The sequence below is a fragment of the Tachysurus vachellii genome, chromosome 20, assembly GCF_030014155.1.
Source record: "Tachysurus vachellii isolate PV-2020 chromosome 20, HZAU_Pvac_v1, whole genome shotgun sequence".
NCBI lineage: Eukaryota > Metazoa > Chordata > Actinopteri > Siluriformes > Bagridae > Tachysurus > Tachysurus vachellii.
The window spans coordinates 2,361,254-2,505,432 of NC_083479.1; the positions used below are offsets into that span (position 1 = coordinate 2,361,254).

Below are 144,179 nucleotides of genomic sequence, written 5' to 3' on the forward strand. Positions count from 1 at the left end.
GGATGTTGCGAATCCTAATCAGCAGATTAAAACAGAGAGGGATTGAATCGTGGCTTAGAAAGTCAGCGTCTGACAGCGTTGATGGAGATGAAAGCAGAAAAATGGGGCTTGCTTGAAGAGAAAGAAGTCAATTAGCGCTAAACAGCGTGGGCTGAAAGAGCTTTTAATTCACTCACTGGAAGTTGGACGAGATTTCGGTACGATGCGAAATCAGATAAGAGCTGATAGGCATTGAGGATTTATCGATCCAGATTAATGTTTAGTGTTTGTGTTCGAGTAAAAAAATCTTCTCTAGAAAGCAGGTTAATGCTTAAGTTACATTTAATATGACCCACTAAACGACAAAACTCTTAAAGAGCGTCTTTTATGAGCCTCCAATAAAGCAGCTCTTCCACTGCAGCTACCACACACACACATACACACACACACACACACAAACTCTTTCTCTGCATACAGGGTCCCATAACTTTTGTCATAATCATACTTTTACACATAACACGAACAGTGTTCTAGGACCTAAACTTATTTTGATATAAAAATCGCAGTAATCGATTACCAGTTAAACGATTTGAAGCTGATCACTCAAGGTTCGGTTAGGATACAAATGAGTCTTTATTTTTGTATTTTTTTAACGTCTCAAACTGAAAACAGTGATATTATGGCTGTGTGTTTGTGTAATATTCAAACACATTTAGAGAAAAAGCACAGCAAAGTTTTTGGAGCCTTCTTGTCTAGTGTGTATCAGCACACATGGCAGATGAAATTAGTTTTGGTGAGTCTCTCTCTCTCTCTCTCTCTCTCTCTCTCTCTCCTGTAACATCTAAAATCCCCCAGCAGCGAGCGGAGAATTCTTTCAAACAGTCTTTAATATTAAAGCAGCTCTCTAAAACCCTGATGAGGAGAAAAGGTACAGTACAACATGAAAGTGTGACGGATACCAGGAAAGAAGAGAGGAGATTTGATGTGTGTGTGTGTGTGTGTGAAGCCAGAGAGATGCAGGAGTCAGAAGAAGAAAGGACATTGTGTCATTAGCTTTGCTTGGATTATTTCATCAGGATAAAAACAGAGCAGCGCTTTCTGCTTCTCGTCAAATCGAAGCTGAATTGAAAGCTGAGTGAAAATAATCTGCATAAACCAACAAGCAGGAGTGTGTCGTCATCTTATTTGTGCAGAATAAGCGCCGTAATGAAATATCCCAGAAACAAGCGACTTGTCAAATGATTCACTTGTTTTTTTTTCCCCTGCAAAGGTAATTGATTTCTCTGGAGCATTGTTTTTAACCTGCTCATGCCTAGAATGTTTTTAACAGCTGTAACAGAAAAGTTTTCATTAAAGACAAGACAATAAACCAATTTTTGCTAGTGAGATTTAAAGTCCTAGGGCAGGTGTTGATAACACTCAGTAATGCTAACAATCATCTTGAAGTAAACAGAATTCCAAACTGCATCCGTAGTTTCCAGCAACAAGGAAATTCCTAAGCAATAAAGCAGCTTTTTTTAAAGCTACAGCACAGCGTTTGGTGACTTCCGGTGAATCCCTTTAAATGTCAGTATCCCTTTAAGTGTCAGAGTATAGCTCTAAATCCTAATAAATGTCAGAGTATCCCTTTAAATTTCTAGAATTGTCTGAGTATCCTTTGATGTGTCTGAGTACCGCTTTAAATCCATGTCAGTATCCCTTTAAGTGTCTGAGTATCCCTTTAAATTTCTCAGAGTACCCCTTTAAAACCCTATTATTGTCTGAGTATCCCTTTAAATTTCTCAGAGTACCCCTTTAAAACCCTATTATTGTCTGAGTATCCCTTTAAATTTCTCAGAGTACCCCTTTAAAACCCTATTATTGTCTGAGTATCCCTTTAAATTTCTCAGAGTACTCCTTTAAAACTCTATTATTGTCTGAGTGTCCCTTTAAATTTCTCAGAGTACCCCTTTAAAACTTTATTATTGTCTGAGTATCCCTTGCAGTGTCAGAATAACCCTTAAAATCCCAGGGTATCTACTGTATTTAAGTGTCAGTGTATTGCATTAAACCCTTTTAAGCTTCTGAGTACCTCTTTAATTCCCTTTAAATGTCAGAGTCCATACCACTATTTATTATTCAGACTTCTTCAGAAGACACTCATTTATTTCACTTCTGTAAATCCATCGTCACCTCCACATCGCTGGTGTTTATCCTCACTGACACGAAAACACGTGGAAATATTTACACACGGCTTAACACGCCAGCGATAACGTCACACCTTTCCAGTAAAAGCATGCGAGTTCTCGTTCCCTACGTATGTCGCTTGAGATAAAAATTTTCAGATGCTACTTAAAGCTTGGTTTATTCATTCAGCACCTTTTATGTAGACTGTAGGGTCTCGGGTGAGGAAAGAAAAAGAAGACAAGAGCCAGAAATTAGCCTTTAGCTTTCAGCTAAAAAGGCCCACAGAATCACAGCTCGACACGCGAGATTTGTTTGCGCCATCAAGGTCGTCCCAGCGTTGTTGTTTCTGCGTCTCTGTATTGCACGTTTGTGATCGACTTTGAGAATTTTCACCTGAAAGCTTGGAGGTGAAGAGGACGAACAGGACACCGCAGCGCTGCCATCATCACTCTGCACCCAGTGCCTCGAAAACTGACACTCCAGCATTTATCCAGCAGACTTCAGTCTGCTGACGCGTTTTAGAATTGATAAACCTTTAGAGGCGTAGCATTAACCTTAGCATTATTTTTAAGGGTGGAGAAGATGATCTAGCAAAAAAAATAAACATTTTTAAAAATGACTTGCAGAAGCTGCAACTTCACAGACTCTTTTTTTTCTTCTGTTTTTCTTTCTTTTGTTTCTATTTTTATTTCCTTATAGCAACGAGACGCCACTCGCTTAACAAGATATTTCTCACCATTTGAAATTTAAACTCGATTTCAATTCACTGGAGGAAGATAAAGAGGACAGTTCGATTACAGGCTTTGCGTGATCCATGAGAGAGGAAGAGTTAGTGCCGAGCTGCTGTGATGATCCGCCATGATCCGAGTCTTCTGGGAAACAGAAACGCTGAAGCCGTGAATCAACCTGGAAGAGTAACGGCGCGCACTGACGTCTGAGCGACGTGATGTGTATTGATGCCGAAGATTAATTTCTGAAGTGATATTGACAGAGAGAGCGTTGACAGAGTGTTACTTGGATGAACTGGTCGATTATTCGTGTCCTAGCAGATGCAAAACGCTCCACTTTTAGATAACATCTAATAAATGAGTCTGTTCATGCAAAATCATTACCACTAATATAACATGCCTTTAGCATGTATTACTGAACCCCGTGAACTTCCATGAGGGTTAAGGCTCATCTTCCCCTCTCATAACTACAACCTTTCAATATGTTTCGAACAAATTCCGGACAGGGTGCGTCTCAAATCGGCCGCCGCTCTCGCTCCCCTAGTTAGGGAACGAGCACATCATGTACACATCATCGACACGCTGATGACTCAACGTCGGGCGTCATTTCCATCAAATGATCTCAACGGTCGTTTTTCATACCATTAAATGCTTAAAAGTCAATAAGTAGTTGTTTAACAGCCACAACAACCACAACAAGCTACTTGAAGATGGCCAAAAAGTTCGTGTCTCCAGAAAGATGGTCAAAAGTATTTCAGAGAACCTTCAGAAAATGTGACGCTCAGATTTTAAGGGAACATCAATATGAGTGAGAATTGATGATCCCTAGTTTTTGTGGTGCATTTTTTTCAGAGAGAAAGTGTGATTTGGGAAAGCTTTTAAAATGGCCGACTCCTCGATCACCACCCTGACTGGTGAGCTCAGGATCGGACAATCTCTCTCTCTCTCTCTCTCTCTCTCTCTCTCTCTCTCTTTATTTTCATCAGTATGTGGTCCAGATTGAAGCCTTCACTCACATGCTATCAGCGATGAGATTTCCATTTCCATCTTCATCCTTGTTCCTTCCATTAACTCGCGCCATCTGTTCGGATTCCAAAACACATCGTCGCTTCTTCTTTTATGCGAACAGGAGGTCCGTGTTTTTTTTCCGCTGAAGTCATCCGTGGCCTAGTTGAGCGTCTCTGGTTTAAATTGTTAATAGACGTTTCGTGCAGCAGGGATCCCCTCTGGAGCGCACAAGCTGCCTTAAAGACCCGAAATAGTGCCAGAGACGAGACGTGGTGCTGCAAGGAACACAGATTATTCACTGAATTACTGCTTTGAATGAAAATAACGGAATTTTTTCAATAAATAATTACAATAATTATAATAATAATAAATAATTACATATTAAATCAATCAATGTACTACTACGAAGCTTAATATTTAAACATGTTCCATTGGGGGAAAAAATTCTTTACACGTTTAGTTCTCCGAAGAAGATCCATTTAAAAGGAGATCCTTGGAACGAACCCAAAATCTTCACTAGAAATCTTCTTGACTAGAAAATGGAAGCTTTTTAACACTTCACCGCACATCATTTCGCACTCACTATTAAAAACAAAAAACAATAATTGTTTACCGATGGAGGAGAGTAAAAGATTTATCCGCTCTGGGACACACTGATGTGGCGCTAATAGATTTATGATGCTTAGGGTTAGCGTTTAGAGAGAGTTAGACAGCAGAGGATGGCATGACCACAGGTTGTGTGTGTGTGTGTGTGTGTGTGTGTGTGTGTGTGTGTGTGTGAGTGAGAGAGAGAAAGAGAGATGGATACACAGTGTGATGGAGTAGCTGGGGGCCTGGAAGGATGGCACACACTCAGGTTTATCATCAATCATCCGAAGTTCTCTGTTATCTATGAACAGCTTGTAGAACATAATTTTTTTCTGGCTGCTTATCTACGCCAACAGAGCTTCAGGATTACCGTACAGGAAAAATAACATCCAATATATAATTTTATATATATATATATATATATATATATATATAATATATAATATATATATATATATAATATATATATATAAATATATATAAATATATATATATATATATATATATATATATATATATATATATATATATATATATATATATATATATATATATATATATATTTTAATCTTATGTCTGTGCTGCGCTTTAAATGCTTGTACTGCAGCTTTTATGATGAAGGTAAAAACTGTACATTGTCTGCCTGAATCAGTGATGGAGTTGGTGGACATACAGTATGGAGGAGGCGGAGTGTGAACGTACTCGGGTTCCTTTGAGAGAACGTGAAGGTCCGTTCCTGCCGTCTCGTCTTGGACTCCAACTACAGGAAGAGCTCGTTCATTTTTTTTCTGCAAATACTGACTCACATCAAGACGATTCACTATTCTCTCTCTTTCTCTGTTATTTCTCTGCTTTGATTTTCCTGCCGTTTGTTTTTTTAGGCCGGGAAACATGGGAAATGTGGAGTTAGGAAATCCATAGATTATAGACATATGTAACAGACCCAGAATCATTAAGAATAAAGTTTTAACTGTTGTGGTGAAAGTGTAAGTTCCCCTTTAATGTAGCTTTAAAAATCACCTCAGAAAAAAAAAAAAAATAAAAAAAACACACTGTAAACCACCATAAAGGGACACGGGCTGAATCGTGTACTGCTTACTACGCACTTTGCATGCTAGCATCTAGTGTATGAATGTTAGAAGGGTCATATTGTCTCGCGTGGAGTGAGGAAGAGTAAAAATATTTTTCCTCATCCAGTGTCAGTACCTGCTAACCGTTTGCCCTAGAAACTCCGTGCATGGCAACCCTGAACTGACGGGTCATTTTTCTTCCAGCCAGTTTGCTCTAGATTAAGTTGTTTAATTACATGTTACAGCCTGAAGGGTTGAATTTATTACCAACTGTATATCACGCTACATAAACAGCTGTTTATATCCGTGAGGTGATACATTACCTCGTTTGAGTGCTTTACAATCCCACAGCCTCCTCTCCTCACCTCCTCTCCTTGAGCAATAGGTAGCAATTGATAACTTATCTTGAGCTTCCTCAAGGAGAGGAAGATGATGAGAGGAGAATTCCATGCTAGTCTACAGGGGGGCACTTATTATTGAGCATGTGCAGCGTGAGCAGTGGCTCTGTATCTGTGGTTGTCTAACATTAACAGTGCATATGCAAATCGCTCCTGCTCAACGGAATGCTCAGTGAATTACCGCTAACGCTTTGTGTAATGCTAATACTGCTTGTAGATTTTATTTAATACGATCGAACATTAGAAGATTCGATCCGTTAGCAGCTGAAGCTACGTTTTTTTTTTTTTTTTGCATCAGAGCTAAAAAGCTTGGCTTTTTGTGAGGCACTGAAAGTGTCAGGTCATATAAAAGATGTATAACTACTTGTTTTGGCTGCCATCCTGTTTTTTGCTCCAGCTCCATTTCTGAATTAGCAATAAAATGCTGGGTGATTGTTGGAGCTTGATGCGAATCTGACGACGGGGCTTTTCTCCTCCATCCACCGCTGCTTTGTGCTGATAAAGGCTTTCCCTATGCACTCCTTGTTAACTTTACTTACTCAAACACGACCTGCTAGTCTTTCCTGCTCACAGAGATAGCAAATAAATTTCTGTATTTACTGCAAACTATTTCTATAGAGCTGTTAGGGTGGATCACATCACCACCTATTTCTTCACCACAGCCAATCACTGATCACCGATTTTCAACAGCCAATTATTGGCTTCGTAAAGCCGTAACGTGTTTTGAAATGCAAATCATCCCACGACGTGACGTCTTCTGGCAGTCAGTCCAGATAAATCCACAAACCAACGTGGAGTTTCGAGATCAAGCTCAGGATTTTTCCATTTTTCTGTGATGGATGTTAACAAACTGAGTAGAACAACCTGATGTGTGTTATGATCTATTCACCTCTGACGATCCTTCAAGGATCGTCTTTCTTCCCTTTCCTGCTCCCACACCCTGACAAAACACACACACAATCTCATTTCTTTCTCTCTCTTCACACAATACAGCACCCCTCGCCGTCTCATGGTGCAAAGCTCTGCTCCATCTCCTGAGTTTCCACTGGTTGTTTCCTGCTCACGTTCTCGTGTCACGGCATGGGCACTCGCTTCGTTCTGATTCGTACCTTATCCTGCCTGGTGGGAAGTACGCCACACACACACACTCACCCCCACATCTGCCCACTCACGCATGGTTCTTCTTAATGTGCTGCTGCAGTCAGCTTTTTCTCCATTCCTATTACATTAATGGTGCAGCTGCTTCTGTTGCATCGAGTGCTGTATAATCACATTTATGTCCAGGATCATTATGGTTATGGTGCTGTTGAATACGTACACTGTGTGTGTGTGTGTGTGTGTGTGTGTGTGTGTGTGTGTCTTCTCAGTGGTTAATGGCTTCAATAAGCATGATTAACTAGAGGCGAGTGTCTTCTGCAGTGAAGAGATCCCCCTCCTCTGCAGAGAGCTGGGAGTTTCCCCTCATCCTAACATAAAGCAGTGTGTGTGTGTGAGGGTGTGTGTGTGAGAGGGAGAGAAAGAAAAATGTGGACTGTTGGGGTTTTGCAGCAAAACACACCACACAGTGCTCCTCCGATTGGACTCACAATGGTAATAGTTTGAGAGATGAAGGTTACAGAAAATAATCATCAGCGGAGTCGGTGTTAGTTATTGTCCTGTAACACATCCAAAGTGTCTGATTTCTCTCACACCAGGATGAGGATACAATAGTGTTAGTTATGTATTTATTTAAAAGAACGTTAGACTTTTTATCCGTCTATAGTTACATTTAAATGTTGTGAAAACAGGTTGTCTGTGAACCTGGTTATGTTTAACCATCGTTCCTTCATCAGCATATACTCTCTCTCTTTCTCTCTCGCTCTCTCTTTCGCAATGTTAACATGAACGAATAAATAAATAAATAAATAAATAAATAAATAAATAAATAGTGATAGACATGGGGGCACGGTGGCTTAGTGGTTCTCCCCGTGCCTCGGGGGTTTCCTCCGGGTACTCCGGTTTCCTCCCCCAGTCCAAAGACATGCATGGTAGGTTGATTGGCATCTCTGGAAAAATTGTCCCTATTGTGTGATTGTGTGAGTGAATGAGAGTGTGTGTGTGTGTGCCCTGCGATGGGTTGGCACTCCGTCCAGGGTGTATCCTGCCTTGATGCCCGATGACGCCTGAGATAGGCACAGGCTCCCCGTGACCCGAGATAGTTCGGATAAGCGGTAGAAGATGAATGAATGAATGAATGAATCAATGAAAGACAGACATACTGATGGTTCTCGATTGCTTCCGGAAAACCGTATAAAATTTTTAGTGTATTAAAATAAAGATTTATTCACGATTATTCACGTCACATTATACGATTTTCTGTGTTACATAAAGCTTTTTATTCTGAATGCAGCTTCTTCACGTCAGTTACTTTGCCTGATTTTCCCTCCACAACACAGATGGTGCATTCGTCCGTCTATTCGTCCCTCCTGCATGCATTCAACATCTTTTAAACTCTTTCCCTGTGGAAGGAGAAGAAAATTGATGATTTTCTTCTGCACGTGGGGGGATCTGGTAGGAAGAAAGTCGTTCCTTATTCCCTAGTGCCGTATTATAGCATTCAAAAGCGTGACATGTTTTCCTTCAGATGATAACGGCTTCCCAATGCGGCACAATAACCCACTGATTCACTTTGAGTGCTGAAAAAAGGTAGCTCTGGGGAGCGTGAGTAGCGAAGTGTCTGTGACCGCTCGCAGTTTATTCTTTACTACATTCTCATGCAAATGCAAAAATAAATAAATAAATAAAGCTGGAAGCTGGAAGACAAAGATAGGATTGAAGCCAGGGCTGTTCGAGGCTCGAGAGAAAGAACAATGATGCTGAGACTTCCCCCATGAGAACGTTTCCATCGAATCCTCTCCTGTACGTTTTATTTTAAACACAAGAGGTCCTGATTCTTCGGCCACTTCTTTCCAAACTTTATTTCTCTTCAAGATCTCTATACATGATTAATGAGAGGATGATTATTATGTCACTTTGTAGAAGCCAACATTCTGTTTTCCTATTTAAGCTTAGACAATAATTTATAAAATTTAATGCGGCCTAGAGCTTTCGAGCCACATGCACCAAATTCGGATATGTTGTAGTCCCTGCTCTGAAGTTTGTTGGTATTACTTTTCTAAGCGATCCGAATACCAGTACTTCCGGTACCGGGTCTCAAATTGGCCTTTTTTCCCATAGACTCCCATTATAAACTTTGGAGGTTTATAACTCGGCAAGCTTTCGAACCATCTACATCAAACTCGGCCAGCTCCTTTAGGGTGATACTCTGAACAAACTTTTAAAGTGGTGTACCGACTGGCCTTCCGGTTGTGTCGCAGCCCCGCCCCCAATATATGCAAAATAAAACATTTTGCACAACATGGACATGTGACATATCAAAACACTCAGCCCAATGAGGGGAACTTCCTCAGAAGAATTCGGATGACGTCACATGCTCGTCTCCACTTGCTTCCAAATGTTTTAGCACCCCATCTTTCTGTCCACTTGCCTCCAAAAGTAACACTGACCCTTATGTCCACTCGCCTTCAAAAAGCACCGGCCTTTGCGAATACTTGCCTCGTCAAAGCCAACATCAAAGTTTGTCGTGACGAACTTTACAAATCTAGTTACAGGATAAAATGAATCCAAGGTTAGAAGGTTGCTTTTATATGTGTCTCAATCTGTCAATTAAACAAAAAAAAACAATAAAGTTCACCTTCTCTACTTTTAACGGATTTTATAGCAGTATCCAGTTAAATCAAGTTAAAACTTTTCCAATTCAATCAGCTAGATAGATTGCTGGTAGCTTCGTGGACATTCCTCAGTTGAGACTTTTCTCCTTTTTTTGGGTTACAGAGACCAGGATCCGGAGCACCGACCGGACTCAGCAAACCCTCAGGGGTCGAAGGTATGACCATTATAATACTTCATTTAGCAGCTCTTTCATTTAGGAGTTCGCTAATCTTCTTTCTAAAACGGGGCGCGATTGATGAGGTGCTCCAGGAGCGTCTTATTTTGGCAGTGGAAGGCGTCGGTCCGATTGGATCAGACGATTCCCACGAGGCGGGTTGTGGAGCTCTGATGTGCGCTCGGTGTTTGCTGATAAGAGCCTGGCGGTGGGGTTCAGGAGTAATTCTATCCGAACTGCTCAGATGACCGGGGTTTATTGGATGGGAGTTTAAATGCGTTTAAAACGTTCCGCTCAGAGTCGAGTGTCCTTGAGCGATCATTACCAACTCCCAGATGTATTCCTACAGCGTATATTTACAGTATAAGCCTACCAGCATATGTTTAATGCACTCCAGTATGTTAGGCAAGGAACGCAAAAGGTTGCAAATGGACAGGGTAGCATGATGAACATATCAATCGCCTGTTTAATCATAGAAACACTAAAATCATACACACACCCTCTCCACAGATGGATCCAAGAAGGACGTCCCTCCCGACGACTTCGACATCGACTTGGACGCCCCCGAGACGGAGAAGGCCGCCGTCGCCATCCAGTCGCATTTCAGAAAGTACCAGAAGAAGAAGCAGGACCCGAAGCCGTAAGCCGAGCCGGCTGAACGTGGCACCGAGCTGATTGCATGTTTAATCAAGCGCACCGTCATGGACTCCAGGGTGGGGATTATGTGGAGGGAAAAGGGACTTGAAGAAGTGATTCCTCTTTTCGTCCGTTACTTTCATCCATCCATCTGGAACAATAAGCCTGAGCATTTCAGATTTGATTCCCTTGTCTGTCTTTCCATCTGTTTCTGCTCTGGATTTTGTTTTCAAATCGGTAACGTTTTTTTTTATATATACGTTTTATCATGCACGTCAGTACTAAGATGGTTAAAAGAATCCGTCACCTTGTAGTACGTCTTTGTTTGTTAATCGATGGAAAAAAGATACTGCAAATGATTGACTTTATGTCACTGTAAATCTGGTTTGTATTACTAAAGTGTAATTTTAGGGGGGGAAAAATATCCTGATTCTTAGCAAATCAAATCGATCTGTTTCTGTTTATTCGATTGACGGAGTCACTTTCACGTGCACTGGTTACTCTGTTTATATTGTCATCATGCTTCATCACTGTGTCTTGTGCTTTAACCGTCATATTTTCTCCTCAGAAAAAATGAGGGAGCGTTTCATCAATTATGTACCACGTGCTACACTATACTGTCCACCCAACACTTTGAAATGATATACCGTGAATAAATATTTAAGAACAGAGCAGACGGTTGCCATGTTGTGAATTTCAACTGTTTTTTTTACCTCATTTAGTGGCATTCTGATCTCTGGATCCTTTAACAGAGTGGTTTCTACTGACCTTGCAGCAAACTACTGACTGTATCGATTAGATTTAACCTAATCATTTTTAAAGCCAATAAAAATAATGGAGCACCATCAACGCAAAGACGGTTTGGTAATCAGCTTTCAGCGTAAAAGCGATCATCATAATGGAATTTCTGTCATCCTGTCCTGCTGATATCTTACACATAAAAGATTAATAATAATAATAATAATAATAATAATAAACAGTGTAGTGTATGAGGTTTTACACCAACTGGATTCAAATCAGAGCTGGTGGAAGCTCTCAAAAGATCTGAAGTGGAACTTTTATTTCAAGGGTCAGTGAGTCAGGCAAATTCATTCGTTTTAGGCAATCGCACGGCTTGACAGGTTACAGGTTTATTTTTAGGTTCAGAGGTAACAGATTACATTAACCTTCCTGAAGTTTTGAACAAATTCAGTTTGGGAGTGTAATAACACCACGTGTCCACTTGGGGCACACATAACTTTCATTTTTAAAAGATTATGCTTTTAAATGTTAACATTCAAATATTCAGTTTGTTTTTTTCCCCACATCCTAATTTTGCAGATTTTTTTCTTGAAGAGTTTCAGTAGTTTGTAGCCAAAATAACCGTGAAAGAATCTCCAAAATTTTATTATAAGAAAGTAGACAAGTCTGTTTCAGCACTGTACTACTGAATAATGTGAGAAAGAAAAACAAAAAGATAGGATAATTTGAATAGTTCATCTAATTAACGCATTAGATTCCAAGCTACGCAAGACAGACAGTCACGTAGGAGGTGAAGTTCTTACATGAGAAACACTTTCTTTCAGGTGGACTGACGTTAGACACGACAAACACAAGAGCAAACTGAATTGGTAATATTTAAAAAAATAAATAAATTTAAAAAAATAAATAAATAAATAAAAAATCACCCAGTAAATATTTTTACGGCTTCCTGTTTGTGTCTAAAACAGGAAACAAATCCAGAACTTAACATAAAACCAAACAATTGTGCACTTGGTGAAATAAACTAAAGATGTCTGAAAACCCCTTGTCTTCTCAAAGAGGCGGAAAGTAAAGAAGAAACTTTGTAATATAAAGATTTTTTTTTCTGCAAAAGAAGGAAATTTGAGAAAGACATCTGAGAGGTGGCTAGGTTGATGAGGTGAGGCCAACCGAGCACAAAAGAAAGGCTACAGCATAGAGCTAGTTTCACAATTACCAATACCAGCTTAGTCTCTGCCTCACAGTGTAACGGCTCAAAACTAAGCAAGGAGTCAACCAGAAAACTCCCTTATCTAGAAGCAAGGACAGGTGAGAATGATTGAGGTGTAATTAGCTGGCAGACTGATTACATAGCCCTCTGGTGGACAAAGTAGACTTGAAATGCAAGCTTGGGTGTTTTACGACTGAGCTGATTGAGGGGTCTCTAGTGAACACATGAAGCCTCGAGAAATAAAGCAGTTGTCTCTCATATTTGTAATTTAAAAATTACTGTCAAAGACCAACTTACACAAACGCACATAGTAGTTAAAAACACATCAGGAGAAAAAAAGGGTTAGGCAAGGATAACAATAATATCGAATATCCAATGAGTCGGCTCTTTGAGTCGGTTGAACTTTGAGAGTCAACTCACACATATATCTGCGTGTTTGAAGTTATTTTTTTATAAAAACATAATAATTGTCATCATATGTGTTTTATCGACACAAACTGTGGATTATATTATCATCCGAAACATTTCTAACATATTCAAGCTTCAAACTTTAGACTACGCCCCCTTACCTGAGCCTGTACTGAGGAGAAGGAGGAGGAGGAGGAGGAGGAGGAGGAGGAGGAGGAGGAGAGTGAATCAGATTCATAGTGGACCGGTAGCTGTTTTATTCATCTGGTCATTTTTAAATCCATTTCATTGTGTCATAAGGTGTTAAAAATCCACTCGAAACACCATCAGTGTGTGTTTGAGTTTAAAATGAGATTTGACATTAAAAAATTAACTTCAGTTTATTTTAATTAAACTTTAATTAACATCAGTTTAAAATATTTATTGCATAATAGATGTGTTTAAGTGTCACAAAACACCCTGAGCAGGTAAGAATCAATATTTAAGGATATTATTTAACATATACTGCTTTTTTTAATTGAGTTCTTTTAATTGAGGAATTGAGTTTCTCCTTAATATGGAATCACTTTTAAAGAGTTTTTCTGATCTGCCAGCAAGCAGTTCCTGACTACTGAACATCATAAATGGAATATCATAAACATATGTATTGGAATATCATAGCGGTTTAGCCATGTTAGCTACATGTTTTAGCTGGACTTCACAAATGTAGGTTAGCGTAACATTTCCCCTGTTTACCTACTGATTGCTTTGTGTGACTTTTGAACACGGTGCGATTAAAAGAAATAAAGCAGGTGTAAAAATCTGTCCTGACAGCTTGGCACTTCTCGGAACATCCGAAGGCCCTGAAGTGGCACATCAGCCATTATTTACAACGGCGGTTAATAGTGGAGAGGAGTGACATTGTGTAAATCACCGCCGACCTGCTTAATTTGCTGCGCTCTTCCGAGGAGAGCGATGGAGATGCACTTGTCACACAGAGTTATACATTTCCTCATTATGCTGACGCGTGATTTAGGAGCACAAAACCGTGTTTGATGGCAAAGGCGACCGGCGGAGGAAAAAAAATAAAAAAGAAAGAAAAACAGAAAGAAAGACAAAAGAAAGAAAGAAAGAAAGAAAGAAAGAAAGAAAGAAAGAAAGAAAGAAAGAAGGAAAGAAAGAAAGAAAGAAAGAAAGAAAGAAAGAAAGAAAGAAAGAAAGAAAGAAAGAAAGAAAGAAAGAAAGAAAGAAAGAAGGAAAGAAAGAAAGAAGGAAAGAAAGACGAAAGAAAGAAAGAAAGAAAGAAAGAAAGAAAGAAAGAAAGACAAAAAGAAAGGGAGAAAGAAAGATGAAAAGAAAGGGAGAAAGATAGAAAGATGAAAAGAAAGAAAGAAAGAAAGAAAGAAAGAAAGAAAGAAAGAAAGAAAGAAAGAAAGGGAGAAAGAAAGGGAGAAATAAATAAAGAAGGAAAGAAAGATGAAAAGAAAGAAAAAAGGGAAGAAAGAAAGAAAGAAAGAAAGAAAGAAAGAAAGAAAGAAAGAAAGAAAGATGACTGGAAGGAAAGAAAAAAGAAGGAAAGAAAGAAAGAAAGAAAGAAAGAAAGAAAGAAAGAAAGAAAGAAAGAAAGAAAGACAAAAAGAAAGGGAGACAGAAAGAAAGAAAGACGAAAAGAAAGAAAGAAAGAAAGAAAGAAAGAAAGAAAGAAAGAAAGAAAGAAAGAAAGATGAATAGAGGGAAAGAAGAAAGAAAGAAAGAAAGAAAGAAAGAAAGAAAGAAAGAAAGAAAGAAAGGGAGAAAGAAGGAAAGAAAGAAAGATGTAAAGAAAGGAAGAAAGAAATAAAGAAGGAAAGAAAGATGAAAAGAAAGAAAAAAGGGAAGAAGGAAAGAAAGACGCAAAGAAAGAAATAAGAGAATGAAAGAAAGAAAGAAATGAATGAAAGAAAGACAAAAAGAAAGGGAGACAGAAAGAAAGAAAGACGAAAAGAAAGAAAGAAAGAAAGAAAGAAAGATGAATAGAGGGAAAGAAGAAAGAAAGAAAGAAAGAAGGAAAGAAAGGGAGAAAGAAGGAAAGAAAGAAAGATGTAAAGAAAGGAAGAAAGAAATAAAGAAGGAAAGAAAGATGAAAAGAAAGAAAAAAGGGAAGAAGGAAAGAAAGACGCAAAGAAAGAAATAAGAGAATGAAAGGAAGAAAGAAATGAATGAATGCGCCATCCTCCAGGGACACAAGCTTCACCTTTTACTAAATCCCAACGTTACTGACCTTTCATTCTCCTGCTCTTGGTGCGTTAGCGTCTGCGTCCGCCGACCTCATCAAACACACTCCAGTCTGATAGAGCTGCAGATTCAGCACATGGATGAGTGGAAGGTTTAATTTAGGAGAGAATAAACCAATTCACAGCGTGACGCTGGTAGCATATCTCTGTTGTCGGATTCAGACTTAATAGAAATAAGTTATATGTGATTAAATAAACAAACGAGTTGAAGAATAAGAGTGTGTGTATGAGTGTGTTTAAACTCTACTGCCAAACATTTAAAAAGTTTATACACCAGATACTAATTATATATAATCTAGCCTTATACATATCTGTTGCTGTCACAGTAATAAAATTTGCATACAAGTTTTTATTTATTTATTTTTTCAGGGTTGGGGGTTCGATTCCCGCCTCCACCTTGTGTGTGTGGAGTTTGCATGTTCTCCCCGTGCCTCGGGGGTTTCCTCCGGGTACTCCGGTTTCCTCCCCCGGTCCAAAGACATGCATGGTAGGTTGATCGGCATCTCTGGAAAATTGTCCCTAGTGTGTGCCCTGCGATCGGTTGGCACTCCGTCCAGGGTGTATCCTGCCTTGATGCCCGATGACGCCTGAGATAGGCACAGGCTCCCCGTGACCCGAGGTAGTTCGGATAAACGGTAGAAAATGAGTGAGTGAGAGAGATGAGTGAGTTTAGTTTGTGTGGTTGTATCAGTTACCATGGCAACCAGAGGTTATTTATGATAGGAAGAATGAAGTAAGACAGAAAATTTCTTACTGTCTGATTTAGATTGTAAATATCTTCTTCTGAACGTATCCAGTTCTTCCGTGCAGCGATTTCTGACACACATATAGTCGAATTAATTCATTTCTTAAGCAGTTAGTTCAGTACACGTTGCTTATTGTTTATAAAATGTTCGTAAGTGAAAATATGGCGCTCAAGAAAATCCTGTTAGTTTGCATAGATTTCATACGTTCGATTAAGTTCTTTCATATAAAGAGACTCGTTTTTAAGTTGTTGTAAACTTAGCAGTGAGTTGTGGCACATTTAGTGCGACACCTTTAATGTTCTCATACATCACTATTTATTTGAGACACAAAAAAAAAAAAAAGCTCAATCTGAACAAAACACTAGGAAGAAAATGGTTTAGAAGCTGTGTGGCTGAGTACCTGTCTCCAGAATTCCCAGCACTAATGTTAATTAGTGTTAATTAGGCAGGAAATCTGACTCGTGCCAGGCAAAACTGCATCATAAGGCTTCATGAAGTTTATCAAAACTTTTATCTTTTTGATAAAACTTTTATATTTTTTCCCTTCTTTTTTCCACCACAAATAATTTTGAACTCATTATTGCACCTCCTGTAGAAACGTTAACTAAATAACTCCATATTGGGTAAAATTAGATACGTAAATGTGTGCCTACGCTAATGAGGATTAAAACCCACCCATTCCCAGTTTTCCCCCCATCCCTTCTTTAAACTTATTATCCACAGCAGACGGAGAGCTCTCGTTGGGGAACAGCCTTTTATTAATCAATTGGAAGTGCATGGGAAATCTTTATTGGAGTGACACAGCCTGTTCAAAACAAAACAGTCCAACAAAACCGTCCGCATAATGAGCAAAACCAAATAGGAGGGAGAGGAGGGGGAACAGATTCATCTGAGCAAATATACCGGCAGCTCAGTCATCCCTGGTGCTCTGCAAGACCGAGCTGCGAGTCTGATGCAGAGCCGCAGCTCGTCGCACAGAGCCACACCTTCTCCTAGATTTCCACAGCCTCGCGTTTACGTTTCTTTAAGGGGAATCTTTTCGGATTGTCTCAGTGTTTCTTTTCCCTGTAGAGGAGCCTCACTGCAATGCAGCAAAAATAAATCTAGCGAAGATGAGAGAACCTAGTGCGGCGTACAGGGGTGGGGAAGGGAAAGGGTAAAGGAGGTTAGGTTAATAAGCAGACTTTGCCTAGTGCAGCGGGAGGCGGGACGTCTCCCCGGGCATGTGGTGAACAGTTACCTTGTAAACACCTGAATTCAGGTAATTTACACCTGAATAAACAGGATCAGCTCGACCCGACCCGCCCCTTCAACTCGTACACAACATAGGTTTTTGATTACAGTACAGCAGAAAGCATTTCCGTTATTTCTTTTTCTTCTTCTTCTTCTTCTTCTTCTTCTTCTTCTTTTTCTTCTTCTTCATAACCCATATTGCACCATCAGAAACTCAGTGGGACACAAATACTCAGCAACTGAGACTCGAAACGTTTTTCCTAAAACCATATATATGTGCAAACGTGACTAAAGGACTTTTTATTAATTGATCAAAATCCAAACTTTTCCCTGTAATACCCACAAATAAAGGTGATTTTTTTTTTCTCATTTAATATATATTATTCATATATTAATTTATAATCATAAGAATACTAAATCTTTACATTTGATCATTTTATAGTGAAAAAAAAAAAAAAAACAAGAAAAAAAAAAACAAATCTTAAAGCCGGATCAACTCCCGGCAGTTCTCTATTTCAGATTTATCTTTATCTTCATCATTGTCATTTTTACCGGTCACTCCCCATGCACCCATAAGAAAATGTGAAACTTTTAAATGTTAAAAATCTGAAAACAGTGACGACTCTGGAACCAGTGGTGATCACACACTCTCTCTTTCTCTCTGGAGTATTCATTCCGTGTTCTGATATTAATTAAATTACACAAATAAAGTTCGGTAGAAAAAAATGGGCTCCCAGTCATCATAGTGCACACTAAATGCTAACATATAATAATAATAATAATAATAATAATAATAATAATAATAATAATAATAATTAATCAAGTTGGCAATCTCCCATCTGGAGTGTGTTTCTTTTTCTTCTTGTTTTTTGAAAAAGTGAATCCATGTGTTTAAAAAAGCGTAAAAGAAAGTAAGGAATCGGCAGTGGCCCTCCGGTGAGGAAAGGCCTCTATGTACAACTGTGTGATGAGTTCTTTTTTTTGCTGTATGTGTGTGTGTTTGTGTGTGTGTGTTTCCGGTCCATGTCTTCTGGGTTATACCAGTGTGTAGGACTTGGCGTAGGGATTGCTGCTCTGTTTTAAGTGTCCCCGAGAGTCTAAGAGGGACTCCTGCGACGTGCTGAGCTTGGCAGCCTGAGCCAAGTCCGAGCTGGCTTCTCTCTGAGGCAGTGTGGAGGCGCCAGAGCTGGGCTGCCACTGCTGCGCCTCCCGGGCTGCAGGAACCTCCACCGGCACCGGCACCAGGCTCGGCCGCTTCAGGGACCGGCTCTTCTGTGGCTCCAGGCCCGATGCGGCCCGGTTCAGCAGGAAGTCCATGCGCAAGTATGGCGGCAGGTGCACCAGCTCGCCCCCTGCAGGCGGCACAAAGAGCACACGCAAATCTGATTAACTGTGAAGCTGCGAGTAAAGATCACTTCACAGAAACATTCATAAACCAACAGCCACTGGAAATATTCCTTTCAGCTTGAACCGGTCCCTTTACCTCGGACCTTTCTCAACAAGGTGCATCTACCTGCAGATCTAATGCTCACTGGATGTGTTTTCTTTATTTTTGCACTACTCTAGTGACTACTGTGTGTGAAGATGCCAGGAAATCTGCAGATTCTGAAATACTCAGACCAACCCGTCTGACACCATGGAACACGCCACAGGTTAAAGTCACCAAGATCACTTTTCTCATGTTTGGATCAATCTCTTGACCTGAATATGCATGATTATTGTGTATTGCAGTGCCGCCATCTGATTGGCTGAATGGATAATTGCATGAATGAGCAACTAATAAAGTGGACAGTGTGTGTATACAACACAATTACACCATGTTTAATTTACTGTGTATATATACAGTGTATAAATATATAGAGAGAGGAAATAAATTTCATCCTTTCGTCATACTCACCTGGCCTGTGGGCTTTAGGCACGGCCATGTTCATGACCCTGCATGCATCCTGAGGTTTGGGAGGCGAAGCCGTGAACCTGCATATGCCCGACTCGGAGGGCGTGCTGGACGTCAGACTGTCCGTGTAGTCGTTGGTTCCCGCCGTCATCTGCTCGGAGGATGTGTCCGAGATGAAGCACTCAGTGATGGTGAACTTGGCATGCCGGAGCTGCTCCTCCATCTTGGCATGCTCGTAGGCTCGCGCCAGCTCCTCATAGGTGGACGAGGCGCTCTCCGTGGACACCATGCTGCTCCGGGCACGGTCTGGACACAACACAGAACACGCTAAGCTTCCTTTCAAGGCCTGATTAAAACTGTTAACAGTTATTTCTTGACTTAAAATTTGTTCAGTTGTGTTAGCTAGCTAGCATTAGCATTAAGAAAATCCTCTCAGATATCCTGTCAGTTTAAATCAATCTAGATAGATAGCTTGTGTTAGCATGAATTTAGCACAGAACACTGCAAACATTAATGGATATCACAAAAATCCTCTTAGATGTTGAAGTCTCCTGAAGTCTCCTGAAGAATCATCCTTTACTTCACTAGTTAGCTAGTGTTAGAATTGATGAGTCAAAACATTTATGAACATGATTTTAAAATATCCTTTATCCTATATCTAGCATCAGCTAATTTGTCTAATATCATCAGGGAACACTGAAAACATTTATTACTTCTAAATCCTCTCAGTTATAACGTTAAATAACGATAGTATTGATTACTGAAATTTAAAATATGACTTGTCAGGTTAGCTCACTAGTGTTAGCTATGGCTAAAGCAACATGTTCAACATAGGACCTTTTTTTGAGCTAGTATGATGATGATGATGATGATGATGATGATGATGATGATGATGAAGAGGTCATACTCCTAAATGTTGATAGAAATCCTGTCAGGTTAGATTATCTTAGATAGAAATCTAGTGTTAGCATTAAAATTTATTAACCTGACATTTATTAACATGTCTCCAACATGCTAACGTGTCAGTGTTGATAGCTGATAGCTGGCTAACATTTGTGCTAAACATTTCAAGGGTTTATGGATATCATGTTATATAGGAAGCTAGTGTTAGCATGTGAAACTCTATTGTTAGCATATATTGGGAGAAGGCTACAAACATATTCTTTCAGAAATCTAGGGAACTATTGGCTGTTTTGATTAACACAATGCTTAGCACACATTAATGAATATTAAGCTAGAGTCAACTTTAGAGTGGATGATGAGTATGGCCTTCTGAAGAAATCCCTCGTGGTAAAAATCAATCTGCATTTTCACATTTATCAAAAATGCAAAATGTCTGAGGAACATCATGAAGATCTCTAACCTGTGTCCTGAGATGGACTGACGCTGTAGCTGTCACTCTCTTTGTCCACAGAGCCAGGAACTCTAGGTGTTCCCAGCCTCCAGTCCGTGCTGAGCGTGTGTGTGGAGACCTGCGGATGAGGACGGTTCAGCGTCCACTGACTAGCGTAGCGGCTTCGTGCGGCAGGCCCCGGTTTAGCCGCTCGCCGTGCTGTGGGGTCTGATGGTGTAACAATAGTTTCATTCAGTCGCAGTACAGCTCACACATGTGAGAGTGTAAAAAGATGGATTTTTTTTTTTTCTTACTTGACAGACTGCTTTTGCTCGTCCCAGGCCGAACGTCCGAGACGTCCACCAGAGGTCCCGTGGCCTGGGTCAGTGACTGGTAGTGGACCGTGTGTGTCGCTGTGGTTGTTTTCTGCTTGGCGGGTTCCCCGAAATCGTTCTCGGTGAGGAGCACGGTCGATCTGTCGTCTGTCAAAAAATCCTCAGCATTAGACATTTCAGCGTTAGTAAGATTGCAGTAATGGAGATGATGAGGAGCAGACGACTCACCCACGGTCTCCATGGTGTCTCTCTCCTCGATGAGGAGCTTAGCTCTTGGGATGTCGATGTGCATGCGGAGCGTCTGCTGCTGCTTGTTCAGCGTGTCTGATGGCCGTGTGTTTTTGCTGAGAGGAAACAGAGCAGATGCACAGTCAGTTTCTGGAGTATTCCTAGGGAACAGCAACCGGAGAAATGGTTTGGTAACCAAAATCAGTTCTAACAGTGAAAAAGAATTCCTGAAAATATTCCTGAGAAGTTTCACTAACTAGGTCCTGATTTCAGAAACCTACAGTACTTAGTTACTGTCAGGATCCAGCCAGGACTTTTGGCCACGTGCTTTTGTTTATGTTCTGTGTCACGTGTCCGCCCCGCCCCGCCCCGCCCCTGCCTCTTCCTCCCCACCTCTGCACACCTGTTCCTGATGTGTTAATTGTCTTCTGTATTTAACCGTGCCGCATTGCCTATGGTGGTGCGGAATCCACGTCGTCTCTTGTCGTCTTGTGTTATATCTGGTTTTGTCTCTGTTCCTGGTTTGTGTTTGTTTTAGTTATTAAACCAGTTTATTTTTACGCTATCCTGCATTTCGGTCTGTTTTTATCGCCGCACCGCTGACAGTTACAGTTTCAGATCTTTTCTATGAAGCAGGACCTTACTAACAATAATTAATTTCTCTCTCTCTCTCTCTGTCTCTCTTAGATGTTTCCTTACCTCATGAGCATCTCTGCCAAGCTTTTTGCATCTAGAAAACAAACGAAAAGCAACAAATATCAAGCAGCCTTGATTTTCATAAACGGCACGCTCTTACAACAAAACATAATCGCGACTAAATGTAAGCAGCTCTTACCCCTGAGCCTCTTCAGCCTCTGCTCTCTCCTCCTCCTCCTCAGCACCATCAGCAGGACGAAGAGAAGGACCATGCCCACCAGGATGCATGAAATGGTCACCATCATCTTCATGCCCTCGTTGTTGCTCTTTTTCACTGGGTTCTTTACTGCAGTCTTCACCAGGGGTGGAATGGTGCCTAGACAGGTTAGGTAAGAACACACAGCTGAGGTTAAAATACTTTTATTAAAAGAATAATATTATTTTGTGGATATTTTGGCTTTTATGACTGAATGGACGTTTTATTGTTTATTGCTTTATTAAAACAGTCTACCATGTTCTCCCATGAACTGATATAAATAACAAATAAATGCTTTAACATTTTTATCAACTTATTTATCTCAGGAAGTTTAATCAGCAGTATATGACCTTCTGCAGAAATGGGCACTAAGTCCCAGCGGACCGAAGCCACACTGAAAACAGATGAACAGAGCACTTTCAGCGATTTTTTTCCGAGGTTAAAGTCGGAGCCCGGCCGAGGGCTGGACCTCTGAGAGGAACCCCGGCTTGGTGATTACACACTGGTCCCCGATGAGAAAATCGGTCACAAGGCTGAGAAATTCATTCTGGCTGCAGAGCTTAGGGTTACTGTCTGAGGGGAACTCATATAATTGTCCAGTCGCATGGCGTGAGGTGCAGGAGGACGCGCTACACAGCCACCGAGCCTCATACCCTTCAGCCACTAAGTGATACTAATAATAAATACATCTTTTTAATCATAAATATTTCAGGTTTCTGTGCAAAGTTCATTTTTTATTTTCATTCATTTTTTCATTTTCATTAAGTTTCATTAATTATTTTTTTGAATAAATAGATCAAAATGCTACTAAGAAATATTATAAGTGTTATTTTTATTGTTTTATATAATAATAACAACTCAATAACATGGATTTCATTTCCTATATTTATGCAATTCAAACCCTATGACACCTAACAAAGGTTGTTTTGTTTATTTACTTTTTTGAATGAAATTTAATGCAATGCACTTAAAAAAAATCCATCTTAAAGTCCTTGAGCTGTAACGTTGCTCTCCAGCTTGTTGTAAATCCTACTTACTGCCGTCGTAGTTGAGCGTTGAGAACTTGACCCGTTTCTCGGCCAGACCGGCGCTGTTGTACACCTTCATTTGCAGCTCGTACCATGTGGCCTCCTGCAGATCCATCAGCGTGTAGCTCTTTGTCAGTGATGTGCGCTGGGCTTTGGTCCACATCGGACTGTCCAGAGGTCTATACTCCAGAGTGAATGATGCGATCGGACAGCCGCCGTCGTTCCAGCCAATCAGGTTGAGTCGCACACAGGTGGCATTAATGCTTGTGAACAGCTCGTGCTCTTTGGAGAACTGAGGTTCTGGAGGAAAAAAGTAAACTAAATGTGTTTAGTATTTTAGTTTTATCCAAAGTGTGTGTGTGTGTGTGTGTTTACATATATGACACACCTTTCCCATGAGTCTTTGCCTCTATTATCTCACTGATACGGCCAGGCCCCACAGCATTCTGGGCTGTAAGGGTGAACTTATACCAGGTGCCACACTTCAGAGTCTCCAGACGGTATGAACGCTCGCTGGGACTGATGGGAAAGTTGCCCCACTGTTCGCTGTTGTCCTCCGAATACTGCAGAATGTAACCTGAACAAAGAGACAGTAAGAACAACAGCTGCATAAAGACAGTTCTAGTCCAAGGTATTAACCGTTTACTCGCTTGAGTCGTTATTATTACAAAAATGTTATTTTAAATAGACACATTTATTGACCTGGTTGTGAAATTTGTGTAATCAGGAATCTGTGTTTCTTTTTTTTAATGATCTTTAGTTCCAACATAAATGTTCATAAATATGAAGCTGATAGACTGAGGTTCACATATCAAATCTTATACAGTATATAAATTTACACAAACTCTTCAAGGTGCTCTCGAAAACTTTACAGAAGATTTTCAAGCACTTGCGATTCGATTCAATATGTCTGGGAAATATATGGTACTGGGAACTGACTTTTATTTCTTATTTTTATTCAGAGCAGCATTTTCTTTAAGGGAGATGGTACCTAACGTTTAACATGTTATACCAGGATTGACCACAAGAGGTCGTAAAAAACAGGTTTTAATTCTTTTAAACGTGTTTGCACAAAACAATAAAATTACATTATTATTGTTGTTATTATTATTATTATTATTATTGTCATTTGGGACATGGAATTTGTTCTGATAAATAAGTTTTAAAGCCATCTATTCTCAAAGGTTTTATTCACACACACCTCTGATGGAACTCCCGCCGTTGTCCCCTGGTATCCACGACAGTGTGATAGACGTGGTTGTCGTTTTGGTCACCGTGAGACGAGGCTGATCTGGAGGGACTGAACATGTGCGTTGATGTAAAATTCATAATTCTGCTCCTGATACTTTTTCCTTTGTCCTCCCCATTTTCCCCAGCTTACCTTGCACCTGCAGGTTTAGCGTTATTTCATCAGTGCCCCAGTTATTGCTGGCGACACATGTGTAGTACCCAGAATCCTCAGCTTTCACGGTTTTGATGACGAAGCTGCCGTTTCCGTGGATGCTGCGCCTTCCGTCGATGATAGCCGGGCCTGGGCTCCCGCTGACGAGACACACAGGTATGACATTTTTCATCATACTGATGATCAGTATCCACAAGCGATCGATATGATGCTCGGTGTTTTGTGCTACAGCATTGAGGGTTTATCTGTTTACCTTTCCTTCATCCATTTGACTGTAGGTGGTGGATCTCCTACAGCTCTGCATGGCAGGATAATGTCTCGCATCCACGGCGTTGTCACTGTACCACTAAAGGTGAGGATCCTGGCAGGAGCTGCACAACACAAACCACACCATTATAGTAAACAATTGTTTATCAGATCTATTATAAAGGGTTAATCAGTTAATAATTAAACTACCACCATGCTTCTCTGTACGGTGAAGGTTCTCGGGTTTAGGAGCGTTTGCATAAAATCTAGGAAAGATGATCCTTATTATCTCACTAAGACCACCGTCACACACCTTTAGCAAGCGGTTCGACTGTGATGACCTCGCTGCTGTTCCCGCGGCCCGCTGCGGTCACTGCCATCACCCAGATGCTGTATTTCCTGTTCCGACTAAGATTCTGCACCTTGTGGAGGAATTCATCAGGAGCAGCATCGAACTCGCTCACCACCTTTAGAAATAAGAAACACAGGCGAGGTTAGATATGATACTTTAACACACCTGCGGCTGTCAATCAGAGACCAGAAAGACCGCAAAGACGTGGTTAAGATTTAGAACTATGTCTCCGTACATATCAATATTAAATTTAGCAAGGACTCGACAATGTGTGCTTATATCGCTAATTATCGAGAAGCATAGTATGTGTGTTTGTGTGGCAACTTCTTAGGCACATACTGTGGGGTACAAGCTGGAGCAGAACACTGTGTATTTCCTGATCACGCCATTTAGTTTGAGTGGCGGAAGCCAGGAAACATACACCACCGAGTTGGTTGCTGCTGCAGCCTTCACACCACCTGGTGGACCTGGAACTAGAGAGGTAAAGAGAAGTAGGAAAAAAAAGAAAATAACCAAATGGCCAAAGTTGGTTTAGTTTACAGTACACATTAATCACTGCTTGCAGCAAGACTTAGGGGTCCAAGCACTGTTGCAACCAACTGGTTTATCTTAGCATGTTCCTTAGTATTATTCATTCATCTTCTACCGCTTATCCGAACTACCTCGGGTCACGGGGAGCCTGTGCCTATCTCAGGCGTCATCGGGCATCAAGGCAGGATACACCCTGCATGGAGTGCCAACCCATCACAGGGCACACACACACACTCTCATTCACTCACATAATCACACACTACGGACAATTTTCCAGAGATGTCAATTAACCTACCATGCATGTCTTTGGACCGGGGGAGGAAACCGGAGTACCCGGTGGAAACCCCCGAGGCACGGGGAGAACATGCAAACTCCACACACACAAGGAGGAGGCGGGAATCGAACCCCCGACCCTGGAGGTGTGAGGTGAACGTGCTAACCACTAAGCCACCGTGCCAATCCCCCCCCAAGAACCCCCCATCTGGTTCCACCAGATTTACAAATATTTACAAATACAAATCTTTGTTTAGTGATTTAACATGTCATTTTGGAAGAGTTATTAATATTATAAACAGTATAAAAAGTACCAGTGTTGGTTTTAATCAGAAAGATATTGTGGACTTACCGTCCTCTTTGGTGCGAATGTAGATCTGCTCGGATCGTACGCCGTCTCCGGCCCGGGTGAAAGCCAGCACCTGAATGCTGTAGTTGGTGAATTTCTCCAACCCATCCAGCTCGAGAGGAGGCAGAAGAGTGGTGATGTTTCTGATCTCACCCAGCTCTGAAGGATTTAACAATTACACCAGATAAAGCACAATACGCCCAAAAAATAAAAACCACACGGTCCGCATGGACGATACTGAATATCTTTTGGCTCCTAAATATCATTTTACTTCCTGTTCAGGAGAAGGACATTTTTGGAGCAGTGCTTGCAGAGGTGCCAAAATGAACCATTTAGCTGTAGCTTCTATGTGAAGACTAGAACTAGAACTCTAGTGGAAAAGGCTATTCACTGAAAGAGGGATTTACATACAGGGCTTTCACTTCACAAAAAAAAAAAAACATCCTCAAATTTGTGAGCTAATAGAAATAGAGTGGGCGTGGCTATAGTGTCACTGATCGATAAAAATAACAGAGTAGCCTGCTAAGATTTATTTGTTAGCATTGTTTTGTTTAAAGCTAAAACATGAAAGTCTGCAAGCGAAAATCCTTACGTCTTATTCTGGACATGAGACATAAAGCCTTTAAATAATTTCAATCAATCAATCAATCAATCAATCAATCAATCAATCAATCTATCTATCTATCTATCTATCTATCTATCTATCTATCTATCTATCTATCTATCGCACTCCTTTTCCTCTTCCTTGCCTATCGTTTTCTCTCTGCGTGTGTTAAAGCCTGCAGTCTTATAATGAGGCAATCTAAAAACAAATTGCTTAGTCTAAGGCGGCGGATTAAGGGATATTTCTTCTCTGTGTTTGGAGATACATCTGAGGCTGTAATGCAGTATTTTAACAGGTAGAGAGAAATAAGTTAACAGTCAATTTGACATTTATAGACAGTTTAAAAAAAGTTGCAGTATGCTGAAGAAAAGCAATGAGATTCTGTGATTAATGTTCAATCTATTTATCCATACAGACTTAATCAGGACGTGTGACTATATAAAAAAGTGCTGTAATGTAGCTACGTTAATAATTAACAGGCACTGGTACTGCTTCGCAGGAGGGAAAGTGAAGTGCTGCCACCTAGTTTGCAGCATTGTAACAACACCATCAGCTGTATTAATGAAATACGTTAACAGTACAATTTATTTTGGTCACCTGTCTATTCCCGCTCATCATTCAGCTCTCCACTATTACATGACAACCACTTTGTGCTGCTTGTGCTGTGTCACACGGCAGAGTAACTCTCTTAAGGGATGAGGAGGGAGGAGGAGGAGGAGTGTTTTCTACCCTCTTCCAAATACTTGGGCTCACAGAAGCCAGTGATTGACTAGTAAACACTGGCCACGTTCACACTGCAAGTCTTAATGCTCAATTCAGATATTTTGCTCAGATCTGATTTTTTTTGTTTGGCTGTTCACATTACCTTTTAAAATGTGGCCTATATCAGATACCAGTGTGAACTGTTTGCTGTTTCGAACCGACCCGCATGCACAAACGAACAATAACAATGACGTCACACGCAGCACGCCGTTGCGCTAAAGTTGGCTATGGAGGAAGTAATCATTTTCGCTTTTCTTTCTAAATGTTTGTGTAACGGCAGCACAGAGACGCAGTGGTTTGAAAATTTTCAGATGTCGAGGGCAACTTTTGATTATTTGATCCATTCTGTAGGCGTAGTCACGTTTGTGTGCGAACTCGCCGGCGCATAATTGTGACGAGTGTCGATGTAGATCGACGTAAAAGTCGCATCAAATCCGCCTTGGTTGTTCACACTGCGGCCACGTTGGAAAAAATCAGATTTGGGTCTGATTCAGGACCACATATGGAAGTGGTCTGAATCTGATTTGAAAAAAAAATCAGATCTGGGCTAGATTTGAGTGTTCACACTACTCCTGAAGAAGTCTGACCTGGTCACTTGACCCCAAAAAAAATCAGATTTGGGCCACTTTTACCTGCAGTGTGAACGTGGCCACTGTGACTGACAGAGGAGACAATGTATGTCCCACCTACCCCAATTAACACGACCTAAGACCTGCGGCTGAAAGACTGGTTTCATAATGTAACATAAGTTCATTACACTTAAGAAAGTGTCTATAAATACATCTGCTAACTTACTGAGGTTAGCTGAGGTTTATGCTTAGATAGTGCTAACTCAAGCAATAATATTACCTCAGAATATTTCTAAACCACAACCGTGTGGAAGAACAATGAGCTGTAGGTTCATTGGCACTATTCCCTACCTCCGTCAGGTAGATTGGCCCAGTAGATGATGCGAAAGCCCTGCAGAACGCCATTAAGTGCTTCACGGGCGGGAGTCGACCATGACAGAGAGATGGTCTCAGGGGACGTAGCCGTTGCTGTGACCTTCTCTGGAGCTCTGCTGGGTACTGAGCAGCGTGAGGGGAAAAGAAAACAGTATACTATCAGTATTCACACACAGTTTTACCACACACAAGTAGAAAGGAGTAGAAGCTTCAAGTGTTCAGTATCAGATGGAATGTGGAGACAGTGAAAGAAAGAAAGAAAGAGAAAGTACTTAAAGGAGAAGAAGGAGAAATGGAGAGAGATAGATAGATAGATAGATAGATAGATAGATAGATAGATAGATAGATAGACGGATTCACTCCAAGCTTAAAACAAATCCAGGTTTCCTGAAGAAGTGAAGCTTGCTGACTAAATAATAAACACGATGACATTTCAAGTCCAGATTTGGAACAAAGAAATTACAAAACACATCCAGAAGATGGCAGCACATCTCCACTGCTGCTACAACACCAACAGCGGTGCAGGAGCATCAGTGAGACCTGAGAAAACTGGTGGAAATCTTCCAGCTCATTTATCTACTGGCTCCTACAGCACATCTAAGTCACTCTGTGTAAATTTAAGCAGAATATCAGTGTGTCCTACCATCCTCCATGGTGGTCACTCGCACTTCGCTGGAGGCAGGTCCCGGTCCTGCGCTGTTGCTCGCCTGAACCACCACCTCATACTGTGTGAACTTCTTCAGGTTGTTCAGGGTGAGCGTCTCCGTCTCACCCGTGCTCTCCATGCTCAGGCAGATGAACTGGTGGCTTCCGTTCACCGAGTGCTCCCTGTGGCACACCTGATAGCCTCTGATCATACCGTTCTGGAGGTGTTTCTGAGGAGCCTGATGAGAAACGATGAGGCTTAATTATTGTGCTTCTGTGAAGCTGAGAAAGATATCGTGTGAGAACAGGGTTGTGTACAGTACCTTCCATGTGACCTTGATGCTCTGAGAAGATATCGCTTCCAGAGTCACATCTTGAGGTGGACCTTCAGGATCTAAAACAGAGAAATACATCTTGTAAATTTCATAGTAATTAACATATTTTGATTCAAATGATGTGCGCCAATCATTCTGTAATAGTAAAATCTGATGCCATTATTATTCCTGTTGAGGAAGTTCTGAATAAGGAATTCCCTTACAGACAAGACGTCTGTGTAAAATCAGGAACATGGCTAAAAAGTGTCTGAATTTCGTTTTGTGAAAGAAAAAATAACTGTAACCCAGAATTTTCTTGAGAGGTAGGATTGGACTGGGAAAATTGCCTCCTTCTAGAATGAATGCATTCATTCATTTTCTACCGCTTATCCGAACTACCTCGGGTCACGGGGAGCCTGTGCCTTTCTCAGGCAGGATACACCCTGGACGGAGTGCCAACCCATCGCAGGGCACACATTCACTCACGCAATCACACACTACGGACAAAGAGGTGCCAATCAACCTACCATGCATGTCTTTGGACCGGGGGAGGAAACCGGAGTACCCGGAGGAAACCCCCAAGGCACGGGGACAACATGCAAACTCCACACACACAAGGTGGAGGTGGGAATCGAACCCCCAACCCTGGAGGTGTGAGGCGAACATGCTAACCACTAAGCCACCGTGCCCCCAGAATAAATGCAGTTCATCAGAATTCTTTCTGGAGTGAGCAGGGATCGTTTAGACGTCCGCTAAGGGGGTGGTTGTCGATATTCATTATGGAATGGACTAAGATTAAACAGAATTCTTTCCGGAGCAGGTGGGATTGGTCAGAATTTCTCCAATGTTTGCTCTGTATGGAATGGACAGAATTCCCACCAGGATGGGCACAATTGGTTAGACTTGCTTTAAAGAGCAAGCAGGATAAGTGGCATTGGTCAGAGTTCCATAGGGAAACAGGCAGTATCTGTCAAAACTCCTTCGGGAACAAGTCGGATTGGTCAGAATTCCTCCAGGAGTAGGTAGGGTTAGGGTTAGGCTTAATTTAAAACATTTCCACACATACATCTAGTTCATCTGGACTAATCACTAGTTATTCATCTTTGCATGCTACACTTCAGGAAGAGATTCCCTGACAGTGGATTTACCTGCTTCGTCCGTGGTGACCATCAGCTCATTGCTGGGCTCGCTGTCCCCGATGTGGTTCTTGGCGAACATGCGAATGTTGTAGGTGGATGAAGGGTGGAGCTCTATGATGGTGGCCAGATTCAGTGTTGGGGAGACGTCTCTGGTCCTGCGAGCTCTTTCCCAGGTAGCTGTAATAAAATATTAGAATGATCTTGTATGAAATGTATTGTAGATATCTAATTCTATGTACACAAAACCTCTCTGTATACATAATGTACCTGTTTTATTCTTGCACTCAATGTCATAGCCAGTGATGGGGCTGTTCCCATCAAATCCCATAGTCCAGCGTAGTGCGATGGTCCTTTCCTTCACCTCTCGAATCTCCACTTTAGGAGGCTCTGGTGGCTCTGAGGACACAGAAATGATAAAGAGTCGCTTTGGGACTGTAGATGCATAAACTGACACTCTGATATCTTTTACAATATGGCCACCAACAACAGTACAGCTTCAGCTATGAGGTAAAGTAAGTCATCTCACTGTGTCCAAAACCACATCAGCAAGGCTTAGATAGACTTCCATTAGCCACATTAGCCCTGTTTAAATACATTAATGTCTTTACCTTGGACTGTAAGCTGAATGATGCCTCTGTCTTCACCATAAGAGTTGATCGCATGGCAGGAAAAAAAGCCGGAGTCCTCCCTCATGGTTGGGTAGATCTGATGGACAGATAAGGAACAAGGAACAAATACTATTAAGTATTTACATGATATTCCTGTAATTCTATTTTCATCCATTAGTTGTCACTCTTGCCTCACATTCACCGCAGGATATACAGTAGGACAAACACCAAGGACTAACTGTGATACCTCCAGAGTAGAGATGACCTCCTCTCCGACCTTCTTGACCGTGACCGTGTGCCTCCACATGTCCGGGTTGATGATATGCGACTGCTTCTCCTTCTCCACCTCCTTCTCCCAGCGCACCATGATGGGCTTCTCACCATGGGCCTTGCAGCTCATCTCAATCTTCTCACCCTTGGTGGCCAGCGTGTTGTTGGGGTACGACGTGATCATGGCTGGTACTAGAGACACACAGGTGGGAAGGGAGGGGGTGAAATTTATATCTAGCTGTTTACTATATATACAAGGGGACATCAACATACACACACATACACACAATCCCATCTCTTGAACCCTGAAACAGCCATTTTATAGTGGAAATCTTTTAATGCGCCGCTGCATGTGTGATGTTATTCACCATGACAGGCCTAGGCTTGCAGTCAATTACAGCTCATCTTTTATTCAACCCAAGCTTTTTTAGATGAAGACATGCAGAAAAATCATCTGAAGTTGCCGTTTTTTTTTATTCTACACTCACAATCTAAAGCTGTAACCTCTTCCCATAGACGACGTACAGTATGTATTTATAATCACTGAAAACAACAGACTAAATGTTCCTGTTTTTAAACTTTCCCAAAGTGAAAACCTGGACTCATGATTAGTCTACGAACACAATGACTCTGTGTGGGTCCGCTCTTTTGTTTCTTTTTCCCCCCTCGCACAGGACTGCAGATGGACTTTCGACAGCCTAGTTTAAAATGCTTCGCCCTCGAGGCACTGGGACAGGAGTCTAATGGAAATATCGATGCTTTGTAATGAAACAGAAGGGTACAGAAGATATAGCTCAGAGAAAGAAGCTATTAGGCACAAATGGATATGCACAGTTAATCACCTCTATTTATCATTCTCATTAGTTATATTTAGCATACACTTTGCTTTGGTTAAGGTTGGCAGGCATTTAATCAGCAAGTCATGTGAGCCGCTTCTGACGATAAACACCGCTCTGTGATAATTCTTAATATAATGTAGTGTTCTATCTGTTAATCTGCATCATTGGCTTCCCAGACATCAGTATGGATGGATCAGCATGGATCGACCGGTACTCGCCTCTGGCGAAAGACAACAACGAAAAGAAAAAAAAAAAATCACTACACAGCTGTGAAAAATGTATAAATTATATATGTGTCGAGTATTTCTTTGTAATGAGTGAATGCGGTATCTGAAAAGGCTGACGGAGAAACCAGTGTATAATAAGGATAACAGGAAACAGTGCTCCAGTTTCTTTCCAGCTGCTTTGAAATTTTTTATCTTTTAATTCTAACATCTGACTTTTTTTTTTACATTTACATTCATGCCATTTGGCAGACACCCTTATCCAGAGCAACAGTGGTTTTAAGTCTCTATCGAGGAATACATTAACACCGGTTCACAAATGCCACTTTTCCACCAAAAAGACCCGGGTGCTGGTTCAGAGCTAGCACTGGTGCCGGTTCAAAGTTGGTTCCACTGGCAAACCTTCTAAGAACTGGTTTGCCTTTCCACCGGCTAGAGAGCCGTCACAGAGCCGAGGATGACGTCACTGTATACGTGTCACGTTACACAGCAACGTTAGCGCAGCAGCGACAAACACAAACACATCAACAATGGCAGATGTTGCTTTACTGTTAATGCTCATGGCTTTGTGAACCTACATTAACACCCAAACGCAGCGAATCCAACATGTACGTGCAGCTCCATGTAATCTGTATAAACGGAGGTTGTAATGGAGAAAGTACATAACATTATTTTATCATTAACACAGAAAAAAGTTAGCCTTAGCATGTAGCTACTTACTATCATGTGTGCTGATAATGTATCATATCGCGGTAAAGTAAAAGTGTATTAAACATTAGTATATTTAAGGTACATTATCAAATGCGCTAACAGTAGCCCCGCCCACAGCCCCTGACGTAAGCGGTTCTTAAGTCTAGACAAGCAAAGTTTTGGTGCTACTTAAGAACCACTTTTCCTGGTTCAGAGCCGGTGCTTTGGCTGTCGAAAAAGAAAGAACTGGTTCTAAATTAGGCTCCGAACCAGCACTCAAACTGCCTCGGTGGAAAAGGGGCAAAAGACTAAAACTATCAACCTAAAACTTCTGTTTGTTTGAAGATGTCAGTGTTCAGACATCTATGGGAAGTTTATTCCACCAGGAGTCTTGCTGTATTCCTACATCTTACAGAGATGGTGGGACCGGTCAGGCAGTGCTTTTAGATCTGAGGGAGTGAGGAGCAGCTGGTCCATTTTTGGCTTCCTAGGCAAGCATCAGTGTTTTGAATCTGATGCGTGCAGCTACCGGAAGCCAGTGGAGGAGCACAGCAGAGGGCTGACTGGTGATCAAGTATGAAATGCCTATGAAATAAAATAAAAATGCTTTGACAAGTCAGTGCCTTACAGGAACCTACAGGCACACAAGCCACAACTCCTCTGGAGAGACTGACAGGAATATAGGTCACACTTTCTTCTTTTCAGGTACTGATTCGCACAGAGGCCACGCCTCCTCTACTTTGACTGACAAGCACATAGGATACGCCTTCTTTTCAGGTACTGATAGGCAAAGCGATACACCTCCTTCTCAGGAATCGGCTAGAACAGTCTACTCAACTGGTGTTGGCTCAGGCTAAAACCAGTCTTCTGTCTGATGGACTACAGCAAAAAACTTAATAATGGGTTTTGAAAATGGCAATAATAATGTGAAATACTTGTGCGTGTGGAGTTTGCATGTTCACGCCGTGGGGTTTCCTCCGGGTACTCCGGTTTCCTCCCCCGGTCCAAAGACATGCATGGTAGGTTGATTTGCATCTCTGGAAAATTGTCTGTAGTGTGTGAGTGCGTGAGTGAATGAGAGTGTGTGTGTGTGCCCTGTGATGGGTTGGCACTCCGTCCAGGGTGTATCCTGCCTTGATGCCAGATGACGCCTGAGATAGGCACAGGCTCCCCGTGACCCGAGGTAGTTCGGATAAGCGGTAGAAGATGAATGAATGAATGAATGAAAAGCTGTTTACACTGAGAGACTGAAATGATAGTAATTCTGAAAGAGGTGCAGCGGGATTTGTGTATCACTTCCTCTCTACATAAAGATTGAATGCAGCAGCACTTTATTTCACCAGTCTGTCCAAACCTGTCAACTTGCAATGTTTCAACTTTCATGCTAATGCTAATTACATCATAAACAGTTCCTGATTCATTACTTTCTGTCAATCCCAGTCTTAAATACATACTAAAAACCATGTAACTGGAATCTTTAGTACGGTCTCCGATAAAGGAGAAAGAAGTCCCGAAGAGCCTACTGTACGTTAGCCAGGGTATGATGGAGTTTGTGGTCTCTACTTAGCATTTGCTCCTTAGGGAATCCTGCCTGTTTTTCTTCAGTCATCTCCCCCATGAGCCGGGCTCCCCTCCTCCGGCCCCATCCCCCTTTCACCTGCACATGTTACCATGCCAACAAGCTCCGGGTGCTCTCTCTCACTCTGTGCTCATGTCAATGGAGACAAAGAATAGAACAAACACAGGATTGATTTTCAGAGGCTCACAGCAGCCGATGCTCGTGTTCATATAATGGAGAAAATACGCCTGAGATTAAGTTTTCATTCATTCTACAACAGCCAAAATAAGCAAAATTAAAACCACTGACAGGTGAAATGAAGAACATTCATTATCTCCTGTTAATGGCATGGGATGTATTAGGTTACAAGTGAAGAGTCCGGTCATGAAGTTGTTCTGTTGAAAGGAACATACTGTACTGTACAGAGCACCACAGTTTGTTGTGTAACTGCAAAGTGCCCATGCTGAACCCTGTACACCACAGAAAGAACATACGATGAGCATGTGAGCATCAGAACTGGACAACGAATTGGTGACAGAAGGTGGTCTGAAGAATCAGGGTTTTTTTTCCATCTTGTTTACCTTGGGAAGAGATGACTCAAAGATGGGAAGCACTATAGGTGGAAGGCAAGCCAGCAGAGGCAGTGTAATGCTCTGTGCAATGTTCTTCTGGGAAACCCTGGGACCTGCCATTCGTGTGGATGTTACTTTCAGGACCTACCTGAACATTGCTGCAGACCAACTGCACACGTGCATGACAGCAGTGTTATTTAATGCCAGTGGCCTCAACATTGTTCAGGAACGGTTTGAAGAACATGACAAAGAGCACAGTGTGTTGAACCGGTCTCCATATTCCACAGATATCAACTGAACATTTGTGGAATGTGCTGGACAAACTGGTCTAATCCATGAAGACCTTATGTCACAAGTTACAGGATATAAAGTATCTGCTTCTCGCCAGGGCAAACCTTCAGAGTTCAGGAGCCGTCATTAGGCAGTTGGTTTTGATGTAATGGCTGATTCATTCATTCATTCATTCATTCATTCTCTACCGCTTATCCAAACTACCTCGGGTCACGGGGAGCCTGTGCCTATCTCAGGCGTCATCGGGCATCAAGGCAGGATACACCCTGGACGGAGTGCCAACCCATCGCAGGGCACACACACACACACTCTCATTCACTCACGCAATCACACACTAGGGACAATTTTCCAGAGATGCCAATCAACCTACCATGCATGTCTTTGGACCGGGGGAGGAAACCGGAGTACCCGGAGGAAACCCCCGAGGCACGGGGAGAACATGCAAACTCCACACACACAAGGTGGAGGCAGGAGTCGAACCCCCAACCCTGGAGGTGTGAGGCGAACGTGCTCACCACTAAGCCACCGTGCCCCCCTGTAATGGCTGATTTTTAAGATTATTTAGAAATCAAATCATCTTAATCTGAGCCATATTAGAGTGCAGCCTTTCATTTTAATTACATTAATGAGGTCATTAAGGCTGTAAATGACCTGTCACTTAATGGGTTTTTGACCTCTGACCCTGAGTCCTTTGGGCCAGTTCAACATGTCACCTCAGGCAGCTTGTTGCTGGTTTTGGAAAACACATCAGACATTGTGACAGAATTCAGGAAAATATATTGATTTAGGTGAATTTTTATCCTTCAGAAGGTTAACGAATGATTATCTCCATGCTGATACTGTTATTAAAGTGAACAGCAGTGGCATGAAGACGTTTACATTTACAGCATTTAGCAGACACTCTTATCCAGAGTGACTTACTTTTTTTTTTTTCCAGTTTATACACCTGAGCAATTGAGGGTTAAGGGCCTTACTCAGGGGCCCTGCAGTGGCAACTTGGTGGACATGGGATTCGAACCCATGACCACTGAGCTACCACATCCCATGAAGAGACAGAGACCTGCCTCGGATTTAAACACATCACCTCTGGGGATGAAACTTGAGAATTTTTGGTTGAGAAATTTTTGTGTTGTTTTTCTATCGCTTGACTAGGCGAAAGGTGTGGTGGTGGGTGGAGACGTCAGTGGATTTAACTTTGTCTTGTAGAACCGTTCGGACCGTGATGTTCAACCATCAAATGCAGACAACATCTTTAAACAATTCTGAACACCCAGGTCTAATAATCCTAATAAATGTAGCCTCAGCACCCTCAGGGTTTTTATTCATCACCACTCTCCGCTCGAACGCTGATCGGAATAAAAGCGTCTGCCACGAAATGAACGAACACAATACGTAACAAGAGCAAGCGTACAAAGAAACAGACAAGTCCACTCATCTGCTGCTCCATTATGTAAATGTTTCAGTGGCAAGAGACTTTCGTAAAAGCCCCAAACGCTCTAATTGGTCCTAACTGACTTAAATAAACAATGATTGCTTGTCAGTGGGTTTTAGACAAGTGTGTTTAAAGCAAGAGAGTAGAACATCATTCGCCAGATTTAAAAGGTAGTTCATTGAAGAATTACCATTAGCAGTGTAATTTAGTCCGGCATTTAGCATAATGAGATGGGGAAGTAAGTGATTTAGAGGGCCGGACTAATGCTCTGAGCTAATCGAGTCCAATCTGTGCTTGAGCATAAAAATCAAGATCTGTGAAGTAACTGGAATTAAACCAGTGGTAATAAACCACAGATAATCCGGTTCAGCTGGTATTATACTGTAGCATATACATAAGCATTATTGATATTATTTCCTGTTCAGAAACATGACAAGAATCTTTGCATGCAAATATGAAGACATTTTTATCAAAGCCATGTAGTGGTAATCAGGTACAGCAGTGTTATTTCACCAATAGGCCACTAGATGGTGCACAGCAGGTATTTAATTCATTTATTCATTCTTCTACTGTACAGTAACCAATTTATCCTTCATACTGGGTCTCTCCTCTCTCTTTCTCGCTCTCTTTCTCTCTCTTTCTCTCTCTCTCTCTCACACACACACACACACACACACACACACACACAGAACTGAGCTCAGAATCAAGCTCAGTTATGAGGATCTTATTTAAAAAGACAATCTGTAAAGTCTAATTTACAAATCAGTCACAGCTACTAACATAAATGCTATGTTTGGTCCAAAAAAACCCCTACAAATTCTATCATGTAACGATTTATCACTCACAGCTCAGTGTGTGTGTGAGACTTGTGTTAGCTTAGCTTCTTCTCTTAGCTGTATGAGTACTACAGGGTAGTGGGCTAATCATGTCTAGTTCATGTGAAGTAATTCTACCTACTGGCTAATTCTGACATAACTAAGGATTATGACAAATATTACTGGATAATTCCAAATAAATCAGACATTAACACCACCCAAATATTCCTTTCTAAAGTGACCCTAAGCTGTAAAATCCAACACCACCTCATCTGCAGTCCTAAATACAAACACGTAACGTAGATCCTAAAAACATATCTCTGTGTGTTAACTGCTTATTAGCGGACATCACGTAACAATCCGTCCATTTTAGCATGCTGCGGTGTGCTTGTTAGCATTTATGATGGATACAAACAAACCCAGGCTTCAAACAGTGAAGCTTGCTAACATTCTAGTTCATGCTACATAAAAGAAGAGCTAAAGAAGGGATTGAATATTTTGAAGGTTGCGAGATGACAAGATTGAAATGTACATTGTTTGCTATAACAGTTTATTACTCCGAACAGAGCATGTGACATTTGTTTGCTAGCTTCTTGCCTCAAACAGAAAATGGTGCACTAGTCAGGCAGCTAGCTAATCATCGCTAGTTTGTGCTAAGTAATGCAGCCTAGTGGCTCACTCTGACACGAAGTATAGATCGGGATAAAACTTATATAGATTATTCTGCTTTGTCATCAATTACATTGAGTATGTATGCACTGATTGGTGAAGAGGAGAGTGTGTGTTGTGTGTGTGTGTGTGTGTGTGTGTGTGTGTGAGAGAGAGAGATAAGTCAAATAACATGTGCTTTTACAGCCACATTTCTACTCGTGCGACACATTTATTCTTGAGAAAATTCTTCATATCGAGCTGTCCAGAAAGAGCGAGAGAAGAGAGGAAGACAGAGACAGATGAATACTTGGAGAAAAAGTAGGACGAAAGAGACAGACCCAAAAAGAATAACAAAGACAGCATGGATGGATAAAGAAGGAGATCATAATAGACAGACACGGAGGAAGGAAGAGAAACGTTATACGTGAATACGATCGTGAAGGAGGCGGTGAGAAAGAAAGACAAAGTGAAAAAGAAAAGGAGAACACTGAAAACGAGAAAGATGGTGAGGAGGAGAGATGACTAAAGCCTGAGGAGATGGAGTGAGGGGAGACAGAATGAAAGGCAGAATGGGATAAAGAGAGAGAGAGAGAGAGAGAGAGAGAGAGAGAGAGAGAGAGAGAGAGAGAGAGAGAGAGAGAGAGAGAGAGAGAGAGAGAGACTGCTTTCTCAGAGCTCGCTTTTCTACATGACTGCTTTTGCTTTAGTTCAAGGCTTAATGGAGGGGAGATAAGTCTTTGGCTAGTGAGCACAGAGATACAGCACACACACACGCACACACACACACACACACACACACACACACACACACACACACACACACACACACACACACACACACACACATGGTGCTGGAAGGCTACAGTAGGGCAGAAGCTCTACAACACCAGGCTACATCTGCTGCCTCTTTCCTTTACACCCCAGTGACCTTGTCTAACCTCTAACAGTAAAAATACCCCCCCCACACACACACACACACACACAACATAAAATTGTATCCCTAAGGGCAAATAACCAGCACAATCATCATCCAGACACCTTACAACCCTAGTATTATTATACAATTTTAAAGATACACTGACTGGCCACTTTAATAGGAACATCCCTACACCTCCTCCTGTATGCAGCTGGACAGGTGAAGACCAGTTAATTTTTTTTTTGATTAATCTTTGTCTACTGTAAGTCTGTGCTCATGATAGCCTCAGATTCATGTTATTGCATGACAGACGTGGAACCAGACTTGCTGTTGTAGTTCATCCACCTCAAGGTTTAGTATATGTGTTGTAGCCACATGTGCAGGTGTTCCTATTATAGTGGCCTTGTGATGGTATACTGATGAATATTAATAATGTAATCATATATAATTAATATAATAATCTAATAACGTTTGCAGGAAGAAGAGGTGAATAATTGGGCCGAGGCAGCAGCGTGACCTACTCTTGACGTTGAGGTACATGGACTTGCTGACGTCAGCTCCCACGTCGTTGCTGACCTTACAGAGGTAGTAACCGGCGTCTTCCTCCAGCACATGCTTTATGAGCAGAGAACCGTTGCTCAGCAGTTGGACCCTGTAGCCCGAGTTTAGTGCAATTGGGTGAAACTGAGGAACACCAGCACCTGCAAGAACAATCAAAATATAAAATTAGAGAACGTCATTTTGCCCTGATGCTTTCAATTAAAAAAGAACCTCACTGCTGCTTTAATCAGAGAAGAACCTCACTGTTCCTTCAATCAGAAAAGAACATCACTGTTCCTTTAATCAGAGAACCTCACTGATGCTTTAGTCAGAGAAGAACCTCACTGTTCCTTTAATCAGAGAACCTCACTGATGCTTTAGTCAGAGAAGAACCTCACTGTTCCTTTAATCAGAGAACCTCACTGATGCTTTAGTCAGAGAAGAACCTCACTGTTCCTTTAATCAGAGAACCTCACTGATGCTTTAAGCAGATAGGAACCTTATCACTGCTTTAATCAGAGACGAACCTCACTGTGTTTCGGTAAGTCAATTGTACCTTTGGAGTATTTCCACTCTATAGTGGGACGAGGTTCTCCGTCGGCAGAACAGTTGAGGATCACAGCTTTCCCATAGATCCCATCCTGGTCTTTGGGTTGGACGGTGAATCTTGGTGGAACTACACAGAAGAACATCAAGAACATTTCACAAACACATGCTTCATCACAAGAACACCTTCTCCAATGATTTCCAAAACACATACAACACTGATGGAGTTTGAGGACTAAAAGAGCGTTGAGGTGAGTACATCGTGTTCTGCTCACCCCTGACGATGAGCTGGCTCTGGTATTTGACGACGGCGGCATCATTTCGGGCGATACACGTGTACGTTCCGTTGTGAACGCGCTGCAGGTTGGAGATGCGCAGAGAGCTTGTGAAGTCGATGTTGTCGATGGTGACACCCAGGCTGGCGTTAATGGGTTTTCCGTCCTTCTCCCAGTTGATAGAGATGGGCAGATCACCTGAACGCACCACGCATGGGACGAAGACCCTGTGACCGATGGAGTAACGTGGGAACTCGAATGGCTGGATGAAGGGAGGGACTGAAGAGGAGGAGGAGGAGGAAGAGTAAAATAAACTACATACAACTTTCATTCAGCTGCACTCAAACTCAGTTATTCACTACACCGAGTGTAAGAATTACGATTAATAATAAAAGCACACAGGTGCTAAAATGGACCAGTGTAGAAATAAAAATGATTTATGTAATAGAATTCATTCATTCATTCATTCATCTTCTACCGCTTATCCGAACTACCTCGGGTCACGGGGAGCCTGTGCCTATCTCAGGCGTCATCAGGCATCAAAGCAGGATACACCCTGGACGGAGTGCCAACTCATCACAGGGCACACACACACACTCTCATTCACTCACGCACTCAAACACTACGGACAATTTTTCAAGAGATGTCAATCAACCTACCATGCATGTCTTTTGACCGGGGGAGGAAACCGGAGTACCCGAAGGAAACCCCCGAGGCACGGGGAGAACATGCAAACTCCACACACACAAGGCGGAGGCAGGAATCGAACCCCCAACCCTGGAGGTGTGAGGCGAACGTGCTAACCACTAAGCCACCGTGCCCCCAGAGCCTCATCAAATATTTAAGAATTAGAAAGTAGATCATATTTTAGATTTTCCTCAAGCTCCATCTCCAGCCGTTTACCTTTCACAGTGACGTGGACGCTCTGGTTCTTAAAGACCTGCGGCTGGACCAGGACATGGCAGGCGTACTCGCCCTCATCCAGCTCCTTCTGCACGTTCAGCAGCTTCAGAGTGCCGTTGTTCTCAAATGCTCGCTGTCTGTCGTTGAAGGGCAGCAGGTTGGAGTTCTTGTACCACTTGATGGAGTAGTACGGGTAGCCGACGACATGGCAGTGGATGTACGTGTCCCGGCCGGCGATGGCAGTGAGGTTCTTCATGGGGCGTATGTCAGCGGGACCTGTCAAGATGAAGAAAAAAAAAATAAGAGAGAGAGAAACTTGTTTAAAATGATTTGGATGAATGCATCATTTCATCAATCGCAAAACCGACACTTTTCTTCTGCGTCATCTGCAAACCGAGTTTCTGTAATTACTTCGTTATTGCAGCTATCGCCTCTATTCCTTCCTCTCTCAACATTTCATTCAAACCTGAAGCCTGACACACTACTGAGACAACCTGAAAACATTCTCTTCAATAAATCTATTCATTGTCCATGTCCAGGCACGAGTGAGGCGCTGATACAGAACAGCTTCTGACCAATCAGAATAAAGATTTTAACATTGCAGTGGATTAAGAGAGACAGAGAGAAAGAGAGAGAAGAAGGGGGCATTTTAAGACATTTAAATTAAAGGCAGAGGAAAACAAGTAAGCAAATAAACGATGAGCGTGACGTGCTTCGTTACAGACGCTGACGCTTCAAAGACCTGCAGGAAAGACAGTGGATAAAAAATGTTAAGTCTGATGGAAATTATTTCACTAATAGGAACATTAATTAAAGAAAAAACATGGTATTGTTAATATATAAAGGCTTGTGTGAGTTGTGTGTGTGTTTTCGGAGGAGCTGATCTGACAAGCACCTCTTACGTTTATTCGAGCCTGGTAGGAGACCGTGCCCGCCGAGTTGTTGCAGGTGCACCGGTAGACGCCGCTGTCACGGACCTGCGTGTGTGAGATGTTCAGGTAGCTGACCACGTTGCCCTCAGCTGTGATGCTGTGGCCCATGCGGTGCCGGCTGTCCTTCACCACAACGTCGTCGTCCAACGTCCACGTCACCACCGGCTGTGGAGTCCCTTTCACGTGACACATCAAAGAGACGAACTCGTTGGGGCTCACCACTTTCTCGCTGAAGGCAGACAGGATCTTGGGGGTGCCGTCTGTCAAGAAACAAGGAAAAATGCAGGAGAGTTCTGTGAACTCCATAAGATGATCTACTAGCATGCTTACAGAGAAGATTTTGGGTGAACGAAAGCTTACGAAGTGTAAATATAGCTTAATAATCTTAAATTTGGTTTACTGTAACCTCATACAGAATATTTGACTAGATGTTTGCTAGGGTGTCAATTTCAATGAAGATTTCAAATCTCTAGCTGGAAATATCTGACTTACTAGACACAATAAAAACAGCTCTTATTAATGAATCCACACACTGGCGCCTAATTTCGTTGATGTATAAACAATGTTTACCTTCTAAAATGACCTGCACAAAGTCCTGAGCTGAGATCTTGCCCTTCCTAGCAAAGCACTGGTAAGCTCCTCCGTCGCTCTTGGCCATGCCATCCATCACCAGGTTCTCTTTGTTGATCCCGTTCATGTGGACGCTGCCCCCTGCATTGATCTTGTCGCCATTGCGGTACCAGGAGAGCTCGTATTCGTCCGAACCGGTGACGCTGCAGGACAGGGAAACCTGGCTACCCACGCTGCCTTTCACCTTCCTGGGGCTGACCACCACTCGCAGCGGCTCTGAACAAAACGGTCACACCGAGCATCAGCGATGGAGTATGTAATGCCAAATAATATGATGCACTGATACAATGAAGTGATATTTTATAAGCCACCAAATCACTATATTGTTGAATCAACTGAGACAAAGGCACAGTGATTCATGTGACGAATTACGACCAGCACTCTTCATGCAGCAAAATGATCTACGATACATATTTTTTATTTCAATTCTCACAATCATCACATTCATAGATTATATCATTATATTAGTGCAGGCTGTTTTATGGTGAATCTAATTGCGTTTAACTGTAAAGATATAAAATAATGCTGCTTCCGTCTGTAAAGTGCTGGAAGATCCTGGTAAAAATCTGGCAACCTCTGAGGTGTAAATAATGAAGAGCGCAAAAAAATCAACTTAAAGGTGGGGTCTCCGATGTTTGAAAGCCAATGTTGACATTTGAAATCACCAAAACAAACACGCCCCTAACCCAAATGGGTCCCACCCCTGTATCGATAGCTCCACCCACACATACATACATACGTAACCCAGGCAACTAATGGAAAGAAATGTGTCTTTATCATAGCTGAAGGGAAGAACAATACGATTGTAGATAAACAAGCAAACAAAGCAATAATGACACACAAACATAATCATGTAAAGGACAAAGACATATATTAGTTCTGTGTAACAAAGCAAAACCAACGTTACTCACCTATCGAGAAGGAAAAAAGCGCCTCGGCGTCTTAAGTAAAGTTGGTCACATATTCACAGATTGTGTAGTAACAGCGTTTAGCTCAGGAGTTATTGACTCGGGAAACTCCAATCTGTGAATATGTGACCAACTTCCTGCTCCTTCAGTTCTCTCCAGCGCTGGAAAGCTGATCCTATATTAACACGTCCTACTTCTTACCTTATCGTAAGCCTTTCTTCTCTTTCTTTCTTTGTTTTTATCCTCCATGTCAATGTTAAAACCGCTTTCTGCTAATGTCACACACGCACACTGAACACTCTCTCCGCCCACATCGACAAGACACGCCCCTTTCTGCTCATTGGCTACACGTTAGTTTTGATTTTTGTTTAGTTTGTCGTTCCGACTCATTTTCTGAAGCATTTCTCAAAAATCGGAGACCCCACCTTTAAGTAGGAACGTATCCGGATTCTGAATACTCAGTATAATTTCTCTGTGCAAATATTAATGTACATTTTTGTGATTTCATGGACAGAAATGTTCAAAAAGCTTCAGATTCACCAAACAGAGCGTACCTTTGACCAGAAGGCGCCCTATGACCTCAGCGTTTCCGTAGCTGTTCCACACCTCGCACACGTAGCTGCCCGAGTCGCTTGGCTGCGCTCTTTCGATCAGCAGACCGGTAACGCTCTGCCTGAAGCGTGTGTCCGGCTCCAGCGGCCTGTTGTCCTTCAGCCAACGGTATTTTGGTGCCGGATGTCCTGAAGCTTTGCACGGGAGCTCCACCCTGTGCGACGCCATGACCTCTCGTTTCTCGAATCCATCGAGGATGGCAGGAGCCGAGTTCGAGGGGTCTTCAGGGATGAGAAGCAGGAGGTATAAATATTCAGAATAAAAATGGAGGAAGATTAAAGGACATCTGAGCAGGATTTAGCAATCTTCCCGTCTTGTGGGATGGAAATCTCACTCGTTTTCTCAAATAATTTCCATGAAGACAAGCACAAAAGATCTGTCCGTTCATTATTTAAACAATTTATAAATAAAATGGCAAAACCACTGTGCTGGTCCAAGATGGCCGCTCGTGTAACTTTATGGGATGAACTGGATAAAATTTGAGGTAAAAATGTAAGAAAATCTTATTACGTTCCCCTTGTTTCTCTCACCTGGCACAAAGAGCCGTGCACTGTTGCTCTGCCTCGTCTCTGAGGTGTAGCGATGCCTCGTCATGCAGCGATAGTTGAACAGCTCGTCCTCCTTTTGCACGTCCAGGATGTACAAGGCTCCCGTGGACGTTATGAGAAATCGAGGTCCTGAAACACACACTTTTTTTTAGTATTCAGTTTTTTTGTAGGCAGTTAAAAAATTCATTTGTACAAAACAAAGCATGTGAAAAATAAAATAAAAAAATCACAGGAAAAATGAATTAAGTGTCGTGTAGAAATCATCTTAAATAAATGAATCGCTTATGAAAAAAACTTTCACATGGTTTGTGTTAGAGTTGCGTATCAGAGTGAAGTTTGTCGTGTAAAATGTGTGTGTTTGTGTAAGCGCTCAAACAGCATAAGTAAAGAGTTTAGAGCAAATCAGTGTGAGGCGAACCAGAAGTGAGGATGCTGCGATTGTAAGCTCTGACCCAGTTGGAAAGAGAGAGAGAGAGAGAGAGAGAGAGAGAGAGAGAGAGAGAGAGAGAGAGAGAGAGAGAGAGCAAGTGAGCGTGGATTAGATGTCTTTAAGGCATTTTTAGACTGTGAGCTAAATTTGCTGTTTATGTGTGTGTGTATGTATGTATGTGTGTGTGTGTGTGTGTGTGTGTGTGTGTGTGTGTGTGTGTGTGTGTGTAAATAGAAATGCATATTTATGAGAAAATGTCTGTGTTTGCTTGAAGACAATGAGATAAAAAAAAACCCGCTCCAAAATGAAAAAAAAAAAATGTTAATCTTAAAACTTATGTATGTGTTCAGGCACTTCAATGAATTTTTAATACATATTTATAGGCGAAATTTTAACCCTTAATAAGTTAAGGGTTGAAAGGAATCATAAAAAAAAACCACACCCACAACACAGAATTCCTAGATCCTGAAGTTTAGAGGCTACTCTGTATATTTGTAATGGCACACAGAGATCAAGAAGGTGTGTTAAGATTTGTATAAAGAAATCAATTTATTTATTCGTTCATCTTCCGTAGCTTTTTCCTGGTGACTCCTGGGGACACGCGCCTGTCATTGAGCATACAGGAATACATCCTGAATAGGATGCTAGTCCATCATAAGGCACACTTTAAGTCACATCTAGGGACACTTTACTGTATAGTACCAAGTCCTAATCCTGAGAGGTTTGAGAACCTGGAACAAACCAATGGGACGGACTCTCGTGTTCCAGGATCGAACACTGATCTGTTTGTGTACTATACAGCTGAAACAACCTCTTTTGTTATTCCATGGTCAAGTATTTCATTACTAAGTCATTAGACAAGTAGCTGTGCTACTTTGCTGTTGCTATGGTAACCACAAGAAATAAGCTTAGCGATTTTGTTGCTATGGTTACCACCTGTCATATCACAGTCTGTGCTGATCAGTAAGCAGAGAGAATATTTGTTGCTAAATCCCTTAACACGTTTTCCTGCATTTCGGCTTGTCCAGTTTCAATAGCCGTCGCCATGGCGATACCTGATATCATCACCGTTGCAAGCCTAATACCAGAATATCATCAGACACTTATTTCAAGTGTATAAATTTTCCTTTATTATTGTATACCAGAGATTAACGAGACAGACAGAAACATTATTGACCCTTTTTTTTTGTTACTCTCATCCCTGCAAGGCACCTCGCAAAGTGGCTGAAGTTTAAAGCACGTTTTTGGTCCTGGTGCTGAACGAGGAGTGGCTTCATTAAAGCAGACAGCTTGTCATGCTCGAATAAAAGAACAAGGAAAAGTGTGCAACATAGAGGATAAGTGCACATCAGAGACTCCGGAGACACCGTGTCCCTCTCAAACACACATACACACACTTACTGTAACAGAGGGTTAAGAAATAAATGAGTTGCAATAAAGATGTGACCGAAGAAGCATGAAAAGGACTTTTGGAGCAACGATTCTATAAATACAGACTTATAATAAGACATCATAATTTCTATAAGAGCAGCGCATTTAACACCCCAAAAAAACAACTTATAATGTTTGATTTGGTGAAATTTTAGACAACGATACATTAATGTATGATTGATGGAAGGAGTCTTCAGTGTCAGTGCATTGTTTCGTTTTCAGACATCTTCAGGACAGAGGAGTTTAGGCTTTGTTGGCTTTTTTTTTTAAACATGACATCCAGCTCTCTATGTGTGTATGTGTGTGAATGTGTGTGTGTGTTTTATTTAATCACATTAACGGGAAGAGAGAGGGAAAGAGAGAGAGAGAAAGAGAGTGAAAGAGAGAGAGAGAGCGCGAGAACAGCAACAAATTTGTTTCATAGTCATTCCATAAATGGACAAAAAATATGACATGTTCTTTAATAAGTAAAAAAAAAACGATACTTATTGGCAATTTGCGGTAATACAAGACGAATAAAACACTTCATGGAATGGAAGACAAGGAAATAATCAACATCATGGTAATAGTAACTGTGCTTCATCACACCATGTGAACTCTGAGTGTTTTCTTCCTCGTATACAGTAGACTAAGTGTATATGACGACCAGGTATATCAATTAATCCAGCATTTCTTTATCATGACTAGTTCTAACTCTGTCAAAACAAAGTATGTCACCTTGACTCGAGGCTAGGACACGTTCGCGTTCATGTCACAGGCTATTAATCGCTAGCTTTTAAATCGTCTCGTCTGTGAGAGAGCGTGAAATGAAAAGTGTGCTGCGGGATATGACTGCATTTACAGACGAGGACATGGAGGATCCACCTGCCCCAGTTTTGTTAATCTGATATCAGGAAGCTGTGTAGTGCTTACTCCGAGCGTGGCCAAGCGGCAGGTTATTGCTCAACGCTGTGCGGTTCTCCTACAGAGCAACACAACAACCCACTTCTCCTCTCCTCTCCTTTTCTGTCCTCTGGTAAATAATTCAGCACTCGCACCCCATGCTGTTCCTCCCTGACCTCCTGGGACTTTCACTTCAAAACACAGTCACACTTTTTCTTCCTCCGTCCTCCAAACACACCCAGTGTCTCTCTTTCACCCTTTGGAAAGAGGAAAAATATAACCCAGCATCTTTTATTTGTATCACTTTATTTGTATATACAGTATAAAATTTTAGCAAGTTCTTTCAGCATAATGTAAACAACTTGTAAACTTGCTAGTTAAAGTGCTAATTAAAAGCTGTTTTACTTTAGTTTAAAATATGGTTCCCAAAAAGGTGCTAATTTAGTGCTAATCTTGCAGTCTTGCTGCTTTACCCTAGCACAATTTTCATTTTATTATTTTTTTTAAATCATACTCAGAGGATTTTTCTTCTTTGCTCCATTTCAGATAACATGTTACAGCTTTGCTTCTGTGTGCTAATGCTTTTTTATTTTCCATCACTTAGCTATGTGAGATATTCTTTAACCCGGCTAACTAAATATTTTTCGCTAGCGCACACAAAAATATGAAGGAACTCAAATATTTATTTAAAACTGCTTTGTGATACTGATGGCACATTTATAAGTATCATATTAAACTATTTGAATTGATCTCTAAGGGGTCACGGTGGCTTAGTGGTTAGCACGTTCGCCTCACACCTCCAGGGTTGGGGGTTCGATTCCCGCCTCCGCCTTGTGTGTGTGGAGTTTGCATGTTCTCCCCGTGCCTCGGGGGTTTCCTCCTGGTACTCCGGTTTCCTCCCCCGGTCCAAAGACATGCATGGTATGTTGATTGGCATCTCTGGAAAATTGTCCGTAGTGTGTGATTGCGTGAGTGAATGAGAGTGTGTGTGTGCCCTGCGATGGGTTGGCACTCCATCCAGGGTGTATCATGCCTTGATGCCCGATGACGCCTGAGATAGGCACAGGCTCCCCGTGACCCGAGGTAGTTCGGATAAGCGGTAGAAAATGAGTGAGAGTGAGAGTGAAATGATCTCAAAGGGTTTCAGTAAAGCTAAGCTACGTGCTAAAGTGATGCTAATGTTACAGCTTTAGCAGTTTTATTTACATACCCATATATATACATTTATTATTTATTTTAATATCTAGTACAGCATTATTGTTACTGAAGCATCTTTAAAATTTTTATGGCTCCTTTAATGCAAAGCTAAGCTCTAATTTAGTTTTGAGCTTTTAGCAAATCTAACGGGTTGCTGTCTGGTGCCTCTTTTCCACCAAAAAGAACCGGGTGCTGGTTCAGAGCTAGCGCTGGTGCTGGTTCAAAGTAGGTTCCACTGGCGATCCTTCTAAGAACCTGTTTGCCTTTCCATCAGCTAGAGAGCCATCACAGAGCCGAGTGTGACGTCACTGTATACGTGTCACGTGTCCCAGCAACTTTAGCGCAGCAGCGGGAAACACATCAACAATGGCGGGTGTTGCTTTACTCTTAAAGTTCATGGCTTTGCGAACCTGCATTAGCATGCAAACGCGGCGAATCCAACGTGTACGTGAAGCTCCATGTAATCTGTATAAACGGAGGTCGTAAGTACATAACGGAGGTCGAGAAAGTACATAACGTTATTTTATCATTAACACAGAAAAAAAAGTTAGCCTGAGCATGTAGCTACCTACTATCGTGTGTGCTGATAATGTATCATATCGCGGTAAAGTAAAAGTGTATTAAACATTAGAATACTTAAGGTACATTATCAAATGCGCTAACAGTAGCCCCGCCCACAGCCCCTGACGTAAGCGGTTCTTAAGTCTAGACAAGCAAAGTTTTGGTGCTACTTAAGAACCACTTTTCCTGGTTCAGAGCCGGTGCTTTGGCTGTCGAAAAAGAAAGAACTGGTTCTAAATTAGGCTCCGAACCAGCACTCAAACTGCCTCGGTGGAAAAGGGGCATGGGTGATTATTGTTGAGAGCTTGGAACTTGGAAGATTTTTTTTATCATCTGTTTCTTTGTATTTTTATTTGATTATATTTTGTCACTTCTCTCTGGAAATAAAAGGAGAGAGAGTGTATATATGTGTGTGTGTGTGTGTGTGTGTGTGTGTGTGTACACTGAAGCATGGTCAATAACAAAGATTCATCGTGCTTCACTACACTACTGCCAGACCTGACAAGTCGCCCACAGCACGCAAACTCATAAAACTAATCAATGGCAGAAGTGGGATTAAAAATACACTATTATCAACAGCGCTGTATTACGTGTTACAAAGCCAAAACATCATATCATATGATACACGACAATATCTATATCCATAAAGTATTTATTATTACATTTATAGGTTTATAATAGAAATATTTATATCAAATTTGCTTTTAAGTTTATCTTAGTTGCTAATTATAAATAAAGCTGTTAAGAGACTGCAATAACACAGTAACATTGTATTGTCATGTACTGTATATCGATATAATATAATATGGTCATATTGCTCAGCCCTAACGCAATTAAAATGGAGGACTGAAACAGCAGGTCCTTTCACGGTCTACTTTATTTATAGGAATAGAAGATAAGGATGATCGTGTGTGACCTTGGTGTGGCCATAACGTGGACCCTGGGCCATCTGTAGCGACGGTGTGTGAATATATAATGATTGCTCTGACCCTCGAGCTTCGTTCCCTTCCTGTGCACCAGGTATTCTAACCTGATGCTAGTTCTCCATTTGCATCATTAGCATTACAGCCTCATTATGCTTAATACTTACAATAACATCTCAAGGTCTTAATATATAAGAGTTAAAGATACTGTGAGACTCCATTATCCAGAACAGTTAGCTGTACTATAGTGTAAAACTGTATTACATTATAATTTTATCTCCTCATTCATGATTTAACTGCTGTAGATTGAGAAGCTCCTTTAGAGCAGCGGTATATCATTTTTAGCTTCCTCTACCACCTTTGTTTTCTTTTTTAACTCACCATATCTGCTCTGAATAAATTTTTATTTGAGTTTCATTTTCGTCAACGCGGGCAGCGATAAGCTAGGATTTGTTTCAGCTGGGGACAGGAGGCTAATTTCTGGGCCAGAAAAATGTCAAACAAAAGCCTGTCATAAAGAAAGGATTGAGATCTGGTGCATGGCAATACGGCACCTCATCGTGTTTTTCAAGGTATCCTATTTATGTAATGATGTATAGCTGTTATTATGGCTATAGAAACATTTTGAAACGTTACAAACTGCAACTTTAACCGCTCCGTTGGTGCACACAGATGTTTGCAACAAAGCCGTGGCATTTAAAAGAAAAACATATTTGTTTTTTGTAGCACTCCATGGAAGCAGCAGCATCAGCAGCAGCGTAAATACCAGCTGCAGTACTACAGCGGCGTGTAACGTCAGCTCCTTCATCTCAGGCTCATTAGAGCGGGTCTCGTCCGCCCACACACACTCTCCACACACACTCTCCACACACTAAATCACATTTTCTCTCCACACACTGGAACAGAGGCTGAAATTAGCACCCTCTTTCTCTCTCTCTCTCTCTCAAACACACACATTTCCTCGCTCTCCTTTATATTCTCTCTCCACTCATCTGTAATCACACAGCGTCCACACCCCCGAGCTCACTTACCTTAAGCAGCATGAGCGTTTGGCGCCTCTCCTGAGAGATTACAGTGGCATTAAATATAGATTCCTCAGTCGTGAATCTGCTTTATGCCATCTTGTTTCCCTTCGTATATGGGACATACACACACACATATGTGTGTGTGAGAGATAATATACTGTCAGTTCATGTATCATATGTATTTCCTTATGTATATCATGCATTTTGTTATGTATCATATTGTATAGAAATATGACACAATGGCATGACATGATGTCATTTGACAGGACATGACAAAACATATGTTGAGGACACGTTAACATGACATGTGATATGATAGATGACGTGATGACATATGAGATCACATGACCTAACATCACATATATGATATGATATATGACTTGACGAGACATAGCATGAAATACAGTATGATGTATGATGTGATATGACGATGATGATACATAATGATGTATATATTAACATGATGTCATTTGGCATGACATAATGACTAACATACCATATGATACGCCATATGACTTGATATGCCACAATATATGACTTGATGACATATGATATCATTTGGCATCATATGGTAACATGATGACATAACATGCCAAAACGTACGTGATGACATATGGCATGACATAATGACCCAATATGACAGATATGACAATATGCCACATGATAATATATTAACATACGATATTGTGATAAATCAGTTGAATCAGTTGCTTCGATTAGGGCAAAAATACAGTATGAGGTTACATTAACTACATTAGCATTAAACATGTCTTTACTGAGTACGTTTGGTGTGTGAAAAATTATTTAATTAACTAATTAATATTTAATTCATTTTTACCTAAAGGTTCCTTATGCACTACAGTTTTATCTGTTTATTTATTTTTTGGAGAATTTTAGAATTGTGATACATTTCTTTGTATTGTGATATAACATTTATGACACACCGGCCCCTCCTTAGTGCACACATCCTGCGAGGAAGTGACAGGGTGTGCAGGATAAGTGGCTTAAATGAGCTCTGCGTGCTGTAATTACTCTGCCTGAGCTCGATCGGGGTGGGATCAGCGTCTCCATCTCCGCGCCAACGCCAGCGAATTAACACTGATGTAATAAGTACCATTTGTCACCATTACAGAGTGAGATGTTGACAGCTGCTGAGGTTGGCACGGCAACATGCTACTGTATATATGCCCACACATACACATGTACACACACACACACACACACACACAGTACTTATGAATGTAAATGTCTGTCATAATGGCAGCTGGTCACATATACATATATTGTATATATATATATATATATATATATATATAGTATTTTCAGACAGGTGACAGACAGGCTATAGAAGAAAGGCCAGATCAATTGGAGCTGAAACAAAGCCAAGCAACACCTCCGTAAAACCGTCGTGAAAAGAAAAGCAACCCAGAATGCACAACATACCCGAGATTAAGGCGGACACGCCACACGAACAAGACTCTCTATATACAAGGAAATCTCTTTATATGATACAAAAGGGGGGAGAAAAATCTCCTCAGCAAGTTCAATACAAACTCCAGGAATGCGATCTGATAATACGGCTGATGTGACACTTGATTATTTCATTTCATGCAGATTTGAGAAGCAGCTGGTGACGGGGGCTGAGGAGCGACAGGAGGATTAGATAATCAAACAAACGCAGCACTTCAAATCGTTTTGGCCCTCGGCTAAGAGCTGGAGGATTTAAGGCAGAGGCGCTCAACTTTAATTGTCTGATTTGCCTTCATTATGGTCGAGGGGCTCCATAATTCAACATTATTAAATATTCAGATAGAGAGAGAGAAGGAAAGGGAGGGAGTGCTGAAGATCAAGCGTTCTCGTTACTCGTCCTCTTGGGTCCGGCTGAAAGCAGAGGTGCTGCGAGCGCCAGCGTGTAACACGAGCTCATCTGTTAAATTAGATCTGTTGAATCTTTTATGAAGCTAATCGACAAACATTAAGGACGACATCAAGAGACAACAGAACTGACATGGAGGAACAACTGCAAGTGTGCAAATGACACGTGACGCGACTAGAGACATTTCTGTAGACTTACGTGAGAGTTTAAATAACAGAAATCATGTAATATATATTAGAAAATTTAGTGGAATATATTGACCAGGAAGTCGTTTGAGTGACAAAGTGGAAGGAAAATCTTTGTTAATACTCGACTAGAGTGTGCGATTTGGAACACAGCCGGGATTTGTTTGTTTTAATTTTAAAGGTGGGGTCTCCGATTTTTGAAATCCAATGTTGACATTTGAAATCACCAAAACAAACACGCCACTAACCCAAACGGGTCCCACCCCTGTACTGATAGCTCCGCCCACACATACAGACGTAACCCAGGCAACTAATGGAAAGAAACGTGTCTTTATCATAGCTGAAGGGAAGAACAATACGATTGCAGATAAACAAACAAGCAAAAATGACACACAAGCATAATCATGTAAAGGACAAAGGCATATATTAGTTCTGTGTAACAAAGTAAAACCAACGTTACTCACCTATCGAGAAGGAAAAAAGCGCCTCGGCGTCTTAAGTAAAGTTGGTCACATATTCACAGATTGGAGTTTCCCGAGTCAATAACTCCTGAGCTAAACACTGTTACTACACAAAACACGGTTGTAGCTGCGTCTCTACATTACTACGATAGAAAAGAGGTGTTATTTGTGTAGTACAAATAACTTCCTGCTCCTTCAGTTCTCTCCAGCGCTGGAAAGCTGATCCTATATTAACACGTCCTACTTCTTACCTTATTGTAAGTCTTTCTTCTCTTTCTTTCTTTGTTTTCATCCTCCATGTCAATGTTAAAACCGCTTTCTGCTGATGTCACACATGCGCACTGAACACTCTCTCCGCCGCATATTGACAAGACACGCCCCTTTCTGCTCATTGGCTACACGTTTGTTTTGTTTTTTGTTTATTTTTTCGGCCCGACTCAGTTTTCTGAAGCATTTCTCAAAAATCGGAGACCCCACCTTTAACATCACGCTGCTCTACATCGCCCCGTATACTCATATCAGTATTGCAGCACGTCTGAGAGTAACCTTAGCGTTTTAGGACGTATACAAAACTTTTTTCGCTACCTAATGTGTAGTGAAAAACAGGAATGACCCGGGCCTTGTGGTTCAAAGCAACAGAAAATCAGAACTATGAACACCGACAGTTAGTTTGAACACTACATATGTTTCTCATGTTTTGTTGTTGTTGTTGTTTAACAGTACCCAGTCCACTACAGATAAAGACATAAAACCCTTGAAATAAAGCAAACAAGAAAAAAATGCTAGCGTGCTAGGTTTATAGCTTGCGTCTGCATAATCCGAACATCTCCAGCTCCGTCAGCACAGAGCGTATCTCTGAAACAGCTTTTTAACGGCTAGCCTCGTTCACTAATAATAACCCGGCTCTCATCACGACTCCTCCGAGAGCTCGAGTGCAATGACGCCCTGTCAATTATGCTAACGTTTTAATTGCACCAGCGTGCTGTCTATTCCCCCGGCGCGAGGTTGAGGTGCTTCCCGTCTCCGTCAGCCTGAGAGCGAGCAGACGGCGCTGTTTGCTTTGGGATCACGGGACAGCACTTCGCCATGTCAACAAGCTGCTCGCTGTGCCACTCAAGCACATTTAACGCACGGTAAATCTCCAGCAAAGACAAAGCGTGCCAGCTGTCACTGCATCTACCAGCGAACCTGCGAATGAAAGAGATGTTCATCTTACAGCATCCTTTTCTACTTACTATTAACTTTGAGCAGAACAAACACTTTCATAGCTGGGCAACTACTGAGGTCTAGAAAAGTCCCTTTAGTACAATATACATTGTTCAGTTTTCTCATCATTTCGTTACAGTAAACATCTGCAAGAGGTTGCAGAAAACATCAGAAAGAAAAATGATGAGCTGTGAGATCTGCACTTCCTGTGTAAAGAGTCTTATGAGCTTAGGTATTTTTCTTTAATATACTAAACACACACACACTTCTGCATCTCTTCCCCTGTGTGTGTGCCTGTGCATCTCTCTCTCTCTCTCTCTCTCTCTCTCTCTCTCTCTCTCTCTCTGCCTGTGCATCTCTCTCTCTCTCTCTCTCTCTCTCTCTCTCTCTCTCTCTCTCTCTCTCTCTCTCTCTCTTCCCCGTGTGTGTGCCAGTGAATCTCTCTCTCTCTCTCTCTCTCTCTCTTTGCCTGTGTGTGTGCGCCTGTGCATCTCTCTCTCTCTCTCTCTCTCTCTCTCTCTCTCTCTCTCTTTGCCTGTGTGTGCCTGTGCACCTCTCTCTCTCTCTCTCTCTCTCTCTCTCTCTCTCTCTCTCTCTCTCTCTCTCTCTCTCTCTCTCTCTGTCTCTTGTTCTCTCTCTCTCTCTCTCTCTCTCTCTCTCTCTCTCTCTCTCTCTCTCTCTCTCTCTTCCCAGCAGCTGCTCTCTCTTAACAATGTGAATCAGATGTTACCGTGGTGACAGACAATTACTCCGTTTCTCCTTCTCTTTCTATAGCCTGGTTGCTTCCCCGTCCTCCATTCGGCCCTTTTCTCTAGTAAAGAGAGCAGACTGACTATTTTTGCAAGGAGAAATAAATAATCAGCATCTCTGTGTGTTATTTTGGATGCTGATCCTGCACAGCACACGAGGCTAATATTTCTGAGCAGAGCGATTTACATTTACAGAACCGGTCTCCAGAGGAAAATTCTATTTTTCTCTCCTCCACTTATATAGTATAATAACTCTTGATTTTTTCCCCTCTTCCGACAGTAAAAATGTTGTCTTTAATCTCAGTCCATGAACACGTGGCTGTCCGCTGTAATTAGCGCTTAGCTTAGCATAATTGCCTGTCAGCACGAGCGGCAAAATGCAGGTTAAACGCCCAGGTGCCAAAAGCCGGCGTTTCCTTTGTGCACTCGTGCCTGCTGCACTGACGGGGAGACAAGACTCACACACACTCTCACACACACACACACACACACACACACTCTTAGTATCGTCTACTGTCACAATGACACATAAATTGAACTCCCTCCTCATCTAAAAAAAAAAAATGTGCTTAAACAGTGAGAACTCTCAGATATTTCTATCCTTCAGGGGACATTTAGTTCTCATAAATATAAGTGCTCAGATATATAAAAACATCTAAAACACATCTTTGCATATATGTCGTCCTTCATCTCTTCTCCTCCTCCTGCTACTTGAAAGCTTTTGGAAAAAAAAAAACAAGCAAAAGGAAAAAGGTGAAACAGCTTTTTGACATTTCTGAGACATCATCTCTCTCTCTCTCTCTCTCTCTCTCTCTCTCTCTCTCTCTCTCTCTCTTATTTAGGTGTGATGATGTGTCAGGAAGGAAGAAGGTGAGTCGGTTACTGTGGCAACTGGCCGTGTGACTCCAGGGCCCTGTTCTGACATTAGAGGAAGGGAGGAAGGGCGATGATGATGGTGGTGGTAGAAGGAGGGGAGGATTAAAGTGGTGTCAGTGCTGCTTCCAGAGCTACTCTCTCTCTCTCTCTCTCTCTCTCTCTCTCTCTCTCTCTCACTCTCTCTCTCACTCTCTCTCTCACTCTGTCTATGCTCACACAAAAGAGGCTCTTAGAGAGAACGACAGGTTCCTGATAAGAAAACAGCATCCGTCCTGCTGGAGTCACAGCTGCTTTCCACGCCGTGCTGTCAGGTGTGTTAGTAGATAAAAAAGGCTGGAGAGGAGGAAGGCTGCTTACACGAAAGAAAAAAAAACCTAAATACTAAACACTAGATCTTTACAAAAGATCACGTTGGATTAAAGAAAAACAACGAATCAATAATTTAAATAGAAGAATTAAGTAGAATGTAGAACTGTGCTTAAACCCATGCTCTAATTATAAAGAAATTATATTATAAATAAATAAATTTGCTCCTCAAATCTGATGGTCGGAAGCCGTCGATTCGTTTTCTAAACCGGCAGCTGGGACAGTAATGCAGATGCTATTGTTTAAAGGAAGAAGTGTCCAGTGTCAGGCGGAGGTAAAGCTATGACATTATGCGTATTTTTGTCTTATTAAAATCAAGACAGAAAAAAGAGAGCTTGGTGAAGGAACAGCTGTTTCTAGCTGCTGCAAGTGATAAGACAAGCTCAAGGACGTTCCACAATATAACTATAAACAATGTAACTATAAACGGATAAAAAGTGAAGTTGTTCTTTGGTAATAAAAGGTACACTGATATACAGTAGACTTGTGTTTGTTAAACCATTCCTCCACCTCAGCGTGAAGCGTCAGCATTATGACGTGATGCCACACGCGCACAAAGGAGCTACACGGCTAACCTTTAGGGCCCGTAGGAGTGCGGGGACAAGCAGATGGCCAACAAAACCTTCACAGCAGGGTGATGGCGAGAGATGCCACGGCTTCCCAGTGAGCAGATGAGCTTACAGAGCGCGAAAACGTCAGCCTGACAAACCCGACCACACGGTGCCCTCTGAACAAGGACACTGGATAACAACAACAACGGAAAACGCTACAGGGTTGTTTACTTTTCATGACTTTTTTCCAGGCATTAATTATGCTGGAATAATAATCCTGTACTAGATATCTCATATCTTTTAGGTTCATCTTTTTGACCAAGGTTAAGGCCATCTCCAGGAGCACCAGTCTGTCAGAGCTGGGCCCCTGAGCAAGGCCCTTAACCCTCAATTATTAATATGTATAAAAAAAAAAAAGATGAACGTAAGCCAGTCTGGATAAGGGCATCTACCAAATGGAACAGATGTAAATGTAAATAGTGTCACATGAACTGCTAATGAAGTCGTGACGCAGAACAGACTCGGAGTGATGGCAATGGCACCAAACATGCTTCTAATAGTGACAAGGATTCTCACATCTCACGTCTAGTGACAAGACAAACACACACACACACTCGTCCTGTCCCAGGATGCGCTGACTTTCATGTCACGGTTTAGGACTTTCAGCGTGCCAGGCATATGGTGCTTCCACGAAGCCGGCGTGACGAGTGACAGGTTCGAGTCGGCGTGCTCACTAAACGCCTCCATCTGTTCGTTTCCCCAGACGCTTCACCTGCACCGACTCAGGCTCCGACTCGCACCGATAAAACCGAGAAGATGCGCATTTTAGTTACAGGGATATAAAATTTAACAAAACAGTTTATAATATCCAGTAGAATCTTTATCGTTTATTGTTAAAGTCAGGATTAATTACTGCATTCAGTGTTAACAAATGATCTCAGTTTCCACTGATGGGATTCAGGATAATAGGTGGGAATCTATTTACTGGAGTTCAGAATAAATCATTAAAAATAACTACAAGCAGTAAACAAAAATGGGTCTATGTTGTTTATTAGCTATTATTTAGTCAAAACGACCATATATATATATTTAGACTAATTCTTTACATCAGGACTCAATGAAAAAGAAATATACAGAAAGAAAAAGAAAAAAAAAACATTTTCTTTTCAGAATTTTAGAATTCAATTAGATAGAAGACAAAAACAGAAGTCGCCTTTAAAATCCTGAAGAAACTGTCAAAGGTGTGGTGAATGAGTCAGGGCTCAATGTTAAGACCATTTAAATTGTGAAATCAATTAAAGAAGACAGATCTGGACTAACTGCTTAATTATATTATGCTACAAAGATTCTTAAACGTTCATTTTTTTATTAATTGGTTAATTTATTTATGTATTTACTTCAGTTTAACGTCCAAGATTTAATGAATTTTCTACAAATTTAAATAAGTAATCTGGATACATTTTTGGTCGATTTTTACTGGGAATAATTACAGTTGAACGGTTTGCCTCTTTCTTTTTAATTAAGTAACTAAAATGCCATTTAATTTCCCCCAAAAATGTTCTGTTTCTGTTTGCAATTATTTCCTTTTTAAGTTTTAATTCTTTCATTAATTAATTCATGTTGCATTGCCATTAAAAGCTTACTAAAGTCCTGAGGTGCTAATATTCATTCATTCATTTTCTACCACTTATCCAAACTACCTCGGGTCACGGGGAGCCTGTGCCTGCATCAAAGCAGGATACACCCTGCACGGAGTGCCAACCCATCACAGGGCACACACACACACTCATTCACTCACGCAATCACACACTACAGACAATTTTCCAGAGATGCCAATCAACCTACCATGCATGTCTTTGGACCGGGGGAGGAAACCGGAGTACCCGGAGGAAACCCCCGAGGCACGGGGAGAACATGCAAACTCCACACACACAAGACGGAGGCGGGAAGGTGCTAATATGATAACACTAATATGATAATCCTCACAGAGTAAAATAAGAAGAAGAAGAAGAAGATGAAGAAGAAGAAGAAGAAAAGCATAGTACCTCAGAAAACCCCACCACATTTTGGTGGATGAGAGGGCATTAACAATTTTTAAAAAAAACAGGTCTGCTGATACATGCAGACGGCGTCATCTTATAATGAACCGATTTTATCTGCTCAGAAGCTTTGTGTATAGAAATAAGTAAAAAAAAAAACAAAAAAAAACAAATGGTATCATTTGCATAAAGGCTTTCTGGACGACTTCATTGGGAGGCAGAGCTTAATTCAGAAAATTTCGCTCAGATTTTTCAGAGCGAGTGACTATACAAAGATTTTGGCAAATATTTACAAAACAAAAGATCAAATAAGCTGGAAGCCATTTTCACAAGCATCTAATGTGTACAAAATGTGTTGAAGCATCTGTGGCTTACCTTCACTAATGAACATGAGGGACATGGAAACACGGGGAACATCAGGGGAACGTTGTACGTTCCTGTTTGTTGTTAGAGTATTTTTGTTATGAAATTAATTAAAGGTTTATAATAATCAGATTTGAGACATGAATGAATCAGAGATTCACTCTTTATTTTATTCACAACGCAGCAAAGACTGCTTGATGTTCTTGTGAAAACGTGTGAATCTGACACTTTTAGATGATAGGACAGACTTCTGTATACAGTTAAAGTTCAAAATTCAAAGAATTCGAACAATCCATAAAAGAATCAAATGGTTCAAATGACACTGCAATGGATTCAAACGATCCAAATGATACAGTAATGGATTCAAAGGATTCAAATGACACAGTAAAGGTTATTCTTTAAAGGATTCAAAGGATTTAAGCAATACAGCAAAGGGTTCTAAAGATTCAAATGATGGAGTAATGGATTCAGAGGATTCAAATGAGACTGTAAAGAATTTAAAGGATAGAATATTGAAGTCAAAAGAATCAAATGTCAGAGCAAATGATTCAGAATTCACAGTAAAGGATTCAAATGATACCGTGAAGAATTCACAAGATTCATATGATACAAAGGTTAGAGTATTGGAGTCAAATGTTTCAAATGGCACAGTAAATGATTCAAATTATATAATTTCAATTCAATAAACTTCAGTTCAGTTTAAATTCAGGGAGGGAAGGACTGTTTATAGCTGCTATAATAAATGAGAACAGGAATTTATTTTTATCATAAGTGTTTTTTTTTGTTTGTTTCTTTTTGGCAGTGTGTTGTCGGGGGTCCTCATGGGCAGCGATTTTCAGTTCTTTGACCATTTTGTTTTATGCGTCAGTTGAATTCAGCTCATGTCGGTTTCTTCTCTACAACATTAGAAGGATTCTGCCATTTTTGTCCACACAGGCTGCTCAGGTACTTGTTCAGTCTCTTGTCTTTTCTAGACTGGATTACTGCAACACACTGCTGGCAGGTCTACCTATGAATGCAATCCGCCCTCTGCAAATGATCCAAAATGCAGCTGCACGGCTTGTTTTCAACCTGCCAAAGTTCTCCACACCACCCCACTGCTGCGATCCCTCCACTGGCTTCCGGTAGCTGCACGCATCAGATTCATTACACTGATGCTGGCCTACAAAGCCAAAAATGGACCGGCTCCATCTTACCTCAAAGCCCTCATCACTCCTCACCCTCCGATCTACCAGCACTGCTCGACTGGTCCCACCATCTCTCAGGGTAAGAGGTAAGTCTACTACAAGACTCTTCTCTGTTCTGGCACCAAGGTGGCGGAACGAACTTCCCCTAGAGGTCCGGACAGCTGAGTCACTGGCTATTTTCAAGCGGCGGTTGAAGACCTACTTATTCAGGAAACACTTCAACTAGCACTTCTTTCCTTATCTTTTGCATTAAAAAAAAACAACAACAACAAAAAAGACTTGACACTTGTCATTGTAACTTTGAACAAATGTTTTAAACTCATGGTATCTTAAGTATGTAACCTAGTGAGCCATCATTAATGTATTCAATGCTAGAGATTTAAGCACTTATGTACGTCGCTCTGGATAAGGGCGTCTGCCAAATGCTGTAAATGTAAATGTAAAGTGTAAAAAGATTCAGCTTAATCCTAGATTATCGGAACGATTTTCTGGTATGAAGGTTTTATTTTATAATGTTAACAAACAGCTAAGAGCGCTAGCAGACTTCACAGTCCCAGTTCTAAGTGGCTGGCTCACTTGCTTTAACTTCTATAGAACTGGCTCTGATTCATTCGTTCCGCCTTATTTTCCTCCTCCATGTTAATTCGACTTCATGCCCGTATGCCACACAGATTAGCACATGCTAGTGAAAGCTGTCTCTGTGCTGCCTCTTTGATTACAGATGGTCCGTTGTTGAGGCGACTCAGGGTTCAATCTGACTTCCCGTTTGTCACACACGGGCCACCAAAATGCTTCCAAAACACTGCAGAGAGACAACTTCTTCTCCTCCATGAGAATTCATGAGCATATGCTGCAAACTTCTAAATCCAGTTCATTCCTTGAGGGAAATCTGGTCGTCTTTCAGAAAGGGTTCCTGTTATTATGTTGATTTCCTCCTCAGCTGTACGTGATCCGAGCTCTTGGCTCGTTTCGTCGGGTCTCTAGGCCACCGATGGCACTTGTCCATGTGGTTTAATCCTCCAGGAGCCATATGCTGGATGCAGAACAAGGCGCAGCCGGAAGACGTTGATTATACAGTCAGTCAGTGTGAGCTTTTCAAACAGAGGACTTGATAATAGCTGTTTAACGTGAGGGACTGTAGATATGGAGCATACAGCTGCAGTGATGTCTGCGCTCCGAAACACACAAAGAGCTTAAAATTCAGATTCCCATTTTAATGTGCAGAATTTAAAACTCTAAATGAAGGAAAAAAAATGTCTAAAAATGAAATAAATATTTGTTCAGATTTAAAATTGAGAAATTTCTCTTACATGAAAAACTACCAAATTATAAAATTAAAGATTTGGACCAGTTCAGAATCAGACACTGATCTACAATGATTTGTTTTAATAATTTGAATTGTACCTACGTATTAAAATAAAATCATTTTATTTTAAAATGTAAATTATTAGCTAAAGTATAATTAGTATAAAAGTATTTGCCTGAGGACAAAAAAAATACTATATATTAAATATGTGATGGCACACACAGCTCTGATGACCAATTAAAAGGTCATCCAAAATTTGTAAAATCTAAATATAAAAATAATCAAAACCCAGTTCATTTTTGTTTTACCCAGTTAAAATTTGTATTATTTGCAAAACGAGCTGAAGGTTTTTTAAAAATAAAAACTGTAAAGCTGTCTAGCGGAAACATTTCCAATCACATTCTGCTTTGTATTGAAGCTCGTAGAGAAAATGGTCGCCTGGGTTCACATGATCCAGCCTCCATCTTGGAGCTTGCATTGTCGGAGCGATTTTAAACGCTAATCTTCCAAAATGTTGAAAAAATACGGAGGGCTTCGGCTGAAAATTAGATGTTTAGCACCTTATCTTCTTGGCGCAGATAATACAGAGGCTTCGAGCTGGTTTTTGTTCGGTTTCTTCAGGCAGCTGATTAAAGCAAAAAAGCGAGACTCAGCAAGACTCGTCTCAGATCGTATTGGCTGAGGAGGTTTGAGTCACGTGATTCCGTTCGCTGCAACGTCCTAGCAACAACGTGACGGCTTTTCAGGAAAGGAATGACTTGATAGATATTAGCATAGATTAGAATTGTTTTTATATATATCTCATTTTTAAAACACTTTACACAACTGGATTTCTTCTCTCTCAGTCCCCTCATGGCTCGTGTTCACCCTGAGATTCAGAGTTGAAATAACGGCTTATGCAAAATGTCCTGCGTGTGTCCTGGGTCTTAAATGGAAGTCGAAGCCAAAGGATAACTGAAGCCATCTTTCACACAGCGTGCAAGCTTTTTCCTCGTCCTATGCGAGCGCACAGCTATTCGTCCTTTCAGAAGCAGCAGCAGCCTCCGTTCTCCTTTACACAAACAATGGAACACATTAAAAAAAAAAAAAAAAACACAGACACACGTTCCATCCCTCATGCACTCAAACGCATGGCAGCAGCTGCCTGCTGATGATAAGCGCTCGCAGACACGGCCATCAACTCTAATTGGCTAATGTGGCCTGGACACACACACAGAAACACACAGAGAAAATAGCTCAGACAGCCATTCTACATCTAAATCAAATCAAATGCTGGTGATGACCATTTTTTTTGCACCTTCATTTTCTTTACCCTGGTACGCCATTTAATCCGACTAAACACACTTGGGTTTTTTTTTTGCCATCTTCATGAGGCGTTGTGCGAGTGTTCATAAGTGGATGCAAATGGCTCTCTGCTGCCTTAATTAGCCTCCGCTGTGCTTATCGCTGAGCCCCGTTTTGGATCTCGGCCATGCGTAGTGACCTGGCGATGATCCAGCTCTGCGAGCTCTGAGAGCAGCGAGACGGCAGCGCGAGCCCGGCCGTGTTTATAGAAGATTAGTCCCGATGTCCTCGCTAATCGTTTCCTGGCTTAATGGCTAACAATGTAGCCGTTTATGAGCCTTGCAGACGTGCCGCTTGTAACGCACGATCAAACTAATCATTTTACGATGTTTTTTATGTTCCATCTGGGCCAGCGTATGTTAATCAGACGGCTTTATATCACAGCGCTGTTGAGTCCTCGATTCTGATTGGTCAGAAAGCTTGCGTACCAACACTTCTGAAATGTTTGTGTTAACACGCTCGATCTAATACCTTATCGTTGCCATAGTTATGGCTCATACACAGGGACTTGTATGTCAGGGACTTGTTTATGCTCCACATAAAACAATCTAACAATATACAAAATTGTTATTTAACCAGAATTATGTAGAATCAGTGACACGGTGAAGTTTTCTGCTTGTTTATTGTTAATGGAAAGATTAATTGATTCAAATGATGCAGTAAAGGATTCAAACGGTAAACTAAAGGATTCAAATAAAACATTCAATTATTCAAAGGATTCAAATAAAACATTAAATTATTCAAAGGATTCAAATAAAACTGTAACAGATTCAAATGAGTCAAATGATACTGTAAAGGATTCAATCAATACAGCAAATGAGTCAAATGATTCAAACGATACAGTAAAGGATTCGAATGATACACTAAATGTCTGAAAGGATACGGTAAAGGATTCCAAAGATTTATACAACGCAGCACAAGACTAAAGGGGACGGATTCAAAAGATACAGTAAAGTGACTCGGTAAAGGATTCAAATGATTCAAAAGGATTAAAATGATACAATAAATGATTCAAATAAATTCGAAGGATACAGCAACCGTTTCAAAGAATTCTAAAGCATTGAAAGGAACGACTCAAACGATTCACTAGATGATACAAAGGATACGCTAACAAATTCGACTGATATAACAAATTCAGATTAAAATTCATACTTATTCGATTATTAAAATCTCTTAATAACTACAAGAGAGAGGAAAAAAAAGAGGCTGGTGAGGAAACGACTGCTCAAAGCTGCTATAACGTAAGAAATAACAAAAAGTAATAGACAATTAAAAGTAGCTATTTATAAACTGATAAAACTATTTTCCTCTAACAGCAAGTGCGTATTATGTCGAGAGTGAATATTCCTACTTCCTGTATGGCACCAGAGTTTCGCTATGACACCAACAGCCCTAAGGACATGCTGCAGTGCGAACTAGTATTAGCAGTATTAGCAGTATTAGCATTATTAGCATTACACATCTCCACCTCCTTGGGGATGAGATTTGAGATGTTGCTAAAAGTGTGCTGAGTGCATCAGATGCAGGTTAGCTCGTGTGTGAATGCACAAATGCATTTCTCCTTCCCTCGGTTGTACCCATAATTCCCGTCGGCACTCACGGCATGATTAATGCACACAGGTATTGATTTTTTTTTTCTCTCTCCCCACTCCTCATCTCCTTTTCATGAATCCTTCTTTTCATTCTTCAGCACGCTAAGCTTTTTTTTTTTTTTTTTGGTCTCTTTTCTGGAAAAATAATGGAGGTTCCGGAAATTTCCTGAGAGAAAATGTGTTTTTTTTTTTCTCGACACGCTCAATACACCGGATGTTATAACAATATACCGGGCATGTGAAGTGATAAAAATGGAAGGATCATGCCTGGATTGTGAGGAAAAGAAGAGCTACACCGTGATAATCCTAAATATATCCCTCATGCATTTCTTAGTAAAATGTCGGCCATGTTGTTAGTGTTCCTCGACCTTCCACCTCCTTCCAGACTCCATTAGCTCGGCTAAATTCGGCGTACTCTTTTAGAACGGCCGTTTTAAATCTATTTATTAACGCCATGTTGATCTCATCATTGTTATCCATGGTATAAAGATGTTTTTCTTTGAAGCATGTCCCACGGAGATGGCAGTAAAAATGCAAATTATGATGAAACCTTGTTACATCTGCCTCATTAAGTGGGCGGGGCATGAACTGGGCTCCTCCTCCCTGTCTGGTGCAGTGATTACTAGTTATTCAGGGGCAAGGACGGTCAACTAGCTGCTCAACGGTTCGCAAAATGTCACGAGGCGGAGCGTTAGATCAGACAAGCTTCGGCGTATTAGCGACTTTGAAACCCTTGAACCTTATTTCACAGACTCTACACACCATCATTAACTCACAGAAAGGGAAGAAGCACTGAATTTCTTTCTCTCTTCGTAAATGAGGCAGCTATTTTTCATTCTTAAAGACTCTTTACTAATAAACTAAAACTTTACTAAAAAAAAAAATAATAATCGTTTATGAGCCTGAGTTTTTCCAAATAACCTTTTTTTTTTAATATTTACATAAAAAAAATAATTATGCGTCTTACTTTTATTAGCACGTCATAATTTATTATTATTATTATTTATTCATGACTTCTAAAATGATTTTTAAACTTTAATCATTCTTTTTATTTGAAATACCGTATGTTTGAATAATTAAGGAATAATTCGTTCAATTTCATTTTTCATTTCAGGATAAAAATATTTTTTTTATTTTATACTTTTCTCTAATATTATATTTTTGCATTCTTTTTATCACTTCAGTCTGTCAAGAAGCTACATGAGCTGCATTTTAAATGAGCATATTAAATACATTTATTATTATTATTATTATTATTATTATTATTATTATTATTATTGTTGTTGTTGTTGTTAGTAGTAGTAAGTAAAAGTAAAAATAAAAAAGAAATATTATAATAAATATAGTTTTGTTTTTGTCAATCTCTACGTGATGATCTTACTACAATTCCTCCTCCTCCTCCTCCTCCTCCTCCTCCTCATATCAGTGCCACAACTTTCTTAGTTTAAAAAAAAAACAAGGTTTTTTATATAAACCTCCTCATACAAAACTGATATATTTATGCACATTTGAAGAAACCAAAAGGTATTGTAGTCCAAAACACACACACACACACACACACACACACACACACACACACACACACACACACACACACACTTGTGTCAGTATAAATGAAGAGCTGTTCTGTGCCTCGCTATGACACATGCACTGATTTGTGTCTAAAATCTATTTGTTTTTTTGTGAAACACTGTCCTTGTTCATCAAATATTTAAACACAACAACCGACTGGTGGCCGGAGAGCACAACTACAGGACGGACGTCTATTTCTGTTGCACAGAAACTTTTTTTGCGTGCACGTGTTCCTCATTCGGTGACAGGACCGTGTGATGTCACAGTTAATATATAAATATATGGATATGTACCGAATATCTACTTATTATTTTTTTTTCCAAACTTACTGGAATCCGCTGTTACGTCCTGAATCTTTAAAATCGTCAGCCAAAGCGATGTTAGCTTCTCTGTCGAGTTTGCTAAACACGCCACAGAGAGAGCCGTCAGCCCCAAGGCAAGGACACGGACGTGTCCCATTTAACCGAGGTGAATTTACAAATCTCTCTCTCTCTGTGCCTTCAGTTGGGTGAGAAGTGGGTCAGTACAGTAAAACAAAGTGACACGACTGGCAAATCAGCTCTCACACATGTAGATCAGACGGGACAGAGCGTCTAGACTGGGTCAGAAACAGGAAAAGGTCAGTTATTCCAGAGACGTCCCAATGAACAAGAGACGAACCGCTAATTAAAATACAAACATGACGCACTAAATTCCTTGCGGTTGCCGTACTACACAAACCCTCCCCGTCTGGTAACAAGATTTTTTTATCTTGAAGTGTCAAAAAAAAAAAAAAAAACCTGAAAATGTGTCTGGCTGTGTTCTCTGGGTGGGCGGGGCCTACTCTTTCTCGCCTGTCAATCATACTAACAAGACCCAGTCAAAGGGATTTGTGAGTTCAAGTCTGCAGAAGATGATCATCTTTAACTGCTACATGCTACAAGTTTTTTTTTAGTTTAGTCACTGTGTGTGTCTTAGACAAGTTTACCGTGTATAAAAGTTCCTGTGCTCAGACACGGGAAGCGCAATCAGATGAAACCTACGAGGATTCTGTCAGATACGTTTTACCCAGAATGAATATCTAGACAAATAAATAAATAAATAAATAACTCTCCAGTACACAACTCTGCCTCCTCTTGCATTTCGTTCGTACGCAGTATTAAACCCCACGACACGTGAGAATCCCTCCCAGCAGACGGACGAGAGCAGACTCTTACCTGAGACGAGGGGGACGGTGTCTCTCTCCCATGCCACAACGGTGACGTATTTCTCCACCGAGGAAGGAATAATGCACTTGAAGACCGATACGCTGCCCCTCATGGCTGTCTGGTCCGCCACTCGAACCGTGTACGGCTCTCGTAAGACTGCACGCAGGGAGATACACAAGCTCAGACGTCATAAAGGCTAATCTTCCGAAGGAGGGACAAAGCTAGCATGCTTAGAAACAGATTCATAACTTTTCATACACTTAAATGCAAACTTATTTGTCTAGTGAGAATTGTCACCCGCTCCTAGTACTCACCGGCCTTAATGTGAACATCTTGGCTTCGAATTTTCCCTGAAGGATTTTCGGCGGTGCAGTAGTACGTGTTGTCGTGGATCACTTTGCTATAGCTGGAGGGTGAGAAGTGGAAGATCTGGAGCGTGCCGTTGGGGTGCACGTGGCGAATCCCTGGCACGTTGTAGCTCTCTTCGCCGGTGGCCAGGTACCAGCGCAGCGTGGCTGGAGGCACAGCGGCTGCGGGACAGGGCACCAGCGTCCCTGTGGTGCTGGCGAACACTACCTCTTGCAGAGATGCATTGACAAAATACAAGCTGGAATGTAGATCTTCACCAAGAACTGCAAGAAAAACGAGACGAGGAAGGAGACGAGTCAGGGTCGGCTCGACAACAACGTCTCCATAGCCACAAACACTACAAACCACATGTAAAAATAATAAATCAAATCCTAAGCTGCTTTCATGAATGAATATTTATTAACTAAATAACACAATGAGACAATAAGGAAACGGATCATATATTTGTTTCTTTATCCGTTTACAGTTACACGGCGTCTTTGCGTTCATGTAATTAGTCGGAGAAAAAAATCCCTCCCGAACATGTGCGTGATTGTCAGTAGCTACACTTTTACATTTTCTGACTCCCTCCCGTCCATCAAAAAGCATTAAAAACAACTCAAACCAAAAAGGTCTCCACTCCGGAGACCTCTGTGTTAGGAGGAGCATGGAGAAAACAGCGAGACTGGAAAAAGCATCTGAATTTTTTATGTTTCTTTAAATGTGTTTCTAGACAAAAGAAGCTTCAGCGTCGTACTGTATAACTCCATTAGTTAGTGATGCTCGGTCTTCGCGGAAGAGCGTTTTACAGACATGGGGGTGGTTTTCTAAGAGGATTTTCTCAAATAGGAATTTCTATCAAAAGAAAGTTCTGGGGAAAAAACCAACAAAAAAAAAAAAACGACGCCATGATAAACTTGATCGTCTTCTGGAGCATCTTGTATGAACCTTTGTGATTTAACCAGTTAAATCGACATGATTTTTTTTATCCGTTTATATTTACATTTCCTCCAAAAAAAATAAAAGCTTTTGTTTTGTTACAAAGAAAACTTCAGCGTATCGATGATGAGACATTATATATAGGATCGTCGCATAAACCTTATGGAGTTGTTACTATAGAAACGGTAATAGATCCTGGTAGAGCGTGTACATGAAGCTTGTTTTTCGGGAATTAAAGTCAACGGTCCAGACAATGGTTCTGGTGGGTTTAGTGGGTGTGTCACTCTGTCTAATCACCTGACATGACTTTTACTGATAGGCTGCATGACTCGACATTCTGACGTAGAAAGAACTCAGCCCTGTCCTTGCTGCTCACGTTTTTATAGCAATCGTGGCAATTTTCTTAAGAGTGCTCGGGTTCAAACCTGCTTCACCTTAAGAAGCTTGTTAATGCTGGATATTAACGTCCACCAGGTAATAGGAGTGTAAAGGATGACATGTTGATCACAGAGCAGCATACCGCACTCTGCCCTCTTCCTCATACAGTACCTGAGCTCCCAGACATCACCATCACTGGCTAGCGTCACTTTGATTGACAGCAGACAAAAGTACCTTTTTGTGGCAGCACAAACAGTGGAGCTCGAACGCATTTCTGTTGAAGATAACTTACACTGTCTTAGTCTATATAAAGAGTCGAGTTCACCGACGCGCTAAGCAGAGCGTCCGTACAGCCATCACCCGAAGTCACCTTGCCCGTGAACGGGTCACGGTACAAGCGAACGACGGCAGGCGGTAGAACATTTCCACCCTGCACAGCAGCTCCGTCACCGTGTGAAAGTAATTAAAGCGGAGCTTGTTCAGAGAGACCAGGAAACGAGGACAGCAGAACAAGCCACCAGAGGAAACGTTCAAGTTCCCGCTCATGCCCTCAGGCTTGTGCAAACCCCGACACACCAGCCCTTTTTCCCAATTTGCTCTCATGAATATTAAGCAAAGCTCAGTAACAGAGTTCATTTACCCCCCCGTTCGGGACCAATATGTAAAAACACAGACGTCCCCTTTGATGCTCAGAGAGAACACAGCCGAGTGACTGCTGAAAAAATCAACTCGCCCCCTCCTCCTCTTCTTCCTCTTCTTCGTCTCTTAAGTGATATAATCTGAGTATCATCTAAACGGCGCTGGAGCAAATGCTCATTTACAGCCTCGCCGCTCGCGGTAACGAGATCAAACGGCCTCGGTAGGTCCAAATCAATTACAGTGGCGCGAAATGTTGACGTCTGAATCGGGCCGAGATGAGAAAGCGCCGGGGTCGGGGACTAAATGAGCTCCCTGTGCTGCCGCGGTGCAGCTGAGCTCCCTAATGTCCCATCAGCACAACGCACGCTATGAATATGTAAACACATACACGCTTGATTTCTCCACTCGGCTCGGGGAAAAAATCGCTTTGCAACATGATTGCACCACGTAGCCGAGTCTGATTTTTTTTTTCTTTTAATCCCTGAATGAAAACATTTTGAGGAATAACAAGCGGCTTCTCGCTGTGGAGGCAAATTGCATTTTAACCCTCGTGTTGTCAAATAAATTACTGCTGCAATTTCTTTTACGATCCATAATATCTTGTTTTCATCTCGGTTATTAGAAATCAAAGGAAAAAAAAATTCAAAATAAAAATAAATATAAATGTATATAAACGTTCGTGTCGCTGCAGTCGTCCGTACAACCGGTGCTGCTCATATACACCGACTATGAACCGATCACTGGATCTACATCAGTGTTTTTTGCAACTCAAGTGGAAAATGTCAAATGACCAAATAATCTTGGGGTTACGTACAAGCATGGGTCACGTGACTAGATGAGACACCACCGCCCTTTGCTCAAAGCCATTCTCTCCATCTTCAGAAGATGTGCTCTCTCTCTCTCTCTCTCTCTCTCTCTCTCTCTCTCTCTCTCTCTCTCTCTCTCCCCTTGTCCCCTTCCCACCCTACTCCCTCTTGAGATTGGCTCTGCAGCGCTGCATTATCTCCATCCCCCTTAAAAAAAAATCCGCCGATCGCACAAAAAGCAGGATCTAAAAATCACACAGCCGCAAAAACAAACATTACAAAAAAAATAATAAAAAATGTAATAAATAAAAAATCTCCACCACGATGTCCGCTCAGGTGTGAGGACAGCTAGGACCCTGTTTTCATCTCTGTGATGTATTACCCCTGGGATTCTCTGTCTGACGTACGCATAAATCTTCCTGATGGACACTTGGCAAATTGGTGCTGCACGCATACCAATAAGAAAAAGCTATTTTCAGAGTGAAAGAGAGAAAGAGAGCGAGAGAGAGAGAGAGAGAGAGAGAGAGAGAGGTGCTCTGAAAGGATTGAGGAAGGTTTAAATAATCCTCCTTATATTGTACGTTTCAGTCGAGGCGTTTTCCTCCTCGTCATGGCGCTAATGGGTCATGTTGGGTTCGTGACAGAAGGAAAATTCTCTCCACGTGCCGAGGCAGCCAAGCGTATGTAAATGTATTCTGAGCGTTTAGTGCTCAGGATTAATCAAATTATAATTTAATCATCTGATCAAACAACAATTAGCATAATCACTTCTGGGGACGTGCTGATAGAAAAGAACAGGGAAGCAGAACAGGCTTGGAGCTAACAGCGTTGGCTTTAACCAGCTGTTCTTAAACATATTTCTATGGGTTAAAGTTGTGTCCTTTTTTTTTTTTTTTAATTCTTCATTCTGATTGGTCAGAGGGGAGCATGTACGTGTCTCTCTATTTTTTATTTTTTTTTTTTTTTTGAGGAGACATGTATGCACTGAAACTGAAGACTCCTTCCATAAATGTTCAATAAATCATCACCTCACAGTAAATCTGGTCTGATTAAATCTAACGTATAATATCAGACCCTGTCAATAAAATGTCGCTATAGCGACGACAACATATAACGTAAGCCTGTGTTTTGGAGCTGCACTACCATCAGAGAACATTGGTCAATGCCTTCCGAACCAATCAGGATCTAGAATCCAAATTGATCTGCCCACCTTGATTCTGACGCTTTTGGCTTTGCACACCTTATATGGTTGCTTTTTTTTCTCTAGTTTCCGTACGTCAGATCTCTTAGTTTGTTCACTGCCGATTTTTATTTCTTCTCTGTTCTTATGCCAATTCTAGTCGTGGTCCTGCTAATCACTCTGATACTGTAGCATATGCAGATATCACTGATGCTAGGACGTAAGTCTATCTGCCCTACTTGAGCTCAGAGAAATCTGACAGCAGTGTTTAATTTAACAAACCTCCCATCCTTCCTCTGGAGTGTGTAAAAAAAAAAAAAAAATCTACAACAGTTTAGTGAAGAGACGAGCATCATCACCAAACGGCTCCTCTGCAGGATGACAGAAGAGCGCTCATTAGTGGACTGCATGTGCCTCGTGCCATCCAGGCGCACAACACACACACACAAGCACACACACACACTCGTTATGCCAAGTCATCAGAGCTGCAGAGGAATAAGTGCACCTGAAGCTCTCGCCGTTCTTCCCTTTCTGTCTGCTCGTCCTAACGTCCTTTAGATTTCCTCTGCTGAAGTGACAGCTCGCCGTGTAGACAAGCAGACGGAGCGGGACAGCCAAGAAAAAAAAAAGATGAGATCGGTGTTTGGAAGGAAAAAAAAAAGGATAACCGAGGCGACAGCGTACATGGCGTTCGTTAGCAAATATTTGTAGTCGAGGCTTGTTAGCGACTGTAAACACACAAGGCCACAATTACTGAAGGACTTATAATAAAACAAAGTGGTTTAGAATCTTTCCTACGATCCTGAGCTTAACTTCTTCACTCACTCTAAAGGAGAAGAAAGAAGTATTTCAATCCAGGAACATGAGAAAAAAATCAAGCGTAACTGAATAAAAAGTCAGTGATTAAAATAGCAGTAAAAAATTTATGTAAATCTAAATGGATTAAAAAGTCTGTCAACATTTTTTTGTCAAATACAATGTGGAGTCTTTACATATTTACATTTAGTTGAAACTACCGTCTAATATCATCCTGGAAAGTTAAAGATTTATTCAGGAGGAATAAAAAAAATTCTGGTGTTCCAAAATGGCCGCCTCGACATCGCCACAACTTATTTCCAGGGATTTCAGTGCAGCGTAACAGATATTGCGTCATCAGGTAGGCGTGGCCTATTTGATCATCTAACCCTAACCGTAACCGTAGTTTTTGGTTGTTTATTTGTTTTCTAAAATAAATCAACCTTTATGACTGTTTTGTCCTTTGTAGTATGCTGGTTTTTGTTAAAGAAGGCGTTTTTCCAAGACCTCCGGAAAACGCCCACTTTACGTCGTGGTAACGAAACCCCTGGAATTTAGCGCCTGCCCTGTTTAGACATTACAGGAAGTTGCGAGCTCGTAGGCTCGGTTTCTTCATCGTCTTGGCTCAAGAAGTTTTTTCTTGCTGGTTTAAGGTCATGAAGGGTGAATTTAAATAAAGGGTGAATTATTTGTCAGGATTTTTTTTTTTAAATAACGTAATATATTTTTTAATCAGGTACATTAGGTATTCGGGTTCCTTGTGGATTCTTAGGAATTTTTTTTGTTTATTTATTTATTTTATTTAATTTTTTTGAAGGTTCTTTAATTTCGAACCAACTTGGAACAAAAAAAAACAATATCCTTGATTTGTTTAAAATTCACGCCTTTCGGTAATCGTTATGATTTTCCTCACAAACTTCCTGTCAGGTTCTCGTACTCGGTTCCTCGTGTCCATCTTCTATAATGCTCATATAATCTTCCTCAAAGGTTCTTTGCTCACATGAGGGTTCTTTCCCAAAGGGTTCTACCTGTACACTAATACAGAGTTCTACATAAATACTATTCCTTCAAATGTTATTGCGGAAATGATCTTGAATTTTTTTTTTTAATTGTGTTTATTAAAAAAAACAACAAAAAAAAAAACAACACAACAACAAAAAAAAAAACAGGGTTCCTCGTGGTTCTTCGGGATGTTTGGGAATTAAATAAATAAATCATTTAATATGTTTCAAATTAAAGTGTAGGTCTTCATCATTGTTGAAAAAATCTTGATGGAATCTTGACGTTTTTAGCAATGAAATCATCAGACACGGTGTTTCTGTTGTTCCACAACTGCACATCAGACAGTTGTGTTATGTTGTGTTGTGTCCTACATTTGTGCAGCTCATTAGTGTCCAATGGGGTGTGTATTGTATTCAGCCCTTGGCGGAACCTCGTGTAAAACACGGTTGTCCCTTTTAGTTACTGTGCGACTCTCCGGGGGACGTCTCTGTTGTCCCAATTACGGTTTTGTTTGAATCGTTATGCAATGTGTGCGAGAGCTCTTCAGAACCAGAAGAGCTCTTGGAAGCAGCTCGATTTTACATGCAAATGCTTTCGAGACGCATCAGAGCTGAAAAACGTGAGTTAAACACAGACAATAATCTTTCATTTTCTTTCAAATCTGATCACGAAAGAATTTTTAATATTGAATAGTTAATATTGTGGATAAATATTCTGAGGGATTTAGGGTACATTTGGCAACACTGCAGTCTTTGGTCTTCTGGGAATTAGATTTTGCAGTGTAATGAATTCCCAGATGTTCTGAACTTCAATCAATAATGAAACTGTTCATACAGTCTTAGGAGGAATAAAAAAGGTTCCTCGATGGTTCTTGGGTTAGTTACAGGCTCTTCTTAGGGTTCTAGTAAGGTGGAAGGCATCAACCAAGTGACAAGACAGGTTCTAGATTTAAATGATGTGGCTTGTAATCATGCTGTAGGGTTCTTTTCTAAGGGGTTCTGCTTGGAAGCATGTGGAACAAACCAGATTCTAGATTGATGTTAGTAGAAAATAAGGTTCCTTGTAGGACCTTGTAGCACTTCTCAAATCAACCTTTTTTTTTTTTTTTAGGGAAAATCTTAGGTTTTTTGTTATGCTCATCTCTTCTTCCACCAGAAGATCAAACAGAAGAACCGTTTTTTTTCTGTGCCTGTTTTATATGACACACTTCCATGTTGCAGAGATAATTAGCAGTTATTCCAGAAGAACAAGTGCAATCCTTTAAGGTTTATTCACTCTGAGGTCACAAAAAAAAAAGTAGTAGAAGAACTTGAACCTAATCGGTCATCTGAGAGAACCCCTTGACGTAGAACGTTTCTCTTTAGAACCTGACGCAATCCAAAGCCTCTTCATCAACACTAAGTGAAAGTGAAGTATAAGGCTTTGGTTTTAACTCATCACTAGATTCACGCTTAAAAAAAATCTAGAACCTTCAGGGATCTTTGGCTTTTTTTTTTTTTTCAGAACCCAAGAATTTTTCTTTTAGAAATGGCTTCAAGTTGAAACACTTTAGAAAGGTTAAAGCATTACCTGAAAAAAAAAAAAAAACAAGAAAGAAGCCATAAAGAACCCAGTTTTCTAAGAGAACCACATTTTTCATGGTCCAATCAAAAAGTCCTAAAATAACCATTTTGTATCACACTGGAGGTTTCTGGAGTATTCTTTACTATTTGTTTAAAGATATAGAAACCTTCTGAGCTCCTAAAGGCTCGATTTTCTACAGCTTTCTATCCTCCAGCCGCAGCATGTTCTCCTTGTCCTCCTCCTCCTCCTCCTCCTCCTCTTTGAAAGCCTGAATGCGTCGGCGTATAAACAGCAGGTTGCCAGTTGTTGTGCACTCGGACTTCCGGGGTCACCTGTACAACGCGAGAGCCGTCATCCATGACAAGGGTTTCCATAGTGACCGTGCCGGGAGCAGGCTGTATGCGCCGCCACATCCGAACATTGCATACTGTACGCTATCTCAGTCTCACGCCAGAGCATCACGATCCACAGCCTCCAGGGCCAATGCTGACTCGAAAAAAAAAACCACACGGACCTGATAGAGATCGATCGTCTGTGAACGTGGCTCGGGTGCACAAACACATTGCCGCAAACGGGGTTGGATCGATCGAACGGCAACACTCGTTATTATAAATAAATAAATATATATATATAAATAAATAAACAAGACGCCTTGACTCGACCTGAGCGCGTCAGAAGGATTACGACGGTTATACAATCTCTGGCCTGAATGCGTGAGAATGAACTGAAAGAAATTTGCAGGTGCACACGCTTCTCTGCATGTGTCCATCATCGCAATGCTACGTGCTTTGTACTAAAGCTATTTTTTCCTTTCAATCTTTCTTTTTTTCTTTCTTTTTTTTTACCCTTCCGTCATCTTCGCTTGACGTTCCACCATCGCACTCTTACACACAAGCCAATGTTCATCCATCTTCTATAAAAATCCTCCTAAATGCCCCCATTTTCCCTGAATCCACTCCCTTCTTACCCTCACCACCACCAACACCACCCCACTGAAACCCCACCCCCCCCACCTTCCTCTATACACACCCTTCTTGATTTAGCCCAGCAACCAGCAGCCCCTCTCAACGCCTCTCCTTTTTCGATGCGCGACAACGTTTTAATTTTTTTTTTTTTTGTGCATCGAGAGATTTTTTTTTTTTTGAGGTCATTCACATTTCACTTTATTTGCCTAACGTGAAATAAAACAGAATCTAATTTAGAAGGAAATAAAAAAATGCACACAAACACACATACACACACACACACACACATACACAAACACACAGCGGTGACAAACTGGTGAATTTTTTATTTTTTTTCCTTTTGCTTTAATGCCGTTTCCAACATGGCGCATGTGACGCCATGAAAACAGAAATACACAAGCTGTTTTTTGCCCCACAATCTTTAAATATAAATAATAAATAAAAATATAAATATATATCTTACAGTCTAATACAGTACGGTACACGATACGATCACACAATTCAGTTCAACCCAGCAGTCAACGTCCACTGTTTATTTTCTTTAATAAAAATGTCTTTGATATCGTTACTAACACTGACAGGGATAAAGATTAGAAATAAAACGTCGTATGTTTACTTTCAGATCGAATGAGAGCTGGAATGACAAGATGCGGAAATTTCACGGAAGCAATTTGCATCGTGTAAAAATGGGAAATTTGCAGAAATTTTGATCATCATTAATTACATATAAAAAATCTTTTTATAAATAAATAAAATAAAAATATTGGAATAAAAATCATCGATTCATTTTTGGGATCATTTAAAGCCTGTTTATTGTTTATTATTTAAAGCTGGAGGGGAAAATTGCTGGGTTTTTACAGTATATACAGGTCTGAAAAGCATGCAATTGCACCAAATCATGTTGCACACTATGGAGTAAAAAGAAAAAAAAGAAGAAAAAAAAAAGAATCGAAGGCACAATTTGCATATTGAAGATTTACAAATCGTTGTTTTACTCTAGAATATGAAATCTTCATGTATTTTTTTATGCAGGATGAGCTCACAGTTTTAATTTTAAAGGATTTTATAGGATTCAGGTATATTATTATTATTATTATTATTATTATTATTATTATTATTATTATTATTATTATTATAAAAATCAACTCACCATTCAAGATGCACTGGAAAAAGATGATGGCCAATATCCTCATGCCCCGCTCCTTTCAATCCCCAAGCTCAGATTTTCTATCCTCTTCCCCTCACTTTTGCTATGTTTTCCGTCACGCTGGAATATTTTACTTCATAAATCTTCAATTTATGGTTGTCTGTGTGACATATATCAATATAAGCTCTATAGCCTCTCTCTCTCTCTCTCTCTCTCTCTCTCTCACTTCCTCTCTCTCTCTTCCTCTCTCACTTCCTCTCTCTCTCTCTCTTCCTCTCTCTCTCTTTCTATCTACTGATTGTCGTCCCTAAAGCCCCTCACACAGGTGGACCCTCATCCGTGAGGAACCGGAACAGCACACGTCCAAAAAACAAAAAGTTAATCCTCTCCGATCAGTCATGGGTTTAAAATCACAGCCAAAGTTTCCCCTGGACCTCAAAAAAAAGAAAAAGTGCAAAAAAAATAACAGGTTGAATAAATGAAACATAAAGTATGAGATCCAGACGGAGAGTCGGCTTTATCGGCTGTTAGCTGTAGTCAGAAGTGAGTCCTTCTTCACCATGTCGCTCCATCCAGGAGGAAACACACACACACATCTTCCCCGTGCTGCTCCTCACGCTCACACACGTCCGCTCGGCTCCGAGCACTGCGGAATAACCCCCTCTCTCTCTCTCTATCTCTCTCTCTCTCTCCCTCTCTCTCTCCTTAAAGGTGCAGGGCCACTCCACCCTGACTCCAACCACTCAACTCCCTCCCCACCTCCAGCATCATTCCCCTTCTCTCATATTTACAATTATTTCCAACACACACAACGTGAGCGAGAGATCAGGGACAGGTACAGCAGCTCCCTCACGCCGTCTTAATTGGACGAGATGGACCCGTGTCCTTTGGCGTGTTTGCTTTATAATTCATGAGCCCCAAGGGGGGGTATGGAAAGGGGGGGGAGGGGGGTTGTTACATTTTGTGCACATGAAGGAAGGAAGCCTGGGTTAGTAGGAGGGGGACGTTTACATGCCGGCATTAAGTTGCGTTCCTTAATTGACCTTGACAAATCTCAGCTCCGGCGTCGCATGCGGTGCAGCCATTAAGCCAAAGTGTTCCATATTAACCCTGTTTTAATTTAATGCTCACACACGTCACACACACTGCTGTGCTTCTCATCAACTTATAAAGTCTATTCCCTTAATAATAATAATAATAATAATAATAATAATAATAATAATATATTTACAATATGTATCAGCTGATCTTTTTTAATTTTATATAATTTTATATTTATATAATTAAAGTCTTATAATAGAATCTTTCTACTATTTATAATAGTAATTATAATAATTATTTATTCAGCATAATTAAATAACAGTAGTAATCGCAAGCTAGAAATGTTCATTACAACATTAAATAAAATGTTCCTCCTACTACTAATAGATCAAATGAATATAAAATTGATTTATTACAATTTAATAGGACTATTAATTATACATTATATGTTATAATTAATAACATGAAGTCATGCAACACTTCATATTGTCACAATGTTGTCAATATGGCTAATATAAAAAATGTCATGTTTTACTCTGCTTTAATATTCATTATTATTATTGTTGTTGTTGTTATTATTGTTATTATTATTATTATTATTATTATTATTATTATTATTATTATTATTATTATTATTGCTGCATAACAACAATCATGCATTATATTTTATATTTTATGTCCTATTTTAGAGCAATTATAATAACGATATAATTACATAATAATAAGCAATTTCTGGCTTAATAACATGTTTATTATACTGTAGTAGTTGTAGTAATAATAATAATAATAATAATAATAATAATAATAATAATAATAATAATCACAGAACAATAAGAGAATATTATGAGAATTAATTCTAATAGATAAATTCAGCCAATATAAATATAGTAATAATAATATTGCATTTACTCGAGATAATAATGCTAAATAATTCGGGGAGTCTTAGGCGGCATGAGCCGTGCTGCTGCTCATGTGTGTGATATTGGGTGTCGGGTGTTTTGCAGACAAACTGCACCTGTCCTGTGTTTGCTGCTGCTGTCTGATTGGTTTAGCGTTGAGCGCAGACCTGCCCATGCTGCTGAACACAGGAGCCGTCATTGTTCAGCGCCTGGGGCTGAAAATACACATCATTATAGAGCTGCTGCAGACACACACACACACACACACACACACACAGAGCTCCTCTGAGCTTTCTCAGCATCCTCCTTTTGCCCACTATGGTTCTGGGTGAATGAATCACGTCTCTCTGTGGTTGGGCGATTGAGAGAGTTTTGGTTATTAGGTGAACTGGAGGCTCGGTGCAGTGACTGAGTGTCTGAGATGAAGACGGTAATGACACACGGCTGTGGTTATCAGCACCGATCCAGCTGTACGCCCCCTTCAGCCACACAACACAATACAACACACCACACTACATTACAACACACTTCAACACAACACACAACAACACACCATACTACATTACACACCACACCATGCTACAACACATTACGTTACAACACAATACACTACAACACACCACACCACGTTACAACACAACACATTACAACACACCACACCATGTTACAACACAACACACTACAACACAACATGTTACAACACAACACACCACACCATGTCACAACACACCACACCATGTAACAACACAACACATTACAACACACCACACCATGTTACAACACAACACAATACAACATACCACACAACACACCACACTACATTACAACACACTTCAACACGACACACCATGTTACAACACAATACAACACAACACACCATGTTACAACACAACACAATACAACACAGTACAACACAAAACACCATGTTACAACACAACACAATACAACACAGTACAACACAACACAACACACCATGTTACAACACAACACAATACAACACAGTACAACACAACACACCATGTTACAACACAACACAATACAACACAGTACAACACAACACAACACACCATGTTACAACACAACACAATACAACACAGTACAACACAACACACCATGTTACAACACAACACAATACAACACAGTACAACACAACACAACACACCATGTTACAACACAACACAATACAACACAGTACAACACAACACACCATGTTACAACACAACACAATACAACACAGTACAACACAACACAACACACCATGTTACAACACAATACAACACAGTACAACACAACACACCATGTTACAACACAACACAATACAACACAGTACAACACACCATGTTACAACACAGTACAACACACAACAACACACCAGACTACATTACAACACAAACAAATGTAAGGTGTCGACACTAAGAGCTGCGTCAGGAACACATCAGGTCAGGGTCAGGGTCAGGGTTAGGGTTAGGGTCAGGGTTAGGGTTAGGGTCAGGGTTAGGGTCAGAGACATGGTTAGGGTTAGGGCCAGGGTCATGATTAGGGTCAGGGTTAGGGTCAGGGACATGGTTAGGGTCAGGGTTAGGGTTAGGGTCAGGGTTAGGGTTAGGGTCAGGGTTAGGGTCAGAGACATGGTTAGGGTTAGGGCCAGGGTCATGATTAGGGTCAGGGTTAGGGTTAGGGTCAGGGTCAGGGACATGGTTAGGGTTAGGGTCAGGGTTAGGGTCAGCAATGTGCTGTTACAGGAAACGCATCACACCATGAAGCAGAGTCACTACACTGATGTTGATTATTTTCCTCTAACAGCATGTCCTGAAGTGTTTAATTCCTCTTTTACCTCATCAGTGAAATGAATGAAATAATGACATTTTTATCCGTTTATAATTCTAATTGTAGCAGCTTTAAACTACAAAGAGCAACTGCAATCTCCTCTGTCCCAAAAACTTACAGACTCTTACATAAGACAGCATTCAGCATTACATTCAGACAACAACCATGTATTCAAAGATCAGTATTAGGGTTAGGGGAAAGAGTAAGTATGGAAATATTTGACTTGGGAAAAACTATTCCTGTATATAAGTGTTTACTGTGAAATTGCAAAAAAAAAAACAGAATTCGTCTTTTAATCTTCTAGCACTAAAGTCACATGTAGTGCCGTCCTCTGAGAGCTGTAGTCATGTTTAACACGTAAACGGAAGAGGGATTCGGCTGAATCTGTCATGATGATGTCACACGACACACCTTGATTCAAATCTGCAGAAAATCTCCAAGTTCCTTTCGAACATCTGACTGTTTTTGTGTTCATTTCTGTGATCGCAAAATGATCAAATTTCTAGAGGGACTGATTAAAAAGAAAAAGTATATCCTGATGTTTTATTTAAAAAAAATTTTTTTTTAAAAATCAACCAATAAAAAATTTAAATTCAAATAATATCAATGACAAAAAAAAAAAAATCTCCTCGCTAAAGAAGACAAATGATCGCAGGAAACGTTAAACATCGTGAAACTCGGATTATGTAAATCGTCACGGTGCAGATTCGTGCGAGTGTGTGCTCAAAGGAAAAAAAAAACACAAACGTTGCCCTTGGACACTTCTTCCCCAGTCGGGTCCTTCAGCGTGATCGGGACCCGGGGGACAACTGAGGACCTGAGGGAAAACTGCGAATAAACCGAGCAGCTAATTATAAGCAGGGCATGCTGGGATATCAGACACGATCTATGGGATTTCATGAAGCTGGAACATCGTGTCGCTTCTTCTGAACGTGCGTTTTTTTCTGTCGATTGTCACTAGTGTTATGAACGGCGTGTGTACAGTATGTGTGTGTGTATGCGGCAAACGTGGCCCCGTGGCGCTATGCTTTCTGCCGCAACAAGCACTTCTGTATCTACACATCCACCAAGAGAAAGAAGCAGTTGGAGAACAGGGTCATAGTTTTACCAAACCCATAGTATTTAAAAAAAAATCTAATTAAATAAATAAACAAACAAACAAACAAACAAACAAACAAATACATGCTAAATAAAAGTTTTTACAAAGACTCTTACCTGAATTTATGCTTAATGAAATGCTTGGACTTGTTCCACATTCATTCATCAGCTTATTATTTGTACTAGTATTTTTTTTTTTGGTCAAAAAGTGTTGATTTATTTCAATTTTTTTTTCTTTTATATTACTGATATTTTTTTTTAAGAATTTTCAGAAGCGGTCTCAGATGTCCGAAGCAAAGTTGTAATCTTCAGGACAGAGATGTATAAGACTTTTACACTTTCTCTGTATCATGACCCCAGGAGTTTTTTTATATAGTCAAAAGTATGTGCACCCCTGAGCATCGCACTCGTATGTGGTTCTGGTTCAAAACTGCTACCACAAAGCTGGAAGTTGAAGTGTCTCTCGAAAAACGATTGATATTTCATGTTACTGTTTGAGATGAACGGATTCTTCTAGATGTTTTACTGCATGTACTGTATGTAAACGTTAAGCCGTTCTTTATCTGCCTCCCCGCGTTGAACTGTTGGAGTGGCTTTATATTCCAGCAGACGCACTGTGTTACTAAGCGACTAACACACATTGCTGAGACCAAATTAAATCATGCGGTTAGAAAAAAAAAGCAGCGAGCAGCTGATTGGCTAGAGCAGGTCTGATGGGGCACGCTGGGGAATCCATACATTGATCCGGGGTATTGACCAGCGTCTCTCTGCTCATCTCCATCAGCCCTGTGTTTTCTCCCAGCTACATTCATGAGGCTACTGCAGAATGCACACACACACACACACACACACACACACACACACACACACACACACAGAAATTGTGTATACAATACTGATCAGGTCTCCTCTGGGCCAGAATGACAGACTCGGTCCATCAATCGAACACCACCCCACCCAATATCCCAGCATGCTGTGCTGAATGTGGGCGTGACCCCACCCTGTTCCTGTCTGCCTGCCTGCCTGCTGACGGCTCTCTGCAGGTTACACAGGGATTACACACACTTACTCAACACTGACAGATTACTGTATCAACACACACACACACACACACACACACACACACACACACACCACACACACACACACACAGTGTACTACAGATTACATCCAGATTATTTCACATTACACAGATAAATTACATGTTAAACCAGATCTCTCTCTCTCTCTCTCTCTCTCTCTCTCTCTCTCTCTCTCTCTCACTATCATATATACATTTATCTCTCTATTTCTTCTTAAGAACCTTTTTTAAATGAATTTTGATAATAGTATCTGGGTAATAATAATAATAATAATAATAATAATAATAATAATAATAATAATAATAGGACATGAAATAATAATAATAATAATAATAATAGGACATGAAATAATAATAATAATAATAATAATAATAATAATAATAATAATAATAGGACATGAAATAATAATAATAATAATAATAATAATTATTATTATTATTATTATTATTATTATTATTATTATTATCAGAATATCAGAAATTATATTCCAAACAGAAACATATTATTATAAGTAACCTTTACTTCCTTTTTCTTATTTGAATTCAGTTTTTTATTAGCGCTGATAACAGTAGCATATATTATATTCATCGCTGAACAATTACTTTGAAGCGATCTTGGTTTGTTGACCATCTAAAATGTCACAGAGTGTTTATAGAAAATTAGATTTAACTGCAGCTTTTAGTGCTTTTGAATGAATGTATAAAACACACACACACACACACACACACACACACACACAGAGCTGCTGTTTCACTGCGGTGGCTGAATTGTGTCGTTTTAAAACGTCAGGATGCTCTACACGCTGTCAGTCTCAGTGAAAAGCACGTGAGATGAGTTCCCTCATTCACCATCGCCCAGCCGCGAGCTGCAGTGTTGCTTAGTAACCACGGCACACGGCTGACCTTATCCACTTGGTCATAAAAATGTATGAAGGCCTCGTAGTAATATTTTTTGGTATCCTGTCTGTTTTTCTGTCACTCTCTCTCTCTCACACACACACACACACACACAGAGCAGCTGTTGCCTTGAGGTTCAAGCAGTCAGTTCATCTACAGACGCTGATCACATGACCCAGCTCTCTGTTCTTTCCCTCAGATTGTCCTCCTATCTTTGTGTCTTTCAGCTATGATTTCACATCCATGTTAATTTCACCTTACAGACTGTGACATACTCACATAATACTTAATCCTGCCCATTAAGTACTTAACTCCGCCCATCCAGTCAAATTAACCGGTTTGCGTCTCTCACGTAAGCGAAACAGGAAGTGTCTAATAAAACCGTCGCTTCATTAAAGCTTCTCTAAGATCTGCTCTGTATCACAATAAGATGGCTGAATTTGTGACTGGTTAAGTTTAAGGTCAGGTTTCTGTCACCGTGAAGGTAAAAAATTTGTCATATGTCTCACAGTTGTTGTCACTGAGCAGTTCAGGGGTCTGTCTGGAGTGTTAAGTGCTTGGTGGTGATGGACCCCACAGGGCGCACAGATGTTGGCGTAGATGCCTGCAGGAGAACGTAGTGGCAGATGTTACACACTCAGCGAACACTTGAGGGAAGAGGACGCGAGCTGAAAAGGCAGTGAAGGAGGCAGCAGGTTCTCACACACACACACACACACACACCCATCTGGTCACATTTCCAATGCAAAGCCAGGGACATCAGCTTTACGCCGTGCCAGACACATCAACACAAAGTCAACATGACCAAAGGGCTCTGCTCTGGCGACATATCCACACTCTGTAGCCACTAGAGGAGGTAGAAAATAATACAAACTTTTACCACACATTTAAATGAATCATTTCTAAGCACCCTTTGTTGTACCTTCAACTGCCCAGTTTGAGGAAGGCTCAATCGATGCTTCGATCGTTTCCATCACGTACCTCAGCTTCTATGGTGCGTTTTGGCTAAAATTCCTTCTGTAGCGTTCATTACAACAAGGCAATTAAGTTCCATATGATGTTTTAGGGAAGATCTTATAACACTATGTACTTTATGGAGTAAAAATATATTGCAGCTGGAGGCTAAATATTTGAAGGCGCGCTGTCTAACTGTCCACGTGCATCACTATCAAACTCAAGCGCTCATCTCACCAGCTCTTATTACAGTAAAGCTAAGACAGGATGGATCGATATATATATACACACAACACATATATATATATAATGATCAGTTGGGATCGGCGCTCATGCTCTCGGTTCTGCTCTGCTCTCACACCACTCTTACGCTTTCATGTGAAGATGAAAGCACACATCTGGTCTCTGAAGACAGTTTGTAACGGTTTCTTTAAAAAAAAAAAAAAAAAACAAGCATCGATTCCTTTTTTTGAATTTTTATTTTTTATTCCCGCACCAAACTTTAAAAGAAGAGAAGCTCAATACGAAGCGGTGGTGGACCAGCGGCCTGTGGTGTCATTCAGAAATAATTAGAAAATAACGGATATAACAGAAACGGTATTATATATCACTCACTCACTCTCACTCATTCATCTTCTACCGCTTATCCGAACTACCTCGGGTCACGGGGAGCCTGTGCCTATCTCAGGCGTCATCGGGCATCAAGGCAGGATACACCCTGGACGGAGTGCCAACCCATCGCAGGGCACACACACTCTCATTCACTCACACAATCACACACTACGGACAATTTTCCAGAGATGCCAATCAACCTACCATGCATGTCTTCGGACCGGGGGAGGAAACCGGAGTACCCGGAGGAAACCTCCGAGGCACTGGGAGAACATGCAAACTCCACACACACAAGGCGGAGGTGGGAATCGAACCCCCAACCCTGGAGGTGTGAGGCGAACGTGCTAACCACTAAGCCACCGTGTCCCCGTATTATATATCAGTGATTAGATATATGAAAAAAAGTAATATCTCTTAATCACAGTGATACTGCAGAATCATGGGCATCAATCAATCAAGGGCAGAGTGTGGGAATTGATCAAGACTAAATTAGGGAACAAATCTGGAAGGAAATTTAATATAGTGTCCAGAAATGATGTCTGGAATAACAGTGTTGTTCTGTTATGGACACATCAAACTTTTTATCCATTAATAGTCACTTTTAATGCTACAGAACATCCATGAGACTCTACTGTAAATAAAAAAAATCTCCTTACAGAAGCATACACAATATCAGTGATTACTCATTTTCGAATCGATGAACAGACATAGTTTATGTCGAACGGAGAATCTCCAAAGCACCGTATTAGCTTTGACTTTGTAATCAGATGCGGCTTTGTAAATATACTATATCAGATGCAGCCGATAGACCGGAGGTTAAACAAAACGCTACCGAAAACAGAAGGCTCGACAAAGAACGAAGAGAATAGAGAAGAGACGAAAAAAGAGCCCATTAACTCTCAGTCAACAAACAAACAGGTGCAGGAAAGCGACGAGGGTTCAGCTGTGGCGTGTCACAACAGGTGCGTGTGCTCAGGATGAGACGTGAAAAGAAAAGACCGTCTGAGCGACACACGCCCTGACCTCGCCTTCTCCATTACCTTCAATAGAATCCAAAAGTATTGGCGCCACCTAAGAATACATGAAACGAATACAAATCATGTTGGCATTATAAGAATTATCCTTCTTGATCCAACTCAACAAAATCACCTTATTGAGAGATTTAATTATTTATTAATTAATCTATTTATTTTGAATACACATATTTGTAAAATCCTTTGTAACCTCTGATTGGTTTCCATGTCAGTGATGACCATAAGCACTTTCAGTATCTTATTTGCTGCACAGACTTAAAAAAATAAATCGAAAATAAATCTTCTGTTGCTGAAAAGACGACACGATAACATACAAATCTTGAAGATCATATAACACTAATATCATTTAGACAACACACTGCTTTACAGAAATAATTTATCGACTTAAATTATATTTACTCTGGATATTTTTCCCCTCCTTTTTCAAAAAGGGTGCCAATAATTCTAGAGCTCGCCTTGAACTAAAAATCCTAAGAACCCTAGTCTCGTCCTTAATCTAACTCCGATCAGGATAAAGAGCAAAAGCGGTCAAACACACGAATAAGAAGTGCAGAGGTTTTCAGGCGAAACCTGAGGTCACGCTTCATTTGGTCTTAATCCTCAAGATCTTCGAGTTCATCCCGGAGAGCTGTAATTACAGCGTGTAACATATTGCACGTAAATGCTGACAGATGCCACACGTCTAAGACGAGCATTATCTGCTTAAGGACGTTTGGGTTCAGATGAAGGATTGTGTAAAGTGTTCAGAACTGGGTCGCGTTCAACATGATCGCATGAGCAGTGTAATAAAAATAAAAATAAAAAAATCGAAAAACTATATCCTGATATCAAAAAGCATCTATTTTATTCTTTGAAAAATATGAATAAATGTATATATAAATAAAATGCTAAATGTAATAATAAAGTAATATTTCATAGTATAGTATAAACATCATAAAATTTCATTCAAATTTAAATAACAAAAAAAAATAATAAATTCCTGAAAATCGTTTAAATTAAAATTGCGCAACATGCTTGCTGATAAAAGGGGGGGAGGAATTAAAACAACTTCCTGTTTAGACCACGCCCATCACAGGTTTAAAACAAAGACCAGATACAAGTCCAGATATCATTGTGTTACACTGCTATGTACAAATTAAAAACAAAAGCCATTGTGGTGCTTAAATCATCAAGACTTTATTCTGCAAGTTAATAAAACTTTAAGTACCGGTGATATTCCAGAGCCTCATGTTTTAAAGTATATGACAAATTTTTGTCGCTTGTTAGCAACATTAGCTTTGTAGGTGTAGTATAGCTGCTATTCATAAATATTGTTAAATACTCATAGAATAGGCTGAAAAATATATTTACGTCAGTTTAGATAAGAACAAACACAATGGATGTTAACAATCGAGACGAGAGACACGTGCTTATCAGTTATTAGTTGATGATCGATCGATCACTTCTTTCTGATGAGAAGCCACTACACCGGTCGAGACTAGAGTTTAAGGTCAGTAACGTAACGTAACATAGTCGTAATGTGAGCTCGTCAGCTTTTCTTTTCTTTTTTCCTTTCTTTATTAATCTGCTAACGAAGACGCAACAGTAAAAGGTGAAAACAATGAATGGGACAAACCAGAGACAGAAAGAACGACTCGTGCTTTTTGCGCATAACGCGAGCCACAGTAAGACTTCGTTTTTAATCAGATGCCGCGTCAATCACTTTTCCAGAGGAAGTGTTTGGCTGCAGCCTTAGGGATCCCGTGTGACCCAAATACAGAACCGTCAACGCGGCGTGATATAATACACACAAAACCCTGCAGATTCGATTCACACCACCAAAATAATCATCATATTTAATGTAGAGAATGTTTTTGCTTTATTTGTTTAGTTTATTGTTGATTTTATTTACGAGTTAATGTTTATTGGTTCAATTTGATAGTTTGTCAAAATGCATATCGAATCTCTGTACTGTACATGTATACAGTGTGTAAATACACACACACACACACACACACACGACACACACACACATACAGTGTAGAATACATATTCAATTTACATTGTATTTACACAATTCTTCATTTTATTAAATCATTTTTTCTGTATTTGTAAGCATTTTTTTGAATATTTTTTTCTAAATTATTTATCATTTGAAACATATTTAAACATTTTTTTATTATTATTATTGTAATAATTTTATTAATGTGTGTGTGTGTGTGTGTGTCTTTTTTATTCTACATAAGACACTTCCTGTAGCTGTGCCGGTTTATTCACAGTGTCTAATTCTGTACTTAGATTAGATTCTGTCACCCGGATCAAACATCTGGAAGAGTGTGAGAAGGACCAGGAAGTGACACAATGTGCCTTAGATTAGTTCTTGTACTTAGTAAAGTGCATTAAGCAATCCTCACCACATTGAGTGAGACTGCATCCAGATTGCTGAGCTTAGCATTAGCTGACCTACAAACTTTACACACACACACACACACACACACACAGATATTCAGCATGGGACTCTCACTGTTCTTGCAATCTATGAGCCCTGACGTATGACATCGACCTCAAGAACAGAGAGAGAGAGAGAGAGAGAGAGAGAGAGAGAGCACAGGGAAAAAAAACCCATAACTGCCCAGTAACAAGCTCTCCATCCTCATTGGCTGCTGAGACATGTGCGTTTGATCGCTCTCTCAGACCGAACGACACACACACATACACAAACACACACACAGTTTGATCCATGTACATACAAAGTGTTTGTGAAAGATGAAGTCTAGTCAATCTCATAAGTGCCATTTAACTCTCAGACATGTCCAAAAGCTCCAGTCAGTCTTCACACCACAATAAAACTCACTTTACCTCAAGAACTCCACGAGACGTCTACAGAGATCCTCGGATTGGGATTGTATCAGTCATGTGACGTTATACAGGTTTGCAGCATTCATGTAGTAACACTACAGAATAGTAACAGAGGAGGATATTTCAGTTAGTGTGTGACATTTCAGTAACAAACCAGAGACATGTTTCAATAAGGAAAAACATTTCAGTAACACTAAATATACCGTATTATATTTAGAACTCTACAATATATTTAGTATACTGCAGTACATTTAGTAGACCGCAACATAATTAGTACACCGCAACATATTTTGTATAACAGCATATTTAGCATACTGCAGCATATTTAGTAAGCTGCAACATATTTACTACACTGCAGCACATAGCAGTATAATGCAGTATATTTAGTATACTGCAGCATATTAAGTACACTGCAGTACATTTAGTACACGCAACATTTAGTACACGCAACATTTAGTACACTGCAGTACATTTAGTACAAAACAACACATTTAGTACACTGCAGTACATTTAGTACAAAACAACACATTTAGTACACTGCAGTACATTTAGTACAAAACAACACATTTAGTACACTGCAGTACATTTAGTACACTGCAGTACATTTAGTACAAAACAACATATTTAGTACACTGCAGTACATTTAGTACAAAACAACATATTTAGTACACTGCAGTACATTTAGTACACTGCAGTACATTTAGTACAAAACAACATATTTAGTACACTGCAGTACATTTAGTACACTGCAGTACATTTAGTACATGCAACGTGTTTAGTACACTGCAGCATATTCAGTATACTGCAATATACAGGATTAAATACACTGCAGCACATTTAGTAATATTTAGTAATATTGCAGTATATTTAGTAAGATCTCAGTATATTTAGTAAGATCTCAGTATATTTAGTAAGATCTCAGTATATTTAGTAAGATCGCAGTATATTTAGTAAGATCTCAGTATATTTAGTAAGATCGCAGTATATTTAGTGAGAACGCAGTATATTTAGTAAGAGCGCAGTATATTTAGTAATATCATTGTATATTTAGTAAGATCTCAGTATATTTAGTAAGATCTCAGTATATTTAGTAAGATCTCAGTATATTTAGTAAGATCGCAGTATATTTAGTAAGAGCGCAGTATATTTAGTAAGATCTCAGTATATTTAGTAAGATCTCAGTATATTTAGTAAGATCGCAGTATATTTAGTAAGAGCGCAGTATATTTAGTAAGATCGCAGTATATTTAGTAAGAGCGCAGTATATTTAGTAAGATCGCAGTATATTTAGTAAGAGCGCAGTATATTTAGTAAGATCGCAGTATATTTAGTAAGATCGCAGTATATTTAGTAAGAACACAGTATATTTAGTGAGATTGCAGTATATTTAGTGAGATTGCAGTATATTTAGTAAGAGCACAGTATATTTAGTGAGATTGCAGTATATTTAGTGAGATTGCAGTATATTTAGTGAGATTGCAGTATATTTAGTAAGTGTGCAGTATATTTAGTGAGATTGCAGTATATTTAGTAAGTGTGCAGTATATTTAGTGAGATTACAGTATATTTAGTAATATCATTGTATATTTAGTAAGATCTCAGTATATTTATTAAGATCGCAGTATACTTAGTAATATCGCAGTATATTTATTAAGGGATATTTCAGAATTATTGTGCAACATTTAAGTATAACCACAGGAGTAGTACAGTAACAATGAAGAAAATTTTAGTAACACCACAGGATTAAGTTACACCATGTGATAGTTCTGTTACACCACAATATATTCCATTAACAGTGAAGGATCATTCTAGCAAGACAGCTTAATATATTAAGTTCGTTACACCATAATTAATATCCACCAGATGATAATTTAGCAACATTCAGGACATTTTAGTAACGGTGGAGAATATTTCAGACATCACTGTGTGATATTTTTGTATCACCTCAGGAAATGTCCGTAACACTCTCTCAGTAACACTGTGATAAGTAAAAGTTGAATATTTCTAGAGATATTTCAACTAACAGCAATATATTTCAGTAACAAATTTTAGCACACTAAAACGCCTGTATTTTACAGGTTTAACATCACAGGTTGCAGGATATTTCCCCTTCTTCTCTGTAATAATTATGGTAATGCTGCATAATGTCATTTTTATGCCAAAGTAATAAAGAACGTTGTAGCAATTACCCTTTAAACACAACCCCCTCCGATTTTTCAAGAGACTGAAGGGGGAGCACCGTTTGTTTGCCGACACAACGTTATTTCCCTGCTAATTTGATGAGAAGACCTCAAAGAACAAACAAATATGGATAAAACCCCACTTCCTGGTGGCGGTGTAATTGCAGAGGCCCTTGTTCTAAACAAGCATTCATCCAAATGAGCCCCTAATTGCCACATCTGTTAACCCGCTAAAGAGGTCGCACATCTGCTAATTGGCACAAACAGGTAGCAGATGTACTCTACACGGCTGGGCATCTGCCAATTAAAACACGAGATCCAAATGAGCACTGATTAGACACGGTGTGAGGGAGTGAGGCAGGGAATGAATGAGAATATTTTAGCACATCTGAATTGAGACATGTGTTCGCTAAATGTATTTACGCATCCGTTTATTTCTGCTAGAGAAAACGTTCTCTGGAGAACGCTGACCTAATCCAGGATTTGGGATAAGGAAGAGCACGGTTACGATTTAAATGAGAGCAGATAGCAATCTGTAGTCAACGGAGAAAAGATAAACAAGAAGAAATCCAAACATACGGTAATAATAATTTTAATTCATTTACAAGAAGCAGTAATGTGTGACATTTACAAACAGAGAGAGAGAGAGAACACAGAGAAAATTGTATAATCGTATTCGTTACCGTTTATCGAAAATTTTATGGTTATCTTTGTACATAAAGCATGATAAGCAGAGTTGCAGGAAGTGAAACAAAGCCTTTTTCTTTTGCCACTCACACCCTTTTACTGGACTCGCTGGACTCAGGTGTAGTGTTTGTGTGCAAACATTGCGTACATTTGAACAGTCATGAAAATCAAGTTGGCTTCTTGGAGCACACGGAGTTCTACATATGACTGAACGCATCTTAAACAGCATATTAAAAAAAAAAAAAAACTAAGAATGTTCAAGTTACTTAATAAGAACCTTTTTGACATTAAATAAATAATTTAAAATAAAGTGTTTAAAACATCTGACAAGTCCAAATCGTTTAAAAAAAAAAAAACCCTATTACAAAAATAGACATACATCAATATAAACGATTAGGAAATACTGCTAATCGGTAGGGTATAACAGCTATAAAAAAATATCTTCAAACTGTCCTTCATGAAGTTGCTCTGAATCTCTGAAACGAAAGTCCGTGATGTCCGTCCGTTTCACTCAGACGCTGAATTAATATTTCTGGAACAGACATGAAATAAACCCACATAAGATAAACCGTTCAGCTCGTTCGTCTGAAACATAAACGACTCTTTCCATTACGAGTTCTTTCTGTTTGTTAATATGAATAATATTCTTTCTTATGTATAAAGGTCAGGATAAATGTCAGGGTAAAAGGGGCGGAGTTTCAGAGAGTTTATACAGCACTTTGTCCTGCTACTGTTACGCTACAAACAACACTACTGAACATGATGTACAGTACGTTACTTTTTTGCACGTTCCTGTACAAATGTACTATTTCTTCTTAGTTCTTAGATTTAATGGAGTTAGAAATATGCACAGTTGAAGGAGAAATCGGCCGGGGTTTTATCTGTAATTAATCCTTTTGTCTTTCTACTTTACTCAGACAGAGCTCCATTTCTGAATCTGTAGATAGTCCCTAGCTGTGCACTAGTACCAAAGTTCCTGGCTATTATTATGTCGCTTTGTAGAAGCCAACATTCTGTTTTCCTATTTAAGCTTAGACAAAAATTTATCAAGAGTAACTCCTCCTTGGGCTTTTGAGCCACATGCACCAAATTCGTATATGTTGTAGACCTTGGTCTGAAGTTTGTTGTTATTACTTTTCTAAGCGATCCGAGTACCGGTACTTCCGGTACCGGGTCTCAAAATGGCCTTTTTTCCCCATAGACTCCCATTATAAATTTTGGAGGTTTATAACTCGGCAAGCTTTCGAACTATCTACACCAAACTCGGCCAGTTCCTTTAGGGTAATACTCTGGACAAATTTTTTAAATTGGTGTACCGACTGGCCTTTCGGTTGTGCTCCAGCCCCGCCCCTAAAATATGCAAAATCAAAAAACTTTTTACAACATTGACATGTGACATATCAAAACACTCAGCACAATGAGGAGAACTTCCTCAGGGGTATTCTGATGATGTCACATGCTTGTCTTCACTTACATCCAAATATTTTGGCAACCTAGCTTTCTGTCCACTTGCTTCCAAAAGCAACACTAACCCTTATATCCACTTGCCTCCAAAAAGCACCATCGGTTGGCTTTTTGCATCGTCAAAGCCAACATCAAAGTTTGTCGCGACGAACTTTACAAATCTAGTTACTATTATTATTATTATTATTATTATTATTATTATTAATATTATTATTATTATTATTATTATTACCTTCATTTGCTTATAAATCCAGTCGACGAAGATGGTCATGTTTCCGTAAACGCCCGGTCGGTTACGGAGAGCACAGCCGTGACCCCAGCTAGTGTCTCCTACCAGCCACCACAGAAAATTCTGCGAAGTGACTAGAGGACCACCGCTGTCCCCCTAAAAAAAAAAAGAAGATTAAAACATTATCAATGACAATTTAAAGCATTTATTTAAACCTGTGTCGGATGCTGACCTGACACGAGTCCACTCCTCCTGCCAGATTGCCTGCGCAGATCATGGTGTTGGTGAGTTGGCCGTTATAAACCTGTGAGCTGTTACACACCGCCTGGCTGATCAGAGAGATCTGAGCCTCACGTAACTCACTGGAGGCAGAACCTTGAGAAGAACATTTAGAGAAAGATTGCTTACATCTTTATGTTTCACTCGTCATATTTTGTCACATATACATTACAGCACAGTGAAATGCTTTCTTTGTATGTCCCAACTTTGGAGATTAAGGTTCAGAGCGCAGGGTCAGTCATGATACAGGGCCCCCCCCGAGCAGAGGGGGGTAAGAGCCTTGCTCAAGGGCCCAACAGTGGCAGCTTGGCCATTCTGGGGCTTGAACCCAGCACCTTAAGCACTTGTGCCACTACTGCACCATCATTTTTGTACGACTGGAAAAAACCTTTACGTATCTAAGGGGTTTTTTACACCTGGTCACTTCATGCGTTTTCTGTGATCAGATAGCTATCCGATGGTAAAAAGACCAGGTCTAAATGCCCTCCGAAACGTTTTCGAGACGGATATAAATCCGATCGCTCAAACCACTTCAGGAGGTGGTCTGGGACGCATTTCAGATGAAACTGGACAGGTGTAAATGAATGTGGTTGTTCAAGCCACATACGTCAGCGCTAAACTCCTCCCAAACGGAAGTACCTCACTCGCAGGTGACTCGTGAGTCGTGCATCGCACCAGAAACAAATATGTTTTCCCATCAGTGCTGCTCCGATCTTTCACCCAGGTGTCTCGTTTGGTCTTAAAATGCACTGCTGCCGCCGCCAGCGAAAATGCAGCAAATAGTAAATGTTGTTTTTTTGTAGCAACCGCATACACCAAAGCGTGTTCCATTTCAATTACCCCGGAAATGAGGTAAAATATATTTGCATTTTGGGCGGGAGTAGAAAGATCAGATCGATATCCGATTCGCAGAGACGCGTTTATGTGGCCTAATGTAAATGGAACAGTTTTAACAAATCAGATAGATATCGGATCAGAGAAAACACACGAAGTGACCGGGTGTAAAAAGGCCCATACATGTAGTTCTTCTGTAGATCTGCACCTGTGTATGTTCGTACCTTGCATCACAGTCGTCCCCCATCCAGTAACATAGTAATTTCTTGATGTTGAAAAGTCGAGCCCGGTGTTTGGCAAGCACACTGGTCTGATGTTATCTAAATTGGGAAGAAAAAAAGGGTGAAACTCTGTGAAACTACTTCTTGTTTTCACTTCAGCTTGAAATAACGTGCTGTAAACCACAAAAACAAGAGGTGGTTCTGCTGTGGAAAAAGTTTTGATTAAAATTTCAGAGACATCATAGATATTGTGTTATTTTCTTTTAATGTAAGGTTTGCATCTTTGCATTTTTGATCCAAATTGTGAACTTTTGATAATTTGGGATCGTCATTTTTCTGTCCTGATAAAACATTGTTTCATATCGATAATTTTTTACGTTAAAATGTGATTGAAAAGGTTTCATTGAAATAAAGTCAAAACAGTTCAAAACAACAAAAATTCTTTGCAAATTTATAAACCATTTCATAGCACGTCTTTGAGAACTGTAATATTATAACTGTAAAAATATTCAAATCTAAGTCTTACAATTTTCCAAAATTTAATTCTCTTTTTTTTCTGGCTTTTTAAGTGTCTTTTTAAAGTTTTTATTTGTTTGAATAAAAACAAATAAAAAGAATGGAAGGAAAATGAATTAAATGAATTAAAAATTAAACATTTTAATAGTTTTATTTGAATATTTACATTTTAAAATGAAAATATCCATAAAAATCTGAGTTAAAAAAATATATTTTTTAACAATATTTTTGTTTTTGTAATATTTTAATTAGAAATTAATACAAATAATAAATGCACTAAAGTGTTTTTTTTTTTTATTTAGGTGCAGCAGAAATGTGTTCGACATATGAGTCTGTGATATGATTTCTTTTTCCTCATATTATCTGCAACTCACTGGACATTTTTAATGGCGTCCAGAGTTTCATCAACGCAACATCGTAGTTATTGGTGTCAGCGTCGTAGTTGGGGTGAGAGATGACCATGCTGACCGAGCTGCCGGAGGAATAGGCCATCTGTGTGAGGGTCAGATAACCGGCATACACTGTCCACTGACTCGGAGATGAATGTCTGCAAGAGTATCAGTGAGTGAGAGCGGATTCAGAAAAACCAAAAACACACACAAAAATGAAGGAGACATCATCCGTACGTCTGTACGCAGTGAGCAGCCGTGACGATCCATGACGGCGTGATGACGGATCCCCCACACAGGTGATGCCCGTTGACCTGCAGACTCACCTGCCATGGCCAGCGCCCCAGACTGCTCACCACCGTCCCTCCGACGATACGTGCACCAGGAGCTGAAGAGCTTCCACAGTCTACGACATAAGGAGGAATTCATAACCGAGTACAAAGTGACAAAACTTCCTTGACCATATTAACGAAAACTGGTTTGTGATTGTTTTTTCTAGTTAAACATTGTTTTGGGGTTTGCTCAGCATTTCTGAGAAACAGGTTCACTGCTCGGTGCTGATGACTCAAATTTGTCCCACACAAAGTTTTATTTTTCATGTTCCACTGAACACTGAATAAATCATTTACCGATACACTTCAGGGTCACAGCCGTGTTCGATGGACAGCTCGTGCTGGAAGGAAAAGAGGTGAATAAATCAGATGAGTACGAAGCAGAAGAAGAAGAAGATGAACAAACATACTTGCTAACTTATTTTATTTTTTAAGAATGGCTTTCGTCCATTATGACCTGTTGCTGTGACGTGTTTACTTGAACTGATTGCGCTCTTTTTTGTTGTTGTTGCTGTTATAGTAATATTTATATATATATTTATTTATATATATAATCATATAATATCAAAATACAACAACAAAAAAAACAAAAAAATAAAAACAATTCAATACATCAGTAATAAGGGAAGACGGTATAATGTCTGTGGTGTCTTATTGGGGGGATAGATAGATAGATAGATAGATAGATAGATAGATAGATAGATAGATAGATAGATAGATAGATAGATAGATAGAGGGGAGAGAAGATAGATAGATAGATAGATAGATAGATAGATAGATAGATAGATAGATAGATAGATAGATAGATAGAGGGGAGAGAAGATAGATAGATAGATAGATAGATAGATAGATAGATAGATAGATAGATAGATAGATAGATAGATAGATAGATAGATAGAGGGGAGAGTAGATAGATAGATAGATAGATAGATAGATAGATAGATAGATAGATAGATAGATAGATAGATAGATAGATAGAGGGGAGAGTAGATAGATAGATAGATAGATAGATAGATAGATAGATAGATAGATAGATAGATAGATAGATAGATAGATAGAGGGGAGAGTAGATAGATAGATAGATAGATAGATAGATAGATAGATAGATAGATAGATAGATAGATAGATAGATAGAGGGGAGAGTAGATAGATAGATAGATAGATAGATAGATAGATAGATAGATAGATAGATAGATAGATAGATAGATAGATAGATAGATAGATAGATAGAGGGGAGAGTAGATAGATAGATAGATAGATAGATAGATAGATAGATAGATAGATAGATAGATAGAGGGGAGAGTAGATAGATAGATAGATAGATAGATAGATAGATAGATAGATAGATAGATAGATAGATAGATAGAGGGGAGAGTAGATAGATAGATAGATAGATAGATAGATAGATAGATAGATAGATAGATAGATAGATAGATAGATAGATAGAGGGGAGAGTAGATAGATAGATAGATAGATAGATAGATAGATAGATAGATAGATAGATAGAGGGGAGAGTAGATAGATAGATAGATAGATAGATAGATAGATAGATAGATAGATAGATAGATAGATAGATAGAGGGGAAAGTAGATAGATAGATAGATAGATAGATAGATAGATAGATAGATAGATAGATAGAGGGGAGAGTAGATAGATAGATAGATAGATAGATAGATAGATAGATAGATAGATAGATAGATAGATAGAGGGGAGAGTAGATAGATAGATAGATAGATAGATAGATAGATAGATAGATAGATAGATAGATAGATAGATAGATAGACCACGCCCACGGACCAGAGTTAACAGACCACGCCCACTTCTGATTACCATCTAATATGAATACAGATGCAAATATTCGGAGCACTTCATTATACAGAAATTGTACCAGCTCTGATCATCTTCCGTGCGATGAAGATTTTGGACCACTGAGACGAGGCCGACCCAGCAAATCCTGAGGCATCTACAGATCTACCAGCTACACTTAGACTCTGCTATACTAAAGAGATGTGAACTCCATGTGATCTTTTGCATCTATACAACATCTGTTTGACTGTATATTTATAATCACACCCTCTAGTGTCACCCATATGAGGATGAGGTTCCCCCTTCAGTCTGGTTCCTCTCAAGGTTCCTTCCTTTACCATCTAAGGGAGTTTTTCCTCCCCACAGTCACCTGAGTCACCTCAGACTTGCTCATTGGGGATAAATACATAAACATTGTGAACTAAATATATCTTATATTAATCTTGAATTTTGTATTCTATTAATCTTTATATTATTCTTTATATTAACCTTTTGTTCTATGTTTATGTTCTGTAAAGCCACTTTGAGACGTCAATTGTAAAAAGCGCTCTAGAAATAAATTTGATTTGAATTGAATTGAATACAGTAAGGAACCCAGATGGGCCAAATTTAAGTGACTTTAACAGCAACAATAAATAGATTCAAATTGAGGAGCAATTCTAATTTAACATGTGAAACTGACCTGTTTGACAGAAAACTGTGCACAGATCCTAATCCGAGTGCGTTCGAGTAATCGGAACTGAGGGCCACGTAGCCGTCTGCTGCGCTGGAGCCCGGGTTTATAGTCCCATAGCTAACATAATCAGATCTGTAAGAAGAAGACCAACAAACACAAAACCATTACACCTGAGATCTTTCGCGTCCAAGGCTTGTTCATACAGGTCATGATTTACAGGAAGTGAAACATGTTCTCACGCTGAATATCCGATCTGCTGGCACGCTTGCTTCCCGACGGTGTTGCTCCACCTGTCTGAACACACCGCCTTCCATTTTTGCTCTGAGTTTGAAAAACTCTGGAGCATGAAATTCGGACCGTAGAAACGTACTGAAAAAAAAAAAACAACAACTCACATTTATGGAAATGAATAGAACTATTATTCAGTGCTGGATATGAATATGAGTCTTACAGCACTGGGCCTCGTCCTCTCTGCCCGGACAATCCGTCCGTCCGTCACACCACTGAGACGAACTTACACACGTGCTGCTCTCTCCACACTTCCGTCCCAGCATACACACTCCGGCCACTGTTTTAATCACACACACACACATGCCCGTCAGACCGACCTGGAACACCACGGATCAGTCATTTTTGTTCTTACTGATGCAAAGTGCCTTACCAAAGTACCAGACCAACACGGCCGCGACCGCCACAACGATGAGGGCGAAGATGACCGCTGCGGTTATGCATAGACACCGAACTTTGCTGACTCCTGTAAGAAATAAATACACCTCAGTGAAAGTTTACCCTGTGACCTACTTTCATTTTACGCTGAAAGAAAAACAAGGCTATGGCTTTATACAGAACCTTTGAGCTAACGGATCTGTTAGTCATTTATAATGACATGGGAAATAACAAAAGTGGGGATTCTGAAGCTGTGAACCAAGACGGTGCCAAAAAAAAAAATAATAATAATAATTAATAAGTTAAAAAAATACATAAAGGTACAAGATAAAACAATGGTCTTCGTGTAGAGAGAGAAAAACTCATCCGGAAAATTACTGGATTTGTTTTCTTATATTTGTTTCTTTCAGTTTATAAATTTCCACAACATTCAGCAATAGATTTAGAAAAAAGTGATCGATTGAAACAACTAGAAAAGTGATCGTATGAAACAACTAGAAAAGTGATCGTATGAAACAACTAGAAAAGTGATCGTATGAAACAACTAGAAAAGTGATCGTATGGCTCCATTTCGGATATCAAGTAAAAAAAAACAAACAGAATCTAGGCAACTTCAGACAAACATTCAGCCTGTTTCCAGATTTTTTCAAGCTTTACATTGTCTTCTAACAGATCACGTTGCTTCATTCAAGCATTTATCCCTGGCAACAGAAACAAAACTTTAAATGAGTACAAAATAGATCCTAAAGCTGGTTTAAAGGTCTTTCGAAATAAAATTATTCGATAACTTTTTCATTAAGCTTTTCTTATCGTTAAAGATAATACAGATTGAACGACAGCAGATGGAGTCGCCAACGACAGGGATGGAGTCGTCGTACCTTTGCGTGTCGCTGTGGTCTGTATAGGATGTCCGGATGTGATGATGTATTGCGTGTTGATAGGAGGTGCGGTTGCAATTGTGGGTGCTTGTACCACGTTGTGGTACAGAGGAACAGTGGGATTATACGGCGGTGGATTTCCAGGCATCTGTACTGGAGGTCTTTCTTCTCCATAATAAAATCCATAGTTTATATGAGCGGTGTTAGTTTGCATCTGGAAGAGAAGACGTTACAACAGACATAATGTGTTTGCAAAACACACAAAACATAAAGCTTGGCCAAAACATTAACTACACATTAACTAGAAGTATAAATAGCTGCTGAGTCATACAGTGATACTAAAATGGGTTTGAACAACCAATTGGACCGGTTTGGTAAGAGACACCCAGAAAAGAAAAACGTAACCCAATGATGTGGTAATTACAGATCTCTAAACCAAGGGACTTACTGTAAATATGACCGAGTACAAATAAACCGGACTTGACAATAGACTTTCTTAGAACTCCAGTCACTGCTCCACAGCTAATCATTAACACAATACAGTAAACAGGTGACTGAATGGACATGAAAAGAAACGTTTCGTTCCTCAGGTTCCACCCCATAGTTGTTGAATTCTCAGTTCTGATTTTAACGAGGTATTAATTAACCTGGTAAAGAATAAAATCCAACAGGACGTGCCTTTATCGGACAACAATCCGCGTCAGGGTGGTGCGACGTTCCTGAACTACTATTTTCACGGCAATTACCGTGTTTTATTTATTAATGTCACGTTTTGTTTGTCTTGTAGCTACTGTCACGTCTGCGAGCCAGCTCCAGTTCTCACTCACGCTATATTACTTAAACAGTAATTAAAAAAAGATCTGGAATTTTTTTATGCCACTGTAATTGTAGGCGTGTTTTCTGTGAAGATTATTATTACAGTTTATTTTAAGGTTTAATTAACAGTTTTAAAACCTGACAAGCAGACATGGAACCGGTCTCCCGTGGATCCGGCAGGTTGGGAGATGAATCTAAAACCAGTCTAACTTAAACATTAGCTCTCTTACTACTGTATGTACCAAAGAAACCTTCCCTTGTAAAGAGAACGAGGAACAGACAAAACCACAGCATGAGTCACTTTACAGGAATATGTTGTTAATACAAACACTCTAATTATGTCTAATAGTGTTATTATTATAATAAATAATTAATTAATAGTAATGATGATTACAGATTTGCGAATAACAAAGGCATAGCCTTTTATGGAATAATAATAATAATCTCAACCGATGTGTTAATTTGTGCAGGATTATATCTATTAAATAATAATAATAATAATAATAATAATAATAATAAGGGTCACGGTGGCTTAGTGGTTAGCACGTTCGCCTCACACCTCCAGGGTTGGGGGTTCGATTCCCGCCTCCACCTTGTGTGTGTGGAGTTTGCATGTTCTCCCTGTGCCTCGGGGGTTTCCTCCGGGTACTCCGGTTTCCTCCCCCGGTCCAAAGACATGCATGGTAGGTTGATTGGCATCTCTGGAAAATTGTCTGTAGTGTGTGATTGTGTGAGTGAATGAGAGTGTGTGTGTGCCCTGCGATGGGTTGGCACTCCGTCCAGGGTGTATCCTGCCTTGATGCCCGATAACGCCTGAGATAGGCACAGGCTCCCCGTGACCCGAGGTAGTTCGGATAAGCGGTAGAAGATGAATGAATAATAATAATAATAATAATAATAATAATCTTATATATGCTTAGACACCTACACCTGACCATCACAGATGTGGCTCTTCTTCATACGGGGCAAATGATATTGTATTAGACCTTTCAGTTGTACTCTGGGACTTGCTCCCGTTCCAGCATGACTACTTACTGGAGCACAAAGTGAGCGCCGTTTATTTCTACATGAATATAAATAAATGAGAAGAAGAAAAATGTGTGAAAGAACTTAATGGTGTTATTTTAAACGAGTCTTGACCGTAACCGTATTAAACACCTTTGAGATGAACTGTGCACCAGCTCTTCTCACCTAACATCTGTAAACAACCTCACTAATGCTCTTGTGGCTGAATTCCCACAACCATGTGTCAAAATCTAGTGGAAGAGGAACGCAGGAAAAAAAAAAAACGTGATCAACTCCATGTTAAAGCGCACAGGTTTTTCAAAGTGACACAGTGTTTGTATATTTATGGTTTGAATTTGCATTAAACAGAGGGTGTTTTTTTTTTTTAAAACACGCTCTGATGTACTTCTCATTTCCTTCTACAACAAACTTCAACACAGAGTTCAATGCTTTGTTTTTATTGGGACGGTCATCTGGTGCTGGCACGACGAACACCGTTCCTCCAAATGACGTTCCTAAAAATTCCCAATTGCTCTAAAGGAGATCGACGTGCTGGGGTTTGTTTTAAATAGATTAGGTGGAAAAAAAAAACTGAATTTGACTTATACGGGTTTCTTCTTTATCCAGTTGTCACCTACAGTATGTAGTGTAGTTTATTTCCACATGAGCTCCACTTGTTTAACTTGTCATATAGAATTTTAAGAGCTTTAGTCAAAAAAATAAATAAATAAATGAATAAATAAAATAAAGAAGCAAACCAAAGATCTTTTGAGGACGTTTAGTGGGAAATAAAACTTTCCTGGAAGAATCGACTTTCAACTTAAACTGGTTCAAACGTACAATACACTCTGAGCTGCCAGGTTCATAAACATCTAACTAGTAAAATCTATAAAAACTTCTATAACGGTTTACAGTGTGAAAACCCATGAAAATTCTATTCTGGATCTAATAACTAGGCTGAAAACAAATCAACAAGAATAAAAGCTAGTTTTAAGAGGACTTACCTCTAAAGTGCTGTTTCTTGTCTCCTGGTCCCTTGTGTCTGGTCTGATCAGCGTTCGTCTCCTCCTTTCTCACACCGTGTGTCCACCTTTCCGGTATTACAGGTAATGAACAGCCACAAGGCCACACCCTTTCTCAGTGCAAGGGACTGGACTATTAAGGCATTGTGCTTCACTTATCACCTCAGAATAAACAGTCCAATCTAAATTAAATATTGACTGGAGTCTGACACGAATATAATTGGACAAATGACAGTGTGACTGTGATTGCATTTCTGGGGTTTCTGATATGTGTGTGTGTGTGTCTGTGTGTGTGTGTGTTTTGCATGTGTGTTTGTCAGTCAAATGGGATAAGACTGCAGTGAGACAAAAGTAAAATGAAAGGAAAAAAGAGACAGATTATAAAGTCTATCAGTGATATTTGTTATCCTGTAGATAAATATTATTCGGCAGGGTTGCCAGATTCATCATTTGTTTAATTCAATCGATTATTTCACTTCTTATTTGATTTATTTATTCTTTTTTATCTTTTAATAATCTGTACAAAAGTACAGAGGTATAACGTATACAAGGACAGCGTTCACATTTAACGTCGTTACATTAGGAACACGGTATTTCCTCGTTCGCGGTTCTGCTTGCGTGGTGAAACTCGGCTGGTTAAACCGTCTCAGGTTGCGCTCCTGCGTTGCTTTGCACTTTATCGAGTCGTTCTCAATGCTTCAGGTGAGATGGTGGAGGATGAAAAGAACACCGGGCGTTAATCATTCATCAGATTTTACATTGAGATTATTAGTTACTAGCGGTTGAGATGTGCACAGAGTAGCGGCAGAAGCTCAGTGTAGGTTTGTAACACTATGCAGTTTTGTTCAAGGTTTTAATTGACCTCATGGGAACAAAGTAGTGCAAAATCTTTATTTGTTTAATTTGTAGCTCTGGTTTGCAGTTTTAGCTACGGACTTTAAGACTTTAGCTTCAAAACACTTGTTTTTATTTATTTATCTGAGGACGAGAAGCTTCACTTATTATTGAACTGTTTCACTCAAAGTGTCAACTGGGTTTTTTTTTTTAAATAAGATAATGTTTTGGAATGAGAACATTTCTGGAAGGAGTCTCCAGTGACAGAGCTTCGTGTCAACCCGATGTAAAAGCTTCTCTGTGAAACGTTCAGATATTTGTCTGAGAGTCGTGAGTCACTGACGGATGTGGAAGTGTTAATGCGAGTGTTAGGGAACATATCAGATGTCATCATGTGCTCATGTTAGAACAAATTACTCGAGAAGGAAACACACAGAAATAAAAAGCTTGGCTTTGGTAATGAACGTCACAAATGCTGAATCATGCACACGCACACACACACACACACGCACACACACACACACGCACGCACACACGCACGCACACACGCTAAAAAGACGCCACCAGAAGCACTTTTGAAGAAATTTAATATGACTGCGAGTACAAAAGTATGTGCACCCTAATAATATTATTAGTAGAACCGTTTATTTCATATTTTATATACTCTTCTGCCACCAAAAAAAATGATTTTGTCCTTAGTAAAGGTTACATAAATTGATAAAGTTATTTTCATTCATTAAAAATTCCATTTTTTCCAAGTTTTCTTAAATTTACTCTCCCATTCCATTTATTCAAAATATGAAGACCTAAATTTCCGACACAAACGTGCTCGTTTTGATCATGCTCACGTACTTTACCGCCATTGACCTTTCCTGACAGAGAATTGTTCATTCTTTCACTGTCCGTGGACTCGCAGTTCACAAAATGCATTTCGGACGTACGTAAACTACGTAAACTCGTAATGATTTTTATGTCAGCTTTGTGCTTCAAAAGTGCCCTGAGTACCAATAAAATATCCTAAACGTTAAACCAGTAGCTAGCTATGGCTATTACCTTTGTGCTATGGTACATTAGACTAAGCTACGTTAACTTTTTTAATCATTAAGGTAAGTTTAGCTCAAAATTGATTTAATGTTGAACGATCCTAAAATATCCTAAAATACCTAATATCGTCTCGGTAAGTATATTTAAGATATTCATAATAATTGTGTGGTCATGAATCATAAACCTCTATGGACACACGTTATGTAGGTGTGAGGTATTAGTTTTATCTTTCGTAAATGAGGGCCTCTTGTGGTTATCAGCACACGAGAGCAAATAACTCGTGCTTTTATAGAACTGAAACTAGTGCTGTATCAAACATTATCGATGTAACCTGATATTTGCAACAGCAAGGCAAACATCATAAGTAATACAGACTGTTGTGCCCACAACAATCACTAATGATTGATATGTTAGGGGGGCACGGTGGCTTAGTGGTTAGCACGTTCGCCTCACACCTCCAGGGTTGGGGGTTCGATTCCCGCCTCCGCCTTGTGTGTGTGGAGTTTGCATGTTCTCCCCGTGCCTCGGGGGTTTCCTCCGGGTACTCCGGTTTCCTCCCCCGGTCCAAAGACATGCATGGTAGGTTGAGTGGCATCTCTGGAAAATTGTCCGTAGTGTGTGTGTGTGTTCCCTGTGATGGGTTGGCACTCCGTCCAGGGTGTATCCTGCCTCGATGCCCGATGACGCCTGAGATAGGCACAGGCTCCCCGTGACCCGAGGTAGTTCGGATAAGCGGTAGAAGATGAATGAATGAATGAATGGATTTCCATAATTTTAAATGAATTTGTTTAAGCAGTTGTTGCTCAAATACTTCGAGTAAAAATGAAATATATATTTAATTGGTCTCAACAAATGCCTGTATTGAGAAAGTAAGAACCATTTTTTAAATGAAAAATATTTAACAGTATTTTATTTATTTATTTTCTTGTCATACCCAACGAGGAATGAATGAAAAGAATAAATTATTAATTTATTATTGTTTTTTTTTTACATGTGTATCAATAAAATCAATATCCAGTCCATTAAGTTCCCTTCCTACTGTAGCAAACTCCGGCAACTAATCATTCAAAATAAATAAATAAATAAATAAATAAAAACACAAAGTCAACAGTGATACAACACAAATACTTCCCTATAGACTTGGGCTAACCACTAAGCCACCGTGTCCTATGTAAATCCAAAATGATGTAAATCCAACAAAACTTTTTTTTTCAGTGCATATATTTATAAATATTTTATATCAATTTTTCCTCTTTGCTTGTAGAAGTAATTCCACTTCTATTCTACATTTTATGACTCGAACAACCTTGGAAGCATTTTGCTGCGTGTTGCACTGAGTATAAATGAAATCAGAATAAAATTTGGAGTAAATCGTTTGAAATTCATTCATTCATTCATCTTCTACCGCTTATCCGAACTATCTCGGGTCACGGGGAGCCTGTGCCTATCTCAGGCGTCATCGGGCATCAAGGCAGGATACACCCTGGACGGAGTGCCAACCCATCGCAGGGCGCACACACACTCTCATCCACTCATACAATCACACACTACGGACAATTTTCCAGAGATGCCAATCAACCTACCATGCATGTCTTTGGACCGGGGGAGGAAACCGGAGTACCCGGAGGAAACCCCCGAGGCACGGGGAGAACATGCAAACTCCACACACAAGGTGGAGGCGGGAATCGAACCCCGACCCTGGAGGTGTGAGGCGAACGTGCTAACCACTAAGCCACCGTGACCCCCCATCGTTTGAAATTGTTTGCTATTTTTTTTTATATATATATATCTCTAATGATATAAAAATTTTATTCTGTATTCAGGATGGTGTGTGACATTAAGATGAAAAATACTATATCTTTTTAGTATCCTGGATTTTATTCTTTCTATACACGTATTGATTTCTTTTTTGATCGCTGCTGGGGAAATGAAGAACCATTCACATGTAAACAATTGATCACAGTAAATCCACCTACCTGTGTGATCTCGGGAGGTGGGAGGAAACCAAAAAAACCTGGAGGAAACCCACACAGACGCATGGAGAAAATGTTCAAATACTGGGTCCTGGAGCGGAGAGGGTTTTTTTTTTGTTTGTTTGTTTGTTTTTTTAGATAAAACACATGTTTACTCGTAATTAGTTATATCAAGGACACTAACTGATATAATTATGAATGTACAACACGTTCATTTATACCTGTTTGACTCACTTTCTGGGAAATAAAAAACTTTGAAGACAATTTGGAATAACATAATCAATCTATCTCTCTCTCTCTCTCTCTCTCTCTCTGTAGACTAGGGCTAGATTTCAACATCAGCAGCAGCACCTGTTCCCAATGAAGGATGAGAGTTACAAAGCGATGCCGCCCTCTGCTGGTCATTGTATGAAGCTGCAACAAAGAGACCGTTTCCGAATCTTTTTAGTGAGTCAGATCATTTGGCACAGCAACAAAGGTCGACTCACCGATAAGAATCGACTCTATTTGATTTCAAACAGCAATTATTATTATTTAGGTTTTTTTTTACATAAGTCAAACGAAAATTGTAATATTTTTGTGTAATATTTTTATGTAATGTCTTTCTTTGCTTAACTATGACTCATATTATGAATCAGATCACTCGGCTCACCACCCATATTTGATTCACCAGTTACAGCTAAATCATTCGGTTGCGAAATGGCTCTTGCACATTTTTTATAAACCATATAAACCTTTTTGGAAACGCTTTCCTGTTTCGTTAGGATTGAAATGGGGAAATCAACAGCATGAGTCAGATCTTTTGACTCATTAGTAGGAGTCGACTTGAATAACCGACTCCTAAATCTAGGTAGAGGAAATGCATGAGATTTCCAAAGCCATGATTACATTTTCTGATATTTTAGATGGTTTATACATTTTATAATGCATTCAGAATATTCGGTTTTCAGAGTCAGTCACTTTGAATGAAAACGTCTTCCAAAAGAAATAAATACAAATGTTATCAGTGACTACAGACAGAAAACAACTAAAACAACTGATGACCTTTTTTATTGCAGCTTCAGCATTTTTTAAAGTAACCTCTATACCGGAAAACAGAATCAGAATAAACTTTAAATAATGCTACTCATAAATACGCTACTTGATAAACATTGATGTTCAACAATAGAAACGGAGATATTATATTAAATAGCTCTGATTCAGACAGAGGGAGTGACCTTTTCTGGAGTGACCTTAACCACACGGAGATGTGGAGTCGTACTGTCCGGTAATTTGACCTCAGAGACTTTGACTAGGAAATTAAACAAGCTACAATTTCTGGATGAGAACAGACGAAGCTCCGCCCCCGCCGTTGCAGATACCCGCCAGGCCGTATTGCCCGGGCTGCAGCTGGTGCACCATGTGTCCGACGATCCTCGTTCCTGACATCCTGTAGGGTAAAATAAACACATTATTTAGGAAACAAGTAAATTCAAGTACGAACCTTAACGACAGTATATATGAACCAAACTGCGTTCTGTTACCCGATTGGGTGGCCGAGAGAAACCGCTCCACCGTTGACGTTCACTTTGCCTGGGTCGATGTCCAGCATCTTAATGTTGGCCAGAACAACCACACTGAAAGCTTCGTTTATTTCCCACATGGCCACGTCATCCTTCTTCAACCCGGCTGCGCTAAGGACCTACACCACAACACCGTACAACACAGAAACCGCTCAGAAACGCATCGTCATCAAGATTATTCTCTGACTGATGATAAACAGCTGCTCACCTTGGGCACAGCGAAAGCTGGAGCGATCGGGAAGTCGATAGGAGCCACGGCGGCATCAGCAAATGCTGAGAAATAGTTACGTTTAATAAAAGAAGTGCAAAGCAGTTAAAAAAAATAAATAAGGCGAAGATGATAATCGTTCTATCCGTTAGACCTCTCACCTACAATCCTCGCCAGCGGTGTGACGTTAAGTCTTTTTGCAGCGTCTGCCGTCATGAGGACTACCGCAGCCGCGCCGTCGTTCAGAGTGCTGGCGTTAGCTGCCGTCACCGTGCCTGCAAGTCATATAGACAGAATAAATCACTACGTTCTGTATGGTATCTGTTAATGTCTGTTTGTTGCAGTGTTTATCCCACACAGGGTCACTGGGAACCTGGAAAGTACATATTAGTGACCTTAGAGTAAGTTCTAAGGAGAACACCGCGATTTAATTAAACTCGTACCGTTCTCTTTCTGGAAGACAGTCTTCAGGTTGGGCACTTTGCTAAAATCCACCTTCCTCCACTCTTCATCCTCCTTCACGACAACGTCTGGCTTGCCTGCACAGAAATGCACAACGTTCACATCAACCAGTTTTCCTTAAAGGTGTGGTCTGTCATTTTTCCATCGTGTTTCTAGACCTGTACTAATCACATAACTTCCACAAAAGCTTGGAAAATACTGATGTGGCAAGGAGTTGTCGGTGTCAGACATTTCAGACATGCAAATATTTTTCAGGCCCAGAAATTAACACCCTAGCTCTACCTCAAACCACAACTCCTGCTGCTTTCCTCTAAGGAACGTCCGAGCCGTAGGTAATACAGCTTTAAAAGGTTGGTTGTGATTGGAGTTTACCTTTTAAGGCTCACAATGATTTGGAAAAAAAATTAAAAAATTACATACTGCACCTTTAAATCATTCCAAGCCTCTGAATGAGTGCGTATGAAAGCAACACATCACAGTTTGTCCATTTTGTGGTGCAGTAATAAGCAGTCAGAGACCTTTTTGTGGGATGCTCACTGGCACCACCTCTTTAGCCAGGATTCCTGACTCCCATGCTGCTTTGCTGCGTGTGTACGAGTTAATGGCGTAGGCGTCCTGCTCCTCTCGGGAAATGCTGCTTTTCTTGGCTGTGTTTTCCGCACAGTTTCCCTGAACATAAAAAAAAACGGAAGTAACGAAAGAGACACATGAAGTCGACCTGAACGCATTTCTTAAACCGGGAACAAGACTACCATGTGAATCTTGTTGTAGACGTCCGTAAGGCCGTCCTTCACGATCAGATCCTCCATCTTCACCCCGCCGTATGAAGGCGCCTCTCTCGCCATCACGTATGGGACCTGCGACATGCTCTCCATGCCTCCTGCTACCATCACATCCTACAAACATCACAACTGATTTAAATGACGAATGACATGATGTAAATGATGAAAATGATTTCCATTCTTACATCACAGGAAGCAACTACACAGGATGAGAAGAAAGTTTCTATGTTTCTAGTGTTAATATAAACAGTAGCCTTGACTGATACCTGGTGCCCACACATCAGACTCTGTGCAGCCATCATGATGGACTTCATGCCTGATGCACAGACTTTGTTTATTGTTGTTGCTGGAGTGGAGAGAGGCAGACCTGCACGGTGAACAGCAAAAGAAAAAAGTTAGAAATTATTAATATTTTATTAAGACACTGCTGAATACAATCGAGACATCATACACCAAAATATCAATTAAAAATATTGACAGTTTATCTGATTTGACTTTGTGGAGGATCCAGAAGAACCGTATAATTCCAACATCTTCAAACCTCTGCTGTCTACTTGTGGCATGTGAACCATGTTGTTGTTGTTGTTGTTTGAGAATAAACCTTGAAGGATTTACAGTACGTATGTGTTCATCAGTATTTTTCTGATGCCCTTGTGTAGCGCAGTCATACCAGCGCCTAGAAGAGCTTGTCTCGTTGGAGCTTGCCCTTCACCCGCCTGTAGCACATTGCCCATATAAACCTCCTTCACTGCCTCCGGTGGGATTCCTGCAAAACATTTCCACCTCAGACTTCTCTATACAGCATCATACGTATTATCATCATCATCATCATCATCATACAACTTCTGGAACAAACAGTACATAATGCATGCTTGTCTCTTTATTCTTTCTTTCTTAGTGAAAATAAGTAGTGTTAAGAGGTGTTAGATTTCAGTAGGTCATTACCTGCCTGCTCGATCGCTCCTTTAATGGCAATGGAGCCTAGTTTGGTAGCAGGAAGTGTAGATAGGCTGCCTTTAAACGACCCTATAGGGGTGCGGGCTGCACTGACGATAACAACTTCCTGTTGGGGTGCAAACACATAATATTATTAAATACTTTAATTAACAGCTAGTTAAGGAAGATAAAATGGGTTCTGTGGCCTGTTCATGCACAAAAACAAAAGTCTGAACCAAATTGTTTTTGTTAAAATCACGTGACAATCCACTCAAAACTGTCCATAAAACGCAAAATATGTCTGTATTACAAACTACAGTTCTTACATCATCATATTGGGAATTTAATCCAAAATATTACAAAAAGAAAACAGTATGTTTTAATTTAAGTCCACTAAATAACTGAAGCTGTTTAGATTACTATTAAATTAATAAGAAGTAACAAAAAAACACTACAGCAAGAACAAAGTTTATATAAAGTTCTTAATACTGGAAGTAAAATGTGTATTTGCTCGTTTACAGTATATACCCTGCGTTGCCATGGTAATTAAATGCAGGCATTTGATTGGACAGTTGCAGACATCGTTCAATATTTGGAGCTTGCAATTAACTCCTGAAAAATTCTCTCACATCAACACAAAAAATAATTAGTGTACACACACACACACACACACACACACACACACACACACACACACACACACACACGTTCAGAAACTCACATTGAGAGCTGGTCGTGAGCTGTATGTCCTGGACACATATTTGTGTGCCTGTAAAGATTTATTGAAAAAAAGCATGGTTTAGTGATGAAACCTAACATGTTTATGAGTTAAGTTGTAATTCAGTAATTCAGCAAAAATCACTAACACAAAGATTCATCTGAAATCTAGCTTTTTTCCCCCTAATTAGTGAGCTAGAGGCCTGTAGCTGCTATCAGACACGGGCTGCGTCCAATAAACGCGCGTTCGTGCACATCTAGTGCACTTCATCTAGTGCACGCGCCTTTTCTACAGTCGCGTATGAAGTGCACTAGATTTGCAGCACAGCGCGGTTTGGGATACAGCCCCGGCTACAGCGGGTAAACCGTGCTAACCGGCTAAACATTGCTTTGTTGACTCACCGGGGGCTAAAGGAGAGTTCAGAAATCGATTGTACTCGTACCCGAGGTTTAATTTTTTACTTACCAGCCTTCGACAGAGCTGAGTGCGTGTGCTGAGGAGTGACATCGCGACGAGAAAAAAGTTTCACCTTCACCTCGGGGAAAAAACGCTCTCAGAGAGAGAACAGCCAATCACGTCGGGAGGTGTGGTTGCGTCACGCCCCCTCAAAAGAATTATGGGTAGTGTAGTTTTATTTGTAATTGGGCTTTGTAGTCATACAAAATTGTGTATGTTTAGATTATTCCTAGATTTTTTTATTGTTTATTTTTTAACACAGGCAGTTTTATTTATTTATTTATTTATTAATTTATTTATTACAGTGTGTAATATATTTGAAAAAAAAAAAAAAAAAAAAACAGAAAAAATAGTTTTGTAAAAAAAAATTGCTTTAATTTCAGTATTTATGTTTTGAAGCCCCACCCACGCAGGGACACAGCCGCTTGGCCCCGCCCCTTTCCACTAAAGCCGTCTCCTAACGTCTGCTACTGCATCTTACTGCTCTATAAACCCTATGGTGTATTCTGTAACTTAGTATAAACCTACTGTGCATTTTGAATAATTATTTATATTGTGGCAGGTTGTTTAGTAGCAGTTCAGCCATCTGTAATTCGGAATCACTCGATTCACGCTTCTGCTGATGTATTTATATTCTGTTTGTTTGGCTCCATCAGAGAAATACAGGAAATCTGTTGTAAAGACAGAAAAGCGTACAATAAACACATGAAATTTATTTTTACATCGCCAATAGTATTTAACTTAGTGAGTTAGCCAGGCTTAGATGCGTCTTTGTTGGTGTTGTTTACATTTCCAGCATTTAGCAGACACCCTTATCCAGAGCACCTCACCTTTTTTTATCTCATTTTATACTCTACAACTGCGCAATTGAGGGTTAAGGGCCATGCTCAGGAGCCCAGCAGTGGCAGCCTAGTGGATGTGGGAACTGAACTCAAAACCTTTTGATTGGTAGCCCAACACCTTAGCCAATAGGCTACCACATCCCTTCATGTTGTTGTTGTTTGTGCCTCCATCTAACCAAACTGCCCCACAGCCCAGATATGTAACGAATATTAGAGATAGTTTCGCATGCCAAGGCGGCTTACTGCTTGCCAGATACTCATCAATATGAACCGCTTGGGTGCGAATACTTTTGCTCATACAGCGTATTTACAATATGCTTACCCCCGTTTTGAAAAGCAGCATCCACTTTGTTGCCGATACCAGGAAAATCTGCATTAATAAATTTTGGGAAACCAGCGTCCATTTTTACAGTGAGTTCATCAAAGCTATAAAAAAATAAAAATAAAAAGCACAATTAAAATAAAATACATTTAATTTGTTTATTCTATATGTTTTTCACAAACGTTAAGCTTTTCTTCTTCTTCTTCTTCTTCTTCTTCTTCTTATTATTATTATTATTATTATTATTTTTATTATTATATTTTTAGAATAAATTATCCCTACTTTGTTCACTTAATAATGATAATAATAATAAAATGAATATGAATAACAATTACCATATTTATGTTCAATCTAAAATATATCCAATTTCTGTAATTTATTTATTTATTAATTTGTTGTTATTCTATTCATTATTACCTCCAATATTTATCCCCGGTAAAGAACAGAGTGCGTCTCGTGGAGTCCACGTGCACCGCAGCGTCGATCTTCGTGACTGACGCCGGAAAGCCGAAATGTGAAATGTGCTTGGGATATCCGGGTAAAACGGAGGTTGCTGTCACGCCCCAGTAGTTCTGACCTGCATGGATCCACACACACAGACTTACTCTTCATGGACATCTATTCTGTGAATATGAAGCATTTGAGTATGTTCAAACCTTTGAAAAAGTAACTGATGCTTTTTCCTTTGAGCTCATAAGCTGCATCCACAGACGTGATGGAGGGTCACGTAGAACTGATTAGAGTCTGAGGAATATCTTTCAGCAGGGTGCTTTTCTTCCAGTAGTAGCTTATAAGAAAGAAAGATCTATCTATCAAGACTCGATCTGGAGTAAGGAAAATATCAAGTGAAAATCCAGGGAACATTTTCATGCACATAAAATGATGCCTTACTTATTCTTGAAGAAGTAAAGCTCATTTGTTATGCTGATTGCAGCATCAAACACTAAGTCCTGGTCGCACGGCTCTGGTGGAGACGGGTGTGGTTGTGAAGTCAGTTGTGGACACGTGCACTCACACACACCACGACCTATACTGTTATGTGCACCATAGAGTGCCTGGATTCCTTGTTTATCGTCTGGAGGCAGCTGATACCCCTGAGTGTTGACGTATTTGTATGTAGGGTACATGAGAGCGGAGGAATCTCGTGAGTGATCCAGTCCTAGCGCGTGGCCGAACTCATGGGCGGCCACCAGGAGAAGGTTGACACCTGAATCACAACATGTTTAAACATTTTAATGTATTGTCCGTCTGTGAGTCTGTGACTGTGTGAAAATCTCAAACACAGACGGTTTCTAACATGTTTCAAGTGTTGGATTCCATTAGAAATGCTATTTATTTATAAATCTTTATATCTATCTGCTGTACCTGCTGAGCTCAGAGTCCATTTCTCATCTTCATCGAAGTGAGCATCACCTCCTTCATTAGGACCAGGAGACATGGCGTGAGCCAGAACGTTACCCGGCCCATCGAACGGGTGAAAATCTCCATGATCTGAAGAAAAGAACGTATTAAACACCATGAAAACACCTTAAACCAAACCCTGGTCACTGTAGTGGCCAAGCGGTATTTACAGTAGGAATCTCTAAGATTTGCTTTAATACAAAGATATAAACTGATGGACTGGCAAAACAGTGAAGTATCTAGGAACTTGTGTGTGTGTTGCTGTTCTGAAGAACATCTAGTACACCCACTTCTGGCTTTGAAGAGAATCGTGATGTCGGCCGTGTCGCTGTGGACCTGCTTAAAGCTGAGAGGAGTGACGTCGCTGTACAGCTTGAACGCCTGAGCGATCGTGGCATCCACTTCCCCCTGGCTCAGATCTGTCGTGTACTCGGTTATTCTAAAGTTCAAGCAAATATGAATGAAATTTAGCTTAGAAACACCGCTAGCACAAATACCATCATCAACCAATGGAATTTTTTAGATGCTTTCACTATCTTTGATGTCCCTCAAGACTGAAACCAGCCACTCTCTGAACTAACCTATAGGGTGTACATGAGCTAACGGGTCTCTACAAATGGCAAGTATTGCTTTGATTGACAGGAGATTGAAGCACAAGTGTTTAAAACTCATAACCTACTGAAGATAAGGTAAATGCTTAGATAGTTTGACTCCTCCAGAGACAATCTCATTCTCCATCAGAACCTCTAGTTATTCCATCAGAAGCACTCTGTACCTGTATGTGATGGTCTGCTTATCCCACTTGGGCTTGCCGTAGAAATGTCCGTAATTAGAAACGTCAGAAATGCCGCAGCGTGGCTTCTTCATCACCTCGATGGTTTTGGCGTCTAGCTTGCCCGTCATTTGAAGCCCAAAAAACTCCTGCATTTTCTTCAGGTTAGTTTCAAAGTCCTGCATGTTCACATGACCAATTCTGGGTTAATGAAGTGCTGGAATATGAGTAGAACTGCTTCAGATATTCCTGAAGGAACAAGACACAAAATCAGCCAGGTTGAGCTGAGCTTCTCAATGGACATTTACTGGAAACATCCATAACTATATACTGTACCTCAGCTTTCTCCTGATCCTCTGTGGATATTACAGGAGCACCAACGCAAAGCGTCAGACATGCTGCTAGTGTCAGCACGAGAACTGCCATGTCCCTCATCTCCAGGCTCTCCTCTTCTGCCGTCCTGGACAGATGATTTAGAGATTATATCTGCTGGATCCAGCCACAACCACCCTCTCATGCACAACCACTCTGTTTACCAACCACTCTCCCAAAAGCAGGGCTGAACTCTGGACAAGATAAATCATTTCCCAATCTTCCCCTGATTAAACAAACAAGAAGAGAAGACAAGTTCTGAACTCATTACAGAATATGATACAGTGTCTATAAATCATTTCTTCTTCTACAAGGACATGAATAACCAAACTTAGAACCCTTAAAAGTTCAATCTAGATTCTTTCAACAAATTATCTGAGAAATATTCCAAAGAACCCCTTGAAGAACCCTGGTTTAAGAGTCTGTGGTTTATTTGCGCAAGTGAGAACACACTCATGTTCAACATGTTCTCCGTGATTGGGTGAATGTTATTGTTTCTATGAGCACTTTACAAAGATTCTTTTAACCTTTAGCATTTTTTAAACCGTCATTTGGTCCAATAAAGATTTTATGAGCCGGCTTTCAGCTCTACATGTTAGTCTAATGTTTTTTTCTTTTTGGTTCCTACACATTCATTCATTCATCTTCTACCGCTTATCCGAACTACCTCGGGTCACGGGGAGCCTGTGCATATCTCAGGCGTCATCGGGCATCAAGGCAGGATACACCCTGGACGGAGTGCCAACCCATCACAGGGCACACACACACTCTCATTCACTCATACAATCACACACTACGGACAATTTTCCAGAGATACCAATCAACCTACCATGCATGTCTTTGGACCGGGGGAGGAAACCGGAGTACCCGGAGGAAACCCCCGAGGCACGGGGAGAACATGCAAACTCCACACACACAAGGCAGAGGTGGGAATCGAACCCCCAACCCTGGAGGTGTGAGGCGAACGTGCTAACCACTAAGCCACCATGCCCCCTGTATAAATATTTGCATACGTTAAACTGAACTGAAAATTTCTTTTAGATTTAAATTTCAGGAACGCTCATTGTACATTGGACATCGTTGTATTGTAGTGATATATTGAGCATCCTGATTTTACACACAATTTAATAAAGATTCAAAGGTTTTATTTGCCACATACACAGTTACAAAGCAAAACGTCTAGCAATTTACTCACATTAACCTGAACCGATTCGTATGTAAACAGGAGAGATTAGAGGTCATCCTGAAGGACGATCAAAGCTCCCAAAAACAAAGATTTCAGCTTTAATCTCCATGTAATGGTTCTAACATCAACAGACAAGAAGCCCATATAGAAATGTAAATGAGCACACGATGTGTAATCGATACGTAAATGACCCGATAACGTCTGGTCACTTCGAGGCTGTAAGTACTGGAACAAAATTTGTGCAGCAAGTGGAATGTGTCTCCAACTTCATCTCACTAAATATTGACATGCAAGCTCAAATATTGTCCTGTTGACTCAGGGGGACAAAAGCAAAATGCAGAAATCGATTTAACTTGGACCTGCTGTTTATTTTTTACATTCACCCTGAGAAAATAAAAACAAAACAAGAAAATCAAATAGAAAATGCTTTGAGAGTCAAGCTGTGTGTGTGTGTGTGTGTGTGTGTGTTTGTGTGTGTGTGTTTGTGTGTGTGTGTGTGTGTGTGTTTGTGTGTTTGTGTGTGTGTGTTTGTGTGTTTGTGTGTGTGTGTGTGTCTAGATCATGAACGAGCTTGGAATGTTCACAATAGTATGTACTAATATTATATTTTTATTTACAGTAGATGAAATAGCTTAGTTTAGAGTGTGTAATGTTTCTATACTCTGTAGGTATTCTGTTTCTGTTAAAGACAGTAGAATACTCCAGTGCATTATGGGAAATCATAGTTCAATGTGTTTTTGAAATACAAAATCGTAAAACCCAAAAAATTGCGCACTGTTTGGTTAATACGGTGAGATTTCCGACATAGATAAGAGGATGTGAACCGAATTACATACCGCCCCTTTAAGTTTCACCCTTTAACAAAAATTGTCATTTAAAAACAAAATCTTCATTTGGCTCAAACATCCAGGCAGGAATAATAAATCTACAGATGCTCAATTATGAACTATTTAGTGATATTTAAATCAAGCAGAAGATTTTTTCACTGATGACTTTTTTGCTCAGTAGCAGTTCAGCCATCCGTAATTCAGGAGCAGACGATTCACGCTTCTGCTGCTGTATTTATATTCTGTTTGTCTGGCTCCATCAGAGAAATACAGGAAACCTGCAGGATGTGAAAGGAACAGAACACGATGGGGGAAAAGGAAACGTATACACGAGTCATATACACGTGTGCTTGTAGAAATGAAAACGAATGAGATGAGAGATCTTTAACGTGTGTTTATACCGTAGTTTTCAAATGCGGCGTCCACTTTGGAGCCGATACCCGGGAAATCAACGTGAATTGGTTTGGGGAAACCGATGTCCATCTTTCCGGTGTTCTCATTAAAGCTGACCAAAAATATTAGTTTAAATTAATCATTTAAAAAAAATTGATTAACTAATATGTTTTATAATAATAATAATAATAATAATAATAATAATAATAATAATAATAATAATAATAATAATAATAAAATGCAATCTTCTTCTTCTTCTTTCCCTTATTATTATTATTATTATTATTATTATTATTATTATTATTATTAGGCCATCCTTAAAAATATTTTGGTTTGCAGTAACAGTAAAAAAAAAAAAAAAAAAAAGGGGGGGGTGGGTAGGTCTATATTTTTTTTTTCAAGTTTCAAGTACAATTTTGGTGATGGTGATTACGTAGGTATGACTTTAAATAAATTAGCATCATTGCAAACCTTATTTTGATCCTGGACACAGTTTTTCCAGAACTTCGTGCCAAGTTAAAGCGGTGTCGAGCTGTTTTAATGAATTTTTTAGATGTATTATGGCACCCGAACACGTTAATATTATTTTATTGCTTTTGTATTAGTTGTTAGAAGAGTAAAAAAAAAAAAAAAAAAAAAAAAGGTCGGTCTTAATTTACAACCGGCAAGTCGCTCGGACTTAAAGCAAAAAAAAAAAAAATTGTCGGTCGGGTTACGACAAACAAGAATATTTTTAAGGATGGCCTTATATTATTATTATTATTATTATTATTATTATTATTATTATTATTATTATTATTAAAATATATACAAATTCTGTAAATTCTTTATTAATTTGTTTGTTGTTATTCTATTCATTATTACCTCCAATATTTATCCCCGGTAAAGAACAGAGTGCGTCTCGTGGAGTCCACGTGCACCGCAGCGTCGATCTTTGTGACTGAGGCCGGAAAGCCGAAATGCGACACGTGCTTGGGATATCCGGGTAAAACGGAGGTTGCTGTCACGGCCCAGTAGTTGCGACCTGATCAGCAACACACACATTCATTTACACACACATTCATTACACGTTAATATCTGCAGTGTGAATGGCAGTAAGTTTAAGTTGCGTGAAACTGAAATCCAAACCTTTTAAAAAGTAACTGACGCCTTTTCCTTTGAGCTCATAAGCGGCATCCACAGAAGAGATAGAGGGCCACGTAGATCTGATTAAAGTCTGGGGAATATCTTTCACCAGGCTGCTTTTCTTCCAATAATAGCTTGTAAGAAATAAAGATGAAGTTTAGTGAACAAATCTGTTTGTCCGGTTCCTATTTCTTTAGAAGGAAAAATGTTAAATTAAATACAAAAAAAAAAAAAACAAAGTGGTGCGTTACTCATTCTTGAAGAAGTAAAGTTCTCCTCTTATGCTGGTTGCTGCGTCAAACACTAAATCCCTATTGCACCGTGCTGGTGGTTTTGTTCCCGGTTGTGGATTTGGTTGAGGCTGTGGTTTGGGGTGTGGTTGAGGATTTGGCGTTCGACGAGCACCTTTAAGATCGAGCGAAAGTAAATTGTAAGAATGTAGTATACAGTGTATTGCAATTCCTCATCCTAACCTGGTCTGATCTACTGTTACACGTACCATAGAGTGCCTGGATTCCTTGTTTATCGTCCGGAGGCAGCTGATACCCCTGAGTGTTGACGTATTTGTATGTAGGGTACATGAGAGCAGAGGAATCTCGTGAGTGATCCAGTCCTAGCGCGTGGCCGAACTCATGGGCGGCCACCAGGAGAAGGTTGACACCTGAATCACAACATGTTTAAACATTTTAATGTATTGTCCGTCTGTGAGTCTGTGACTGTGTGAAAATCTCAAACACAGACGGTTTCTAACATGTTTCAAGTGTTGGATTTCACTAGAAATGCTATTTATTTATAAATCTTTATATCTATCTGCTGTACCTGCTGAGCTCAGAGTCCATTTCTCATCTTCATCGAAGTGAGCATCACCTCCTTCATTAGGACCAGGAGACATGGCGTGAGCCAGAACGTTACCCGGCCCATCGAACGGGTGAAAATCTCCATGATCTGAAGAAAAGAACGTATTAAACACCATGAAAACACCTTAAACCAAACCCTAGTCACTGTAGTGGCCAAGCGGTATTTACAGTAGGAATCTCTAAGATTTGCTTTAATACAAAGATATAAACTGATGTACTGGCAAAACAATGAACTATCTAGGAACTTGTGTGTGTTGCTGTTCTGAAGAACATCTAGTACACCCACTTCTGGCTTTAAAGAGAATCATGATGTCGGCCGTGTCGCTGTATATCTGCTTAAAGCTGAGAGGAGTGACGTCGCTGTACAGCTTGAACGCCTGAGCGATCGTGGCATCCACTTCCCCCTGGCTCAGATCTGTCGTGTACTCGGTTATTCTGTAATGTGAAATGCAAACTGTAATTTTCACACATTATCTCATCCTACACTTATTTTTTCTCGTCGATGCCTAAAGTGTGATCACATGTCACAGAGAAAGTTTGTATCTTGCTAGCGTGATCATACGGTTAAACAGTTGCTCCTGCTTCTGATGTCTTTATGCTGTTATCATGAAAGAGCAAATCATTAGCAGTTGGCTGTAACTTTGTCAGATATCTTGCTCTAATATCAGCACAACTCAACATGGTACCTGTATGTGATGGTCTGCTTATCCCACTTGGGCTTGCCGTTGAAATGTCCGTAATTAGAAACGTCGGTAATGCCGCAGCGTGGCTTCTTCATCACCTCGATGGTGTTGGTGTCTAACTTGCCCGTCACCTGAAGCCCAAAAAACTCCTGCATTTTCTTCAGGACAGACTCAAAGTCCTGCACTTTCACTCGTCTCCCACTGATGGACGGAGCGCTGGGGTCTGAGTAGAACTGCTTCAGATATTCCTGAAGAATCAAGACACAAAATCATCGATGCATGAAGCATGAAGAAAGTAGAATCAACAGACAGATAGATTATTATTAGTCAGATTTTAAACCTCAGCTGTTTCCTGATCTGTTGTGGACGTCGCAGGAGCTCCGCTGCAAAGCACCAGAAACGCTGCGAGCACCAGCACGAGAACGGCCGTGTCCCTCATCTCCAAGCTCTCTTTACTCCATTCATGGAGGGAGGATGATGAGTTTATATCTGCTCTATCCACCCACCCCCACCCTCTTATTTACGACCATGCTATGAAAGCATAGCGACAGTCAGAGGAAAAGTCTTGACATCATGTCTTGACAAGCCTAGAATCTAAATGAATGAGGGGGTATTTAGTTTTGTCACGTAGCTTTTGTCAAGAAGACACGTGTACGTGTAGACAGGTGATGTTGTTTATACGGAAACGGAGACGGATATGAACATAGTTTGAAACAGTCATTTCTTCATCACAGAGCGAAATAATGAAAACAAGCTTAGATAAAAGGTCAAATCAGAAAGGACAGCAGGTGACACCGAGTCAAGACGACGTAATTCTGCTTGTTGGTTCATTTAATTACGCGAAAAGAATCGTTCTGTACTCACGACGCTCAGGGCCGACAGATGTAAAAGCTCTCCGTGGTTAGATTTCTATTCCATTGGTTCAAATCCCAGCCTTCACCTGCTTAACTCAATACCTTCAAGCTCTTTTGGAATAAATAAAAGCTACTGAGGTTGTAAACCTCTTTTTAACTGAGCAGAAGTGACACGACTCGCATGTTGATGCGATCAGGTGGGGTTAAAGATCATCTTAAAGGACAATCAAGCTGAACAGGGCAAAGATTTCAAGCCGGATGTCCCTGTAACGGTCATTTAAACTGGGCAATTTGTACGTCAATGGAATGAATCACCATATAGAAATGTAAATATACAGAAAAGTACACAAGTACACTTAATGTAAATTATTGTCCTGTGCTGAGAGAGAGAGAAAGAGAGAGAGAGAGAGAGAGAGAGAGAGAGAGAGAGAGAGAGAGAGAGAGAGAGCGAGAGAGACACACAGAGAGAGAGAGATACAGAGAGAGAGAGAGAGAGAGATACAGAGAGAGAGATACAGAGAGAGAGAGATACACACACAGAGAGAGAGAGAGAGATACACAGAGAGAGAGAAAGAGAGCGAGAGAGAGATGCACAGGCACACACACGGGAGAGAGAGAGAGAGAGAGAGAGAGAGAGAGAGATGCACAGGCACACACACAGGGGAGAGAGAGAGAGAGAGAGAGAGAGAGAGAGAGAGATATGCACAGGCACACACACGGGGGGGAGAGAGAGAGAGAGAGAGAGAGAGAGAGAGAGATATGCACAGGCACACACACGGGGGGGGAGAGAGAGAGAGAGAGAGAGAGAGAGAGAGAGAGAGAGAGATATGCACAGGCACACACACGGGAGAGAGAGAGAGAGAGAGAGAGAGAGAGAGAGAGAGAGAGAGAGAAAGAGATGCACAGGCACACACACGGGGAGAGAGAGAGAGAGAGAGAGAAAGAGAGAGAGAGAGAGAGAGAGATGCACATGCACACACACAGGGGAGAGAGAGAGAGAGAGAGAGAGAGACAGAGAGAGAGAGAGAGAGAGAGAGAGATGTCTTTATATCATGGCTGTATAAAATATTGGAACAAGCTGAGACAGGGTTATATCAATTTTATAGAGTTATTTATATTTATATGGTTATAAATATACGTTTTGGACACAATGTCCTGGACGTGTCCTGTGTAGACTTTTATAAGCAGATATTTATATTCATTTGTCAGAAAAGTTGTAATTTACTTCAACAGATGCTGCTCCAACAGGAATGTATACCTCAAACACACAAACACACACACACACACACACACATACTGTACACACACATATCTGACATGCTGGAGCGTGACAGAGATACAGATGCATGTTTCTTTGTTCCTTTAAAGTCATGAGCATTTCAGAAGTACTAAAAGCGCAGAATCTACTAAATACTCTGACCGATTCAGTAATCGTACAGTTTCTGTTATTATTACTTTCCTTTTTATTATGATGTCATTTTAATATTCCGTTTTATATGTTAATCTCGACACAGAACATGAACAGATCAAAAGACAGTATATTTTTTATCTGCAATCTTTATTTTTTTATTTTTTTTATTTTACAGCAAAAGAAAGTGTTATATAGCAGAATAAATGAAAGATAATAGTAAATAAGTTAAAAACATACAGTAAACGATGAATAATTCATTATATGATCTGTGAAATTTATATGACCAAATCCCGGAAGCTTCATCAGGCCCTGGTTCCAAAATAAACAATAAACCAACCACTAGCACTTGAAGAAGTAGGTGTTGTCGAGCGTACGCAACACCTTCTTAGTAGAAGTGCTGTACTCAAAAATATGAGTACCGCTGAAGAGGTAGGTGAAGCCTGAAAGACATAATAGGACAGATATCGTCAAAATTTATAGAAATCACAGCATTGAGGAAGATCATAATATTAAAAATGATAAAAGTGTTTATAAAAATATTGACCTTTGTTCTGGAAAGCAGCAGTGATTTTCCCAGTGACCCCCGGGAAGCCTTGTTCTACCGGTTTGGGGTATCCGGTGTCCATCTTCTTCTTGTTTTCATCGTAACTGAGAAAGTATTTCAGTGGGTTAGTTTCTAAGAAAACTGAGCAGATCTTTAGAAACGGTTAATATTTATACTACAGTGCTGTTATCTTCTATATCTCTATTTTATTCCACTTTAGCGATGATATGTACAGTATTTCTTACCTGTAGAAATTATTGTCCACAAAGTACAAGGTCTTGCCGGTGTTTTTGTTGAATACTGCAGCACTGATCTTCTTCACCTTGGCAGGAAGACCCAAGCTGTTAAGACTCTTGGGAAATCCACTTACCAGGTCATAAGCACTGAAAGCCCAGACAGACTGATCTAAAGAGCACAAGCTCATACAGTTATCTCAATCTGCTTTACGAATAATGTCATTACAATCAGTCAGTTAAAAAACTATAATGAATGTACAATTACCTTTGATGAGGTACAGTCTGTCTTGCGCAGTGTTCTCATACGCAGCATCGATATTATCTGGAGCCTCAGGCCAGAAGCTCTTAATCAGCTGCTGCTGGACGTCGTTGGTCCCGATTAAGCGCCAGAAGAAGCTGAAGGAGACAAAGTCATGGTCGAGAAGTCAAAATGATGGATTTATTTGGATGGTCAGATGGATTTTAACATCGCCCGGAGAACGGGTTTTTTCCATATCGTAGTGTACCTGCCCTTGAAGAAGAGCTTCTCTCCACGCAGAGTGGCCACAGCGTCCAGGACCAGCGTGCGGTCGCAGGCGCTCGGGGTGACTGGAGGCGGACTGGGTTTACTGGGATCGACAGGTTTATCGGGGTTTGGACCTGGTGACATGTTTGTGAAGTAGATGTTAGAAAAAATATGTATTTTGCAAATAAACAAAGTCATTTGAGCTGCTAAATTTAATGCAGCAGTGTGTGTGTAACTTTTGGAAAAATAAAAAAAAAATTACTAAATACTAGAAAATTATACAGTGTTTGACTATATTTTTTGCTTTTTTTTTTAATTATATTTCAAGTTTTGACTATATTTAAAATCAGGATAAATAAACAAATGCTAGCTTCTAGTTAGCTACCTAACAGCCAGTGGATAATAAAATATATATGCTAAATGCTAACTTTTCATCAAAAACAAGATGTTTTGACTAATAATGAGTTACATTCTAGTTAAATCTTGTATGTAAACTGTAATCAAGGGCAAAAATACTAGATAAATAATAGCTTTAGCCTTTGTTGCTAATAGATAGCTACGCCAGCTAGTTACCTAAATATTTAGGAACAGTGTAGGTGGGAATTTCGGCTCGTTTTTAGTGAGTCAGATCATTTGACTCAGCTCATCAGTCAGATCCGATTCTTTCGGTTTCTAAAAGGTTCGTTTTTGTTATTTTGAGCACGAGGATGATTTTTTTAAACTAATTATAACAAAAATTAACTTGGCTACAATTCTAACGTCATTATCTTTATCTACAACATAAAATAAGGAACAAAACGACTAAAGCAGTCAATCGACTCAACGTTCATCTGGTTCGTATGAGTCGGTTAGTTTAACCGAGCCGACTCAATTGCGAACGACTCATTAATACTCAGTAAAGCGACTGAAATAAACCGATTGCTTCAAAATCTATTCGGTTTTGTTGTTATTTTTGACACAATTAATTCAGTTAAAAACAGTGTATTTTGGCAAGGATTTTATACCAATAATCCTACTATTTAGTAAACAAATGTTACATTATCAAAGGTGTAAATAGTACTGAATGTAAAAGTCTATATCAATTGATATCCTATAAGGTCATTTTGTTCATACCATAGAGAGACTGGATGCCTTTAACATCATCAGCAGGCAGAACAAATGTTTTTGGGTCTCTGTAGCTGTATGTCGGATACATGAGGGCCCCGGGGTCACTGGAGTGAGACAGACCCAGAGAGTGACCAAACTCATGAGCAGCCACCAGGAACAAAATAAATCCTGCAGAAAGAAGACGTGGTCAGTCGACATGGTTATGCTGAAGGACTTCAGGGTTTATTATATTAAAGGTTTGGTGTCTGTTTTGTCTCACCATTAGTCGAAGAGAAGGTGAAGCTTTCATCTTCGTCGAAATGTGCGTCTCCACCGATTCCACTGGATGGGGCAAAAGCATGAGCCAGAGTGCCGGACGGTCCATCAAATGGGTAGGCGTCGCCGTGTGCTATGAGAAAGAACTGGGCTTTAACGCATGCATTTTATGGTTTAAAAATAATTTCAAATAATTCAACAGTGCTGAAACTCTGCAACAGACAACTCCTGCTGGAGTCAACAGGATTGGTCAAGCTTTGTGTGGGAGCAGTGGGATTAAACATGCACACACACACACACACACACACACACACACACACACTCACACACACACACACACACACACACACACACACACTCACACACACACACACACACACACACCTGAGCTATTCCTTAACAGTAACTACAAATTCTCTCAAAGTCAGTTAGAGAAATTTAAGCTTCTTTTACATTTTTTACTAAATTAATTTATTAAAAGTCTCACATTTTATAGATCATTCTACTCTTAATTTAGTTTTGACATTTGCAGGAAAACTATAAGATGTTAATTCGGTTGTTAATGACTAAATAAAGTGCTAAAGATTTGCATTCACTTTGTCACTAATTATGCGATAGAATTTTGGGTTATAACACTATAGGAAAAAAATCAATATGTCTGATACAATCGAATTGATAAATGTTTCATTCTTCGTCCTCTTTATTCCTACCAGTTACTATTGGCAACAAATGTCATTTTGTTGTGTGTGTTTGACTGTATAGATGTTAGTGTGTGAACTTACATCCTCCCCCAAAGGAGATCATGATGTCGGCTACACCGCTGTTGATGCGGGTGAACCTCAGAGGAGTGACACGAGCCCAGACTTGCAGCGCTCTCTCGATAGTCTCGTCCACTTCAGCCACAGACATGTCAGGAGTGTAATTCTCGATCCTGTAGGGAAAAACAAAACAAAACACAAACTACAATCACAAACTACAGTCTAACGGATGAAAGGATTCGGACGCGACGTCTTTACTGAGCTCCCTGCGTTCCGTTACACACGTTTTGTGGTTCTCACCTGTAGGTCAGCTGGTTCGTTTGCCATTTGAGGTCTTCTCCGAACGTGGTGTACGCACCCACGTCGACAACTCCACACCGTGGCTTCTTCATCATTTCCAGGGTCTTGGAGTCCAGCGTTCCTGTAACGGTCAGTCCAAAAAACTTCTGCATCTCAGCTAGCTTGAGACCCATCTCATTGAATCTTCCTTTATTATTGTTTGTAGTGAGGTTGTAGAATTTCTTCAGGTAAGCCTAGAGATAGAAATTAAATTAAAGGTTAATTTTAGCGTTGTCAATAGATACATTGTCATTATGGGATGTAGAGTACATTACCTCCGCAAAAGCATCGTCTCGCTCGGCTTGCCCCGGGATCGGACCCGACCGAACGGTGATCACCAGAGCTATGAGAAAGCAGCTCGTGTAGAACATCTTCATGGTTGTGTCCTCCTCAAGGATCTTCTCAGTGTTGGTTTGGACTCGGAGGCTGAGAGGTTTAAATACGCTTAAGATGCAGACATAGATTTCACAACAGGTTTAATCACAGGCTTAATGGATCAGGCAGGAACAATCCGGATTTGACAGGAACGTTTACACCCAAATTATTAAACAAGGAAATTTTCCTTCCTTTGGTTTTTCCTGAATCTGATTATGTGATTTAACCAGTTACATGACCTTTTTTAATATTGTTAATATGATATTTATATGAATTGTTACTAATTGTTATTATTCTGTAATGTACAAGATATACAGTATGATGATAAAAAACAAAACCCATCATTGTGTTTTGGATTTCTTTTAATTTTCTATTGATAAAAGTACAAATCTTTTTATACATTTATAAATTTTGAGAAGATTAAAAAAAAAAATGTTATACTAAATGATATAAATACGTACATATAAATAATCTTAAAAACAATTATGATTTTTTTTTTTGCATCTATTCTGTTTCGTTTTTTTTATTAGAACAGAAATTATAGTAATAACAATCAGTTTTTGTAGCCGATTCAAACGTTTTTGTGGTGTATATAGCATGTGAATTGATTTTTTTTTTAATGTTAAAATTGAGTATAAATATTTAACCTTACATATTAAATGTCTATTGTACATTAGATTTGATTTATTTTTAAATGTCATTTACTGCTGAATCAATGAATAATGAATAATATGAACTTTTAAATTATTATTATTATTATTATTATTATTATTATTATTATTATTATTATGTTAAAAAGGGACCTTTTGAAATACCTTCAATTAAAAATCATTATTTTAATAGTAATTTCTAAATTCAAAGGAAAATCTGTGACTAGTTGTAGAAACAAACAAACAAACAAACAAACAACAACAACAAAAAAGAAAACATTAACAATTATGCAGTCTATTAGTAGTTAATGAAGGTGATTTGTGACAGAGTAACGCTAAAGACTGGCAACCTGACTGTAGTCTTATTGAGACGTGTCTGATGCGAGCCCGTGCATGTCTGAGCCGCATCTTCAGGGAAATGACACGTGTGTTTTGGTTAATGCTATACCTGAATTCCAGAGGTCTATCACATGGACCATGTACACAACATATCATTCATCATCAGGGAATTGGCTAGGATTCTTCTCCACAGGAAGTGACCTTTTTAACGTCTTCTCAGCGTGAGAAGAAGAGTCCAGAGAAGCTTTCAGCTAAATGATACTGCGGGTATAAGTGTGAGAATGAGGCATATAACACAGTACTACTCTCCATATCATCTGTTCAGTGCTCCAAATACTTGTGCACATTTAAACACAAAGTGGGTTTGGGGGTTTTTCTTTTCTTTTAATTGGATTTCAGATCCTAATTTAAAGCACTGTGAGTAACTTTGATGTAACAAGAACGTAGGCGCTCGATGATGCTTCGTATCTGACCAAAATAATAATAATAAAAATAAGTTGCACAATTTATTTCTTGCATCTTGTGTTATTACAATTACACATCTAGTTTAAATCAGATGCACTGTGAACCTTGAATCCTGTGGAAAAAACAACAGCCAAACAACAATAAACTGAATGTTTTTGAGTATTTACAATAAATTTGAGTATTTTTCCCGGTAATTACAGCACACACTGTATTTTAAATAAAGCACAAAATGTATACTTTATAATGTAGAATGATTTAAAAAAGAAAGAAAGAAGAAGAAGAAGCAAAACATAATTGTCCAGGTTTAACACCAAAGGACGTTTTATTCACCCTGATTTATTTTAATATTAAGGATGCATCAATTCCGATATCGGTATCAGATTCTGATCTGAAACCGTCCTCGTAAATAAAATCTCCAATAATTATGTCCAGTACCACATGATAATCGTGTGTCGAATACTGTATAGTCGACAGTATTGATGAGTAAATAAACAAGTATGTAGTCTGAAAAAATATAACGATACAGTATCGTGTGATACAGTGTGAAAGGATCTGTGTATCCGATTCATTGTCTATTCATCAACAGGTTAAAGATGTTTCATAACACGGCCTAGATGAATGGAAGTTTCCCAGACTATAAACATGTGTCTGATTCAGCTCTGTGACGTCTTAAGGTTTATGTGACACTTAAATCTGTCGGGTTTAACATGTCAGGACAGCTTTCCAAACATTATAGGAAAGAAATGCTTTGCTCAGGGGCACAAGATAACATCCGAGAAGGAACAAAGGTCCTAGAAAAAACAGAAAATCCTACAGACCCCACATTAAATACGCACCTGACGCTGTAGTGACACACAATGATTTTTTGTTATTATTAGTAAGCTATAAAAGTTTGCAGTCTTATTTAGAGCACTAATCCTGTACACAACACTTAACAGTTCATAAGACGTTAAAAGTGCACAATAAACTCACAATACACCACAAATAAGAACGCAAGAATAAAAATATACATAGAAATAACTCCATGTTTAGATTGCATTAACGAGCAAACAATTATTTGTGAGTTAATTTTATGACACACTTGTTATAATTGTGTATCAATATACTAATGTTTATCACTTATTAAGTGCATCACAGTTCTTTCTTTTCTCAGTTAGCTGCATAATTAAACGTACAACCGAAGGCGCCCTCTAGTGGTAACACACAATAATAACCTCATCCAAATACATCACAATATTCATGAGTTAATTACCATCACGTGCCACTCTGAACCAATTAGGACTCGCCAATAGGAAATGACGTAAATGTCATTTAATATACAGTTTTAGGTTTATGTAATCGTCATAATTAGCACTAATAACGCAACCAGAACCACAACAGCGCTTAAATTCATAACTCACCAAGTGTTTGTGTAATATTATGACTCATGATGTTGGTAGGTGAATATACTTTATGCGCATGCGTACTCAGACTCACTTATTCCTTGTATTAGAGTGCCATCTAGTGGCTATAGACTGTATTGCTGGTGGTAAATTGATGTACAGTGCTCATCTAGGTGTGTTGCAATATCTGTGCAGGTACAGGACAGGCATGCTAAAGTGCACTTCATCATGTTTTACACACTGTAATCACATGTTTTCCCACTTAATACTCACATTCTATCTATTGTCCAAGCCCCAAAAAGAGCATTTCCACTGATTTATTTTAGACCATGTGGTCCAGTAGAGAAAATTTGACAGATAACACAACTTGGTATAAGGGTTCTTAGCTGCTTAATATTCAGCACCTGAGTAACATCAGATCAGCCGTCAGTCCTGTATCATTATTTCAGCTGAATAGTTTTGGGTCTCTAATTAACCTTTGTAGTTTGGATAGAACTGTTCGTTATTGAATAGATAGTATTCAAGCTCACACGATGTGAAAAAGTGAACGGGACATACGGCTAAGTACGGTGACCCATACTCAGAATTCGTTCTCTGCATTTAACCCATCCAAAGTGCATACACACAGCAGTGAACACACACACACACACACACACACTGTGAACACACACCCGGAGCAGTGGGCAGCCATTTATGCTGCGACAAAGGGAGAAGTTGGGGGGTTTGGTGCCTTGCTCAAGGGCACCTCAGTCGTGGCCGGCCCGAGACTCGAACCCACAACCTTAGAGTTAGGAGTCAAACTCTCTAACCATTAGGCCACGACTTCCCATCATCATGATTCCCATCATGTGCATCATCACATATCAAACTCTTTTGGATTAAATTTGATTTATTACATAGATTTATTCAACATATATTATAAATTATATAAATTGTTTTCATTATAAATAAACATGTCATGTCGCTTACAAATATAAGAGGCACAAAAGGCTAACACTGCAAGAAGTAGTAGTTTCCCAGCTTACGCATCAACGTTGATTCGCTAAACTCGAAAATTCTTCTTCCACTGAAGAGGTAGGTGAAACCTGAAAAGCATGAGGCAAACAAAATTAAGTTTTGTTTTTTATTTATTTAAAGTCGAAATTAGTCACAATGATTTAAGTACCTTTGTACCGGAAGGCCGCAGAAACCTTTCCTGACATTTCCGGGAATGTCTTTTTCACCAGTTTAGGGTAACCCTCGTCCATCTTCTTGTTGTTTGTGTCGTAGCTTATTTCAAAATAATTCCATTAGTCAGTACAAAAATGGAAGATCGTCTTGTCTCCTTTATTTGTATTTCTTTTATGTAACAATACACTGTGCCGTACCTGTAGTATGATTTGTCAACAAAGAACAACATCTTTCCGGTATGCTCATCATAAAAGGCAGCGTTAATTTTTTTCACTTTAGCCGGCAAGCCGAAGCTAACGAGATTCATGCGTTTCACGACGTCATAACCACTGAGAACCCAGACCTTCTGACCTAAAGATCATGAGCATGAGTTAAAACAAATGACTCTAAATCGGTATTGTCAATAAAAACATAACAAAACAAAACCTTTCACCTTTAAAGATGTACACCAAGTCGTCTGATGGATCCTCAAAAGCAGCGTCGATATTATCTGGAAGATCGGGCCAGAAGCTCTTAATCAGAAATTGTTCAATCTGGGGGATCTGAGGGTGGTGGCGCCAGAAAATACTAAACAACAGAAATAAGCAATTACGGTTAGCATAAAAGATGCTTAAAAGAAATATTTTGGATGTTTAATTTTTTTTTTAATATGCACACATACTTGTTCTTGAAGAAGTAGGTCTCTCCACGCAGGTTTGTAACAGCATCCATGACCAGATTGGGGTCACAGGCATTAGGAGTGGTTGGAGGTGTGGGCACATCGGGCTCTTCAGGGTTTCGACCTGTTGGATTAATTAAAAACGTTGTTAAATAGATGTTTAGCGTGTCAGCTTCTCAGGATAATTTCTCACAAAATAGCTCATAACCGAAGCTCACCATAGAGAGCCTGAATTTTACTGACGTCGTCTCCAGGAAGAAGGAATTTGTCGACATCTCTGTAGGAGTACCTTGCGTTCATGAGAGCTCCAGGATCTTTAGAATGGTCAAGCCCCAGGGCATGGCCAAATTCATGTGCAGCCACCAAGAACAAGACGTATCCTGGGGAGACCCGATAAATGATGGGAAATTGTGAATCCTGCACATTGCGTTGTGTTTATTGCAAGTTCGATGACGTGTGAATATATTTACCATCAGGAGATTTGAAGGTGAAGGTCTCATCGTCATCAAAATGGGTGTCTCCACCGAGGCCAACAGCGGGGCCAAATGCGTGAGCCAAGAGACCGTCCGGTCCATCAAACGGGGAGCCGTCACCATGATCTAGAAATAGAAAACCTATTTGATTAACTCTGATATAACTTGTATTACTTTATAACTTTGTGGTCTCTAAATTTCTATTTTTATTCCACTAGAAAGACTTGATAAAAAAAAAAAAATGGCACCAACGCCACTGGATAAATGAGGAGACTCACCTCCGACAGTAAAGGAGATCATGATGTCGGCTACGCCGCTGTAGATGCGGGTGAACCTCAGAGGAGTGACACGAGCCCAGACTTGCAGCGCTCTATCGATAGACTCGTCCACTTCAGCCACAGACATGTCAGGAGTGTATTTCTCGATCCTGTAGAATTAAATAAAAAGAGTTACCTAAAGCAGAAACATTTGTCTGATACAGTGTTTAGGACACTATGTTGCTCCGGTACCTGTAGGTTAAGTTGTTTGTAGACCATTTGTAAATTTTAGCTTCTGAAACACCTGTAAATCCACAGTGATGCTTTTCCGGCTTTTCAGCATCCAGAGTTCCTGTCACGTTTAACCTGAAAAGCTGCTTGGTCTCACTGACCTTGCGACCAAAGGGCAGCTTGTTCTCCTCTTCCATGCTGGATAATTTTATGAAATGATTCTGCTTCAATAGAAACAATCTGCAGTTAGAAAGCAGGTTAAACAAAAACCAGAGTAATATCAAGATGCACAACATAATGCCATTCCTACCTTTGTTAATTCCTCATCACCTTTCTCAGAAAATACCGAGGTATCTTGTGGTACTGGACTTGTGTGAACCCTGAACACCAGGGTCATGAGGACACACAACTGGGACAAAGTCTTCATCTTGCTTCTTCTCCAGTAAACTGATGTAGTTTGTGTTTAATGCCCACTTTTATACATGGTAACGGATCAGGTATTGAGCAACTCCCTGAGTCACAGGGATGAAAGGGATTTTACTTTTAGAAAAGATTCGAAGCGTTCAGCAGAACCTCTGTGAGAATTCTGCTTTTTTTTATGTGTTCCAATATGTAATATAATTTTCATGTGTAAAATAATTAGAAAAACCCACAACACAATAACTTCTGTCTAACCCATTCGACCATACTGTATAGCAGGAGCACGTAAGACTTATAACGCGCTCTCCATCCAGTCTGATGACAAATCCTGGTGTTTAACGCCTGTAGAGATTTACTCCAGAAGATCCGAAGCTCTAACCGAGAAATTTCAGCTTGTGAATTTTAATAGATGTAGAAAAATATCTGCAAACTTGTTTTTATTTATTTATTTATTTTTAATTATAATTCACTTTAAATCAACTATATAATATAATAAAAACGTGGGAAGACTTTTCAGAATAGTTGTAGGTTGAAAAAGTGACGAAAAAAAAAAACGTTCCGTGTTATTTTTGCGTGTGATGCTAATGCAGGATTAACAGATAGTCACACATGACTAATAATCAAAGTCGTCGCATCGCATCTTCTAAGAAGGGATGTTGAGAAACGCTATTAATGACGGTTATTTCCACTGAACCTTTTTCTCAAACATCAGGAAATCAGTTTACATACTTGTACTGCTTTTCGTCACTTGTACCGTGAATCATTTGAAAAAAAAAAAACAATCAAACTCAGACATGTTCCTTCAGCTGGCGCTGACATTTCAAAGACTTCTGCTTTCCAGTACTTATAATCTGTATCAGGTATCCATAACATAAATATGTATCTGGTTACAATAAAGACTTACAAAAAACGATTAGTGTCCATGATTCATGTTCATGCTTCTAGGGTTCTCAAGAAATTCTACCGAATGTTATTCTTTCTAGTAACTGCATCATTCCTACATCATTCTATTATTCTTGCACACGATTACATCCATACTCACATCATTTCTGTTCTTTTACACCAGAGGCTACATTTACAGACCTACATTTAGATTTCTGTAAAGCTGCTTTGTTGCAATGGTTATCATTAAAAACAACAAGAACGTTACGTATATGCATGAAATTGGGGTGAACCAGGTGCTGGAGTGAGGTAAAGAAATTTCACAGAAAATCATTACTATCATGTAGCCAATTCCAAGTAAGAATGGAATGAGCTACATGAATAATAAAAATAAAAAATAATAAGTAAAAAAAAAAATATATATATATATATATATATATATATATATATATATATATATATATATATATACATATATATATATATATATTTTTTAGTGATTTATTTATTTTGAGCTCTTTACTACTGAATGTTGTGAAATGTCTATAACAGCTTTAATCTAGAAAAGGTTTTACACCATAAAAATAACCTTTGTAACGTAATATCTCTAGATGTGCATTTAGAACATTTCTAGTATACTGTCTGTTTACAAGCAGGAACGATTTACACCATTATTTTAAATAACGTACAAAATCCTCACACGCAAAGACATAGTTTGTGCTATAGTCAAAAACGTATTCGAATGTCCTTTTTTAAGTCAAACTTTGCATTTAATAAGGTGACGCCTACAAAATTAAAATTCGGTGCTTTTATACATAAATAATCCAGACCTTCTCCATCCAATCAGATTCGAGGGTTCAAAAACACTATGAATAATTAAACAACATTAATGAACTAGATTTATAAAGTTCGTCGCGACAAACTCTGATGTTGGCTTTGACGAGGCAAGTATTCGCAAAGGCCGGTGCTTTTTGGAGGCGAGTGGACATAAGGGTCAGTGTTACTTTTGGAGGCAAGTGGACAGAAAGAAAGGGTGCCAAAACATTTGGAGGCAAGTGGAGACGAGCATGTAACGTCATCTGAATTCAAGTGAGGAAGTTCCTCTCATTGTTCTGAGTGTTTTGATATGTCACATGCCCATGTTGTAAAAAGTTTTTTGATTTTGTGTGTGTGTGTGTGCCCTGTGATGGGTTGGCACTCCATCCAGGGTGTATCCTGCCTTGATGCCCGATGACGCCTGAGATAGGCACAGGCTCCCCGTGACCCGAGGTAGTTCGGATAAGCGGTAGAAAATGAATGAATGAATGAATAGCACAACTCTGTACTTATAATCTGTATCAGGTATCCATAACATAAATATGTACCTGGTTACAATAAAGACTTACAAAAAACGATTAGTGTCCATGATTCATGTTCATGCTTCTAGGGTTCTCAAGAAATTCTACCGAATGTTATTCTTTCTAGTAAGTGCATCATTCCTACATCATTCTATTATTCTTGCACACGATTACATACATACTCACATCATTTCTGTTCTTTTACACCAGAGGCTACATTTACAGACCTACATTTAGATTTTTTTATTTTTTTTTCCTTTATTGCCCCAAAGGGAATTTGTTTTGCACTCAAGGAAGCCACATTAACATCCAACAACATTACAAAATAGAAGACACAAAAAAAAAAACATAAACAACACAAAAACAGCAATGATAGTGACATACAATAATCAGTCCAATATCTAAAAATGAATCGATAGCTAATTAAAAAATTTCTTTAAAAATTCTATGTGCCTGTGTCTGATCTGTTCAGTAACTGAATGCTCCTCGGTACAAATGATGTAATGGCACGTTTAGTTTTTGTTGGTGGCATTCGAAATCTACATCCAGATGGGAGTAATGAGAACTCTAGGAAAAGTGGGTGGGATGGATCATCCAGTATCCTCAATGCCAGATTGAGGGTATACTGATCTATAAGATTGGAGATGCTTTTAACATCGGATCCAGTAATTTTCCTGCCCATTTTAGTCACCTTATCCAGCATATTCCTGTTCTGGACAGAAAGACCTCCCCCCCCAGCACTGGATGGCGAAAGTCACCACACTCTGAATAAAAGTTAAGTAAAACAATGTCAAAGTCGTTGTGTCTGCATTAAAACTACGCAGTTTCCTCAAAAAATAGAGCCGTTGCTGTGCTTTTGAGTATCTTGCTAGTGTGTTGGCAGACCAGTTGAGTTTATAATCAATAATAGTGCCCAGATACTGTACTTATATTCCATCACAGTCTCAATAACAGTCCATTGAATAGTAACAGGTTGCAATGGATGGTGCTTTTTTTGTAAAGTCAATCACCATTTCTTTTGTTTTAGAAATGTTTAAAATTAGTGAGTTTTGATTGCACCATTCATGGAAGTGGTCAACCTCAGTCCTGTAATCCTGTTCATTATTATTTGTTAAAAAACCGACTAAAGCGGCATCATCTGCAAACTTAATCAGTGAACAGTTAGAATGGTGACTGACACAATCATTAGTATATAAAATAAATAACAATGGTGATAAAACACATCCTTGTGGCACTCCTGTACAGTATTTGTCACAATGGTTCTTGACCGACCGTGACCCGCCCTCACATATTGTTGCCTGCCTATTAAAAAAGTCCTGAATCCACTTTAAAAGAGTGAGATTTACACCCATGCTTGTCAGCTTCTCTATCAATAAGTGTGACTGGATGGTATTAAAAGCTGAGGAGAAGTCTGCAAACAGTATACGTACATAAGAAGCCGGTGTTTCAAGATGTTTGTAAATTCCATTCAGGAGGGTTGTAACAGCATCTTCCACACCCCTTTTCTCTCTGTAAGCAAACTGTAATGTGTCCATTTGAGCTTGGGTTTGTATTTAAAGACGAGTTAAAACAATCCGTTCAAAGCACTTCATAGCAACGGAAGTGAGTGCCACTGGTCTAAAGTCGTTCAGTCCAACTGGTTTGGGTTTCTTAGGAAGTGGTAGAATTTCTGCTATTTTCCATATCTTTGGAACTTTGTGTGTGTCAAGTGATTTCTGAAACAGTCCTTTAAACACTGGACTCAGTTGTTCTTTGCAGCTCTTTAGGACGGTACCTTCCAACCTGTCAGGGCCAGCAGCTTTCCGTGTCCTTATATGGGAGAAGATCCGCCCCACTTCCTCACAGCTTACCCTGATTGATACACTTGTTCTTCCATCAAAGCTGATTGGAGTAGGTGACACGTCACTCTCCCATCTCGCAAAGTGTTCATTCAGGGCATTTGCTTGTTCGACTGAATGCACCGGAGTGTTAGAGTGGTGATGGTTTTGACCTATAATAGTTTTAATACCCCTACACGCCATACGAGAGTTATTTTCCTTAAGTTGTTGTTCAACTTTATCTTTATATTGTCTCTTACCCTGTTTAATTTTCATCTGTATTTCCCTCTGAATCAGCTTCCCTCTACACCTGTCATTTGCTTTAAAGGCTCTTTCTTTATCCACTAACAGTTTTTTAATTTCGGTTGTAATCCAGGGTTTTGAATTAGCAAACTGTTTTACACGTTTTTTCGGGATCACATTGTCAACACAAAAGTTAATATATGACGTGACAACATCCACATGGTCGTCGACATCTACACAGTCAAAAACGCTCCACTCTGTGCAGTCAAAACAGCCCTGCAGAGCTGTCACACTGTCATCGTCCCACACACGCACTGATGCGATTTTAGGTTTTTCCCTTTTAAGTTTTTGTCAGTAAGAGGGCAATAAAAAGACAGATTTCTTTAAAGATTTCTTTTAGATTTCTGTAAAGCTGCTTTTTTGCAATGGTTATCATTAAAAACAACAACAACGCTACGTATATGCATGAAATTGGGTTGAACCAGGTGCTGGAATGAGGTAAAGAAATTTCACAGAAAATCATTACTATCATGTAGCTCATTCCATTCTTAGTTGGAATTGCTCTTACAGTTAAATAAAACGCTAACGATCTGCATTAAATGAAATTCATTTACAAGTTAAATAAAAAAAATAAAAAATAATAATTAAAATCAAATCAAAAATGCATTTAAATGTAGATTTATAAATAATAAAATAATAATAATATAATAATAAATAATAAGAATAATAAGAATAAAAATCAAACAAAATGTCGTGATAAAATTACTCTAACATGTGAGTCGTCGCTTTTAAAATACTAACAAAAATCTAACAATACGAAACGTTCAATTAAAGCAATTTGTTAATAAATTTTAACGGCATCACTGAGCACCGAAATAATGATATGGTCATTTGTACTCTTGCGATTTCATGTTACTGGAAAATGCACTTTATCTGGAAGCCCATCATCTCTTTAGGGTTCAGTTTATAATGTCATGTAAAAAGAAAAAAAAAAAACATTCAAAACTGTAAAGATACAGATTTATTGTATTTTTATTGCTTCACATCATCAACATTTCAGTGTTTCAATTTGAATGAAAGGTTTATTTAGAAATGTACAACTTAAGGAATTACACTGACTCAGAAAATGTTTTATAAATGAATAACAATTTACTCTATAAATTATTAAATAGTTGTTTAATGTATTATCGGCACATCCGCAGTCTGAATGACTCAGAAGTATAAAACCCATCGATGGTTAACACTGCAGGAAGTTTTTGTTTCCCACCACACGGGTCAACGCTCTTTCACGAAACTCGACTATGCGAGTGCCACTGATGAGGTAGGTGAAACCTGCGGAAACATAGGGTGTGAAAAATGCAGCATTTAGCACCATATAACTAGGTATCCAAATTAGCTCAAATTATTTTGGGGATGTTATTAATCAATCGAATACTGACCACTTTCCTCGAAAGCTGCGTCGATTGTTCCTGTCATTCCAGGGAATCTCTTGTCCACCGGTTTAGGGTAACCCACATCCATCTTCTTGTTGTTTGAGTCATAACTTCATAAATAAAAGATTTCTATTAGTGAATAACTTGCATCCTGTCTTCTTTATATTTTTATAATATAACCAAACTCTAATATGTTATACCTGTAATATTTTTTGCCAACAAAAAGCAAAACCCTTCCAGTATACTCATCATAATAGGCAGCAGTGATCTTCTTCACTGTAGCCGGCAAGCCGTAGCTAGTGAGAGACTCTCGCTTTACAACGTCATAAGCATTTAAAGCCCAGACCTTCTGATCTACAGGTTAGAAACACAAGCACACGCTAAATCATCTGTAGCTTAGGTAGGTTCTATATTGCTCTTGTTATCAATAATCACAACATCTTTCAATTCTATCAATAAGTATTTGACGGTATTTTCACCTTTAAAGATGTACACCAAGTCGTCTGATGGATCCTCAAAAGCAGCGTCGATATTATCTGGAAGATCGGGCCAGAAGCTCTTAATCAGAAATTGTTCAACCTGTGGGATCTGAGGGTGGTGGCGCCAGAAAATACTAAACAACAGAAATAAGAAATTACGGTTAGCATAAAAGATGCTTAAAAGAAATATTTTGGATGTTTAATTTTTTTATATCTACACATACTTGTTCTTGAAGAAGTAGGTCTCTCCACGCAGGTTTGTAACAGCATCCATGACCAGATTGGGGTCACAGGCATTAGGAGTGGTTGGAGGTGTGGGCACATCGGGCTCTTCAGGGTTTCGACCTGTTGGATTAATTAAAAACGTTGTTAAATAGATGTTTAGCGTGTCAGCTTCTCAGGATAATTTCTCACAAAATAGCTCATAACCGAAGCTCACCATAGAGAGCCTGAATTTTACTGACGTCGTCTCCAGGAAGAAGGAATTTGTCGACATCTCTGTAGGAGTACCTTGCGTTCATGAGAGCTCCAGGATCTTTAGAATGGTCAAGCCCCAGGGCATGGCCAAATTCATGTGCAGCCACCAAGAACAAGATGTATCCTGGGGAGACCCGATAAATGATGGGAAATTGTGAATCCTGCACATTGCGTTGTGTTTATTGCAAGTTCGATGACGTGTGAATATATTTACCATCAGGAGATTTGAAGGTGAAGGTCTCATCGTCATCAAAATGGGTGTCTCCACCGAGGCCAACAGCGGGGCCAAATGCGTGAGCCAAGAGACCGTCCGGTCCATCAAACGGGGAGCCGTCACCATGATCTAGAAATAGAAACATTCATAGACCTAGCTTAGTATTGCTGAATACACTATTAGCATCAGAATTCACTCACTCTCACTCATCTTCTACCGCTTATCCGAACTACCTCGGGTCACGGGGCCATCTCAGGCGTCATCGGGCATCAAGGCAGGATACACACTGGACGGAGTGCCAACCCATCACAGGGAACACACACACATTCATTCACTCACGCAATCACACACTACGGACAATTTTCCAGAGATGCCAATCAACCTACCATGCATGTCTTTGGACCGGGGGAGGAAACCGGAGTACCCGGAGGAAACCCCCGAGGCACGGGGAGAACATGCAAACTCCACACACACAAGGTGGAGGCGGGAATCGAACCCCCAACCCTGGAGGTGTGAGGTGAACGTGCTAACCACTAAGCCACCGTGCCCCCCGCATCAGAATACATTTGAAAGATAACAATTCAACATCTACTTTGACTTATGAAGACTGAAGAGCTCAGAAAGCAATAGAGTTAATGTCACAAACATACGAGTACAGTGATTGTGAATAGTACTGTGCCTAAGCTTTTACTCAAATGTTGCCTTTCACGGTCTCTAACCTACCCTGTCAACAAAAACTGTTATATAATACATTAAATAAAATTCCCCAATTAAAGTGTTAATTGGAAATGGACTCACCTCCGACAGTAAAAGAGATCATGATGTCGGCTACGCCGCTGTAGATGCGGGTGAACCTCAGAGGAGTGACACGAGCCCAGACTTGCAGCGCTCTATTGATAGACTCGTCCACTTCAGCCACAGACATGTCAGGAGTGTATTTCTCGATCCTGTAGAATAAAAACAACAAAGTTTAACTTTAATTAAACTTAAATCTATTCACCTGATTGTATCATGAAGACAGATAATACGCTATATGCTGCTTAGGTACCTGTAGGTCAAGCTGTTTGTAGACCATTTGTTAGGCAAAGCGCTGGATTTGTATGCAGCTACATCTGGAACTCCACATCTGGGCTTCTTCATCATGTCAATAGTTTCATCGTCAAGAATTCCTGTTACCTTTAAACCAAAAAACTGCTGCATCTGGCTGAGCTTCAAGCTCATCTCACTGGCCTTGCGTCCGAAAGACGGTTTGTTCTCCTCCTTCATGTTGTACAGTCTCTTCAAGTAATTCTGGGTAAAATAGAAAAAAACATGCAGTTAGAAATCTAGGTAAATAAAATTAAAGTTCAATTAAATAATCTTAAAACAAAATTGCCATTCTTACCTTCGCAAACTCTTCGTCGTTCAAGTCATTATTCTGTGGTACAGGGTTTGAGCGAACCCTGAACACCAAGGCAACCAGGATGCACAACTGGTAGTAAGTTTTCATCTTGCTTCTCCTTTAACCAACTGATGGAGTTTGGGCTTTAGTCCGAGTTTTTATAGAAAGAAAAGGGGGGATATTGCTCAAAAGGCTACGTGATTACATCATGAAAGATGACAAACGTAGGAAAATTAAGGATGACTACATATCCTGAATTTTCCCAAAAACAGCCTAAAGCAACTGGGCAACAAAATAAATTCACAAAAACAATCCAAAAAACACAATGTCCATTATTCATGCCCAGTGTATAGACTATGTATTATGTTTATAAAATATACGACTACTGTGAATCATGATGAATCTTTTTTTTTTTTTTTTTTTTTTTTTTAATTTTCTCATTTTCTTTCTATCACTTTGTAGTGAGATCCATCATTAGCTCCATTATGAGCTGTTTTGAATCGTGTTAACGATTTGTCTTTAGTTTGAATCGGTGTCGAATCTGTGGTTTTTTTCTGTTTTATTTTTCTTTTTTTGTGAGGTGTTATTGGTTGACAAATTGTCCACACGTTCCTGTTTTCTGCTGCCTTATGCTGGCTTCCCCAGCTGATGTTGAGCCATATGATGTGAAAAACTCAAACCAAGACACATTACACATCTAAGGCAGGATGTTGGCAAATACTATTGTCTGTATTTGGCTTTTTCAGCTTGACTGCACAAATACATATTGTATTACAATTTTTATAAGATTTAGAATTCACATACTTAGTGGTTAGCACGTTCACCTCACACCTCCAGGGTTGGGGGTTCGATTCCCGCCTCCGCCTTGTGTGTGTGGAGTTTGCATGTTCTCCCCGTGCCTCGGGGGTTTCCTCCCCTGGTCCAAAGACATGCATGATAGGTTGATTGGCATCTCTGGAAAATTAGTTCGGATAAGCGGTAGAAAATGAGTGAGTGAATGAATGTAAATGAAAGTATGATTTTGGTAATCAGTAATAAATAAACCCTATTGCTTCTGTAAAATATACGGACACTGTGGGATTGTCTTTTACGCTTCAAGTAACACTTATTACCTTGAAGATTTAAAACTTTTAAATGGGAGGATAGTGAATGGCAGCCAGAGTTAGGGTTAAGTTTAGGGTTAGGGTTAGATTACGCTGAATCTGCTTATCAGGACCCAAGTGTTTAGAGATTTAATCAAAAAAAGCACAGCTGTCATCAC

The 144,179-nt window shown here is 39.8% G+C and overlaps 7 protein-coding genes across 9 annotated transcripts in view; all 7 read right to left on the reverse strand.

Moving 5' to 3' along the window:
* Positions 1–17,600: 17,600 nt before the first annotated feature.
* Positions 17,601–79,006, reverse strand: dscama (Down syndrome cell adhesion molecule a). 3 transcript variants are annotated; one of them, XM_060896443.1, is made up of 33 exons: positions 78,194–79,006; positions 68,743–69,060; positions 68,438–68,584; positions 45,102–45,248; positions 44,514–44,792; positions 42,992–43,267; positions 42,385–42,681; positions 41,490–41,765; positions 40,587–40,865; positions 40,322–40,441; positions 39,747–39,926; positions 31,215–31,429; positions 30,968–31,064; positions 30,627–30,755; positions 30,369–30,536; positions 29,230–29,300; positions 28,905–29,145; positions 28,238–28,384; positions 25,955–26,110; positions 25,138–25,271; positions 24,760–24,913; positions 24,454–24,571; positions 24,180–24,340; positions 24,000–24,098; positions 23,187–23,375; positions 22,808–23,098; positions 21,714–21,890; positions 21,578–21,608; positions 20,879–20,994; positions 20,630–20,797; positions 20,346–20,543; positions 18,986–19,288; positions 17,601–18,440 (listed from the first exon to the last, which is right to left on the reverse strand). In XM_060896443.1, exons 1-33 carry the CDS (start codon positions 78,234–78,236, stop codon positions 18,124–18,126), a joined length of 6,042 nt encoding a protein of 2,013 aa, XP_060752426.1. In that variant the 5' UTR covers positions 78,237–79,006; the 3' UTR covers positions 17,601–18,123. The 3 variants fall into 3 exon arrangements, with proteins under 3 accessions (XP_060752426.1, XP_060752427.1, XP_060752428.1); XM_060896444.1 differs by lacking the exons at positions 44,514–44,792; positions 45,102–45,248; positions 68,438–68,584; positions 68,743–69,060; positions 78,194–79,006 and adding an exon at positions 43,963–44,048; XM_060896445.1 differs by lacking the exons at positions 17,601–18,440; positions 18,986–19,288; positions 20,346–20,543; ... (20 more) ...; positions 40,322–40,441; positions 40,587–40,865 and having other exon boundaries at positions 41,601–41,765; positions 42,392–42,681.
* A 14,221-nt stretch (positions 79,007–93,227) lies between these two features.
* On the reverse strand, positions 93,228–104,554 carry tmprss2 (transmembrane serine protease 2). Its single transcript, XM_060896742.1, has 13 exons — positions 104,454–104,554; positions 101,629–101,842; positions 100,746–100,838; positions 100,536–100,652; positions 100,324–100,453; positions 100,091–100,216; positions 97,900–97,943; positions 97,508–97,676; positions 97,256–97,428; positions 96,369–96,464; positions 95,264–95,406; positions 95,035–95,187; positions 93,228–93,870 (listed from the first exon to the last, which is right to left on the reverse strand). Exons 2-13 carry the CDS (start codon positions 101,840–101,842, stop codon positions 93,862–93,864), a joined length of 1,467 nt encoding a protein of 488 aa, XP_060752725.1. The 5' UTR covers positions 104,454–104,554; the 3' UTR covers positions 93,228–93,861.
* Positions 104,555–109,350: 4,796 nt separating this feature from the next.
* acat1 (acetyl-CoA acetyltransferase 1) lies at positions 109,351–113,566 on the reverse strand. Its single transcript, XM_060896245.1, has 12 exons — positions 113,456–113,566; positions 112,994–113,041; positions 112,282–112,399; positions 112,007–112,102; positions 111,603–111,703; positions 111,307–111,450; positions 111,073–111,223; positions 110,536–110,631; positions 110,254–110,367; positions 110,093–110,157; positions 109,846–110,003; positions 109,351–109,751 (listed from the first exon to the last, which is right to left on the reverse strand). Exons 1-12 carry the CDS (start codon positions 113,495–113,497, stop codon positions 109,631–109,633), a joined length of 1,254 nt encoding a protein of 417 aa, XP_060752228.1. The 5' UTR covers positions 113,498–113,566; the 3' UTR covers positions 109,351–109,630.
* A 220-nt stretch (positions 113,567–113,786) lies between these two features.
* On the reverse strand, positions 113,787–122,671 carry mmp30 (matrix metallopeptidase 30). The gene is given in 21 exon segments (XM_060896609.1): positions 113,787–114,117; positions 114,611–114,714; positions 115,028–115,187; positions 115,267–115,397; positions 115,502–115,817; positions 115,976–116,101; positions 116,302–116,450; positions 116,787–116,963; positions 116,965–117,032; positions 117,120–117,263; positions 117,320–117,381; positions 119,351–119,446; positions 119,570–119,673; positions 120,426–120,585; positions 120,690–120,820; positions 120,938–121,091; positions 121,186–121,347; positions 121,506–121,631; positions 121,830–121,978; positions 122,230–122,474; positions 122,567–122,671. Coding segments are annotated over 21 exon segments (2,967 nt in total). The 5' UTR covers positions 122,666–122,671; the 3' UTR covers positions 113,787–114,013.
* Positions 122,672–124,655: 1,984 nt separating this feature from the next.
* LOC132863436 (collagenase 3-like) lies at positions 124,656–128,748 on the reverse strand. Its single transcript, XM_060896243.1, has 10 exons — positions 128,511–128,748; positions 128,197–128,429; positions 127,921–128,069; positions 127,143–127,271; positions 126,890–127,051; positions 125,778–125,910; positions 125,537–125,667; positions 125,281–125,440; positions 125,036–125,139; positions 124,656–124,931 (listed from the first exon to the last, which is right to left on the reverse strand). Exons 1-10 carry the CDS (start codon positions 128,610–128,612, stop codon positions 124,831–124,833), a joined length of 1,404 nt encoding a protein of 467 aa, XP_060752226.1. The 5' UTR covers positions 128,613–128,748; the 3' UTR covers positions 124,656–124,830.
* Positions 128,749–132,436: 3,688 nt separating this feature from the next.
* On the reverse strand, positions 132,437–134,662 carry LOC132863437 (collagenase 3-like). Its single transcript, XM_060896244.1, has 10 exons — positions 134,546–134,662; positions 134,257–134,459; positions 134,026–134,174; positions 133,745–133,873; positions 133,493–133,654; positions 133,278–133,398; positions 133,050–133,183; positions 132,814–132,967; positions 132,612–132,715; positions 132,437–132,531 (listed from the first exon to the last, which is right to left on the reverse strand). Exons 1-10 carry the CDS (start codon positions 134,660–134,662, stop codon positions 132,437–132,439), a joined length of 1,368 nt encoding a protein of 455 aa, XP_060752227.1.
* A 5,286-nt stretch (positions 134,663–139,948) lies between these two features.
* The window catches only part of LOC132863667 (uncharacterized), an 11,474-nt gene continuing 7,243 nt past the window's right edge, over positions 139,949–144,179 (reverse strand). The window contains exons 11-20 of the mRNA XM_060896610.1: positions 142,922–143,036; positions 142,586–142,827; positions 142,336–142,484; positions 141,538–141,666; positions 141,286–141,447; positions 141,071–141,191; positions 140,847–140,980; positions 140,568–140,721; positions 140,374–140,477; positions 139,949–140,266 (exon numbers count right to left, since the gene is read on the reverse strand). Coding sequence (XP_060752593.1) covers positions 140,172–140,266; positions 140,374–140,477; positions 140,568–140,721; positions 140,847–140,980; positions 141,071–141,191; positions 141,286–141,447; positions 141,538–141,666; positions 142,336–142,484; positions 142,586–142,827; positions 142,922–143,036 — 1,405 coding nt within the window. The 3' untranslated portion in view covers positions 139,949–140,171. The remainder of the gene's footprint in view (positions 140,267–140,373; positions 140,478–140,567; positions 140,722–140,846; positions 140,981–141,070; positions 141,192–141,285; positions 141,448–141,537; positions 141,667–142,335; positions 142,485–142,585; positions 142,828–142,921; positions 143,037–144,179) is intronic.

What these genes read in the sequence shown, in the direction of transcription:
- dscama (XM_060896443.1), bottom strand. Translation starts at nt 78,236, where the DNA reads ATGAGGATATTGGCCATCATCTTTTTCCAGTGCATCTTGAATG. An exon ending in AGACACCATGGAGACCGTGG is followed by an intron (nt 20,798 to 20,878) that starts GTGAGTCGTCTG and finishes ATTTTTTGACAG; the next exon opens with ACGACAGATCGACCGTGCTC. An exon ending in CAGTCCATCTCAGGACACAG is followed by an intron (nt 19,289 to 20,345) that starts GTTAGAGATCTT and finishes TGTTGTGTCCAG; the next exon opens with ACCGTGCCCGGAGCAGCATG.
- tmprss2 (XM_060896742.1), bottom strand. Translation starts at nt 101,842, where the DNA reads ATGCAAACTAACACCGCTCATATAAACTATGGATTTTATTATGGAGAA. An exon ending in CAGCAGATCGGATATTCAGC is followed by an intron (nt 100,217 to 100,323) that starts GTGAGAACATGT and finishes TTCTTCTTACAG; the next exon opens with ATCTGATTATGTTAGCTATG. An exon ending in GCTGCTCACTGCGTACAGAC is followed by an intron (nt 97,429 to 97,507) that starts GTACGGATGATG and finishes ATACTCTTGCAG; the next exon opens with ACATTCATCTCCGAGTCAGT.
- acat1 (XM_060896245.1), bottom strand. Translation starts at nt 113,497, where the DNA reads ATGTCACTCCTCAGCACACGCACTCAGCTCTGTCGAAGGCTG. An exon ending in TCTACAACAAGATTCACATG is followed by an intron (nt 111,224 to 111,306) that starts GTAGTCTTGTTC and finishes TTTTATGTTCAG; the next exon opens with GGAAACTGTGCGGAAAACAC. An exon ending in TGTCTTCCAGAAAGAGAACG is followed by an intron (nt 110,368 to 110,535) that starts GTACGAGTTTAA and finishes TATGACTTGCAG; the next exon opens with GCACGGTGACGGCAGCTAAC.
- LOC132863436 (XM_060896243.1), bottom strand. Translation starts at nt 128,612, where the DNA reads ATGAAGATGTTCTACACGAGCTGCTTTCTCATAGCTCTGGTGATCACC. An exon ending in ACGAACCAGCTGACCTACAG is followed by an intron (nt 128,070 to 128,196) that starts GTGAGAACCACA and finishes TTTTCCCTACAG; the next exon opens with GATCGAGAATTACACTCCTG. An exon ending in CACCTTCTCTTCGACTAATG is followed by an intron (nt 127,052 to 127,142) that starts GTGAGACAAAAC and finishes TTCTTTCTGCAG; the next exon opens with GATTTATTTTGTTCCTGGTG.
- LOC132863437 (XM_060896244.1), bottom strand. Translation starts at nt 134,662, where the DNA reads ATGAAGACTTTGTCCCAGTTGTGTGTCCTCATGACCCTGGTGTTCAGG. An exon ending in ACAAACAACTTAACCTACAG is followed by an intron (nt 134,175 to 134,256) that starts GTACCGGAGCAA and finishes TTAATTCTACAG; the next exon opens with GATCGAGAAATACACTCCTG. An exon ending in GATCTCCTTTACTGTCGGAG is followed by an intron (nt 133,874 to 134,025) that starts GTGAGTCTCCTC and finishes TTCTATTTCTAG; the next exon opens with ATCATGGTGACGGCTCCCCG.